General features: G+C 24.9%; 6 protein-coding genes across 8 annotated transcripts; 4 read left to right on the top strand and 2 right to left on the bottom strand.

Annotated features, from left to right (window-relative positions):
* The first annotated feature begins 19,357 nt into the window (after positions 1-19,357).
* On the top strand, positions 19,358-59,400 carry LOC134837841 (homeobox protein ceh-10-like). The gene is made up of 9 exons (XM_063853233.1): positions 19,358-19,407; positions 19,459-19,745; positions 21,249-21,264; positions 27,784-27,845; positions 35,116-35,197; positions 36,188-36,314; positions 57,669-57,843; positions 58,001-58,466; positions 59,142-59,400. Exons 1-9 carry the CDS (start codon positions 19,358-19,360, stop codon positions 59,398-59,400), a joined length of 1,524 nt encoding a protein of 507 aa, XP_063709303.1.
* A 1,394-nt stretch (positions 59,401-60,794) lies between these two features.
* Positions 60,795-64,361, bottom strand: LOC134836992 (ankyrin-3-like). Its single transcript, XM_063852295.1, has 5 exons — positions 64,162-64,361; positions 63,888-63,947; positions 63,779-63,829; positions 63,596-63,709; positions 60,795-62,260 (listed from the first exon to the last, which is right to left on the bottom strand). The coding sequence occupies exons 1-5, from the start codon at positions 64,274-64,276 to the stop codon at positions 61,074-61,076; spliced, it is 1,527 nt and encodes a 508-aa protein (XP_063708365.1). The 5' UTR covers positions 64,277-64,361; the 3' UTR covers positions 60,795-61,073.
* Positions 64,362-64,450: 89 nt separating this feature from the next.
* LOC134838202 (phosphoinositide 3-kinase regulatory subunit 4) lies at positions 64,451-72,782 on the top strand. The gene is made up of 5 exons (XM_063853677.1): positions 64,451-64,638; positions 64,702-64,882; positions 65,816-67,768; positions 70,945-72,407; positions 72,461-72,782. Exons 1-5 carry the CDS (start codon positions 64,544-64,546, stop codon positions 72,669-72,671), a joined length of 3,903 nt encoding a protein of 1,300 aa, XP_063709747.1. The 5' UTR covers positions 64,451-64,543; the 3' UTR covers positions 72,672-72,782.
* A 1,061-nt stretch (positions 72,783-73,843) lies between these two features.
* Positions 73,844-76,452, top strand: LOC134838401 (pachytene checkpoint protein 2 homolog). Of its 3 annotated transcripts, none has more exons than XM_063853925.1 (3): positions 73,844-73,967; positions 74,023-75,333; positions 76,413-76,452. In XM_063853925.1, exons 1-2 carry the CDS (start codon positions 73,921-73,923, stop codon positions 75,317-75,319), a joined length of 1,344 nt encoding a protein of 447 aa, XP_063709995.1. In that variant the 5' UTR covers positions 73,844-73,920; the 3' UTR covers positions 75,320-75,333; positions 76,413-76,452. The 3 variants fall into 3 exon arrangements, with proteins under 3 accessions (XP_063709995.1, XP_063709996.1, XP_063709994.1); XM_063853926.1 differs by having other exon boundaries at positions 76,339-76,426; XM_063853924.1 differs by lacking the exon at positions 76,413-76,452 and having other exon boundaries at positions 74,023-75,437.
* On the bottom strand, positions 76,284-77,431 carry LOC134838403 (tRNA-splicing endonuclease subunit Sen34). The gene is made up of 2 exons (XM_063853927.1): positions 77,303-77,431; positions 76,284-77,247 (listed from the first exon to the last, which is right to left on the bottom strand). The coding sequence occupies exons 1-2, from the start codon at positions 77,358-77,360 to the stop codon at positions 76,454-76,456; spliced, it is 852 nt and encodes a 283-aa protein (XP_063709997.1). The 5' UTR covers positions 77,361-77,431; the 3' UTR covers positions 76,284-76,453.
* Positions 77,432-77,479: 48 nt separating this feature from the next.
* LOC134836186 (conserved oligomeric Golgi complex subunit 6) lies at positions 77,480-79,491 on the top strand. The gene is made up of 2 exons (XM_063851456.1): positions 77,480-77,619; positions 77,677-79,491. The coding sequence occupies exons 1-2, from the start codon at positions 77,548-77,550 to the stop codon at positions 79,447-79,449; spliced, it is 1,845 nt and encodes a 614-aa protein (XP_063707526.1). The 5' UTR covers positions 77,480-77,547; the 3' UTR covers positions 79,450-79,491.
* The last annotated feature ends 21,651 nt before the right edge of the window (positions 79,492-101,142 follow it).

Here is a 101,142-nt window from a genome sequence, read left to right as displayed (position 1 = left end):
GGGAATGGAAAAAAATATCAAACATGGAGTGCGTGCAAATTATTATCCTCATTAGTTTATGTGTTGATTTATGATGATGAAATAAGTAAATTTGCAATTAAAAAGGCGAGGCAGAGGCAACGGTAATCGTGCTGAGAGCTCGCAATGACGTGTGAGTGGAAAAAATTACAGGTACATTATTATTAAGGTTGGTACAAACATTTAAAATAATTTTAGTTACATTTTTATTTTTTTTTTTTTAATTTTTAGAGATATTTTTGGAACATAATTATTTTAAAATTATTAAAAATATTTAAAAAATAAAAAAAAATATTTTTTCTTAATTTTTAACTAAAAAAAATAAAATTAATTATTCAATTGAAAAATTAATTATTTATTTTTTTTTAATTTTTTGGCCTTTTATTTAATTTTTAAATATTTTAATTTTTAATTTTATAAAATAATTTTTTAATTTTAATTAAATTGGTAAATTTATAAAAAAAAAACTAAAAATAAACTATTATAAATTTTTATTTAAAAAATTAAAAAAAAATAATTAATTAAAAAAATAAAATTTTGATTAAAAAAATTTTTTTGACTTAATTTTCAAAGTTTTTTAACACTTTTACTAAGCAAAAAAAATTTTTCTTATTTTTTTAATTATTTTTTTTTTTATTTGGAATTTTATTTTATGAAATTTAAAAATTTAAAGATAGAATAGAAAACATTTTTTATTTTTATACCATCCTAATAAAATAGTAATAATAATTGAAGAGGGTTGTTTTAAGCAAGTTGCCATTAAGTACCTTCATGTTTCATGTTTCATAAAAAAATCAAAAAGTAAATAAGTTATTTAACGTTCGAAAAAAAAAATAGGGAAGGAAAATTGTAACAAAATGGAGGCAGATACGGGACAGAACACATGTTGCGACAAATTAAAGTCAAATTTTTACTTACTTGCTTATTAAGTTTTTATGAGGTTCGCCGCAGGATCAAATCAAATCGAACATCTTGCATCTTCTGTTAAGCATTCAAATCACTCTTGAAACTTTTTTTTTTAACCAGATGGAGGATTTTTCGTTTGTATGATGTACATTTGCTACGAGAAACGTAACGAAAAAGGATTAAAACAAAAAAAGCTTTTAATTAACGTTGGCGATGTTTTTCGATGTTTCTCGTTATTTTCTTGCATAAATTTAAATTTGCAATTAAAATCGCAAAGAACGTTGATAAATTTGTAAGAAATTAAGAAAAAATAATTTTTTGGTCTTTAAGCGGGATTTTCCCTTCTTAATTTAGATTTTAATCAAAAAACGGCATAAATACATAAGATAATCTACTTATTTTTTCATCAATCAATCAAATAACGTGTTATGACATGAAAATTTTTCATCATTGCGTAATCTCGAGTATCGTACATGTGCCGTGATTGAAAAAAGGGGTTGTTTATTATTTATTTATAGAAAAGACGAAAATTATCTGTCAATCAATCGTTTAATATTTATTTTTTTCATGTTTCATTTTTCTTATGATTTTTCAAGATAATTTAAAAAATGTCCTTGAAAAGAAAAAAAAATTAAAATTTATTGAATTTTTGTCTGAAAAAATATTTTTAAACATATTTTAAGCAAAAAAATATTAAAATTAAAATAATATTGAGAAACAAGAAAAAAAATATTTATTTAATTTTTTCTTATTTTTCCATATTATCGAAATAAAAAAATTATTTTTCTATTTTTATTTTTTTTTTCGTCAAAAATATTTTAAAAAAATTTTTTTAGACAAAAATTTAATTTACTCATTTTTTTTCATTTTAAAGACATTTTTTAAAATTATCTTTAAAATTTAATTTTTTAAAAAAATTATTGAAAAAATCTTTAAGCTTAAAAAAATATTTAAATTATTTTAAGATTTTTTTAAAAATATTTTCAAACAAACAAAAAAAAATTTTTTTTTTAATTATTTTATTTTAAATTATTTTTCTTATTTATTTTTAAAATTATCAAATTAATTTTGAAAAAATCTCAATTTTCAGAGAGAAAAAAATATCTTTCAGATAGAAAAGTCACCTTCAAACATTTTTTTTTTCAAATTCATTTCTTTGATTTTCAACTATTGAAAGACATGCCATCGACAGAAAATCAAAGACTCCATTTTACAGTTTACTTGAAATTGAAATAAATGACGTATTTATTACATTGAATCTGCCAGAGCACATGAAACGACTTTGAAAAAAGTAAAAAAAAACATGACAGAAAAAATCCATCTTTGACAAAGTCCATTAAGCAATTGGAAAGTTGGCAAATAAACTGTTAGTGACATTTATTTATCTTTTTTCATCGTAAATGTTATTTCCACTCGTGTAAATACGACGTACGTGCTTTGAATTGCCGATGGATTCTTTTAATGAATAGAAACCAATGAGTAAGTAATTTCTTCGAAAATTGCAAAAAAAAAACTTTTTTTATTTATTTATTTATAGAATCGAGATATACCGAGAATAAATAGACAGGACATCATTAATTTAGTTTCCGATTGCTTATTTTCATCATAAGAAAACTAACAGAAGAAACTGATGAGAAAAGATGAATTCCCAAATTGAAGTTGATGAGGAAAGTTTTTTTTTATTCTTTTATAAAGAGAAGATGAAGTTGATGGAGAAAATTAAGAGAGAAACTTGATTGGACGTTATTCAATTGAATCATTTAGTAAATAAATTTAATTATTTTGTGACTTGAGAAATAAATTTCATTAAACGCCTCCATGTTGGGTATTGAAGAATATTGCAATTAATGTTATGAAGAATATATATCTAAAAAAAATATTTAAAAAAAATAGAACAATGAAATAAAATAAGTAAAATTTAAAAAAATCTTGTAAAACAGGATCAAAGTTTTAAAAATAATTTAATAAATTTATATTTAATTAATAAGTGAAGAAGGTTAAAAAATTAAAAATTTGGGTTTTTGTTTTTTTTCAATTTTAAGGCAAATATGCGCAACAAAAAATGTGAAAAAAAATACAAAATTGATGCGTAAATAATTAAAAAAAAAAAATACTTAAGTAAATTTAAAAACATTAAATTTTATGGAAAAATGACAAAATTGTTTAATTATTTAAAAAAATAATCAAATTAAAAATATTGATTATTCATGAATTAAATAAAAAATTAGAGTATTAAAATTTAAATAATTTTGATAATTATAAAATTATAATTTAATGATTATATAATTTAATTTTTGATTTAAAATTAAAATTTAATTAATTTTTAGATTATTTATTTAATTAATGAATATTAAATTAATTAATAATCAATAAATATTTAAATAATTTAATTTTTTAATATCTTTAATTAGATTTTTAATTTAGAATTTATAATTAATTTTTTAGTTTTAGATTTTTTTTTTTAATTTTTTTATATATATCGAAAAATCTTTAAATAATTCTTTAATTTTTTTAAATTTAAAAAAATTTTTCATACCTAAAAATTAATTATTCATTTTTATCATAATCATTAACGATAATTTTGTAATTTTTTGAACTTATTTTTCATTTTTGTAAAGAAAATTTATACAAAAAAAAATTATCAATTTTAATTTTCAAGTCGCTAAATTTTAAATCTCAAATTAGAAATAACAACAAAAAAAAAATAAAATTTCTTCCAAAACTTTTCATATTTCTGCAAAAAAAAATCTTTTTGATTCAAATTTTTGTCCATCAAACCCGAAAATAGAAACATTTCTCCTGAGAACTGAACAAATCAATAAACATCAGCCCCCAATATCAACAAAATTTTTCCTTCATTATTATTTTTTTTTGTACATTTGCATATTATATTTTTTTTATAGAAAAAGACTAGACTACCCATTTGCGAACGAAGGAACGAACTCCCTTGCGAAATAATAGCGTAATATAAAAATGATCATAATGGCCGTATATTCTTTATTTTGCACTTATACATAATAGAACTTTTGTGAATTCGCAATTTTTTACATTTCTTCTTTTTTATCTCTTCTGTATCTGACAGAATAAATATCACGATGTCTATTATTGTTAAGAATTTTTATATTCACAGAGAAAAAAATCTGTATGAATTCATCATTTTGCTATAAGGATAGTAATTTATGAAGAGTAGTTTATGCCGAAATCAGAGAAGAATGGGAATGTACCACACACGAACACACACACAAAAGTTACGGAGAAGAAGGAAGAAGAAAAAAAATGGAATCAGAAAAATTATTATTACGATTTTTATGTCCCGCCCTTTAGCGGTTATTGTATGCAAGTATACTTTGGCATTTGATATACAACACGAATCATAAATCGGTAAGAAATTGTACTGTAGAGCAGAACTGCGATGATTGTTGCTATTATATACACATTTTTTTCTATTTCGTGCATGCGGCTCATATTCCTCGCACAGAGAGAGGGAAAACTTTTTTCATATTCAAATTATATTTTTTTCCTCTTGCAGCATTTTCTCTCTGCGAAAAATCCCCATAAATGGTCGGAATAAAAACTAGCATTTAGAGCGCAGGTTGGTAAATCTAATAATAAGTATTCACGAGTCAACTCCTACTGCAATTTTTTATTATTCATGCAATCACGTAACACGCACGATTTCTTATGGGCGCAAGAGTGCATCACTTGTTTGTTTGTTGATTGAACTCTTTTCTTTTTTTTTTGCCATGCGATGAAAATGTTACAAAATTTTTATGTGCGGAAATATTTTTTAAAAGCTGATTCAGGAAAATGAAGAGGAAATACTTGAGGTGTAAGCGTTCTTGCGAATTAATTATGCGTAAGGAATAAAATGTTTTATGAAGAGAATTCCCAACGGCGACAAATATGCATTTATTCATGTGATTTCGCGTTTGAGTGAAGGGTTAAATATGGGGAGATTCATTAATAGTATGAGTTCTGAATGAAAATGATTTTTTTCTCTGTCATTAAGACTTGCATTTAGTAATTGGATTTTTATTTTTTTTTTTTGTTAGAATATATCAAGTTGAAAATGGAGGCTTTTAAATTTTTAATGGTCTTTATTCTGGGAAATTTGTATTTTATTTTTATTTTAATTTAACGTAAAAAAGATTTGATGAAAAAAAAATTATCTTAAGATAACTTTCTAAAATTATTTATCAAATATTAATTAAAAAGTCAATTCCAAACGATACAAATTCAATTTTTAAAATATTTTTTTTTTTAAATAAATTTTTCATTCTAAATAAAATTAATTAAATAATAAAATTAAAATAAATTAATATAATAAATTAAAACAAAAAAATTAAAAGAAATATTAAAATTATATTTAAAAAGTTAAATTATATTTATATTAAATTAAATATTATTAGGTATATTATATTTTTTTATATTAAAATTATATTTAAATTTAATTTTTTTATTTAATTTTATAATTTAATTTATTTTATAAAAATCATAATTTTTGTTGAATAAAGAAAAAAAAAAGATCAAAACAATATTTAAAAAAAATAAATAAATAAACTATTTTTTTAAATTTGCTTTTTTGTAAAAAAAAATTGTTTTGTAGAAGATAATTCATTATTTTTTATTCAAAGTTATCCCTTTTCCGGTTTTGTCCACAGAGGAGATTTTGGAAAAAAATGGAAAAACTAATTTTTCAATAACTTTAAGTTCAGCTATTAAAATAATTCAAGTTTTACTTGAAAGCCAAGGGTTCAAGCTTTTCAACAAAAAAATATTTTTGAATTTTGGTCCTTGAAATTTAAGAGAAATTTCAAAACGCACAAAAAATCGAAAAAAATTTGGCCCCGGAAAGGGATACGAATTTTGAATATTTAAAAAATATCACAATTTTAAAGCTTTTTACAGAATAATTTTATTTTTGCTAAATGTGATACTTTTTCAAAACTTATTAATTTTCATTAATGATTTACAAATTTTAAATATTGTGAATTTTTTTGATTTTTTGTCATCATGAACTTGAATTTACTTCATTTATCATCATTCATTTTTTTCTTTTCTAAAAAAAAAGAGAAATAATATTTTTAATTTTCATAAATTATATTAAATTAAAATTTCCATCATGAAATTGTAACATCTAATTATCAATTATAATTTTTTATAACTTATTTTAGAGAAAATTATACCCTTGAGTATTAATTTACTTTAAAAAAAATAATAAGTTATGATATTAAATTTAATGAAGTGAGAAACGTTAATTTTAAAATATAAATTTCACACTTCGATAAAAATGAATCACAATATGCCCTCATTATGCACTAAAATATTTTTTTTATTATTCATGATATACTTTACAATTATTAACTTCAAAAGAGCATTTTTTATCCCATTAAGAAATTCATTATTAAAAATTTTGTACAAGAAAAAAATGAAATTAATCCAATATAAAATTCGATCTTAACAAAATTTTCTGTCATCCAGGATCAATTGCGTATTTTTTTATATCCTTTGACATTTATTGTCATTCTTTTACAAAAAAAATCTTTCTTTTGTGAAAAAAAAGTTGAAATTGAATATTTTGTGGCTACAAATACTTAATGAAGTAAAAAAAGGGAAGTACTTACACAAAAAAAAATATCACCAGTCATCCTTATTTATTGAATACCAAAGTGTTTATCCTATATATTTTGACAGATTAACACAATTTATTAAAATAATAAGTAAATACTGAGGACGTGTTAATAATATTCTTGATCTTTTTTTTCTTCTTTCTTGTTTCTTCGATGCGTACCTACCTTGATTTTTTTTTTTTCGTTTTATTTTTTACTTTCAAGTAATTCTATTGAATTGTTAAATGATCAATAATATCTCCTTTGAAAAAAAAAATTATTTGAATAAAGGAATCATTTGTGCGTTCGAAAAATACTTGAAAAACACAAAAAAAAATTAACGACGATAAATCAGAAGCTTGTCAAAATATTTGTGTATCATCATCATCTATTTTAGTGAGAAAATTTTTCAATTAGAAAATAATAAATTATGTTCTTTGTTTTATTTTAATGAAAAAATTAAAAAAAAAAAATAATTAGAAAAGAATTTTTAATAAATAACCAGGAAATTACTGACATAAAATTTATAATGGCTGGTAAGTAAATAATTTTTTTATTATTTATTTTCGCATTCATCTTTAATAAAATGATTGTTAAATGAATAAATTATTTCGCGTATTTAGTATTAAATTACAATAAATTGTTTGTTTGTTTTTTTCAGACCTTTTTCGCCATTTTACAAATTTACAAGCACTGTGGAACAAAATTCTTTCCCAAAGCGATTCTTGAATAAATTTAGATATAACACTCGATAACAACACAAAATGAAAGGTTGGTAAACAAATATTACTTAGAACAGATGTCATTCTGTCTCGAACAATTGTGACACCAAAAAACCGTCATTTGTATAAAAAATACATTTTTTGATATAAAAAATTGATTGAATAATATAGGCATTGTTATATAAAACTACTGTGTGTGAAAGAATGGTTTTGATGGTGATGACGATATAATTGACGTGAAGAGGGTGTTTTAGGGTATCTTTTCGAAAAAATAACATATTATAAGAGCTACCAAGAAGGACCGAATTTGTAGAGGTTTTCAATAGTACAATATTAATGTATCAATTTTGTATTATTATAAATAATATAATGAATAAATGAGAAAATGATGAAATGTTTTTGAAGGAGGGAAAATATATATTTTTATTATGAATTGTTATAAAATTTCTTTCAAAAGTATTTTTGTGTGTTTAAATAGTTGTTGTTGTTTGTTTGTTGGGGTAGTTTTACATGATGTTTATTTTGTTATGTTTTGTTGAATTATTAAGGATGGAAAAATTGGGATAAAAGTTTCAAAACTTATAAATTTATATTTTTATTTAAAAATATAAATAAATATTTTAATTAATTTTCTTTATTTATTTAAAAATAATTAAGAATTTTTAACTTAAAAAAATTAAATTTTAAAAATGATTTTATTTCAATATTTTTTTAATAATTAATTTTAATTAATTAATAAAAAATTATAAATTTAAAAAAAAATTAAATTTTCAAAATTATTTTATTTTCAATATTTTTTTGTTATACTAATTTAATTAAAAAAATAAAATAAAATAATTACAAACAAATATTTAAAAAAAATTTCAATTTATATTTTTTATATTCTAATTTTTTTAATTAATAAATAATTAAAATGTTAAAAATTATTTATTTTAGAATTTAAAATTTATTTTTATTATTTTTAGGTATATTGATAATACCTTATTTTCAATTTTTAAAAATTTAAATAATTTTTTTTATCAAAATTTTAAATTATTAAAAAAATTATTTATATTTTTTTAAAATTGAAAAATTGTTAAACATATTTTTAATTTTTATTTAATTTAATTTTTAATAAAAAAAAATTTTTTAGATTTAACCATATTTTTTTTGTCTTCAGATTTTTATTTTTTTTAATTTCAATAATTTCTATAAAAAAAATCCTTTTTACTAATTTTTAATCGTCATCAAAATCCATAATTATGATTTTTCGCTTCGTCATAATTATTTTGCAATTAAGAGAACGATAATTATCGCAAAAAAATGTATTTTATGCATAAAAGTACTAAACGACATAACAATCAAGGATGACGTACATATGCTATTGAAGTTAAAAAAATATACGTTTTTAGATTGAAAATACACAAAAAACCCTTTTAGCGATGAATAATTATGATTTTTTTTTCGTTTTTATCATCATTTGAATTCCCAGATCATTATTATTATTTTTTTTTTCGAAAAACATTCATTCGTCTGTTTTAAAAAGCAAGTACTCTCATTTTTTCATCATCATAATAATTATTGTTATCGTGCTCGATCTCGAAAACACACACACACACTTCTTAGTCATTTATGCATTTGGTGCAGAATTAATCTTTTCCCTTTATGATGATATTTTTTTCATTAAAAAATTCTGCGAATCTTTGCGAATTTTAATGTGCGCTCTTTCATTTCCTTTTATTCGTGTTCCGTGAGCAGAAATTTTCTTTCAAAGCATCATCTCACGGAGGAAAAAAATGAAGGAAAATTACTCTTCTGATTTGCACATGGAAAAATTAATGGGTGTTTAAATATTTCCTTCCTTTGATCATGATACGTTATACTCTTCCATGTACGTTGCGCAATTATAATAATGATCGCGCGATGAGAGGAAAAAAAATCGCAAAAAGGAAATGCATGCACAAACAACTATGGGAGGAAGTATCAAAAGAGCGTAAAACGTTTACCTGTAGAGCGCTATTAGTGCAAGGGTGGAGCACATTTCAATTAAAATTAATGTATGCGAAAGAGAATAATAATCGCATTGCACATACATAAAACATTTTAACTTTTTTTTTCAGCATAACAAAACGGGAACGACATCAAAAGTCACTCCATGTTGCTTTGTTGTTTCGGAAAAATGGAGGACATGGGCAAGATGCATTTTTGGTTTGGTTACTTGTTACGCATTTCGAAATGGTTTTGGTAAAGTTTTTGTCTGTCTGACAATTTCTTTAAGTTACTTACTTGAAACTTTGTGACCTTAAAAATATAATTTAATAGTTTTTTTGAATGTTAAATTACACTTTTTAAATTTATTTCAGCAACTTCAACTCTTCATCAAGAAGGTATTATTCTTTAAAAGCAACTTTCTGGACTTCTGTTGAATCATAAAAAAGCATGAACTTATTAAAACACTAAACCTTCCTATTTTTAATGGCATATGAATAAATCTACAGTATAAAAAGGAAATACTTTAAACAAAATTTGTTAAGATAAAGAGCACTATTTTCTAAACATTGATATCAATATCGACATGTTCCTGAATTGGTTCCTCCGTCCTTTCCAACTCGAGCAAAAAACAATCAAAGTACTTCTAAAGAGCATTTTGTATGACAAAATATAAACAAAAAGTTACCCGTTGGTCTCAAATTACACTAAAGCCATTCAGCAGCCCATTAGATTCATGAAAACGCCTTGAAACTACAAATTATAGAACTATTACCCTTCGCTTCTCACGAAAGTATTTTTATTTCTCTTGTAACCTTATATGGCGGTAAATTACTATAGAGACTATGGACCTTCTATGATTCTAAAGAACCAGGTCGATAAAAATTTTTCTTTAAATATATTAACTTTTATGTCGAAGACAATAATTAAAACACATTGTTAAGATCCATTTCGATAAATTTTTTGAAAATTCTTTCGAATATCAAGTAATACGAGTAAAATGCGCTCAAGCATTTCATTTTACAGACGAGTTTCAATTCTCGTTTCGTTTTTCGAAAATTATGATAATGATCATCATTAAATTAATAAATTTTCGTATAATTTTTTGAATAGACAATTTGTGGCTTTGTTACAGATACATATTTTTTTCCTATAAAAATACAAACAAACAAATAATAATGGGGTTTGCTTGTTATGCATTTTTACTCTGTATGACAAAACGACACGATAATCATCGCAACATTTTTATTCGATTATCATTTTCTTTTCATCTTATTGTGTACAACAATTTTCTCCTCTATTTATCTCTCCGGATTTTTTTTTTATTTTATTTTTAACGGATATTAAATTGAAAGTTTATTTAAATTCAATTTTCTATACAACAGACAGTAGTTAGTATTTATATGATGATGATGATGACAACGAACGATGAATAACATAAAATGAGGAAAAATGTTGAGAGAGATTTATTTTATTATATTTTTCCATTCAATTTGTGTTTGTGTCGTTGTTATCATAAGCAGCGAATGCCTCGCCCAGTGGGTTGAAGTCCGCTTGTAACAATTTTTTCTGATGTGCAACCAACTTTGTCCACTCCGCGAAGCGGAATGTCTTTCCTTTTTACATAATTTCCATAAAAAAAAATATTTTTTTATCAATAGAAATATAATTTGTTCAAACAATTTACACAAAAAATAATAAAATGATGAATTTGAATTTTAGATTATCTACTTTGACCATTTGAGGAGGAAGAGATTCCTTTTTACATTTTTTTTTGTAATTCGTTGAATAAAAGTAATCGATGAGCTGGAAAGAATATTCTTCCGTCTTTTTATGAATTTATCTCAGAGTATAAGGAGAAATATTGGTGAAAATGGATTTTGTCTAATAAACACTTTTCTCAGATTTTTTCTTATTCGACAAAAGATGTTTTTCTATCATTATTATTTGTGTAGGCATTTATTTGATAATCTGCATAAAAATATGATGATGACACAATTTAAAAATTTCCACTTTATTTAATAAAATTTCTCTCGTCTTTTGTGATGCAAAATTGTGGAAAATTATGGAAAAATTTTTCAAACATAGTTTTATCATTTTTCGAATTTATTTTGTATGAAAGGAAAATAAATTAGGAAAAAACGAAGTCTAAAGCATATTTTTCGCAGAAACAAGTAATGATAAAATAAGTATTATTTTGTCATATTGTGTTGACAACTTGTTTCACAATTTTGCAATTGTCATGGAAAAAGATCACGCATTAGGAACTACCAACTCGAGATAGGGGCTCAAATTGGCCAAATTTAGACATCAACGTTAGTATATTTAGTTGTTCGATTGTTCGGCAAGCAATTTTTTTCTCTCTCTCTCGAACTCTGTTGGAATATTTATGTTGTTGCTGACAATAAGTGTCAGTTTTGATATCATTATTTTATCATTTCTAACACGTTTTCAATCATCATGATTATTATTTTTTAATTGAATGCTGCTTTGTTATTGTTGTTATTTGATGCGATGATGCAAAACTCACACACTGAGTCGTATTATTATAATAAATTGATTTGATTGACGCGTGTCTTCAGTATAATTTGTACTTTTTTACATGATTGCCTCGAGGCACGATTTTACTGCGATATTAAATCATGCATTAGGAGCATTTTAGATGGAGGAATTGTAACTTTTGATTTTTTGTGTTCGTGATTTAAACAAAATTGATTCTTGAGGATAAGAACAATTTTTAAATGAATCTTAATAAATTTTTTTTAATATAAAAATTTATTTTGTTTTTTAATTTTAGAATTTTTATTTATTGAAAAAAATAATAATAATAATTAATAAAATAAAAAAAGTGAAAATATTATTTTTTTAAGTTTGCGAGTTTTAAAAATTAAAAAATTTTAAGTTTAAACTTATTAATTTTAGAAAATTCATAATATTAAAATAATATTTCATAAAAAAGTTAAACCTGGATTAGATAAGATTTACTATTTTTCAAATCAAAACTTCAATGTTAAAGAATTTTTAAAATAAATAAATAATTTTTTGATTAAAAAAATAATATTTTTTTTGAAAGTTTTTTAAGAAATATTTAATTTTTTTTCTTTTTTCTATTAAAATAATCAATAATTAAAAAGGCATCTATAATTCTAATTTAACAAAAATAATTTTTTATTAACAAAAATTTTATCTTCATTTAGAAATATTTAAAATTTTTTAAAATATTGAATATTTAATTGAAATAAACAATATTGCTTATAAGAGTAATTTGAAACAAAGATAATAAACAAACAATTTTTAGATTAATTTTGAAAATTTTTAAAAAGTATTTAGATTTTTTTTATTTCATTAAAATAAATAATAATATTAATATTATTAATTTTTTTTATTTAATTAACATTTTTTTTATTTAATTAAAATTTTTTATTTTTCTTAAAATTAATTAATTAAAAAAAATTAAAATTTACAATATTCTTAATTTTTTTCAAATATTTAAATTTCAATGAAAAGAAAAATATTTTCTTAAAAATCACAATATTTTCCATATGAACTAAATTTAAGCAAAAAAAAATTCAATCAAAACGTTTTGACTTCTGGATGACGCGATGATTGCTGACATGCTCCTCTTCTTCTTCTTTTTTTCCTCAACAATTTTTCTGCACACTTACCTTCATTATTATTTCATTTTTTCCTCTACATTCTACATTTTTTAAACATTGGCAGTTTCATCGTACGTCAAACATTTTTTCCCACATTTGTCTCATCAATTATTTTTTATTTTCTCGCTTGTTACAATATTTTTCTCCCTGCATTGAAATTTTATTATTACTTGCCTCCCACTCGATGTAACGTGAGATTTATTATATTTTGCTCACCTATTAGTTGAAAAATTTAAATTGACACGAAATTGTCTTATGAATTTCGTTAAATGATACTGCTTTCTTATTAAGTCACGCGTGTTTAAAGAAAAAAATAAAATTTGGGATGAAATTAAATAAGGGAGACGTGCCAAAGTTAATTTTTTTCATGAATCGTGAAAAATGATAAATCAAAGAAAAAATATTTTTGATTGTAGAAATTTTTTTAACAAGGATAAATTTTATTGTTAACCATCCGCGGCGACATCTACCGCCAACTTTATCGTCAAGGATGTCGTAACGTGATGCAATAGAAGCTTTTTCTATATTTTTATTTCGTCGTTTCATGCTTTTCTCACTTTTTAAGCGTTAAGTATGAGGAACAAAATAAAAATAAAATATTTTTGCAGAAACAAACCAAACGTGTGGCAGTGAAGAATAACGTTTATTTCGCAAAGACAAAAAATAAAATAAATCAATGTGAATTGTTTTGAAATATTTTTATTTTTCGACAAGCGAAATTGGTCATTCGCAAAGTGTTGTTTTTTTGTTCAAGTTGTTTCGTGAGTAAAGTGGATAATTTATCGGAGCTATCAAAAAGTTTGAAACAAAAATAACTAAATTAGTGTCGAATCACTCAAATTAGATGAGGTTAAGTTAATTTTGATTTAAAAGTGTGAAAGAGTGATTGGCTTTAATTGAGCTAAAAATATTTTTTAAATTTTTTTTCGTCTTCCTCTTTTTATTTAATTTATTTTCAATTCAAAAAAAAATTAACGCGTCATAATATTTTGTTGTCCAGCAACGCAAAATATTTAATTACAAAAACAAAAAAAAACTGAAATAAAAGACAAAAGACCATAGAAATTAAATTTAAAAAGAAAAGTTGCTTTGAATGAGTTTTTTTTTTGCTTGGTCTGTAATCATGACAAAAGTCTCTTTTACGACACTATGAAATATAATTAATATGCTGAACGAGGTAAGTGAGTGAGTTGCTACTGCCTTTGTGGGTGCTTTTCTATTTTTTAGTCAAGTTACCGTAATAGCTGGTTAATTGCATCCTGTAATTATGAAAATAAGATTAAATAAAAAAATAAAATGAAAGAAGAAATTTAACAAATTATCAAATTACGATGAAATAAAGTCTAAGTGAGACTCAAAAAATTTTTAATTTTATCGTTTGAAGAATTTTTTTATTAAAATTTTTAAAAAAATATCTTAAATGGAAAATTTTGTGATTTAACTTTAAAGAAAGTTAAATTAAAATAATTCTCAAAAAATTAATAATTAAAAATTAATAAAATAAAGTAAAAAAAAATTAATAAATTTAATTAACTTTTTAATTGAGAATTTGTTACTTTTTTCGAATATTTTTATTATTCAAATTAATTTAATAAAATCTATTTGATAAAAAAAAATTAAAAAAATTGGTTGTAAATTAATATTTAAAAATTCCTTAAATGATAATTTTTGGGAACATTTTCAAGCAAATATGTAAATTTAGACATGTTCAAATTAAAATTTTATTAATTTTTCAATTCAAGTTTTAACTTTTATAACTTAAATTTCAACTTTTATAGTAATTATTAATTTGATTTTTGGAGAAATTTTAATGCAAAAATATTTATTTAATGAGTATTTATTGAAAATTTTATATTTTTAATTTTTTTTTTTGCATTTTGTAGTCAAATATATGAAAAGTTTATTGAGAAATTTGAAAACAAAATAAATTAATTTATACACAAAAAAATTATAAAAAAAAAAAAAATTAAAATCAAAAAAAAATTTTTCTTAGATAATTTTTAATGACATAAACACAATTAAAACTGATAATTTTATATCAAAATTATTTAACTTATATTAAAAAAGATATTTTTCACTTTATTTTTTCTCCGATATTTTTGATTGAAAGAAATTAAACGGCAAACAATAAAAATTAATTATTTTATAACCAAATAATAATTTTTTCATCATTTAGAAATAATTTTTAAACAATTTTATATGATTTTTAAATCAATAATTAATTTTTTTAAAAATAATTTAACTTAAAAATTAATCTTAAAAATTTTCACAATTTAAAAATTATTTTTTCTTATCCACAATTGAAATTTTATCCATAAATTCACATTTTTAGTGAATTTTTAATCCCAAAACGTTCGAAAAAACAAAAATCCGTATTTAACTGAACACTTTTAAGCGTCAAAATCGTCTCCCATTACGTCAAATTATTAATAAAAAAAAATCCCGAATAAAAGAAAAAAGTCATGTGAATGGGCGTTTTACTTACACAAACGAGAACAACACACATGATTGTACACGTCTTGACTTTGGAAGAATAGAAAGGATATTATGCACCACTGCTCCTATTCATTAAGCATGCAATTTAGTCATATTACCGCGCACACAAAAAAAATATCGTACGCGAACACAAAAGAAAAAATATTCCGTGAGTGCAAAAAAAAAACACAAACGAGGGAAAAGCGGAGGAAATAAAAAATGGAAACCATCATGGCTGTACTTAAAAATGCTACTAATTAGAAGCTTATGAAAAAAAGGACCTGAGTAATTTTTTTTGCCGTGAATGCACTTTTGTTCTAAATTAAAATTCCTAAAAAAAGGTGAGTAATTAAAAATCCTCAAATAATTGTGGATGGAAGTGCAACAAACATCTGTCAATATACCTGAAAAAAACAAAATTTAGTTGTTTCTCAGAAATGCATTGAAATGTATTGAATTTCGGCTCATTTCCTTGTTTTTGTGAAAATTTCACGTCAATAATGCAATTGAAGAAATTAATTCTTTAACATATTTACATCACTCGAGTCAAGGATCAGTTATAAATAAATGTCTCGTTCGACGCTTGTCATTAATGAATTCGTCATCGTCTCTAAAATTACTAAAGAACTCATTAGAGACGCCATTTATATGAAAAATTTAGTAATTGGATTACTGTAAATCCGCGATTCTTTCATACATTCTCTTTATACTAATTTATTTGCATAAAATATGCAAGCACAGGTCTCTAATTAGTGCAAGATTTTTTTTTATTTGATGTTGATTTGTTACTTCGATGCCACACCCGCAAGCTGAAAGATAAAAGAATAATTTTTAATGAATTTTTTTTTTCGAGAATTATTTAAAAATTAAAAAATAAATGCTCTTTTCATATATGATGGGATGCAGTTTTATTCATAAAATTCTTTTTTATTTTATTTTGTGCCCATTAAAAATTAAAAAAAAAAAATAAAATAGTAAAAGTCCTCCAAGTACAAAAAAAGTGCTAACAAAAGCGTGATAATTTCTGAGTTGAGCATTTAAGACACAAAAAATGAATTTTATAAAAAAAAATTAATGCATTCATGACATAATTTTTCTTAATGCAATTTTAATTATCATCTTTTCATATTATTTATGATATTTATAATTACATTTTAAATTTTATTTTGTTTGAGTCCTCATCAAGCACTTTTCACAGTATTTAAATATTTATAACTACATATATAAGAAGCACTATTTTTTTGTGGCTTTTTACGAGCGGAACTTGGATAAAAATTGTGAGAAGAGTTCATTGTCTTGATGAATCTGAACAAAAAATGCATTAAAAAATTATAGTAAGAAATTTGCTTGATTTGAATGAAAATTTCAACAAATATTTTGAAATATACGAATTAATGTCTAATTTTTTTTTGTTAATGAAAAATTTAATGAAAATTTATTTTTTTTTCTAATTTTTAATTTTTAATATTTATTTTTAATCAATTTATATTTAAACATTTTTATTTTAATTTTTATTTCAAATTTTATTAATTCTTAAAATATTTTTCGATCACAATAGGTCTACAGACCGCGGTGATGCATCCTCATAATAAACCTAAAATATTTTTGAATTTTATATTAATTTTAAATAATAAATTTTTTTAATAAATATTTTTATTTATTTAAAATTAATAATTTTTAAAATTATGATTATAATTTTTTTAATTATTTTTTATAAATTTCTATTAATTTTCGAATAAAATAAATTTTCATTTAATTTTTCATAAAAAAAACATATTTGAGAAAATTTTGTTATGAATTTTCATTAAAATTTTTAAATAATAATAAATAATTTTTTTTTTAACATTAATAAATTTTTACATAAAATAATTTAAGATAAAAATGTAAAATATTAAATTTTAAAATAAGCTAAATTTCATTACAAGTTTCATATATTAATATCGATTTTAATGAGTTTTTAAATTAAAATTAATATTAACATAAAAATAAATTTATATTACGATAATAAATAATTAATGAAAAAATAATAATTATTAATACATATAATATGTATTTACTAAAATTACATTTTAAAACTTTTATAAATTTTTAGCTAAAATTTTTTGTATTCATCATTTTTTCATATTAAATATTTTTAAATTGTTTAGTTCTTTTAAAGGCAAAATTAAACATTTTAATATTATATATTTTTTTAACATTTTAATATTTTCAAATAATAATTTTTAACAAAAATAATTTAATTTAATAATCAATTTAAATTTTAAAATCCAACCAAAAATTTTCTTATTCAACGTGAAATTATTAGTTTTCTTATTATAAGAATCTTATATGTATTTTAAATTTTAAAATTCAATAAACTCTAACAGGTGAAAAAAATAAATTTTCACCGTTATTTTGAGCTAATTAAACAAAAAATACATACCATATACAAAATAAACATAACTTCAACAAACAACTTCCGAATGTTAATCAAAACTTTTCTACTGTAGTTCACTTTTATCATATTAAAAGTTTGAACAACTTCATTTTTTTATTATTAAATAAAAATAATATTTTTAAAAAATTAAAAGTCGCATAAAATGTCAAAAGAAATATTTTTCTCCAACTTTTCCTTATTTTCATCTTTTGATATTCTTCCATAAAACTACAAAACACATCGACAACATAAAATAATCCAAAACCGAGAAATCACCTTCATTTGCTCCATCCAAGTGACATAAACCGCACTTTTATTTAATAGCCTCTGCCAAAGTCATGATACCAAACTCATCTTTCGGTATTAGTCTCTTCATGAGTGACTTTATAAAATTTACATTCGAGCAATCTGCACACACCGCACGATCATTATAACGCTTTTTATGTGTCTGTCTCTCTGTTCGCTGCACACACACACAGATGATTACAGCAACATCGATGCAGCCAATCGATAACGAACTAATTACTGTTTTAATTAACATGTTCTCATTGTTGCTAAATGTACTGAGGACGACGATGACGAAAGTAGCGTATATCGTCATTTATTCGGGTTTTTACGATTTTATAACCCTTAATCAATGCGAATCGCATTATCGGAGCTCCCTTATGTACTTATCCCCGCTACTTTTTGTCGTAATTGGGAAAACCACGCCTCGCAACGGGGTGTGTCAATGCAATTAATTTCCCCGCCATCCGAGCAGCTTTTGACCATTATACGGATACTTATTGGATGAAATTAGCTCGTACGGGTCATGCAGCCTGTAGCGTATAAGGGGTAACTGTACATGCGCATCCCCCCCATTTTTTTGTCGATACGTCTGTATGGAAGGTACGATAACAAGCCGTGTAAACGGCAATGGCGATGAGATAATGAACTTCACTTTACTGCTGCGAGATGCAATCTCTCTGTACGGGGGAACGACGGCGTTTTATAGCAAAACATTGTTAAATAAAATGAATGTGTATCAGTTGGCAAAGAATAAGTGAGAGAATCACACATACGCGAAAATTGGTAGTAAACACACAGAAAGTAAAAAAAAAAATTAAAAAAAAAGTCAAATCGGGTGGGAGAAAAATTGCGTCGAGATTTTTTCCTTTTTCTAATTTTTTTGTATGGTCGTAGAATCATTCGCGGTGTTGCATCAAGAACACTCTCACGTGAAATAATTTAGTGCTTAATCTTTTTATTTAATTTTCTCCGAGGATGCTGCTGCTTCTTCTTGCTTACGACTTGAACAATTTAGTTGTCGCGCGATAACAAAAGTGATTGGACGTGTTTAATTATTGAACTCTGAAAAATAAAATAAAAAAATTATTTAAAAATTAAAATAAAAAATTAAAAGTGTTAAAAATAAAATTTAAAAAAATAACTTAAAAAAATAAAAAAAAAATATTTTATGCGGAAAATATAAGAAAAAAAATTTTGCCGTCGGTAAAATAACAATTATTAAAAAAAGGAAAATTTGTGACATGAAAATGATAAAAAATATTAAAAAATAAAAAATTAAATAAAATTTTAAAAATTAAAATGAATTTGGAACAACAGCAACGCCAAGAGACAATTCACGTGTCGGCGCCGTCAGTAGTTGGCAATAATTCTAATCGATCGTCGAGCACAAGTACAACAAGTTCTTCGCAAGCTCCGCCAAGTAACACAATGCCCCAACGAACTCCCTTTGCCATCCAAGAGCTTCTTGGGCTCTCGGAGTCAACGCGTTCCAGCACAACAGCCGTTACTGCGGTCACTCCTTCGTCGCTTTACACAAACGTGGGTCAACCTCCGTTCAGTAGCAGCGAGCAACATCACCAAATGCAGATGGCAGCTTCGCGAATGGCCTATTTTAATGCACATGCAGCTGTTGCTGCGGCATTTTTGCCCCATAATATGGCTGCGGGAGCAGCTGGAGGCCCGCTGAGTTTCACGCCGCAAGGTAAGAATTTTAAAAATTAATATTTTTTTGTGAAAAATTTTTTTTAGAAGATTTTGAAAGTGAAATGAAATTAAGTTTTATTAAGTTTAAAAAATAATTTTTAAGTTAAAAATTTTTTGATAAAGATTCAGAAAAAAAAAATAAAAATTTAATTTTAAAAAATATTGAACGTAAAAATTTGAAAAAAATTGAAAAAATAAAAAAAAAAGTTTTTAACATAAATTTTGTGAATAAATAATAAAATAAATAAATAATAAAAATTTATAAAAAAAAAATTGAAAATTAAAAAATAATTTAAAGAAATTTTCGATTATAATTCAATAAAAATATTTTTAAAAATTTAATAAAAAATTAAATAATTAAAATAAAGAAATTAAATTTTATTAGTTAACATATTTTTTTTTTGATGTTAAATAAATATTTTAAATTAAAAAAAAATTAAAACTATTTGGATGAAAGTTAAAAAAATATTTTAAAAGATTAAATAAAATATAATTAAAACTATTTTTTATTTAAATAATAAAAATTTATGTGAATCAAAATAAATTTAAAAAAACCAAAAAAATTATTTTTTTAAAATAAGAATTACGCCTAAAATATTTTCAACTTTAATAAAATTAAGATAATTTTTTTTTTTTAATAAATTTAATATTAAAAATAATAGTAATTTTGTTATTAAATTAAATTAAATAAATTTTGTAAAAAATAAATTTAAAATATTTTATAAAATTTTTAGTTTTGTTCAATATTTATAAAAAAAAATTATTTTATTTATTTAATTTATTTTATTTTATTTTAATTTTTTTTAAATAAAATAAAATAATTTTAATAAAAAAAATTTTATTTTTTTAAATATTAATTTTTATATATATTTTTTTTTAAATTTTATTTTTAAATGACAAATCCAAAAGTGACAATTGAAAATATGTAATTTAATTAAAATTTTAATTTCACTCGAAAGACAATTTAAAAAAATAATTGAGAAATAAAAAATAATTGCTACTTTTACCCCAAATAAAATTACAAAAAAAAAATGTCGCACACGAATTTAATTTTTTTGACATTTAAATTATTTCATCACATTGCCGACAGATTTCTGCATGTGAGAAACTGATAATTAAATTTAAATGTATTTTACATGAAAAAAAGCACTCGAAATGAATTTTACGTCAAATTAAACGGAATTAATGTGATAATGAAAAAAAAAATCTTGAATGTAATCTTGGTGAAATTTATTGACGTGCCAAATTAATTAGTAGAAAAAATTCCGTGTGCAAACTCTTAGCGCCGTAAAATTAGGTATTTCTTGCACTTCCTGGCAAATTTATTTTTAAAAACGGTAATTCAACTGTTCGAGTGCTGCTGTAGGTACTCCAACACCGATTTCATTATTATTTTTATATTCTCTCATGAAAAGCAAGACGAGCATTAAAAAAATACACGGAGAGGAGTAATCTGATATCCTTTATTAACGAACAATTAAAACAGAATTCAAACATCAAGCATTAATTAACTCTAGCTGAAAACATGACTGATGTCTCTATTATATCTGACGCGCATTTAAAAAAAAATATTTTTTCAAGATTTTTACACACAAAAAAAAAATAAAATGCGTTGACGACCTACCATACACTCGCTCTTTTGTTCATCTAATTAATAATGAAAAGCGTTGTGAATATTTTTTTTTTCATTTTTTTCAAGCACGACCACATATCAAGCTCATTGTTTGAGAAAAATATTTTTAAAAATAATTTTTGCATTATAAATATCCATTGAGGTACGTGAATTTTTGTACTTGAAAAAAAAAATATGGAAGCAGCGAGTAGCACCTAATATTGAAAAAAATAATAATAATAAAATATAATAAGCCCGTACGTTTGCTAATTGAATGTAATATAAAACTCAGTTAATATATTTTTTTTTGTTTTTTAATGTAAAATGTGTATCAAGAGTTCGTTGAGTGGGAAATAATGTTTGGCCAGTGTTGATACTGCCTATTATTAACTGTGTTTGTTTTCAGATAGCTGATTGTCGGGTAACCTTATTTGTTGTGAGGTTTTAAGTTTTTTCGAGAGTTTTGCCCTCACATGATTTTTTTTTTATATTTTTAAATCGTGATTAATAAATATTTTTATTTGTTCTTATAGAATCTATTTTATAAGAATTTGCGATTTTATTAATTAAAATTTTTCTTCAAAAATACTTAAAATTTTTTTTATAATAATTTTGAATTTTTTTGTTAAAATATGTATATTTTAATAATTTAATTTAAAATAAAATGATCCTTAAAAAATTCATTAATTTAAAGAAAATTTAAAAAAAAATCATTATTTTAATATTAATTATTTAAGTATTAACTTTAATATAAAATTATTTCAATATTTTTTAGATTTTGATAATTTATAAATTTTGCCTAAAATTTGGAAATATTTTTGAATAAAATCTTAAAATTTTTTTAATGAAAATTTTTATTTGTTTAATTTAAATAATTTTTTAATTTTTTTTTTCAAATTTTTTTCAATGAATAAAAAAAAAATTAAATACCTTTAAAAAATTTCATAATCAAATATTTCAAATTTAAATTTATTTCAATCAAAATTAATTTAAATTAAACAAATAAAAATTTTATAAGTTTTCATTAAAAAAATATGAAATATGAAAATTTTTCTAAATCCTATTTAACTTTCAAAGATTGAATTAGATTAATTTAATTTAAATTTTAGGCAAAATTTATCAATTATTAAAAAAAACTAAAAAATATTGAAATATTTTTTTAAAATTAATATTTAAAAAATTAAAATTAAATTATTAAAATTAAAATTAAAATTAAATTTAAATTAAATTAATTAAAATATATATTTTAACAAAAAAAATCAAAATTTTTTTAAAATATTAAAAAATATTTTTTTTTAAGTATTTTTAAAGAACTATTTTAATTGATAAAATTTTATTAAAACTATTTAAACATGGAAACTAATTTTATAAAAAAAATATTCTTTTTAAATTTATAAATTTAAAATTCAGGTGTTTAAATTAATTTTAAAAAATTAAAAATTTTAATTTAAAAAAAATGAAAAAACTTTTAGCATAATTGAAAAAGTAAAAACCTCCAACATCTCCCACTCTAATACTCAAATTCATTTCAAGTACTTCACACCTTCAAACAAAACATTACAAAATATTAAGCACAACACATACGTTCCATGGAGCAAATTTAACATGGAGCTATTGGCTTTGTTAAGAGGTATGAAACCGTAAATGACTGTAATACTAATTAACAATTCATGCGTTTTTACATTGCTTTTTCACACACATTGCCACCCTCAACATGCCTCCGTCGTCGTCGCGTGTATATTCATGTCGCACATTTTATAAAATGAATGAATGAAAGGAAGAGAGCGAAAAAAATGAAAAAATAATGTTTTTCCATGAGTACTTGTTCAACTTGAGATTCGCTCGTGTATGCCGGCAAACATCGTTGTTCTTTGCATCTTATTAGCACACAAAATGAAATCAAATCAGGCGTTAGTAACACAGATAAAATCGATAAAAAGTATTTTTTTTTCATTCTCGATCCTCAGTTAACTCAAAATGTTTACACCTAAATAGACCGCCTATTTAATCTAATAAAAAAACGTCTATTTTGACACTTTAGATTTCACCTCGTCATCTGCTTTGAATGTTAAACGTTAAAAAAAATAGAATTGTATCGCACTATAATCTTCAACACTCACAGAACATAAAAAAATCCTAATTTATAAAGACATCCGTGTGTTACTCGTTCCTTTGTATTCAATTCCTTCTAACGAAACCCGATACTTTTTTATTCAAAAAATAAAAAAAATTAAATGTGCAATGATTTTTTTCAAAACTAAAAATTTGCACTTTAAAAATTTAGAAAAAATAAAAATTGATTGCCTGAGACATTTTTTACTTCCGTTTTAAGTAATTGAGCGATGAATAATGATTATTGGAAGGATAATGGCATTTACATGGATTTACTCCCAATATTTAAAAGTACAACAAGATCATTGTTCAGTCAGGGTTCGGATCTTTTGTTACCTCTAATGGTCCGTGGTCAGTGCTTAAATATGTTGTCGAAACTAATCCAATCAACTACTTATTCAACAAAATAAAAAAAGGATTCTGTTGTTGAAGAAAAGGCATGCTTTTGGGATTTTTTTTGTTATTTATTTACATTTGCATGGAAATAGTTGACAATGTTAACGTTTTTTTTCTTTGTACGTTTAAAAAATTGAATGAGAGATTGTTAGCAGGATTTCTTTTAAAAAAAAAAAAAAAAAAATAAAATTTAAAAATTTAAAAAATAAAAAAAATAAGGTAAAAAATTTAAAATTATTATTATGAATTGATTTTTTTCGAAAAAATAAAACTATTATTATTATTTTTAAAAAATTTAAATAAATAATATTCAAGAATAATAAAATTATTTTTTTTTCTTTTAAAATTTAATCAAAATATTTTTTTTATTTTAAATAAAATTCATTAAAATAAAACTCATTAATTTTAAAATAAATTTATTAAATTATTATTAAAAAATTTATTGTGAAGAAAAATATTAATATTTAATTTTATTTAAATCATAAATTTAATTTTTAAAAATAAAATATAAAATTAAGTTGAAAGGTTTAAAAAAATATTTTTTTTATTAAAATTAATAATTTTAAATTTTTGAAATTTAAGAATCTTCTGATTTATTTATTTTTTTATTATTATTTAATTTTATAAATATACCTATTATTTATTTTTTCTTTTTTTTTAACTTTAAAAATAAAAATTATTATTCTTGAATATTATTTATTTAAATATTTAAAAAAAAAATAATATTTTATTTCAAAATTTTTTTTAAATCAATTCAAATAAATTATTTAACAATTTTAATTTTTTAAATTTTTCTTTAATTTTTAAAATTTTAATAAATAAAATTTAATCTAAAAATTCTAAAAATTCACTTACCTAAAATTTTCACTTCTCTACTGACGAACTGAAACCTCCTTCGTCAATTGTTAATGTCATCTTAAACATGTAAACCAATCAATTGCGTTGTTATTCATACAATTCAATCTTTTTTCCCTGTCAACTCTACCGAAAAACGCAAAAAAAATCAAAATACTCACAAAATGTGATGATATGACGAGAAGAAAAGGCCTACATGCACTTATTTTCGGATAAAAATCTAAATCGGCTTAAAATGGTCAATCACAATAAACATCGAGCTTCATTCTTTACCTTCTTTTCATGCCTTTTTAACCGAATTGAATGTTACCTCGCACGTTCATGGTTGACATCGATCTTATTATTATTTCTGAACTACAACATTTTTCCAAATTTCTGAATAAATATCTCGATTTTTACGTTTTTTGTATAAAATTGAAATGTTTGACAATAGAGAAAAATACACACATGGGGAGAAAAGGAAGAAAGAAAGCGACATTGAGCATATGGCTGCTGCTCTTATTTTTTTCGTCTTTTTAACCTTTTAAGAATGATTACTTTTAGGGATGAAAAATATTCGATTGGAATTTTTTGGAATATTTAACGATATAATTGACCCGCATATCGCTCCTATTCTCAAATGACAAGAACTCATTTTTTTCGCGACAAGCAAAAAAATAAGACAATGGCAACACATCATAAATGCCTTCCTTAAACAATTATTGTTTGAAGGTGTGAAGTAATTTAAACTCTTTTTTCCCTTTTTTTCTCCGGCTCAAAACAATAGGATGCTTTCCAAAGCAATGAAAGCAGAAAAAAATATAAATAAAACAATGAACTTTATCCATTGTGTGATATGACGTCGCGATGCGAAATTTTTTTAAAGCTCAGAACGCAAAAGAGCATTGAGTGGGTGAATTTTTGTGTCTTAAATCGAATTTAGATTCAAGTTTAGGTTTGATTTTGATGAAAAATTGACCTACTCTAACAATGTTCGTTTACTGCAATAAAAAAATGAAAAATTTGAGGTGTTTGTAATTGCCTTGGTTTTTGTTTGCATTTAAAATCCGGCATGAAAATACAAAATAATATTTTGTACAACATGCTTGAGAATAAATTTTGTTAACAGCTTATGAGTTTTTAACTTAACAGGAGTTGCCAATTAAAAATTTAAAAAAAATAAGAAATTCGAGTTTCAAATTTTAATTATTTTATTAAATGATATTTTAAACATTGATTAATAAAAAAATAAAATTTAATGAAAAAATTTAAAAAGTTTGAAAATGACAAAAATTAAATTATAAATCGATTAAAGAGATTTTTGGCAACACTGTAATTTAATTATTTTTTATCTGAAGTTTTTTTTTCTAAAATTTACTTGATATTTTATCTTAAATGAACTTTAAAAAAAATAATAAATTAAAGAAATTAATAAAATAAATTTAAAAAATCATAAAAAATTTGTTATTTGGCAACCCTGAATGACATTTTTTAATATTTTTAAAATTTTTATTCAATTTTATTCTTATTTATGAAGTTAAAAGCTCAATTTTAGCAAAAACATGGAATAATCTACGATCATATTCTGAAAATTTTAATTTTATGTCAATATTTTTGGCAACCCTGTAAACAAATTTTTTATTTTTTGAACATTTTTACTGATTTTTAAATATTAAAATGAATTTTTTAAAATTAATAAAATTAATTTTTTAATTCCTTCTCTTGAAAAAAAAAAAATTATATTTTCGACAAAATTTGATAAAAAAAATAAATGAAAAAAAAAAATATTTCAAGAAAAAAAAATTTGTTTCAAGAAATTTATTTATTTTATTTAATTTTATTTTGAAAATTAAATTTTTATTTTATTTTTTTTTTTTTATTTATTTATTTTTTTTTTTTTTTGATAAATTGCAATAAAATCCGTTAATTGGTCTTCACATTAGACACAAAGGCAACTTTTTTTTTGCAAGAATTCCTTTAAAAACTCACCTAATTATTTATCATGACATCGACTTTTTTTTTCACATTCTCTCTCTTTTTATTTAAACTTTTGCATCATAATTTCATGATCAGATAACATTTATAAGAAAATAATAATAATATTTTCGCTCATTGCACACACAAATATACACGAAGGACGCATCAGATGTGTATTTTCTGTTGGCAAATTGAATCACAATGCGAATGTGAATGGAATATCAAATTACTGAACCAATTATCTATTACAATGCGAAGAGTGTTCACATCATCTCACACACAAAAAAAAGACAAGAAAATTGTGGTTAGGAGAAAAAAAAACTTCTAGTCTTTTGTGCAACTTTTATTTTTTGTGAACAATGTGTGTGAAATTGAGACGATAAAAATATCAACATTCACTTAATTTGATATGAATCTGTTTGATTGAGTAAGTTAATTGAACGAAATTATTGGCAAAATTGGCTCGATTTTAATTTTTTAACGAGGAATTTTTGTTAGAATCCGAAAAATGTCGAGTCACGAACGAAATTTCACGACGTGACGGGTAAATGGCTGATATATCATAATAAATTTCATGAATGAAACTGTCAAATTAGTTATCCAGACATGAAATCAGTTGAAAATTTTTCCATTGTTCCGGAATGGATAGATGGATGGATGGATAGCTGGAAGGCGGGCACGAAGGTGTTTTTGTGTGTAATTATTTTTTCAACCGTTTTATTCATTTTTCAACTTCATTCACAGTGTTATTTATGATTATTATTTTATTGTAATAAAATGTATATTTAACACGTCGCGTAAATAAATGATCTGCGTTGAATTGGCTTCAGCAGCGTTATTAAATTCGAAAATGAGTGCTACAGTAAAAATAATAATGATAATCAAAATAAAATGAAAATTAATTTATATAATGAACGAAATGCATTGTAATATTAATTAATTACGCGATACAAATGTCACGCTCCAAGGATTGTTATTGTTGTTGTTGTTATTTGCGTATTTAATGATATAATTTGTTTTTATTTCATTTGCAATTTTTTTCTCATTTTTTTTAAATTATTTCGCGGAATTAACTGATTTTTTTTTCTACAATTTCAGCTTTTCCTCATTTGAAGTCGTCCTTCGCTTCAGCCAGCAATTCGTGTTTATCAGGTAATTAAATATTTTTTTTTAAATTTTTCATAAATAAAAATTTAGTAAGGACTTGAACCATTTTTTGTATGTGTTTGTGTGAATCCTTATGAATTCATTCTTTTCATAAATTTATTATAAAAGTTGCGAGGGAACGTTTTTAATTGAATGAACAGAGGTTTACATTTATGAAATGTTTGATTCCCTACGTATGTTCATTGCCTTCATTTTTTTTTGTTGCCATTAGTAACTATGAATTTTTGAAGATAAAATTGGATTAATTTTTTGTTGGAATTAAAAGAGCGCATTTTTAGTTTTTTTGTAAAAATTTAAAACAAAAAATTTTTTCACTTAAATAATTTTCTAATAAAAAAATTAAATTAATTAAATTAAAAAATTAATTAAATAAAAAAAATTAAAAATATAAAAAAACTTTTCAGTTAACAAAAAAAAAAATTATTTGTAAATTTAATCAAAAAAATAATAAATTAAAAATTTTATTTATTTTTTACTGAACAAATAAATATTTTAAATTTAAAATAAATAAACAAAATTTTTAAATTTTTTAAATTAACAAATAAATATTTAATTTAATTTTACGATTTTTCAAATATTTTAAAAATATTTTAAAAAGTTTAAAAAGTTTTCAAATTAAATTTAAACACTTGGTATTCAGAAAATTTTTTTTAAATATTTATTAATTTTTTCATAAATTTTATAAATTTAATTAATATAACTTAAATTTTTTAAATAAAGTTTTATTTTATTTTAAATTTTATTAAAATATTAATTTTTTTAACGAATTCTCAAAAAAATATAAATTTTTATTAAAAATTTAAACCTTAAATTCCTTTATTATTTTAATTATAAAATTATTTTTTATATTTTAAAATAAAATTTTAATAGTAAAAATTGAAATTTATTTATTATTTTTTTTGTAAGGTTTGAAAATTATTTTTTATAATTTTTTTTAAGTTTTATAAAAAAATTAAAATTTTTTTACAATTTTTTAATAAGAAAAAAATAGTATTTTAAATATATTGTGTGTAAATTCAAAAAATTAAAAATACTGTATATAAAAAACAGACAGACTCAAGAAATTTTTATTATTTTTTCAAAACTTATTTCTTTAAAACTTAAGAAAAACTCAACAATCGAATTCCAGCTGTTAAAAAGGCGCCTCTTTCATCCCATTCACACGAGAAGAAAACGAAAATTAGTGACAGTTGTATTCCATCAGAGACACTTACAGATCACAAGAGTGACAAATTAAAGTCACTGATCTTTGTGCGTTCTCTTCTCGTCGCCGCGTCAATGAACAACAAAATGTTCAAAGAATATTCGAAGAAAAACTTTGAGTGGTTGTGACGAAAAAAAATCACAGCATGAAATGTGATACAATTTGTTTCCATAGAAACGCCCGAGCAGCAGAAAACGCACAAAATATTTCGTTTTCTTGTCTCAACGCGCTTCTATTTATCGAGAAAGAGAATTTTCTTCTTTTAAATTTATTTTATTTATTCACTTGAGTAACACTTTCTTGTGTGTAGAATTAGGCGTATATCATTAGAAAAGTGGCAATTTTTCAATCAATACCTCTTCTTGGATTTGTTAGAAAGACAAAATTTCCTAAAAAAAGGAGATTAAACTTTAAAAATTTAATTTTCTCTCTTTTTCAAGTTTTTCTTCAAATAACGAGTCAGAGAATGAATTACTGTGGTAATATCGTTGAGCAAAAAAAAAAAACGAGAGAAGAATTTGCGGTGAACTAAATAAACATACATAACGAGTAGTAAATTTTAATTCATGTAATAAACCCACTTATCCTATATCCTCTTTCCATCCAAGTTGCGTTCAAAAAACGCCAGCAGTACATAACGTGCCAATGTGCAAAGACAAACAGAGAAGGTTATATGGTGTTGTTGGTTGGTGAGACAGAGATAAATTAAACTGCCGAGAGAGGGGAAATAATTTATAAACAGACATGGTACACTGGCCTACTACAATGTAATTATTTATATATAATTAAATTCATGATGGTTTATAGGTAATTATTTGAGGTAATTCATCTTTTCAGAATGTTTTTAAATGATGCCAGCCTGCGCGCGACTCTTTACCGCGACACGATGGCAATAACTCGCAAAATGAATGAAATGATGAGACGTGTTGCTTTTGAATTTCTTTTTTGAAAAGGATTTTTTTTATGTAATAAGCTAAAAGCATTTTTCGCGTTTTGGAAATTTTTTTTAATGATGTTGAAATATGAGTTACCTTTTATAAATAACAAATTTAAAACTTTAAAATTTTTATAAAAAAATTTAAAAAATTTTTTTTTGCATAAAATATTGAAATAAGTAAAAATAATTTTTTTTTTAAATTTTTAAGTAATTTAATTTTTATTAAATTTCATTAATTTTAATTTTTTAAAGAAAATAATTTATTTTATTTTTAAAAATCATATTTTTCAATTTTTTTAATACTATTATATTAAAATTTTTATTATTATTAGTATTTTTTAATACATATTATTTTTCATAAATAAATCTAATTAAAAATCTAAAATTAAAAAAAAAATAATATTGTAAAAATTATTTTTTTTATAAATTTTAAGATGTTGGCCATTTTTATTAATTTTAAAGATAAATTATAAATTAAAAATTTTTTTAAATTTTATTTTATTTTTATTTGTTTTTTATTTATTATACATATTATAAATAAAATTTAAATTAATGAAAAAATATTCATAATATTTAATTTTCTTAAAAAATTTAAATTAACTAACAAAAAAAAATCTATAACAAAAAAAATCAAAAAATTACAATTCAGTATTTTTTGAATTTTGATAAAAAATTTTATTAATAAATAATTTTTTTCATATTCAAAAATTTATTTTAATTTTTTTTTTTCAATATTTATCAATAAAATAAAATTAAATAATTTTTTAATAAATTATTATTATTTCAAATAATTTCAAAGTTTTTATAAATAATCTAAAATTTTACGATTTAATTTATTTGTAAATAATTCTAAATAATATTTTTTTATTTTAAATTTATAAATATTTTTTTTTCGAATTCAATATAAATTTTTAAAATTTAATTTCAAGTTTTAAAAATTAATTAATTATTTTTCAAAATCGTCTTTTATTAAATATTAATTTTTAATAACATTTTAATTTTTTTTTTTTTGAAATGTTAATAATTTTTTTCAAACCCCCGAAAAAATTATCTAAAAATTACATTTTCATCATCTCTCCCATCACAAACCCCAAAGAACAACATTTCTTCAGGAAATCGAAAAAAAACTGTCATAAAAAAGTCAACCCTTTTACAAGTCGTTACATTGCATTTTGTGAGCCGCGCCAGATAGAAAAAACACACATACGACGACGTCATATTAAATATGTTGTTTGTAAGAGCGTGTAATTGAAATTCATGAAAAAGGGGTATTTTTGTCACGGTAATAACATAAGAAGGAAATAATTACACATTTTATGTGAATTTCATCGGGAATTCCTCGCACACATGTTTGCCTCAAAATAAATATTTATTCGCTCCGAAATTGCATTGCCCGAGCATATGTGGAACTTGTGACTAATTTTAAAATTTATTACCTGCTAATTTTCCACTGAACATGAAAATTGAAATTGTTACAGAGCGAGAGCTATTTTTTAATTAAATTTTCTCTCGCATTCCGCAAAAGGCACGATGACTTGGTCATGTGTGTCGCAAAAAATCGATAAAGCCCGCACACATGACCGAAATTCCCTTGAAAGGATTAATTTTTGTTAGAATTTTTTTTTTTGTAAAAACAAGACACACCTTTTCCTCTCTCTCGGTGCTGCCTGTGACATGTCTTACTTCGAAGTTCACCTTTTCATCACTTAACAAGTTAATTGTGTACCAATTTCCGTGCAACCCAAAAGGCATTCTTCTGCCGAAAATAACAAAACACCTACCATTTATTCCTCGGGTCTATTAGCATTAAACACAATTTGTGTCACATACAATTTTCTGTTTTTTTTTCTATTACCGGTCGGTACCTTTTTGTCACTTCCAACTAAATTTCTGTGGCTGTACGAGTAAATGCCATCTATTAAAATATAAAATGTTCGAGGTAATAATAATAATAATACACAAAATAATTTGTTTTGATACATGTGTCAACGCCAGAAAACACACACACACTCTACCTCTTTTTTCTGCTGTTGTTACTTATTACTTTGGGTACACAACGCACGATGATGATGATGATGAAGTCGTTTTTGTCAACTAATAATAATGAAAATAAATGAAAAAGCGCCACACTGACTCTCGTCGTCGTCGCTAAATTCACATAAAAGAGATAAGTGACTCCCTGCGTGTGTGTCGCGTTAAAGTTAATTGAATGATTGACGGCAATTTAGATTGATTTTAGTGAAAATGCGTCGCTCGCACAAGTGGCTGTGATTTTATCTAAAAAAAAAAATAAAATTAATGAATGGCGTTTTAACGGGTTATTAAACTTTGATTTTTTTTTTTATTATTTTTATAAATAAAAATAAAAAAAAATATTTTTTAATATTAAAGTTAAAATTATTTTAATTATTAATTTCAATTAAATTAAGTTTTATTACTATTTTATTTATTTTTTTCTATATAGGTGTATTTTTTAATATTACATAAAAAAATATTTTAAATAATTTTATTATTGAAATTCAAATTAAAAAAAATTTGTTAATAATATTTTTATTAATAATATTAATAAGATAAAAATAAAATAAATAAATAATAATAATTAATAAAAAAATATTATTTTTTTCTAAATATTAAAAAAATATTTTATTTTATTTTTTTTTTAAATAATTAATTTTTGATTTATATTAATTTAAATTATTTTAATTATTAAAAAAAATAAATAATTAAAAGTATAAATATTAATTTATCTAATTATTTTAGTTATAATTATTATTTTTTAATTTTCATTTTTTTTAGTAAAAAAATTGTTTAAAATATTTTTCAAAATAGTATTTAAAAAAAGAGTATTTTCATTGAAATTAACAATTAATTTAAATTTTAAAAATTTCTGTTTCGTAAAAAATATTTTAAATATTTTATATAAAAATTAAAAAAAAATTGTTAAGAAGATAAAATAAAAAAAATATTTTAAAATAAATTAAAAATTTATTTTCTTAATTTTTACTCTCCGTAATTTTCAGAGGAATCAAATTCGTTAATTATTTTAAATTTTATTTTTTTAATTAAATTTTTTCTGATTTTTTTTCTGAAAAAAAAACATTTTAATTTTTAACTTTTTTTAAACAAATATCATGTTTAAAAAAAATCAATCAAAAAATATTAAAATTTCTTAAAAATAAGTTAAAAACGTATTTTATCGACCAAATAACAAAATAAAAATTCTAATCAATTACGAATATTACTTTACTAATAATTCCTCAAAATTGCCTATTTTCTAATTTTCCGTCAGTTATTTGCCTCCAGCCATTTATCATTTTATCACTCATTTCACACGTTCTGTTTAGACCAATTTTGCCATGTAATTTTTCCTGCGTCATATATTTTTACCACGTAGAGTAGAGGCACGAAATTGCCTCTGATATTGCTACGATATCAGCTTGAAACGTGCCGGAAACAAAGTTAATAAAACTAGCTCTATATCCCAAAAGAACCGACGAGAAATGTAGACGACATACATATTTAAATGAATGCGATAAGTAGAAATAAGCAGTTTTATTGCCAATTTGAGCAAAAATGGAAATTTCCTTAATACCAATAAAAAGCGTAGAACGCGCAGAGTGAGAGGAGATACGGCATAACACAATTACGAATACAATTTGCAATGGATGGAAACGCGACAGTATAATAATAAATAGGCAATAAACATATACGAGTGTGCAAGGAATTTCGCAGCATTGGCAATAAAATGGATTTTTTTTTTGCTAATTTTTTTTTTCGAGAGTGTCTACAACAGAAAATGAGGAGGAAAAAAATTAAAAAGTCTTCGTTAAAAAATAAAAAAAAGTTATTATCGCATTTTGCTACTTGATATTATGAATAAAATGAAATAGCCCAGTGCACATTTTAAAATGTCTACTTTAAGCTATTTTTAAATTTTTATCCCAATACATATTTTAATTTTCATTCTAATTAAAATTTTAACTTTTGTCCCAATGAATATTTTGAATTTTCCTGATTTTTTCAAATTTTAATTTTTTATCCCATTGCACATTATGAAATAATTTTGAATTTGAACTTAATGATCATTTCGAATTTTAACCCCAATAAGCATTTTAAATTTTTCGAAAAAATTACAAATTTTGGTTTTTTATCCCAATGCACATTTAAATTTCGTACGAAATATTTTTTTATATATTTTATCCCAATGCACATTTTTTTAATTTTAAAGAAAATAATTTTAAAATTCTGTACCTTTGCATATTTAAAATCTCCTCCCAATGTAAAATTGTAATTTTTGCCCCAATTCACAATTTAAATTTCTTTTCTGATAAAATTAAATTTTTTGTCCCAATGCATATTTCAAACTTTTTTCATAATTTTTTTAAAAAGACTCAAGTTTTTTCTGCGAAATGCGTTAAAAACGAGATTTAAAAAGAGGAAGTAATTTTTTTCATTCAAGCAGCTAATTGCTTCAAGTCCTTCAATGACGTTAACAGAGAGAATATTGAAATTACGCTCTCGAGAAAGAAATGCAAAGAAAATTAATCATTATCAATCACAAAAACGGAGTAGAAGATACACTTGCGATACACAACAATGTATTATTATCATGCAAATTGTTTGTTTCTTCTCTGTTTTAAAACAATTAAAATAAGCATACAACCATTATTTGTTCAAGTTTCTTCTCTTCGCTCGACTCGAGAGTTGATGCTCATTAATTATTTATCTGTCTGCTACAGTTTTGTTTCTTTTTTTTTCGTCTCAACTCGTACACTCGTTGCTTCTAATTGACTAACTACCTTGTTATCTGTTTGTGTTTTGTGACGGAAAAAGTATCGAGTTAGCAGACCAGAACAACGAGTGTCGAGTTTAAATATTGATTTTTTGATTTGTATGTCTCTCGCTGTAGCTCGGTGAAATGTAATTAATTAGTGTTTGTGTGAGTTATTGTTGTTGATATAATGTTGCAACAATGATAAAATGTGTATTGATCGATGAATGAGGGACGACTCTCGTGTGCTGTTTGCTCAGTTGCACGTCATTAATTCACGTCTTGATTATTGGTTTAGTATCAACTGAAAGGTCATCTTGCTTATTTGTCTCTCTCTTTTTAGCTGGCATCGATCATTCGAAGGAGTTTACGGTTGATGGCATCAATGGTTTCAACAAGAAAAAGAAGAAGAAACGACGACACAGGTGAGAAAAAGTCACATTAGCTGAAATAAAATAATTTGTTATTTTTTTTAAATTTAAAAATTCAAATAAAAATTTAAAAAAAAAAATATTTTTTTTCCTCAAAAATGTTAAAAAAAATTAAAATTTAATTAGTTTTTTATTTATTTTTTCCCATTTTGTTTTTAATTTAATTTTTTAAAATTTAAATTTTTAAATTTATCATTCAATAGTTGAAGTTAAAAGTTGTTTCAACTCTAAAATAATTTCTTTCAATTAGGTATTGAAAAATTTTAATAAAAATTAAAAATTTTAGCTTTTGAGTCTAATATTTTTTTTTCAGAAACTTGAAATTCGTTAAAAATTTTCAAAATGTTTTAAAGTTCTGAAAATTTTTATATTTTATAACTTGAATTTTTGAAGTTTTGCATAACTTGAAGAAATTTTGAATTTTTATTCGAAAATTCATAAAATTTTGTTTTAAAATTCAATTAAATCAATTTTAAAAAATTAAATAAAATTAAAAAATTATGTGATAAAATTAAATTAATTTTAAAAAAAATTAAATTAATTAAAATTGATTTAAATCAAAAATTTAATTATTTTAATTAAAATTTTTATCTCACAAATTTAGCTTTTAATAAAATTAAAATTTAAAAAAAATAAAATTTTTTAAAAATTTTTCTTTAAAATTTAATTTTTTTATAATTTCAATAAACTTTGAATTTTTACACAAAAAAAAAAATAAAAAAAAAATTTATTTAATTAATTAAAAAAAATAAATATTTGAAAAAAATTATTTTAATTAGTTATTTATTTTAAAAATATTTTTTTAAAAAAATTAATCATTTGAATTTGAATTAAATTAATAATTTAATTATTTTTAAATATTTTAGTTAATTAATAAAAAATAAAAATTTTTTTAAATTTAATTTTTTAATATTTTTCTTTAAAATTTATTTTTTTCTTATATTTTTTTAAAAACTTTTATTAATTATAAAATTTTGATTTTAGTCGCACAATTTTCACAAGTTACCAACTAGACGAATTGGAAAAGGCATTTAAGGAAGCCCATTATCCCGACGTGTATGCCCGAGAAATGTTGTCGCTCAAAACTGATCTACCCGAAGATCGAATTCAAGTAAGTTTTTACCTCTAAAATTTTTTTCTAAAAGAGTTCTAATGCTAAAAAAATTAAATTTCAACTTTTGAGACGAAAAAAAAATTAACGCTTCATAAATATATTAAATTACCTTTTCACATCATCACGAAAATTATTAAATTATGAAATTGTCCTTCTGTCTCGAAAATGGTGTGCTCCTGTCATGTCATCATCATCATCAAAATAATAAAATAAATTTATATAGAAAGAGACAACTCTTTTAAGGCAAAATTGCTGTATTTATGTACTACTAATGAACATCAAGTGCCATGCTGCTGGTAGATCGTTTATTTATATTTTATTGTAAAACGAGAAAAAAGAACTTTTTTTAGCGAATTTTCTAGCTACGCGAGTGTGTAATTCAATTTAATTAATTTAAAAAAAAAATTATAAAGAGAGATAAAGTCGTCGTCGTGATACGAAGACAAAGACATGAATAGCTCGTTTATGGCAAAGTACATTGAAAATTAGTGTGAAAAGGCAGAAAAAAGGTAAAATTCATTAAATAAGGGAACACGATGACGATTGTAAAGTGAAATTTAATCCTATTTTAATATTTTATCCTTTTGTACGGAATATTTAACAGTCTACTAATTTGATTGTACCTTTTTTTCCTTTTACACTCCACAATCGACGACAAGTACAACGACGACACATTCCTAAATATAACCCAGTGGTTGTCATGCCTGTTTTGCGTGTTGATTAGGGATACGATTCATTCCATTTTTTTTTTCGATTTCAATGCACCTCAAGAGTTTTGAATTACGATTTCATGCTGTTCGAACATTGCCATCATGGCCGCTAATTTTGCGGTTCTGCAAAAAAAAATGAACTTGAAAAGTTTTTTGTTTTAATTTAAAATAAAAAAAAAAGTTTTCAATGCAAAAATTTCCTGAATAGAAAATAGTTTATTATTCAATTAAGAAATTATTTAAAGGATAACAAAAGTTTTGTCGTTTTAAATTCATTTTAATCGTTCTTTTGTTGTTGAGACGATCAATTTTCAGAACATTCTATAAAATTTTTCAATAACACAGGAACGGATGTCGAAAGGCAGCAGCATTGTTTTGCATCCAATGTGCTGTAGTGCTTGCTTATTATTCAATTAAAATTACATTAGCTGCCATTTTGCTTTGAGCTTTCTTATAATCTCACTCGTCTACCGAGTAAACAGAGATTTATTTTTTTTTTGCTGCTCAGAGATTTTATGTTTCTGGCATATTTACTGAACGAGAGACGAGAGAGAGAGTGAGTAATATGCCTCGGGCTTGCGAAAAATAAAGCCATATAGCAGAGTAAATTTAATTTGCAGGAAAACAAAGGATAGTAAATTTTAGCTACTCTTCACTGTTGTTTATTACTAAAAAAATTCAGAGATGTTTATTTTTATTTATTTTTTTTTTAATTATTAAAAATTTTAATTTAAAAATTATTTTTTCAGAATTTTAAAAATTTATTTAAAAAAAATATATATTTTTTTTAGAATTTCTAAATATTTTTCGAACTTTTGAATAAAAATAATTTTTTTAAATTTTGTTCAAAAGTAATTTTTTTCAAATTTTTAAATATTTTCAAATTTGTAAGAAAAAAGTATTTTCTTACTGACTTTTATGAAATTTTAACATTTTTATTACATACATCACTTTTGTCCTGTGGTTATCTAAAATGGAACTCCCATACAAATGACACCTCTTATTATAGATCATTTATATTTAGAGGCTTTGTCAGTCACTTCGTAATGACGGCTTTCCCGCTGATGAAAAACCCGATTTTGCCCTTAGGTCCCATTTGTAAAAATCCTCTTTAAATTTCACGAATTTTTTGCATTTTATTTCATTTTTTCATTTTTAATTTTTTTTTATTGAAAAAAAATTAAAATTAAATTATTAATTAAAATAATTTTATTTTAAAATTTTTTATTTTAAATTTTTTTTTAAATAAAAAAATCAGTTTAATTTTTTTTTAAATTGAAATTAATTAAAATTAAATTATTAATTAAAATTTAAAATAATTTTATTTTTAAATTTTTTATTTTAAATTTTTTTTAATTAAAAAAAAATGGTTTTATTTTCATTATTTTTTTTTACAAATTTGAAAATTATTTTTTATTAAAAATGTGAAAAAATTTTTTAAAAAAAAAATTATGATTTTTTATTTAAATTCGTAAAATTTTATAAAATTCTAAAAAAATAATATTTAGTACTCGATAATGTGAAATTATTTTTTTTTATTTTTATATATTTAGTATAAGTTTCAGAAATAAATATTTTGAAAGTTTTTTAAATAGAATTTTTCAATTTTTGAACAAAAACTTCATTTTTAATTTTTATACTTTTATAAGATTTTTCTTTAAATCTAATTATTTTTGAAAGAAATTAAATTTTTTAATTAAATAAAATAAAAACTTACCTCAAAAAACCTCCAATTTCCGCCACTTATTGCCAAGTTACTTCTCTCTCGCTTTTGCTAATTTTCCTCTTGTGTACTCCATACCTTCATTTTTGCCAGCAAATTCTGCCAACATGATGCCTAATAGGTAATGAAGACTATTTGTCTGTCTTGCTGCCTACAATACATTGCCTCGCAACGTTCGAGCTTAGATACAAACATTGCTCCCCTTATTTTGCAGTACATAAGGTTTTTTCGAAAAACAAAAGGGAAAATTATTTTACGCGCATGCCTTGCCATTTTCTTTAAATATTTTATTGCTAGTTTCTATATAAATCCCCCATGGATGCGTGGAGAAACATGGATTATACACATAAAAACGGTGTCATGGCAACCGTTACGAGTCGTCAGTCGATCTCTGTGTGGCAGTAGTAGGGGGACTGCGAGCTTGGATATTGTTAACTTACTTGATTATATTAGCGACTCTTGTTCAGCTGAATTTACTCGCTTTTTTATAGCCATTTAAATGTGTACTGTTGATAAATTCAATTTTGCTTCGCTCGCTGTTGTTGTTGTTGCTTTGAGGAAAAAATTACGACGATGACGAGATGACAAGATAGGATAATTAACACAACAGATTTGCCTTTCATATTTTTTTTTCTTTTTTGCTAGTTTTTTAAAATAATCTGAAAGAGAGAAAAAAATGCTGATTAGGTTGTGAGTTACTCGTGTGGAAATTTTTGTGAATTTTCATGATTAAATAATTTCAAGGATTTTAGGAGTAATTTTGACGTTTGAGTACAAATATCCTTTGAAACATCAAGTTTTTTTTGTTAAAATTTATAATGAATATTAATTTTAAAAATATTATTTTTTGTTAAATTAAAATATAATCAGAAAAATTAAAAAATAATCAAAAAAAATTAAAAAATAATCAAAAAAATTAAAAAATAATCAAAAAAATTAAAAAATAAATAAATATTTAATTAAAATTTAATTTAAAAAAATTAAAAAAAAAATATTTTTTTTTAAATAATTTTAGAACTTTAAAATTTGATATACCTAAATAAAAAATAATTTTTTTTTTAGAAAAAAATTATTGAAAATTTTTATTTAAAATTTTATTTTAAAATTAAAAAGTTTAAGTTCTAGACTCAAAAAAATGAAATTTTATCAAAATATTTCCCGTCACAGTAGAAAAATTCAAATAATAATGACGATCATCATCATCATAAAATCAACATCGCAGGCAAAGATGTAACTTGAGTATCCCCAATACAGTAGTTGGCTTTATTTTTACTGCCATACTCGAGATATTTCTGTATTCCAATGTTCATCGTTGTTGTTGTCATGCTTTGTAATAAACAACTTCGTACGAACATTCAGGTATATATATTAAAAATTTAGCGCTATAAAAAGTTTATTGTATAATAAGCAAGAAAATGTGAAGTGTGTTGTACATAATCTTAGGCATCGTACAATGGGGAAAAATGAACAAGAGAAAATTGGAAAATTACATTTTATCCTCTTACCATCCCGAGTCTGAAAAAAGTGCGTACGTACCTATTTAACAATTGAATGGATTTGTTCTCTTATAATTTGCTGATTAGAGTTTGAAAAGTATTTTTTTTTTCAATTCTTTAATAAATAAAAGAAGCCATTTTCCTAATGAAAATTGGAAAATTGAATCTCGGGCGGGAATGAAGAAAAGAGAAATAAAGTAAAAGAGACGGTTGTTAGATGGATGTATGGTTAATTGACCTCATTCCTCACTCACTCACATTATGTTGCTGCATCATTGCTAGTTTTTTATTATTTGTGATGATGTAAATAAGTGAAAAAAAACTCTCTTGTCACTTTACACAAGACAAGTTAGAGTTTTGTTGGTATTTCGAGTGTTTTACACGAAGAGTAGATGCGCGGCGATGTCGGCATTCTTCTTCTTTTTTGTTCGTTGACTCTTGAAACAGTTTCTTACCTCCGAATAGCAAGCGGTCAAATAAAAGCAAGTGTTTCGAGATGAGTAAATTAATTATTTTGATTGTTCAAGATTTAATTTTAAAGATAAAAATGCGGTTTTTTATTCATTCATTATGCTAACAAGTGAACTGTGAAAATTGAGTGTTTATCAAAAGTGAAAAATTTTTGCGAGACTAAAAGATTTTAAAGTATTAAACAAGTGTTGATAAAAAAATTTCGCATATTTGAAAAGAAAGAGATAAAATTAAAAATTTTGCTAAAGGACTATTAAAAGATCTGAATATTTAGAAAAATTTGACTTTAAAGATGATTTTATAGCCTTTGACAAGTGACAAAACATGAAGAGAAGCCAAATCAAGGATTCATTTTAACAGACTCAACAGAGTGTACTAACTATGGCTCAGAGTTTTTAAAACAGAAACTTACTTCGTCAAGCTTACGAACCACAAATGTACCGTTTCTTGAAGCGGATTTTCGTCCTGCGGTCTAGAAGCAAGACGTTTGATTACAATACTATTCGATACAATTCTCGAGGTAGACCTATTGGAGAATCTGCTTTGATGATAAAGGAATCGAACTTTGTATCGGGAATTCGTGTGGATGAAGTTTTCGATGCAGTCGCCGCCCGTGTAAAAATTTGTAGTAAACAACTTACTGTCGTATTTTTCAAGTATTCATAATAAAATGTTTGAAAAAAATATATTAAAAAACGAAATTCGTCTGCCTTTTAAAGATGATCTTAAACAATATTAGGATTAATGGCAAGGTCTAACGTGGATTTCTTCAGATTTAATATCAAAAATAATGAGCAAATCAAAAACATATGAAAACATTTTTTTGAAAAAAATTTCTTTGAGCTTCTTTCATGTAAAAATTTTTTTAAAACTCGTTTTCAATTTATCTTAAATTTAATGTGTCCATTAGATTTTTTTTCATTGCGAAACATTAACTTTTCACAATTAAAAAAGTAACCTGTAACTTTTTTTCATACAAATTTTTAATATTATTAATTTGCTTATGAAGATTTCTAAAGTAATTACAGAGAAATATTTCAACAACTTCTCAGTAAATGGACCACCAAACTTCATTCTTCTCACATCTGTATACAAAATTTACACGAAAATAGAAGTAAAATAATGGCCAATTAAAATGTTTTGCTCCGTATGAATATTCAAGCACATTGAAAATGAAAACGAATATCCGAACAAAAGAAAATCGAAAATTAAATTATAAATCAAATGACCATATTAATTGCCATTTAACGTCCTGTTGTTGGCTGCCATCATGAAAGTATGTTAAAAATATATTTTTTTTATGAAACTTTATGAAAAAAATGGCGAACGAGAACAGCACGACATCAATCGGGAGTACTTGAATTTCATGAAATAAATTCAAACTAATGAAAAAAAAATTGTACGTCCTTGTTGCTCAATGTTCATCAAAACTAAAACATATCTTTGTGACAATTTTGTATATATGTAGTACATTTATTTTGCCATGCAACGTAGCATGTCACGTCGAAACTGTCCACCTGCTGTGCTAAAAACGACTTTTTTTTTTGCTACGGGTGTTTTTCTGTGCGCCGACATAACAATGAAATGTGCTGCGGTTGACAATTTTTCCATTTGCCGATTAATTTGATGCACGTGACATGCTATTTTTTCCGTTTTGTTCCTTTTTTTGCCTGCATTTGTGCTGAAATTTGAATGCAATACGGGCGTCGACTTTCAATTAAATGCGACTAGCAGAATTTTCATTCTTTTGTTTTCGCGAGCAAAATTAGTTTCACATTATCGCAAAATAAGGCAACAACTACTTATGAACCATTTTCGGGATGAAAATCACAATTTTCGTGCGTCGTACAGCCATAAATCCATTTAATTAATTTATTTTCCATTTAATTTTCAAAAAGTTTCTGTTTTTCGTACAGAGAAAGTTTAAAATTGCGCAGAAACACAACAAAATATAATAATATGATACAGAGAGTATTGATTTGAAAGGCAACGTACCAACATAACGAAACTGTGGAAACAATGCTAACAAAATAAATCATTGTTGAAACTTTAAAATTAGATTAGAATAAACAACAAATGCAAAGCGGCATGAACAATGAGAAATGGGAAAATTTTTGAAAAGTACCAAGACAAACACTTAAAAGGAAAATTATCACAACTTGCCAACTAGGGTAATAATAAGTCATTTGTATTTTACAGTGTGTACAAATTTGCCTGTGCGAATTGAAAAGAGGCACGATACACGAGGGAGCACTTTTGAGACCGAAAGAAATTCAATTTGGTGTGAGATTTTGTTGTAAAAGGTGTTTTGTCGTGTTTCGTGTCAAACAACATAATTAAACAAGTTAATATTTGCTTTGGAACTTGATAATTTGTTACTGCATTTAATTTTGGGATGAGACTTGAGTTGGGTGAAAATGATAAATTCATTAAAATTTAACGAAAAATTTAAAAAAAATTTTAAAAATTAAAAAAAAAAATTAAAATATTTTTAAAAAATCTAAAAAATTATTTAAAATTAAAAAAAAAAAAATTAAATTAAAAAATAATTTAAAACTCTTAAAAAGTAAAAAAATTAAAAATAAATTCTTTCTCAATTCCTTCGGCGAAAAAAATTCAAAATCATTAATTTTCCAAAGTCAAACCAGTTTTCAGTTGTTAACGCAAATCTTCTGGTTAACACGTCACGTACACGGGTTTTGCTTGTTTTTTTTCGAAAAAGACTTCACTCCCCCATAAACGTCGATGATTGTATCGAGATCATTATCTGATGATACGTAAATTGTTACAACTTCACTTAGACAGTAGTACATAAAAAGTAACATAACAACAAGTAAAAGGTATCGTCGAAGGGTAACGAAATAAGGGGATATGTAGTTAACAACAAGCCGTTTTTTCGTCTTTTAGTACTGAATACTTGATTTTATGATGATTAAATGGATCAAGTGGTTCGGGAATATTGAAAACAAATAACGTGTAACAAGTTGGATTAATCGATGAGTTTTTTATAAAAAAGTAAAAAATTATTTTTGAGAAAAATTCTCATAAAAATTTGAATTTTGAAGAAAAAAAAAATTAAAAAAAAATATATGAAAAAAAAATAATTTTTAAAATTTAATTAAAAAAAATAAATTAAAATTAAATAAAATTAATTAAAAAAAATTAAATAATTAAATTTAAAATTAAATTAATTAAAATAAATAAATAAAATTAAATTAAATAAATAAATAAAATTAAATTCTTTAAAAATAATAAAAAATTTTAAAAATATTTAAAAAAAAATTATTTAAATCTCACTTTATTCGAATTATTATTACAAAGACAGAAATTATGAAATAATTTTTTTTATTATGAAAATTTTTTCACACAAATAATTTTTCTCATTTTATGAAATTTTTATTATTAAATGAAATAATTAAACATCACGACCATTTTAACTCATTTTTATGTCATTCAAGTGCGTTCTGATGGCGCTTCAGATCGCTTTTGAAAATTAATTAAAATGTAATTTGCATAATAAACCATTTAATTATTCATGCCATCATGCCAGTCGGGTATTTTTTTTTTTCGTTGTTTTATTTAATATTTTGCATTTTACTCGTCGCATTTACTCAACATCGAGCTAAAATGTAGGCGTTTAGAAAAAAAAATATTAAATGAGAAATGAAAAATGTTGAGGAAATGAAGTAATTTTTAATTGCATATTTTCTAATGAAACTTCCCACAAATATTTTTTATTTTCTAATGATTTCCAAGAATCGAATCCTCGTTTGAAGAAATCGATAATCCTTGAAATAATATTTTATTTAATTATAAAATTAACAATTTAACAAACAAAAAATATCAATTCCGAGTAAAACCACTCGAAATCGTCATAATACACAAATGTTTCCATTCAAATAAGGTGCTGATGATGCATCTCTCGTTCTCGATTTTATTGTTATTTTATAAAGAAACGTTGACTGTTCAATTGAAATTTCTTTTCACACAACAAAAAAAAAGTTAATATAAGAAAAGAGGAAAAGGAGAACCCGTCTGTGATGAATGCATAATAGTATCAAGTGTCTTCGAGACGATGATATGTTACATATTTGAATGGCACTTAACTTTAAGGGAAGGTTAACATGCATGACGACTGCTGTTTTCTTCAAAAGAGAGAAAAAAAGGAGATTAAAAAATTATTTTTTTTGACAGATCCGAAGATAGGCTGTTAGAATGCAAATCAATCAAGAAATATTACCTATTAGTCAATAATAGAGCATCTCTTACAACAACAAAAAAAGGTGATGAAAAGAAAAGAAAAATAAATAAAAGTGTTGACTGGTTCAATGGTTCTGTAGACACTCCTTGGATTTGAGAAAGATAGAGAAAATAGTTTTGAATATTCATAGAAATTTTTTTTTCGTTTTCGCTTTTGTTAGAGATTTTTTTGTTGAAGATAAAAAAGTGCGGTAGCTCAGTATTTATTTATTTATTAAAAGAAAGCATTTAAAATAAATAGAAAAAAATTTTTAAAAGAATTAATTTCGATGTCAGGTGCAGATTTTTAAGCTTGATGTTTGAAAAAAAATTTTTTTTTGCACGAATTTTAATAAGATTTTCTTTTATCTGATTTAAAGAAATAATTTTATAATTTTAAATAAATTATTTTTTTTTAAATATTTTAATTATGTATTTTTTTACAATTAACAAAAATTAAAAAAATATTTAAAATATTTATTTTTTTATTAGTATAAAAAAAAATATTTTAATTTAATAAACATTTATGAATTTTGTTAATTAATTCAAAAAAAAAAAAATAAATAAAATAAATAAATAAAAAAATAAATTAAAATAATTTTAAAAAAAATATTTTAAATGATTTTTTAAAAATATTTTTAAATTAAAATAAAATAATTAAAAAAATATTATTTAATTATTGAAAAAAAATTTTTTTTTTGAAAATGAACCTAAATTTTATACCAATGCCCTTTGAGCAATGCTTGAAAAACCTTGGTAACATACGTTACCGCTTTGCTCACTCCCCGCATAATGAAGATTTAAATTTTTTTTTAAATTTTTTATTATAAAAAATATATATTTTTAATAGAAACCGATCAAATTTCACGGAATTCCCTCTCTATCATCATTAGAGCTTTACAAGTGAAACTTACACTCATATTAACGAAAATATTTAAACACACAAAAAAAAAGTTTGAGAAAGGACTATTTGATTACCATTGAGTGTTTTCTTTAGTTTTTTTTTTTTTCACTAAATACAAAAAATATCATATTAACATGTGTTAACATAACGAACACTTTGCTGTCAATTCCAATAAAACATCCTTCAAAACTCTCGAGCCGTGAAGAAAAGGAAATATTTGAATTTTTTTGTTTTGGCAAGTCATCCACATATTATTTGGAATGAAGAAAGTCATTGCGCATCATCAGGATATCGTTGCATTTTTTCAAGTTCTTGAGTCAAAAATTACGGGTTTTTTGCACCTTGCTTAATTAAACATTTCTTGTGAACTCTTGTGCCAACTTTTGTAAAAAAATAAAAAATAAAATCTTCAGCATATTAAAGATAAACACGGAGAATGAGTAAGCAATATTTTGTGCAAGTTACAAAAAGAAAGAAACGAAGAATAAATTGAATTTGACAGCATAATTTCATGAATCCTTCGTCACAAGGAGGTGTCGATGAGAAGATGCCGCACAAGGTACTTGTCATCTTATCTGATATTTTAAATCTAGATTTTTGAGATTAGATCAGATAATTCGGTTATTGTTGCGTCGTCATCGTTAGTTAATGAGATTATAGCTGTTATTTTGTTTTAAAGCACATTATCGGTAAGAATTTAGAAAAGTGTGCTAGATTTTTATCAAATGTTTATTTTTTAAACGATTTTTGACCACTGATTGAGCCACTGTGCTTTCTTAACATAATAAAAATGTTAAAGTACTTCACAAATCGTTGAGAAAATATTATTCTTTCTAAATAAAGCAAATATTTCTTCACTTTTGAATCTCATCGTGTCATCGTGTTGAATGCAAATTAAGCGTGTCTCAGTGTGGGAGCCAAACTAATCAAAGAAATTTCAAATTAATCACGTACTGATGAATATCTAATACCTTATTAAAAGCTACGTTATGCCAATTTTCAATCATCATCATCACCTGCTGTGGGAGTGTGTTGGTTCAAAAAATTTTTCTGCATCAACAAACCATAATTATCCATCCTAATTTCTATAAAAAACACAAAAAGTAAACTTCCTCAAAAAAATAATCGTCATGCAGTTCAATAGTGCGCGATAAAATGTGGTTGCTAATTCGAGTGTTTTTCTCCTCCGAAATCATTATAAGGGAAAGGCGTGGACGACACGTGTCCTGTTTGTTCGCAATTATATCAAGTTTTTTGTTACATTTCGTGTTTGTTGCTCAACGCAAATTTTTTCAAGTACATTAGACAATTTATTATCGTGAGACGTGTGTCTGTTAAAAAAAATCAGAACACCCTCATGAATATTGTTTGTTTTGTTACATTGTAAATCTATTGGATTGTAAAAAAATAATTGTGTTACATTGGAAAATCCCTCTTTGTTTTGTGAGAAACAAGAGAAAAAACACGTAGAAGAAAAAAATTAGAAAATTATTTAATGATAAAAATGATGAGTTATTGTTTTTTATGAACTGTGAAAAATTAATGTTTCGTTCTTTGTTTTGCGATTTGACACAGTTGCGAGATGTGAGAACCAAATTTTTAACTTAAATTTTATTTTTTTGTTAAATTTTAAAATTTGGGATTGATTTCAAATCATAAAATAGTTCAAACCATCTAATTGTTAAATATCTTTTATATTAACCTTCGTCTTATAGAATATTTGGTTCATTAAAAGCGCAAAACTAAAATCCGTAAGAGAGTTGCTTCTCTTTGAAGAGTTTGATTATAAGTCGATGATCATTCTACTTTTGTTGATGCATTGATGGATGAGTCAAGCGACAGTCTTCTGATATTTTATATTCCGTAAAGGCAACTTATAGTCTATTATGAGAAGGTCTACGTTCTTTGTAGCATTTTTGTGAAACAATTTGTTCTCAGTGTATTGATTATCGGCTGCTTTATATAGTATTAGAAGTCAAATTAGCATTCTATGGATCGTTTTCATTATCTGTTGAAGTGGAGTCAAATTATTCTTCTTCATACATTAAGTAAGATCTTCTTCCTAAAAAAAAAATTTTAATAGTTTACCGCATAAACATCAGAAGTTGACCTGAAAATAAAAGTTATTAGATTTTTGTCTCTCATATTATGTCTCGCAAAAATTTTGAATTTCGAGACACATTAATTTTTTACAAAAAAAAAAAAAAATTTAACGAAAAATTGTACTTACTTACAAACAAATCCTCTGAAGTTTTTCCATTGATTATTTTCGTTCGCAAAGTTTTCAAGTGCGTCACAAAATAGTTTTCGCCTCAATTGATCGAATAATTAGACACAAAAATTTCCATAATAACACTGAGACATGCAATTATGCCACTCTTATATGTACCAATTATCCCAAAACGTGACTTTTCATTGAATGGCGTAATGAGAAAATAAATAATATTTTATTTTATAATTGACCATTTTCGTTCATTTTTCATCATTCAATCCATTTATTTGATACTCCCCTCGTTTTCTTTCATATTTTTTTTACAAGTCTGTCTCGACTTTATTTCACAATTGAGACGAAAGTCTTTTGATATAAAATAAAAATAAAAAAAAAATTGATTGAAAATCCCGTAAATAAGATTAAAGACATTTTACGTTATGGAGCAGACTTGATTATTTTATTGAAAAGATGGCCCAATAAATAAAATATATCTTCAATTCAGAAAAATTGAAGAAAAAATTGTTTTATTACAAGACCGAAGCATATTTCATTCGAAATGTTTGAAGACACACCCCTTTAAAAGGAAACAACAAAAAGTTGTAATCTCATTTCATATTTCAACTGCGAGGTTGGTCGAGCACTATAAATATCAATTTTTTCTTCCTCGTTCTGATAAATATTTTGCCTCATTTGTTTCGTTTATTAGATTTCAATTATTAGATTTATTTACCAACGTTTTGTTACTGTGTCTAAAGCACGATTTCAGTAGCGGATATGATTTTTTTTTTAGAAAATTTGATTTTTTTAATAAAAATAAAATTAAATTCAATAATAAACTAAAAAATATTATTAATTTTTTTTGTGTTTTAAAAAATTAATTGAATATTAAAATTAATTTTAATTAAAATTAAATAAATTAATTTAAATTAAATTAAATTTTAAATTAAAAATATTCAGAATAAAAATAATATTTTAAAATATTAATTTTAAATAAAATTAAAACAAATAATATATTAAAATAAATTAAATTAAAAAAAAAATTTTTTTTTTTTTATTTTTTTTTTAATTTTAAAAAATTATTAAAAATTAACAAAATATTAAAAAATTAATTCTTTTACGAAAAAAAATAATTAATAATTAATTCAAAAATATAAATTAAAAAAAAAATAATTCAAAATTTTAAAATGAATTAAAATTATTTAAATTATATTTTAAAAATTTCTAAAATTATTATAAAAAAAAATTATAGATATTTTTATTTTTATAAAAAAATTATATTTTTAAAAAAAATTTAAAATAAGAAAAAAAAAATTATCCAACCCTAAATTCAAATAAAATATCAAAAACAAGTGCACACTATTAATCATAAAATATTTTTTCCCGAGAGTTGTGCAATATTAGGACATGTGTGAGAGATGCGCGTGTGAATAGACAACAACGATGATGATGATGATGATACAAAACATTCAATTATGTACCCGTTATAAAACCAAAATAAGTCATGTATTATTGTCTAAATTAAATAATCTAGCAATAAAAACGACCCCTCTCTATGTTTGCGCGCTGCTATATTGCACGGCATTATAAACAAATAAAAAGCGAGCCACTCGAGTTAAACTGCTTATAAACTATTTGCACGAAGTCTGTTGCCGTATATATTTGAATAGATAGAGGATTAACTGAAGTAAGGGGATGATAATGCGACTTTTATTAAATTATAAATATTTTACAAATGTGCAAAGACGCACTTTTCAATCGTTTAATTAATTCGATTATGCAATTTTTTCAAATAAAAAAATAAATTCAATTTTATTCGAACATTTATCTTAATAATAAATTTGAATTAGTTCTAACAAAAAAAAATTTAGTGGCTTGTAAAAAATTTCTAATATACCTCCAACAAAGTTTTTTTTTTGAATTATTTGCCGAAAAAAAAAATTACCTTAACAAAGGAAGTTAATTGTTGTTTCTCTTGACTCAATAAAGAAACTTTTCACGACAAAACTCTCAAAAAAATTTCCATAGTCAGCATTTTTTTAATATTTTACGAGAATAGGCACTTGAGGCCTACTTGTTTATATAACACACTAATTATGCGGGCTCTCCCAACAAGTTAAAAGCTTAAAATTTTTTCAAAAAAAAAAAAAAATTAATTGATAATAATTGATTTCAAAGGCAAAGCCGCTTTATTTCCGTGGAAAATTGTGAGAAAAAAATAAAAAAAAAATTTTTAAGGTATAATCTAAATTCCTGTGTGGCACGACAGAAAAGTATAAATTATTCATTTACAACTATTATTATTATTTTTCTTTTTGCCCACAACTTCTAAAAGATACAATAGAGAAAAAGAAGCGTCGTGCATGATTCGACTTTTCTCAAGCATCCAAGCACCTAACAAACTAGGTAATAATATATGCACGTTTTAACATCTTCTTCACTTGAACTCCTTTTAACTCGTAAATTATAATTTTTTATTTTAAATAATAAAGATTACACATGTTTACGTGATTTTTTCTTTACTTTTCAAGTGGAAATCATATTATTAACCATTTTGTCACATCTTTTGCCGCATCATCGTGTGAGGTGAACGTTTCTTTTGACACAAAAAAAAAAATAAAAATAAAAAGCGTGGAATGTGAATGGAAATGAATTGTAACCATTGATTAAATTAAATTTAATAAAAATAACAAAGAAATTACACGACGCCGTTCGAGTGTTAAAAGGCAACAAAATTGTAGAGTATAAAATTTCTTTTGTCATAATTTATGTGAATGACACAAATTAAATGTTTTTTAGTGAATGACAGAAAAAAATGTCAAATAAGTACGTTTGGCGTGATTCTTGACCTTGTTTAGAAAAGTTGAATAATTATTTTTGTTGAAATTTGCACCAAGAATAGAAAATAACAAAACAACGGAGAAAATCAAATCGGAAATTTGTAATTGAATATTTCCGTAAATGTAAAATCTGTTCGACGAGAATGAGTTTCCAATGTAATTGATAATGCGGTAAATGCTTGATTACATTCATTTTGTTATTCGCGTTTCAGTTTCATTGGAAAATTATGTTGAAACTGTTTTAAGGAAACTAATGGATTAAATTTGTTAAGTGAATTTGTTTGATTTTTAATTTTTTAAAATAAAATAGAGACAATTTTTAAATTAATTTAATTAAATTAAATAAATTAATTAAATAAAAATAAAAAATAATTTTAAATAATTTAATAAATATATTTAAATAATTAATTTTCAAAAATAACTAATTTAATTAAAAATATTTTTTTTTATTTAATGTAAAGAATTAATTAAGAACTAATTTTATAATTTTAATAATTTTATTAAATTTAACCAATAAAAAAAATTGTTAAAATAAAAAAAAATAAATTTAATTTAAAAAATAATTATTTGTAATTAATTAATTAATTTTTATAATTACATAATAATAATTAATTTTTTAAATTAAATTTATTTTTCAAAAAAAAAAATTTCTTTATTTTGTAAAAATATTTTTTTTTATTTTAACATTTTTTTATTGGTTGTAATTTAATAAATTATTTAAATTACAAAATAAATTCTTAATTAATTCTTTAAATTAAATTTGAAAAAAATAATTTTTATTAAATTAATTATTTTTTGAAAAATATTTTTTTATTCAAAAATAAAAAAAATCGAAATAAATAGAAAAAAACGAAATATTTAATTTATAAAAATTTAAAAAATAATAATTTATATAATTAAAAAATCTTTTAAAATAAAAATAAAAAAAAATAAAATATTTTAATAAAAAAATTATTTTTTATTTTTAAAATAATTAATTAAAATTCAATTAAAAGATTTTTAATATAAATTTTATATTAAATAATTGATAATTATTATTCATAGAAAAAAAAAAAATTTTTTATATTAAGAAAATATTTTGAACAAATGTTAAATAATTCCAAAAATAATTCAAAATCATCACCAAATAAAAATCTCAAAAAGCATTTCGATGACTTTAAAATTCGTTACGAGATAATATTTTTATTAAATTAGTCAAAAATCATGTTATTTAATGCAATTTGTTCAATTTGGTGACTTTTCAAAACAAACTTTTTTTCCTCGTATTATTGAGTGTCATCCCTATTATTTTATTTTTTTCATGCACGAAAGCTACGTCACACAACTCGACTATACTTGATGCCAAAACAAATTTACATAATCAAATTGTTTTCCATACATTTATCTTTAAATTTATTGTTTAAATTCTAAATCCTTTATTTTTTACTGTTCATTTTTTATTTTTTTTATTTTTCATACGTCTGTTAGTTTGTTTGTTCGCAAAAACTGAAAAAACGAGGAATTTTTACAGACATTTATTTATGAATAGTAGCAAGAAGGAAAAGAAGTTGAACAGCAGGACGATGATATGGTAGAAAAATAAGTGTTGTATTTGCGAGAGAGAGAGAAGTTATTATGGAGACTGTTAAAAATTGGCGCATGATCTCTGACTATTTATACCATGCGAATGTAAGGAATTAACTCAAGTGAGTACAATTTGCCAACATCAACAGCCATGATATTTGCATTTATTACGTATCGTCGAATGAATGAACAGAAAAATAGCATAATGGGATAAAATTTTACCAACTAACATTTATTATCGTTTAAATTTAGCAAATCATTTCAATTTTTCGTCGTAATTGAGTTAAGAATGAGACAAAAAAAAGTTGTCAGAGCAATATTTGCTCATCCATTAGATTGCTATTATCGGCAAATTTTACACTTTTGAGAAAAATCAAGAAAAACGTTGAGATATCGAATAGGATCTAATCTATAAGAACACTTAAACTCGAGAGACAACACGTACTTGTTAAATTTTTCTCATTTTTCTAAAGGTGTTTTACTTTTTTTTTATCTCTTAAGGATAAAGTGTTGTCCATGTTGAGTTGAAATCCTTATCGTCGCGCATTTTTTGCGAAGAAAAAATTTTCAATTTTAGACGTTTTTCTGATTCTAAATTAAAAATTTTAAACCACGTGACCAATCTTGAACAATAACTTTACAAAATTTATAAAAACCACGTGGTTAACTTTGAAAAAGTTTCGGAAGTTATTTGAATAAACCACGTGATCAATAAAAAAACTTTTAATAAGATAAGTTTTAATATGGATCACGTGGTTTAAAAAAATAACCACGTGGTTTTACATTAAAATATTTAAAAGATTTCCGAATTTGGTCACGTGGTTTTTTCAAAAATGATTTTATATAACCTAAAAATTGCATTAAAATTGTTTAAATTAATTTTTTCATAATAAAAAATCTCTTTAAAAAAATTTTTCTTGAAGATAAGTCACGTGGTTTCAAAAAGCGCTTACATTTTTGCTTACCTGATGACTTTCATTCAATTTTCTTCACTAAAAGTACACGATAACCAAGTACCTGTAAAAAATGTACAATAAAACAACAATGATAAACAGGACAATTTGTTGGTTACCTCGTTTTTTTTGTGTGTTGTTCCTTATAAGAACCTCATCATCATCACCAACATCATTTTATATTCCATTCAAACACTGAAGTGAAAAAAAAGTACCTTTCTCAAGAGAGATCACGTATATTTCTTATTTCTTGTTTATCGCCTTTTTGCCGTTTTCTTTGCCATTTTTCGAGCAACAAGAGCATCGCAGCAACAAAAAAAAAATAGAAAGTTGTTTGCATTATAGTTTTGAAGAAGGATTCCCAGCTTTTTTGCACGTGCGTGAAATAAGTGAAAAGTCGAGAGAAGAAGCACTTTTAACAACAAGAAAAACGAACGACAATGATAACAACAAAACAACATCATTTTTTATTCATGTTCGGGGGATCGGATTAAAATTATACGATATAAAACGTGTTTATTTTCTATTATTATGTTATTTCAATTCAATTCCAATTTTGTTATTCATGGGGAAAATTGTATACGGGTTTTTTTATGTCCACGTGAAAAACGAAAAAAAGATTACTGATATTTTTATCAGATTCTGAAAAAAAAAAATTTTTATGAAATTTAGAAAAATTTTAAAAAACAAAATTTTCAAAAATTTTAATTATAATTTTTGTATTTTTAAACAATTTCAAAAATTGTTAATTAATATTAAATTATTAATAAATAAAAAATAAAATTTAAAAAATAAAAAAATTAAATTAAATTAAATAAAAAAAATAATTCTTTAATTTAAATAATTAATAAATAAATAAATTAATTAATTTCTATAAAATTAAGAAAACAAATTGAGAAAATTTATAAAATTACGTAATAATTTTTTTTAAAACCACGTAATCGAAATTTCAAAAACTATTTCAAATTTTAATTGAACTTTTGGGTTTTTATTTAAAATTTTGTCAAATGTTTTTTTTCAAATTTAGTCACTTGATTATTTAAAGGTTTTGATAGTTTTTGTGAAATTTGTTATAAAATTTCTATAATTTAGTCACGTGGTTTTGATTTTTTTTATTTAATTCTCAAAATAAAAATTTTTTAAGAAAAAATTTTTATAAAAAAAAAAAATAAAATAAAAAAATTAAATTTATAAAAAAATAAAATTAAAAAAAATTAATTTAAAATAATTTAAAAAAAAAATTAATTAATAATTAATTAATTATATTCGGAATTTAAATAAAAAATAATAAAATTTTTATAAATTTATTTTAATTTTTTTAAATTCATTTATTATATAAAATTAATAATTTAATTTAATTCGTCAAAAAAATCCTTAAACTTTAATCCCTTTAAAATTACGAAAAATTTTAATTTAAATTTCCCTTTTATTGCCTAATAATAAATATTTTTGCCCGAAAATAATCAATTAACATAATCCGCACGCACACTTGACAACCAAAAAGTCGACTATTCAACGCCAATTGACATTGAGGAATTCCAAAACCATTAAGTGAATAATATGTATTGATTATATGATTAGCATGAAAGGAAATTCCAATCGGCATACGTTTCTCTATTTTTGTTGATAAATTACCAACACAAAAAGACAAAAATTTCCCTAAAATATCATTCGGTTTTGAAAATTTTCTTTAACAAGTTCGAAATTTCAGCAATTTTTCATCTCATCGTTTTCAGCAAATAATCTCCGCACACCCGGAGTTAATGAAATTCTGTGAAAAACTCTCTCTTCTAATATCATAATAAATGCTAATCTTATTGTTTGGAGATTATTAGGGAGCACGAGACAGAGGATTTTCGTGCACACGCGAGACGAAAAAAGGAAAATATTATTAAATTTGAGTGGAATTCCAAAAATTCTTTTTCTCGTTCAGAAGTCATTAGAGAGGAATTTTCCGTACAAAATGTAATTAGTAAAAGTTTTCATTTTCTCGTCGTCGACATCGACATAAATGGCAATAATCCAATCAATTTACCACATATATAAACAACACACTAAACCTTCGAGGCAAAAACGCACACGTCGTCCTGCACCGAAACACTGCAACAGACAACGGGCGTTGTGAAATTTAATTATCACTTGAAAAGGTTGGCAAACAATGCGTAGAAAAGCAAAACTTTTGTCAATAAAGGTTCAAATTACAATCAAAATATTGTTTTCACGTCCTTATTATTTTAAATTTATATTTATGTTGGATGGTGTCTATTATTACTTTTTTTTTTCTAAAAATTGTAGCAATCTGCAGTATTGAATTACGCGTCTCTATGAGAATTAACAGAGAGTCTGAACAACAAAGAGATACAAGTTCCCCTCTTGAAAAATTAATTTGGTGAATCTTTTTGGTTTTTTTTTGTGTTTATTGGCGAAGGGGACGAAGGTCTACTGTGGAAAAAATATTTTTTTTTTCGAAAGAGGGTTTATTTTGTTGAAAAAGAGACAAGTGTTTATTACGAAATTTCACACACAAATTATCATCAAATATTTATCATAATTTGTTAATGAGGTTTTGTTTCGTTCGTGAGATACTTGACATTTTGCTAAAGTTCAGTTATTTGATTTATTTTGTGAATTTTTATTTGTTTAATTTAATTTAATTTTAAAAAATAATTAAATTAAAAAAAAATAAATTGAATTAAAAATTTAAAAGAAAAATATTTAAAAAATATTCTTAAATAAATTTATTTTAAAAAAATTTTCATTTTTATTTAAATTTTTATTAAAATTTTAATTTGTACAAAATTACAAATTAAATTCTTTAAGCTCAAAAAATATTTAAAAATTTATTAAAAAAAAATTTTTTTTTATTTTTTTTTTAATAAAAAAATATTTTTTTAAATTAATAAATGTTTAAATTAATAAATATTTTTTAATTAAATTTTTATTTGAACAAAATTACAATTTTAATTTTTTTAAACTCAAAAATTATTAAATAAAATTTAATAATTAAAAATAATTTTTTAAAATATTTTTATTAAAAATGTAATTTTTTAAAATTATTTATTAATTTTTTGATTTGATATTATAAATAATAATTAATTAAAAACAATCTTATAATTTTTATATGAATATTTTTAAATAGATTTTAATTTTTTTTAACCATAAATTGTAATCATGTTGTTTAGAAAAATCTTAATATTTTTAGGAAAAAAAAATTTGGACAAAAATTTATTTTAAAATTAACTTTTTTTTATACAAATTTAGTAAAAAAATTTTTTTTTTCAATAAATTTTTAATAAAAAAAAATTAAAAAAAGAAAAAAAAATTAATTAATTTTTAAAATTAAATATTTAAAAATTAAAAAATAAAAATTAAAAATAAAAATTAAATTAAATAAAAAAATAACTAACTTAAATAAAATAAATTAAAAATTAAATAAAAATAATTTATAAAAATATTAAATGATTGAAAATTTTTTCAAAATAAACTTATAATATTTATTTTATTATAAAAAATATTTTAATTTATTAAATTAAAATAACTTTTAAAAATAAATTTCAAAAAATTTTGACCAAACTTTCCGTGAAAAAAAAATAATTTTCCCTCGCGATTCATTCAATTCAATAAAATTGATTATTTTTCATTAGATTTGAGTGCAAGTGCAAAACGTTTCTTTTACACACAACATTAACCAACCAACTTTGGTCCACATTATTATTTATCTATTTTGATGATATGATTACCCCTCAGCACGTATGGTATTTAATGTAACAACTTGTACTGTTCATCCCTTTTTTTCATAAAATTTGTAACGGTTCAAGGGAAATTTTTCTTGTTTGTTAGCATATGATCAAGTAGATCGTCGCGAACTGTCTTTTGGGAATAGATTTTTTTTTTGTTTCGAAGCTAAAATAATTTGTACGAGAGTGAAAATAAATGTAAATAAAAGTGTGTGAAAATTCTGAACTGCAGTGTTAAGTACATTAGGGATGCAGGGAGTATATTGGCAAAATATTAAAACAAATTATTTATAGTGTGTTATTTTGATTATTTTATTTTAATACATGATGTTGATGACGTCTCCGGGGACAGGTACTTTATGGATGTAACTTTTTTTCAATTTAATTTAATCAATTTAGTGATAATAGCGTGCAGTTAGAGAGAAAATTGGCATTTAGAACTCTTTTGTCGACAAATAAATTTTTTTTTGTGTCGGATTTTAAAAGATTTTTTTGATTTTTTTCAGGTTTGGTTTCAAAATCGACGTGCAAAGTGGCGCAAAACGGAAAAATGTTGGGGACGAAGTACAATAATGGCGGAATATGGCTTGTATGGCGCTATGGTGAGACACTCTTTGCCGCTTCCGGATACTATTTTGAAGTCGGCGAAGGAAAATGAGTCTGTTGCTCCATGGTTGCTAGGTATGGAGGCGAAAAGTAAATAATTTTTTAATTGAATTATTTTTTAGACACGTAGTTTAGTCGAAAATTTATGATTTTTTAGAACATTTTTATTGTTGTTGTAATTTTTTCTCATTTTCCGAAATTAAAATAATTTTTTTTTAAATTTTTCTTTTAGGCATGCACCGAAAATCCATCGAAGCAGCAGAAACGTTGAAAAATTCCGACGATTGTAGCGATCGAGAGGATAACAAGACGGATGACAGTGATGCAAGTGTCGGATCTGTTGCGTCAAAAGCTCCTCCAATGTCGCCTGTGAATAATAATAACAACAACAACAATTCGAGCAATAATATGTCGCAGCAACAGCAACATCCGCCGCAAGCAGACTCACCGCATTCCATTGTCTCGGTAACGGGACATCATTCGCCGTCGCCGCACACGATGATGCATCCGGCGACGCATCATCAACTAAGTCCCATGGATATCAGCGGCAAAAAGGACTTTAGCAACCCCAATTCTAGTCCATCGTCACATCACAGTAATCCAAATAGCAGTAGCAATAGTTATAGTAATTTGCATGATGCAGACCCCGAGATGTTTAGGTGGGTTGACTACAACAGAGACCCCATTTCCTATATACGGTGATTAGATTTTCTTATTTTTCTATTTAAATTCTAATAAAATTAAGAAAAAAAATTATTTGATTAAAAAAAATTTTTTTTTAAATAAAATTTTAAAAAAGGTAAAAAAAAAATAAATTTAATAATTAAATAATTTAATAAACTTAAAAATTTAATTCAGTTTTTAAAAAAATCAATAAATTTAAATTGATTAAAAATAAATATAAAATTAATAAATTTAAATTTTAAAAAATTTAATTCAGTTTTTAAAAATTAATTAAATTTAAATTGAAAAAATTAAATAAATAAAAAATTTTAAATAAAAAAAAAATTTAAAAAAATTAAAAAATTAAATTTAAAAAAAAATAAATTTTATTTTAATTAATTTTAAAACATTTTTAAATAATTTTTAATTAAATTAATAAATTTTTTTAATTAAAAAATAAATTATTTTAAAATTAAAAATTAATTAATTGACAAATAAAAAAAAATATTGAAAATAAATGTTTAAAAAAATAATTGAAAATGTGCAATTTGTTTAAATAAATTGTTAAATTGTTTATTTTTATATTTTTTTTTAGATTTTTAAAGTTTAAAAAAAATTATTTAAATTAAATAACCTTAATTTATTAAGAATTTTTTTTTTTAATTTTTAGAAAAAATAATTAAATTTTTTTCTTCAATTTTTTTTTACAGAAACAATTCCATCGCATGCCTGCGAGCAAAAGCACAAGAACACCAACGTCTCCTACTACAAGTACGTTCCTTAGCTGGACTTCAGAATCCAATGTTGACTGGATCTCCGCAACCGTTAGACAGTAACGCCAATACATTAGCACACTCTCCCACGCATATTCCGCATCCGCATCCCCTGAATGCGCATCATCACAACGAGGCCCAAGCAATCGATCACAGCACAGCAGCACGAGCGGGATCTCCAACAGCTACCTATTGACATTAATATAATTCATACGAAAATGTGTAATAAATTACCTAAAAACTAAAATTAACTCTTAAAAAATTAATTATGATATTAAAAAATAATTAAAATCAAGCCTGACTTAAATTTTATTTTTTTTTTTTTGTTGAAATTAATTGTGAGCAATCAAAAATTATTATTTTAAAAAATTAAAATTAAATCTCGCGCTTCAGATTCAATTAAAAGTGCAATATAAATTTACTTTATTTTGGCTTGGCAATTCGCTGTGTACAAAGAAAAAATATATATAATCGAAAATTGCATAAAAACGAAAAAAAACTATTTAAAAATAAAAATTAATTACAGAAATAAGGAATTAATTAAAAATAATTATTAAAAAAAAATGCATTTAGATATTTAATTATTGCAAGGAAAAATAAATTTTTAATGTATTTAAGAAGATCTTTTCATTTATTAAAATTGTATTAATTATGTAATAAATAACTATGCTAAAATATATGATAGTTAGACATGTAAAATTAAGAAAAAAATAAATTTAAGGAGATTATAATCAAGAAAATAAATTACATTCAATTCAAAATTTAAATTTTTTATGTGTTTTTTTATTGATTTTTTTCAGTTTTCAATGATTTTAATGCGCAAATAAGATACGAACCTTAAGTTTTTTTCTGTATAATTTTTTTTCTCAGAAAATCGATGGTTTCTTTTTATGGAAATTAAAAAAAAATATTTGGCTTCAATAATTTAAATTCAAAATAATAAAATATTTTGTTCAGAAATTTTTTAAAAAATTAATATTTTAAATTAATTAAATTTAAATTTTTAACATTGAAAATAAATTGTAAGTATACTTTTTTTGTTTTAATTTTTTAAGTATTTTGTAATTTTTTTTTCGACAATTTTTAAAATTCAATCGATTAATATTTATAAATGTTAAAATTAAAATAAATTAAAATTAAATTAAATAAAAAAAAATTATTTAATTTTTTATTTTATTTTTTTAAATTTAATTCAATAAATTAATGAAAACTTTAATTTAAACAAATTAATTTAATTAAATTTAAAAATTTTTTAATTTAATTAAAAAATTTAAATTTTAAAAGCCTTTAAAAAAAAATTAGATAAAAACATTTTTTTTTTTTTTTTTTTTGAAAAAAATATCAAAAATTTTTAATGATATTTTAAATTTTTTATTTAACGATTTTTTTTATTTATTTATTCTTGAATTTCATCATAAAATTATTTAAATTTATTTAGGTTAAAATTTTTATTAAAATCTGAAGCTCAATTTTTTTTTATTTTTAAAATTTATTTTTCTCTATTTTTTATGAGTTTTAAAATAAAAAAAAACTAAAATTTTCTGTTTTGAAAATAATAAATTTTATTTCTTTTATTTTTTTCATCTCAAAGATCGCTGCTTTGTTTTTAATATTTTTAGCTTGTTACAAGTTGTTAACAAATTAATTTTAGAATTAATTCTAATTCACATTTATGTTGATGTTTTTTTTCAATCACTTCTAAGTTAGGTAATTACGACTTTCTTTCACTCATAATTTTTTTTGAACAATTTCATCAGATTTTTGGCTTGATTGTTCATGAAAAACGAAAAAGGAATGCTTACATTTCTATGAAATTTTGTCCTCGACAATAAATTAGTGCAAAAAAAAAAAATAAATTCGTGAATTTTTTTAGCATTTTGAGTTTTTCACATTTTGGAAATTCGTTCGACCGAAGTTTCTTTGGATTGCGGAGATGCGCGACGGTCGATTGAGGATGAGTGACATGAGACGAATGTATTCGACATTCGAGAATGGCTGAAAATGGTGTTTGACACAGTCGAAGATGAGTTTGTTGATGTAAACGTAGTTCTCGAAGGAACGGGTCAAGTCACTTTGGCGCCATTTGAAGTTCTCCTGCACATGCGGATCGATCATTTCGGCGAGAATCATGTCGATGGTGTCGCTTTCGTTCATGCCGAGATACTGTTTGAACTTGAGTTCCAAGCTGCGTTTCATTTTGGGGACTTTTAGGATGTTCTCGAAGATGTCCAAGCTGTGTTTCTTCTTGATCGGGAACTTGAGAGACAACAACATGTCGTCGTCGATGAGATCATCAGCGTCACTTGACTCCGAATCGTGCGTTTGTTGCGAATTTTGCGCTTCCTCGATTTTTGTTAAACGTTTTTCGATGTTGCCGAGACGTCGTTCGATGCGTTTGAGGTAATTTAGGATGTCGGCATTTGTCGATTGCGATGCTTCGGTGTGCGTCGTGTGAATCGACGGGCTTGTAGCTGCTGTCGTTACGGGTTGTTGTGACTCGTTTCGCTCGTCGGATGCCACAGAAGCCGTTTTGTGCGTCGAATCGGGCACTTTACTCGCAATTGGCACGAAAGACGTGGGATTTATGAGAAAATCTTGATGGTTATGCGGATGATTATCGTTACTATTACTATTGTTAGTCACAACACTGTTTTCATTGTTACTTGTAGGTTGCTGCTGATGCTGCGCATTGGTCAGAAAATTTGTACTTTGTCCGTTAATTGGCTCGTTTTTGTCACAATCCTTCGGCGGCGGCGGCGGACTCGTAACGGCACTTGTCGCATTGAGAAGCTCGTGAAAGATTTTTTCGTGCTGCTCGTCGTTCATGTTGTGCTGAAACAAGTCCTGGAAGTCGTCCATTATTTCGTCATCCATGACGGAGGCTTCCTCGATAAAGTCGAAATTGCGCTGCGGATCGAGATCCTTTTCGGTGGCTTCGCTATCCGTGTCGTCGGACAGTGCTATCACATCGGGGGTTTTCGCAGGTTCATGCTTCACGAGCGAACGCGGCATTTCCTTATCGAATAATGACTGAAGTTCATCATGCTTTGGTTCTCCTGATAAGAAAAAAAAAACAAAAATTACGTCAGTTTTTTTTTATTGTAGGAAGTAAACACGAGTGAATCATTAGATCTCTTATCTCGGTAAGGCGGGTTAAATTTAATTAGGCGAATAAAATTTTTGAAAATGTTTTTTTTTAATTTTTTTTCTAAATTATTTTTTTTATTTATTTTTGATTTTTTGTTAAATTTTTAAAAATGAATATTTTAGTGTTAAAAATTAAAAACTCGAAATGAAAAATTTTTTAGAAAAAAAATTTTCGATCTCGAACTGAAATTTTTAGATCTCGAAATTAATAATTTTTCTTAAAATGAATATTCGACAAGATTTTTCTTAGAATTTTTTAGATTTTTAGAAGAAATAAAAAATTTTTGAAAAAAAATTATTTTCAAAATTAAAGTTTTTATTCTCGAAAATGAAAATAAAGCTCTTATAAAACTGAGTTTTCTTACAAAATGAACACTTTTGTTTTCGAAACGAATAGATTTAGTCTCGAAATGAATTTTTGTATCATCGCAAAGAACAATTAAACCCAATAAATAAACAAATATATTCTCGAAATGAAAATTTTTGCTTTTTAAAAAAAAAATTAAATATTCCAAATGAACTCTTTTTCTCAAAATAATTATTTCGATCTCGAAATAAAATTTTTAGTTCTCGAAATGAATTTTTTCGTTCTTTAATTTGACTTATTTCAATATTTAAGAAATATTTAATCTCTCGAAAAAAAAAATTTTATTTTGAAAATGAAATTTTTAGATCCTTTTATTTGAAATTTAACCATAAAAATTCAAAAATTTCGTATGAAACTTTTTATTTAATTTTTAAAATAAATTATTACGAACTCGAAATGAACATTTTCTATCTCGAATTGAAAATTGACTCTCCAAATAATGAATTTTTTTTTTCGATATAAAAATTTCGTTCTGAAAATTTACAAATTTTTTTTGAAAAAATATATTTTAGTTTTCGTATTCAAAATTTTGGATCTCGAAATTATCATTGAAGCTCTCGAAATGAATTTTTTATCTCTCGAAATGAACAATTAATTTACGAAATAAAATTTTTAGTTTTCGAAAAAAGCTTTCCTATCTCGAAATGAGAATTTAGATCATGAAAACCTCGAAATATTTACAAAATAAACTTTTGAATTTTCTAAACAAATAATTTCGATCTCGAAATGAATTTTTTTTTCAACAAAATGAACTTTCAACTCTTAAAATGAACGTTCGGGTAAACAACCAAAAGTAAAATAAAAAATTCACCTCGCCTAACTAAATTTTTTTTCACACGAGATAAGCCACACAAAATCTAAAATAAACAAACGTTACCTTTAATAAATGTAGTAAATGCCGCACTCGTTTGTTTATTTTGTGTAAGTTGTTGTTGTTGCTGGTGCGTTTGATGAATACTGACATTCCGCAAAGTCAGCGTCGGTGTGATGACTGCAAAACAAAAAAATTACATGATAAACGTTATCAGCCCATAAAATGGGAGTCAAATTGTAAACTTACGCCCTCCGCTGCTCGACGTTCCTCGTGAACTGTCATCAAGGTCATGCAAATCTGCAACGAAAAATGCACTTTTGACGTTGAAAAATTATTTAAAAATATAAAAACTCACCTGAAAGCCGGGACGGATTGAGAATTTGGCAGACCTTGGCTTCAGTCTTGATTTCTTTGCCTGAAAAGATGAAGAAAAAAATATTTTTTCAATCGAAACCCGCATGTACTTGAACTCCCTTTCCCTTCACGGAGTGAAAGGTGTGAAATGAAGTCACGATTTTTGATTTTTTTCAACAAATTTCGTTCAAAAAGTAAAAAAATCGTAAAATTCGAGCTTATCACGAGTGAATTTTGCGTGAAAACAAAGAAACATCACGAGAGAAAGTGCAAACCTTTGGAATTGTGAGTCCCGAAAGGCATCAACTTCACAAACTTCTTGTTGTTTTGCGTGCCATCGGATTTCAGTATCTCGAGTTTGATGCGTTTCGGCTGGAATTCCGTCGACATCCTGCGATTCGTTTGGCAGTTGTACACATCAATTTGCAGTTAAAAAAGAATTTTACTTCAATGGTGAAACAAAAGAAAACAAAAGGCTCGTTTGTGACAAACTGCAGTGACGTTTTCGCCAAAAATGCTCGTCGGGCATGTCAATCAGCTGGTTTTCGAGCTGGGCACGACGAACAAAAACAAAACAAAAGAAATTCACAAATTGCGAGTAAAAATTATTAAATTTCCTGTTTTAAAACCCGAATCGAGTGCAAAAAAGAGGAAAAAATGGGAAATCAATTGGTAGCGGTTGCTCCATCACAAATTTTACCCGTTGAACATTACTTGGTGCCCTTTGAACTCGATCTGCAATATGAAGCAAAGTAAGAGATTCACAAAAATTTTGAACGCAAAATAATTTTTTTCATTTTTTTTTTAATTTTTAGTATGGGAAGTACGAGATTTCTTAAAGTAGTGCGGGCAAAAAGTGACGAAGGACCCGTCGTGATAAAAGTTTTTGTGCGTCATGATCCTTCTGTGCTTTTGGATGTGCATGAGAGAAGATTAGCAGAAATTCGTAAAGGGCTGAATGGAGCAATTAATTGTTTGCCATTTCAGCGATGGTTTGTAAGTATAAAAATTATCAATTTTTTAAAGAGAAAAATTTCAAAAATTTTCCAAAAAATAATTTTTTTTTCATTCGAAAATTTCAAAAATATTTAATTTTAAATTCAAAAATTTTTTAAATTATTTTTTTTTTTCAAAAGTAAACGAAAATTTTATTTTTTGCGAGAAAAAAATTAAGAAATATTATATAATAAAAAAAAAAATTAAATAAAAAATAAATAAAAATTTTTGATGAAATTTGTTTAAAAAATTTGGTTTAATTTATTTCTGATTTGTGAAAATTAGAATTATTTTTTTTAATTAAAAATGAAAAATTTATAAAAATCAAATTTGTTCAGACATTAAAAAAATCAAATTAAATTTAAAAATTTTAAAAATAATTAAAATAATTAAAAAAAAAATTTAATTTATTAAGACAAATTTTCATTATTTTTTGTATTAATTTTTCTTCAAAAAATTATAAAATAAAATAAAAAAATTAATTAAAAAAATAAAAATAAAAAAATTTTAAAAAAATTAAAAAAAAAAAATTAAAAAAAAAAAAATAAAAAAAAATAAAAAATAAATTAAAAAAAAATTATAATTTTTTTTTTAAATTATTTTACAAAAAAAATTAAAAAAAAATTATTAATGAAAAAATTAAAATTAAAAATAAAAATTTTTTATAAAAACAAATCTCTTTAAAAAATTATAATTTTGGGAAAAATTCTGACGAGAAAACATTTGAAATTTATATATTTTCTTATTAATATTTCAATAATTTTTTTCAGTAATTAAATTTTATAAAGAAATTTGTTAAAATATAATTTTAAAAATGAACAAAAATTACAAAAAAAATTTTCCACGGGTTAAAAATTTTTTGGAAATTTTTCAAATTTATTCTTATATTCAAATTCAGCAAATTTTAATAATTTTTTTCATTTTTTCTCACAGTTAACGGAAAAAGCAGGCTTAATAGTGCGTCAATACGTGAAACACAGTTTGTACGAACGCATCCCAACTCGTCCATTCCTCACAGTCATCGAAAAAAAGTGGATTACGTTCCAAATCTTATACGCCTTGTACCAATGTCACAAGCAAAAAATCTACCACGGCGACATCAAACTCGAAAACATCATGCTAACCTCCTGGAATTGGATTTTACTCACAGATTTCGCGTCATTCAAGCCCGTTTACCTTCCCGAGGACAAACCAGCCGACTATAATTACTTCTTTGACACGAGTCGACGACGCACGTGCTACATCGCGCCCGAAAGATTCTTGAAATCGCCTTCTGTGGAGAAAGAAAACGAAGGATTGACACCAGAAATGGACATTTTCTCAACAGGATGTGCTTTGCTCGAACTTTGGACTGATGGAACTGCTCCGTTTGAATATTCGCAACTTTTGGCCTACAAAAACGGCGACGTTGACATGGCAACGAAACACTTGCAAAATATCGAGAACAAAAATTTACGCGGATTACTTGCTTCGATGATTCATCTGGATCCGAAACAGAGAAAAGCAGCGGAAATTTATCTCGACGAAGAACGAGGAAGACTTTTTCCCGAATATTTTTACTCTTTTTTGCAATCTTACGTGCAAATGTTCTCATCAACGCCAATAATGCCCATTGATGACAAATTAACGAGACTTTATTCGGATATCGAGCAAATAATTGAGATTTTATGTGATAAGGACACGAGTGTAACAGGAGATTCTGTCGCAAAACCCGAAGAAAACACAAACGGATTGATTTTAATGACAACTGTGGTAACTTCATGCATTCGCGGCATCAAAAGATGCAACTCGAAAATTTTCGCGTTGGAAATTTTGCATAAATTAGCACAAAATACGAGTTCCGACATCATTTTAGATCGAATTTTGCCCTATATTTTGTATCTAACGAGCGATCCGCTGCCTCGAGTTCGCGTTTGTGCTTTGGATAAACTCACGGAATGCGTTTCTTTGGTCCAAAGACTCCCGAAAAGTGATTGGAATATTTTCCCGGAGTACATTTTACCATCAATTTCACCTTTAGCCGACGATAAATCCGACATTGTTCGCATCGCGTATGCTCGAAACATCGCAACTCTCGCAGAAACTGCCGTGAAATTTTTGCAGCATCAACAACAAGATTTTCCCGACGAAATGACGTCACAACGGTATGAAATGGAGCTCAATGCCTTGCATGAAGTGTTGGAACAGGCAATTATGTATCTTTTAACGGATTCCCAATCGATTGTGAAGCAAACTTTAATTGAATCGGGAATTACCAAATTATGCGTCTTTTTCGGGCGTCAAAAAGCGAACGACATAATTTTATCGCACATGATCACCTTTTTGAACGACAAAACAGACAAAAACCTCCGTGGTTCGTTTTTCGATTGCATCGTTGGCGTCGCTGGCTTCGTTGGAACTCACTGTTCGCCAATTCTCGCGCCGTTATTGGAACAAGGACTTACCGATCCCGAAGAATTTGTCATTGCAAAGGCAGTTCGAGCAACAACAGCTTTGACTGAATTGGATTTGATCCAAAAATCAGGCCTCGTGGATTTTATCAAGGCTTGCGGATGTTATTTGAATCACCCGAATTTGTGGATTCGACACGAAGTTGGGGGTTTGATATCGACAGCGGCGAAAAAATTGTCTCCGTTGGATGTGCAATGCAAAATAATGCCGTCGATCGTGAATCATCTGAAAATTCAATTGATTCAAGTTGAGAAGCCGGAGTTACTGTTGGATTGTTTGCAGAAACCATTGCCACGAACGATTTATGATGCAGTGTTGAGATTTCCGGAAATTGAGCAGTTTATTGATGTGATTAAACAGAGGAAGACAATAAGGGATCGCGTGAATCAGGGACAGATGCCGCAGCAGATTGAGATGTCGACTTCTGTTAAAAATGTGAGTAGTTTTTGAATTTATTAAAATTTATTTTTTTTCTAAAATATTTTTTTTTATTTTATCCTATTTTGTCAGATTTATCTATTTTTTATTATTTAATTTTTAAAATTTTGAATTGGATGAAAATTTGTCAGAGGGCTCTAATTTATCATTTTTAATCATTTTATAACTCAAAACTGCCAAAAAATTGAAACTGAAAAAAAATTTTTTCTTTGACATAATTTTGTTTTAAAAACTAAATCAAGAGCAAAAAAACTGTGTCAAAAACTGTGTCAAAGCAATTTTTGTCAAATCAGAGGGCTCTAATTTATCATTTTTAATCCAAATGGATAAAAATTTGTCAGAAGGCTCTACTTTATCATTTTTAATCATTTTTACTTGCCAAAAAATTGAAACTGTGCATAGTTTTGTTTTAAAAACTAAATCAAGAGCAAAAAAACTGTGTCAAAAACTGTGTCAAAGCTATTTTTGTCAAATATTGCTCCAAATGGATTGAAATTTGTCAGAGGGCTCTAATTTATCATTTTTAATCATTTTATAACTCAAAACTGCCAAAAAATTGAAACTGAAAAAAAATTTTTTCTTTGACATAGTTTTGTTTTAAAAACTAAATCAAGAGCAAAAAAACTGTGTCAAAAACTGTGTCAAAGCAATTTTTGTCAAATCTTGCTCCAAATGGATTGAAATTTGTCAGAGGGCTCTAATTTATCATTTTTAATCATTTTATAACTCAAAACTGCCAAAAAATTAAAACTGAAAAAAAAAATTTTTTCTTTGACATAGTTTTGTTTTAAAAACTAAATCAAGAGCAAAAAAACTGTGTCAAAAACTGTGTCAAAGCAATTTTTGTCAAATCTTGCTCCAAATGGATTGAAATTTGTCAGAGGGCTCTAATTTATCATTTTTAATCATTTTATAACTCAAAACTGCCAAAAAATTGAAACTGAAAAAAAATTTTTTCTTTGACATAGTTTTGTTTTAAAAACTAAATCAAGAGCAAAAAAACTGTGTCAAAAACTGTGTCAAAGCAATTTTTGTCAAATCTTGCTCCAAATGGATTGAAATTTGTCAGAGGGCTCTAATTTATCATTTTTAATCATTTTATAACTCAAAACTGCCAAAAAATTGAAACTGAAAAAAAATTTTTTCTTTGACATAGTTTTGTTTTAAAAACTAAATCAAGAGCAAAAAAACTGTGTCAAAAACTGTGTCAAAGCAATTTTTGTCAAATCTTGCTCCAAATGGATTGAAATTTGTCAGAGGGCTCTAATTTATCATTTTTAATCATTTTATAACTCAAAACTGCCAAAAAATTGAAACTGAAAAAAAATTTTTTCTTTGACATAGTTTTGTTTTAAAAACTAAATCAAGAGCAAAAAAACTGTGTCAAAAACTGTGTCAAACCTTTTTTTGTCAAATCTTGCTCCAAATGGATTGAAATTTGTCAGAGGGCTCTAATTTATCATTTTTAATAATTTTGTAACTCAAAACTGCCAAAAAATTGAAACTGAAAAAAACTTTTTTCTTTGACATAGTTTTTTTTTTAAAAACTAAATCAAGAGCAAAAAAACTGTGTCAAAAACTGTGTCAAAGCAATTTTTGTCAAATCTTGCTCCAAATGGATTGAAATTTGTCAGAGGGCTCTAATTTATCATTTTTAATCATTTTATAACTCAAAACTGCCAAAAAATTGAAACTGAAAAAAAATTTTTTCTTTGACATAGTTTTGTTTTAAAAACTAAATCAAGAGCAAAAAAACTGTGTCAAAAACTGTGTCAAAGCAATTTTTGTCAAATCTTGCTCCAAATGGATTGAAATTTGTCAGAGGGCTCTAATTTATCATTTTTAATCATTTTATAACTCAAAACTGCCAAAAAATTGAAACTGAAAAAATTTTTTTTCTTTGACATAGTTTTGTTTTAAAAACTAAATCAAGAGCAAAAAAACTGTGTCAAAAACTGTGTCAAAGCAATTTTTGTCAAATCTTGCTCCAAATGGATTGAAATTTGTCAGAGGGCTCTAATTTATCATTTTTAATCATTTTATAACTCAAAACTGCCAAAAAATTGAAACTGAAAAAAATTTTTTTCTTTGACATAGTTTTGTTTTAAAAACTAAATCAAGAGCAAAAAAACTGTGTCAAAAACTGTGTCAAAGCAATTTTTGTCAAATCTTGCTCCAAATGGATTGAAATTTGTCAGAGGGCTCTAATTTATCATTTTTAATCATTTTATAACTCAAAACTGCCAAAAAATTGAAACTGAAAAAAAATTTTTTCTTTGACATAGTTTTGTTTTAAAAACTAAATCAAGAGCAAAAAAACTGTGTCAAAAACTGTGTCAAAGCAATTTTTGTCAAATCTTGCTCCAAATGGATTGAAATTTGTCAGAGGGCTCTAATTTATCATTTTTAATCATTTTATAACTCAAAACTGCCAAAAAATTGAAACTGAAAAAAAATTTTTTCTTTGACATAGTTTTGTTTTAAAAACTAAATCAAGAGCAAAAAAACTGTGTCAAAAACTGTGTCAAAGCAATTTTTGTCAAATCTTGCTCCAAATGGATTGAAATTTGTCAGAGGGCTCTAATTTATCATTTTTAATCATTTTATAACTCAAAACTGCCAAAAAATTGAAACTGAAAAAAAATTTTTCTTTGACATAGTTTTGTTTTAAAAACTAAATCAAGAGCAAAAAAACTGTGTCAAAAACTGTGTCAAAGCAATTTTTGTCAAATCTTGCTCCAAATGGATTGAAATTTGTCAGAGGGCTCTAATTTATCATTTTTAATCATTTTATAACTCAAAACTGCCAAAAAATTGAAACTGAAAAAAAATTTTTTCTTTGACATAGTTTTGTTTTAAAAACTAAATCAAGAGCAAAAAAACTGTGTCAAAAACTGTGTCAAAGCAATTTTTGTCAAATCTTGCTCCAAATGGATAAAAATTTATCAGAGGGGCTCTAATTTATTATTTTTGATCATTTTTTTTATTTTTATAAAATTAATTAATTAATTTTAATTCTTGTTATTAATTTTGTTTTTGTATTTTTAAAAAAGTATTGCTTATTTATGAAAAAATTTATAATTTTTTTTAAAATATTTTTCCTTAAATTTTTTCTATTTTTATTTTTGAAAATTTTAAAAATAACTAATTAAAAAATTTCAATTTAATTTCAGCTCTTCCGCCGCTTACAAAACGACGGTCTTGACGAAATCGCCGAAATCCAACTTCTCTCAATGTCAAAACATCTTCTGAAAATTCACCGTTATCGCAGTATCGAGGAACGCAAATCAGATGGCGCCAAAGTTCGTCAACTCGATGGTCGCTTAAAAGTTGCTCCCGGCATCTGTTTAGAAGTCAATTTAAATGATCGTCAAACGAAGAACGACTTGATGAAACGTCATCGAAAAACGGGTTCAGATGCTTCGAATTTGGATACTTTCACAAACATCGACTCGCCATCTCCAACACCTTCGTTACCATCAAACGACTCAATTTTGGCTTCGAACAACCAACCGGCAATGTCTCTCGTGGATTACAGCATGCCCGACAGAATTTCCGTGAAAGAACAAATTGCCGAATGTCGCGGGCAACTAGATGGGTTGATTGATGAATTAAAAGGACAATATTCGGTCAATTCTCACGATTTCACAGAACTTTCGACTTCGTATCAGATCCCGTCAAAATGGAAACTCAAAGGAACGCTGATCGCACATTTGCACGAACATAAAAGTGCGGTAACGAGAATGACGTCGTTGAAGCCGTTTTCTCATTTGTTCACGAGTATCTCGACAGATGGCACTGTTAGACTTTGGGATTGTAATAAATTGGATGGGCAACACAGCATTAATCGATCTCGTCAAATTTATTCCGCAGATACGCCTTTATATGCCGTTGCTGCCTGCGAATCGGGTCAATCTATCGCTGTAGCAGGCAAAGATGGGACATTATTGCTTCTGAAACTCGATCCAACATCGGGAAAGATGGCGCTTCAACAAGCAAAACATCTCGATACGAACAGCAATGGCGAAGGATGCGTCGTCGATATGATGCCGTTGGACCAAGGATCGCAAAATACGATCGTTTATTGCACCGTTTACGGCTCGATCGTCGGTTGGGACATTCGCATGCCCGAAATGGCGTGGCAATTCGAAAATGACTTGCACAAAGGCGTCATCACGACAATGTGCATCGATCCAACAAGCAGCTGGCTCGCCGTTGGAACAAGTAGCGGATGGCACATTTGTTGGGATTTACGTTTCCGTCTCCCGATTCACGGCAAAAACGGCATAAAACATCCGCATGACTCACGAATCCGTCGAATCACGTGTCACCCGACCGAATCTTCGTGGCTGATCTCATCTTCGCAGAAAAATAACGAAGTTTTCTCGTGGAACATCGAAACGCAACAACGTCAAACAGCATTTTGGGCGAGTCCGGCGCCAGCTCTCTCGAATACGACAACTTCGTCGCATTCGGTTTGCGCGATGTTGACAGGCGCTGTCGATAAAACGCCATTTTTGCTCACGGGAGGCAGCGATCAGCGGATTCGTTATTGGGATTTTGCAAATTCAGACAATTGTGCTGTCGTTGTTCCATCGCCCATGGATGCAATTAATAAATCCAGTATCACTTATGAGTAAGTAAAATTATTTTTGAAGAAATTTAATTAAAATTTTATTTTTTTCAAAGTTCTCGTTTGATCGATGGAACAAGAGTAATTCAGGAACTCGAAACAAAATTAAGTTCAACGAGAAAAACGGAAGATTCGGCGAGATCAGCGCCAGAATTGCCTCATCCAGGACATCATGATGGCATAACGGAACTTTTGATGTGCAAAACTGAGAAGCAGGTTTTCGTTGCGTCAAGTAGTCGAGATGGAGTCGTCAAACTCTGGAAGTAGATGACTTTCTTCAGATGAAGGATTTATGAATTTTTTAATGACAATGTGATCAAAATATTTATTCCAATTTTATGAAATATTAAAAAAATAAAATAAAAATAAAAAATTATATTCAATTAAAAATATTTGAAGCTTTAATTTAATTTTAAAAAATTTTTCTAATTGGAGTAAAAAATTGTGAGTATGTAATAAAATTTCTTTTGCAAAAAAATTCACAAAAAAAAAATATAGGAAAATTTTTATTAAGTCATTTTCGTTACGATTTCGATTTCTTTGAAAAAAAATAATTCATCAAATAAATACCTTCATATTAATTCTATTAAAATTTTTAAAATTATTTTAAACCATTTTTTGTAACTTTAATTAACCTTTAGCACGTGAAAGTTACAACAAATTTTTAAAAAAATATAAAAATTAATTTTTGATTTTTTAATTTAATTTTAAATTAAATTTTTTTTTTCGTTTTTATTTAATTTTTTAAATGAATTTTTAAATCAAATTAAATTAAAGTAAAAAATAAAATAAAATTTTCTAAAAAAAAATTAATTTTATTCATTTGATTTAATTAACTTAAAATTATTATTAAATAATTTATTAAATTAAAAAATATATTTATTTATTTTAAATATTAATTAATTTAATTTTATTAAATAATTCATTTTATTTATTTATTTTAATTTATTTTTGAGTCTTCTCTAAAAATTAAAAATTCTAAAAAAAATATAATTTTTTTTTATATTTATTTATTTTAGTTTTTGATTTATTTTCATAGATTCACAAAAAAAAATTTAATTTTAAGTAATATTTATTTTAATTATTGAAAATTTTAATTTTATTTGAATTTTCTTGTATAAAAATAATTTTCATAAAATTACTGAATTTATTTCTCCAATTTTTTTGATAAATTTTTTTTTTGTGTTTGTAAATTTATTACTTTAAATGGCCTAAAATTAATTTTTAATTTGTAACTCTAAAAGTAGATAATAAATAAACAATTAAAATATTTAAAAACGATTAAATTGGTTAAAAAATTAAATATTCAAAAAAAAATGTAAGTTTTTTAAATTTTTAAAATAATTTTTTTTTTAAACTCTTTAACGACTTTTTCTACAATTTTTCACTCAAAAACCATTACTCTTTTATGCAAAACCCTCGCCATACTCCTCATAAATAGAAATTCAAGACAAAGATAAACAGAACCGCGGCAAAACATAATTTCACAATTTCTTTATTTTTTTGTTAATTTGGGATGAAAATGTCGCATCTAGTCAGAGTTGAAGTTGCGAGACGTCGAAGGTAACAAAAATCTTTAAAAATTTTCACAACTTTTAAAAAAAATTTTTTTTTTCAGCGACGTCACAAACGAGGATCTCGAAAAATTGTTACTCGAACTGATTTCCGACAACTTGGAAGAGGCCATAATTTTACCAACACAGAAATTGCTCAAAATCGGGCACTTGAAATGTCCCGTGAAGCCCGAATTGAAGGAAAATGTCGAAAGTTTGGTGATCGTCGATCAACTCGAAGAGTCAAACACATTCAAATTTTTCTTTTACGTCGTAAATACCGAAGATCCTGACACGGAATATTTAAGCACGGATAAAGATGCGGCTGAAGTTGAGGCTGGAACGCATTGGTTGTTGCCATTTCACGAGTTTGAAGGCTTGTACGAGAGTTTGATCTACGAAAAAGGGTTGAAAGAGAAATTTTTGAGTATGGTCGAGACAACATTACTTTTCTCGAAAAAGGGTGTGGATCAACACATTGTCGCCTGTAATCGTCTCGCACTGCTTTACGGGCCTCCAGGCACAGGAAAAACCTCTCTTTGCAAAGCCATCGCCCAAAAATTGGGAATTCGCATGCAAAAAGAATACCATTTCACGCATTTGATCGAAATAAATTGCCACAGTCTCTTCTCGAAATGGTTCTCGGAAAGCGGCAAACTCGTAATGCAACTTTTTGGCACAATTCTCGAGCTAATTGAGAACCCGACGTCCCTTGTGATTGTCCTGATTGACGAAATCGAGTCAATTGCGTATTCGCGAACGTCCGTAAGTAGCGCCGAGTCGACAGATTCGTTGCGTGTCGTGAACGCCGTACTCACGCAACTCGATAAAATCCGAAAATATCCAAATGTTTTGGTAATGACGACCAGCAACGTCACGCAATGCATCGATCAAGCGTTTTTGGATCGCGCTGATGTCATTCAGTACATTGGCCCGCCCATCGTTGAAGCAATTTACGACATTTATTCGCAAGCCTTGCACGAATTGCGTCGTGTTGGGATTCTCGAAGCATTTTCTGACCTCATTCCGATCGATTTGCTGATCGAAGCAGAGAATAATGAGCCGTTAGTGCACGAAGTTTTGAATGCTGCGCGAATGAGTTTTGGTTTGAGTGGCAGAACTATTCGAAAAATGGCGTTTTTGACTCATGCTCAGTTTCAGCAGAAGGAAAAAATTGACATTATGGAGTTTGTGGTAGCGATGAAAGATACGATTTTGAAGCAAATTGCTGAGAAAAGGAATGTTAATAACATGATCGAAGTGACTGAGGATCAATATTTGAACGAAAGTCAGTTGATAGCGATGGATCCAAATAGTTACAATATCGTACAATTGAATGGAATGACGTTAAATGGACATTAATTTGAAGCTTTCAGGTTTGAAAATATTTTAAGTCAAAAGAAAATTTTATTTTTTTGCTTCAGGCTTCAGATTTTTGGCTTAAAAATTAAAAATTAAAGCTTTTTAAGATAATTTACTTTTTCTTAAGTTGAAGTTTTTAAGTCAGTTAAGTCAATAAAAATATATTAAATTAATTAAATAATTTATAAATTAATTAAAAATTATAATTAAAAAATTTAATTCCATTTTTTTTTAATTCGGATTTTTTAAAAATTAATTTTAAATAAAAATTAAATTAAAATACAAATAATTTTTAATTTTTTTTTTAATTAAAAAATTGAAAAATTAATTTTTAAAATTTAAATTTTTTAAATTATTTTTTTGAAATGTTAATTTGTTTTGAAATTGACCAAAAAAAAATTTTTTTAAATCCAATTTTTCACTTTTTTAAATTTAATTTTAAAATTTTTAAAAGAACGTTTAATTTTTACCAAAAAATTCAAAAATATTTATTTTTCGTTGATAGTTTCTTATTTAAAATTGAAGAAATCATGGGACAAAAAATTTAAATTTTTTTAAAAAATTAATATTTTAATTCTTTTTTTATTTTTTAAATTTTTTTATTTAAAAAATTCTTTATTTTTACAAATTATTTCTTGAAAAAAAAAATTATTTTTTTTTAAAAAAAATTTTTTAAGATCGAAAATATAAATTTTTCATAGAAAATCTATTTTTTGCCAAAAATTAATGTTTTAACTCTATTAAAACAAAAAAAAAATATATTTTTGGAAACATTAAGTTTAAAAAAAATATTTAATTAAAAAACTTAAAAAAATATTAAAAATAAAAGTAATATTATTTTTAAAAAATTATTAAATTATTTATTAAATTAATTTTTTAATTAATTATTTTATTAATAATTTGCAATTAATTTATTAATTATTTAAAATAATTTAAAAAATTTTTTTGACTTAATTGACTTAAAATTTTGACTTAAGAAAAAGTAAATAAATTTATTCATCTCTAATTTTTGCTCTAAGCCAAAAATCATCTAAAATTCGAATTATTTTAAAGAATTTAATTTTCTTTTGACTTAAAACATTTTCAACCAAAGCACTCTTTACGTAAAATTAATTAATAAAAAACATTTTTTTCTTAATTTTCATCGATTTCCATGTCATTCGCAACTGGATTGACCCATTTTAGTGTTCGATATTTGATTTTTCCATCATTTTCGGGATAGGCAAGTAGACAACCTTTCTTCACAGACACTGAAGTTCTTCCGTGAACAACCATTTCAGGTTCAGATAACTCCCTATCGACAATTGTAACGATATGAGAAGCATGAAAATGCAAAGGATCCCCTGGATAACACAAAAAATCTCCGGAAAATGTCTCGCCGCAAGTAATTGTATGCCCGCGTTCCCATAAATCGTGATAAACTTTCAATTTAAATTCATTTTTCACTTGAATTCGCTCTTTTAACGTCTCTGAAACGGGAAAAGGATGCGATGTTGGCACATGAACAAGTCGATTTCTCAACGGAGCATTTGCTAATTTCGTTTCGTGATCAGAAATGAGCTCTTCAATCGACTTCTTTTTAAATTCCTCATTTTTTTGTCTTTTACGAAGACTTGATTTGGCTTGTCCTTCATAGATTTTCTGCACATTCTCTTTAAAAATTGTCATGGCTTTGTCATTTTCGAAGGATTTCATTTCAGAAGCTTGTCTCTGAAAATCTTCGTGAAATTTTTTCTTCGTTTCTTCATCCGGAGGCGATTTCAAGTCTTTTTCAACAATAACAACGAATTTTTTATCAACTAAAAATTGAGCTTCAACATCTGTAAATGTCGCTGGAAGACTTTTGTAATCACGATTGCCAAGATTTCCGATTCCGGGACCAATTAAACTGCCAATTACACGATGCTCGTAGCGAATTTTGAAGTAATCTAAAAGAAAAAATGAAAATTTTTAATGGTTGAATTAAAAAAATAAAATTTTTACCTTCTCCGTTGAAGCAAAAGACTCTTCCTCTGATGAAAGTAAGTTTAATTGGCTCCATTTTTCCATTAAAAATTAAATTTTAATAATTTTTTCATGATTTCAGGTTCGAAAACTGGTTTCAAAACAAATGCCGGGTGAATTTGACACTTTAAACGTCAAAAAATCAGCTGTTCAAATGTAAACAATACGTGTCGAATTCTGTTTTAATCAAAAATTTAAACAAAAAATCTTTGTAAATCCCAAAAATGGCTGAAACTGAGGACCCCATTCAACGCAGGGTTCAAAAAGTGCTCGAAACGCGTTACGAAAACAACAAAGTAAGTCCCTAAAAAATAAAATTTCTTCAAAAAACATAAAAAAAAATTTTTTTTTAGGAAACTTTGGAAGTTCTTCAAGACCTTTCAACCTACTTTGGCGAAAACACGCTCGCCAATCGTCGTAATTTCCGTAATTGCGTCGAAAAACGAAGTTTAGCCATAAACGATGAATTTCTCGGAGCTTTTACCGACATAAAAAACGTCGTCGATGAAGTTTGTGGTAACATCGCAGAAATGTCGACTGCCGTCAAAGAAATGAAAACTCGCCTTAAAAACACGGAAGAACAAACACAGGAATTGATCAGCAAAACAAATCAACTTCAAGGAAAAAATGAAATCCTTCAAAAACAACACACAATTGCGAGTGCCTTCATCGAACATTTCCAACTTTCGCCGGAAGAAGTGAAAAAATTGGATAAAAACAGCCCGATCGACGAGGAATTCTTCGGAATCATCAAAAAAATCCAAGAAATCCACAAAGAATGCAATTTTTTGGTGAAAAGTGGCACCGAAACGACCGCTTTTCTCGATATAATGGAAGAAATGAACGGATTTCAGGAGTTGGCATTGGAAAAACTTTATAGATGGACTCAAAATCATTGTCGGAACTTGGATAGCAATAATGAGACCATCGATCCGTTAATTATGAAGGCAATGCAACAACTTCAAGATCGTCCCGGGCTATTTAAATGCACAATTGACGAATATGCGGCGAATCGCAGAACGATTTTAGTGAGAAATTTCATCGACGTGCTCAATAAAGGCCCGAAACCGATAGAAATGCAAGCAAATGACCCGAAAAAGTACATAAATGACATGATGGCGTTCCTGCATTCGTCGTTACTGGTCGAAAAAGAGAATTTACTGCTGCTCGTGAAGAATTGCGATCAACTGGATACCTCGAATTTACTTCAGTCAGCATTGGTGAGCATTTCTGATGGCATTCCGCATCCCCTAAAAATGCGCGTGCAGAATATTTTGAATTGCAAAGACACGATTGTGCTTTATTCCATTTGTAATTTGATCAAATTCTACCAAAATATCATCCATGGCTTGATAAAAGGCGGAAATGGGAAGCTTGAGACTTGTTTGGAGGAATTAAGACAACTTTCGGAGACAGCGTACATCTCGTCGATCACGTTAAAGGTCAAAAGTCATCTCCAACAATTCAATGAACATCAAATAAATGACCTCAATCCGCCTCCGAGCTTGTATTCGTTACTTTCGTTGCTCAAAGAGATCCTTTCTGTCGTCGCAAATATGGTAGATGAGCGACAATCGGACATTACAAAGGTCGTTCAATGCATCGTTGATCCCCTTTTGCAGCAAATTAACGTCACAGCATCACAATTGACGACAACAACTGACATGGCGGTTTTTATTCTCAACTGCATCTACGAAATTCAAACAACTCTGGCGATTTTTGAGTACATGGATCAACGATTGGAGCTTTTGGAAGCCTCAAGTGAAGCACAACTCGATACACTGACGTCGGAACAGGCAAATTCGCTCGTTGCTAATTTAAATCTCACGCAATTGTACACGGTTTTGAAGAGCGGATCGAAATTTGATGCGCATTTGTTAAAGTTGTTCCTTAAAAAGTTTGATGAGTTTTTGGAGATGCCCGATATTTTGTTTTTGCCGCAGACGAATTTGCTGATAGCCTCATCGCATCGAGAAGCGGTGCAGAAAAGGTCGTTTAATGTCATTCATGCGATCTATAAGCAGTTGTATGAGCGTGTGATGGATCCGGAAAGCGGGTTTGATGCGAATTTGTTCCAAAAGACGCCGGATATGGTGTTGGAAATGTTGGGGTTGAATGAGAAATGAAGATTTTCTGTGAAAATAAAATAAAGAAAAATTAATAAAGAATTAATTAATTAAGAAAAAAATTGTTTTTTGTCTTAAAATAGCTGAAAATAATAAATAATTTTAAAAAAAATATTAAAAATAATTTTAAATATTAAATAAAAATAATTTAAATATTTTCATTTAAATAATTAATTAAAAATTATTTTTAAAAATTAATAAAATATTTTTAATTTAATTTAATTATATTTTTTAAATAAAAAAATTTAAAATTAAAAAAAAATAAAAAACGAGTCTTTAAAAAAATTAAAAAATAATTAAAATTTATTTCTCAAATATAAAAAAAAATATTTAAAATTCTAAAAAAAAAATTTTTTTTTTAAATAAAAAAATTATAATAAAAAAATTATTTAATAAATAAAATTTAAATATTTTAATTATAAAATAAAAATATTTTTAAATTTAATAAAATATTTTTAATTTAATTTAATTATATTTTTTTAAATAAAAAAATCTAAAATTAAAAAAAAAATAAAAAACGAGTCTTGAAAAAAATTAAAAAATTATTTCTCAACTAAAAAAAAATATTTAAAATGCTAAAAAAAAAATTTTAATAAAAAATAATAATTTATTTAAAATAAAAAAGTCATAGTAAAAAATTTATCTTAAAATATTCTTAAACAAATAGTTTTTAATTATTTTTAAAATAAAAAAAAAATAATTAAAAAAAATGAAAAATTAAATTCTCCATAATTCATCTAATTTGCTCCAAAAAAATTTTATTAACAAAAAATTCCTGCAAATAATTTAATTATCAAGTCAAACAATTTTAAATTAATTTTTTACATGTCCATGAAACATACCTGGCAATGAAAACAAGGAAAAACCTCACCAACAACCAATGCAATTCCTAAAATTTAGCACTAAAATAACAAAATTACGGTTAAAACTCATGGAAATAAAATAAAATATTAAAAACCACAAAACAATTCGCAACACATGTACAATATGCAGGAAAAGTGTGAATTTTTGCTGCACATTTTAACACATTTACTAAATTTTCACGGAAAATTGATTCGAAACTTTCCATTCAACAATTTATCAATCCAGACAGCTTTCGTTGATAATGACGATAATTTCCAGATAATTCCATCCTGATGAAAGCTCAGAACGTAATCTACTTACATTTTAATGGCTACTATATTTTCTGAGCCTTTTTCATTGTTAAAAGCATTTTCTGCTGTTATGGAAGAAAATATTCATCATAATGAAATATCCCAAAACCATAAATTATCGTTTTGCACATAAATTAATGTGTACTGACACGACACGTTCATACGGTGACTTTTCCACATACCAAAATGGACACCGGCTTGTTGTTAAATATTTATGGTGTTTTAAAGTTTGCAGCTACCTATTTTTGTTGTTATTATTAGTTCTACGGTGCAGACATGAAGTTTTTTTGATGGACAGTTTGTGAGTTAAATTATTTTTGAAATTTTTGCATATTTACGAATTTTGTGAAGTTTTCTTTCGACGGTTTGTTCTACTTTTCATCATAGATTGTGGTTTGTGTGAAATGTAAATTTTTCTCCTGAGTTATAATTAAATAATATGGGTCAAGGATTTTAGTTTTTCTGAATTTTTTTCAAATATTAACGATTTTGTGAAATTATATTCAATGCAAATTTCTTTTGGTATTGAACTTTTTCTTAAAATCATATTAAATAAAATATCAATATATTGAATAGTTAAAATTTCATGTTTCGAAATTATAAAGTCTTATAAAGTTCAAATAAAATTTTTTTCTAAAAAAAAATTAGTTTAATCTTAAAAAAAAAAAATGTAAATAAATCAAAAATCTATTTTAAAATGAAAAAATAATTGAAAATTTTTTTGATATAAATCTTTTTTTAAAAAAAATCTATTCTTTTAAAAAAAATAATTAATAAAAAAATAATACGTTCTATTAACGAAAATAGGTTTTAAAATTCGTTCTCTTAACATTTTTACGTAATTAATTTTTTTAAAATTTTAACGAAACTTTAAAAATTTTTCAATATTTTTATTTAACAAAATTTTTGAGAATGAATTATTTTAATGAATTTTTATTATTATTTTTTTTTTTTTTTTGATTTTATGAAAAATAATTTAAAATTTGCCTAAATAATTGCTAAAAAAATTTCAAACATTAATGAAAAAAAAAAAATATTTTTCTTCGAAATTGATGTTCCATTAATTTTTAGCATTTTTTGAATTTGTAACGGATTCTTTTTCCATAAGAATTATCTACATTACGGTATTTTATTTTAATTTTTTTTTTATTTAAATTTTTTTTTCATTATTTTTTAGATTTTTTAATAAACCTTTTAAATTTTCGCTCAAATAAATTATTTTTTTAATTTCAAAACTTCCTCTCATGTTTCGCAATTTTTAAATTATTACGTGAAACATCAATTTTTCACAAATCCAATATTTCACATTCATTTTTCCCAATAAATCGCAGAGGAAGCTAACATTAAAAATCTATAAATTAATAAAAAGTTCTGAAAAATATTAACCGCAAATCGTTGCGAAACACAATAAAATATACCAAACTTTTGTCGTTGCTCGTTTAGTTTCCATTCAGAATTATTCCAATCAACTTCGATTCAATTAAAAAAAAAAAATGCAAAAATCAAACGAATTTGCTGAAGTTTGGCAATTGCTAAAGCAAATCGATTACGTTGCGGGAACATTTTTATTTGGCAAGCCCGAACCCTCAACATGGAAGGAAAAATATCTCGGCGCTACTTTCACCTTTGAAATTTTCAACACAATAATTTTGTGCCTTTCAACTCTAATTATTTCGAATTTCAGTTCAATTTCCATCACCATTGTTGCATCCATCACAATGACTTGCAGCGTCGTGTTTTACGTAATTTGGACCATGAAACGAAAAAAAATTCAAATATTTTCGTTGTTCGAATGGTGTCGCCATTTGTACGATTTTCCAAAAAAATTTAATCCCGCAGTGCTAAAAATTGCTGAAATCCGTTTAAAAAAATCACGTCGCCAAACACTGAGAATTGTGAAAATTTTCAGAATTTTGTTGTTCGCTGATGGTTTGATGGTAACTGTTGGAACGGCATTTCTTGGAATGTTTTTACCGGAAAACGTTTATCCGAAATATAAACTACCGTTGCCTGTACTTTATCCGTTTAACAATCGAGAAACATGGTTGAGGTATTTTGTTGGAATTTTGTTGCAAGTTAAAACGGCGATGGATTATATTGCTTTTATCACGTTGATGTGGGCAGTATTTTTTTGCATTATTTCTCATATTTTGGCATTTTTGGAGATTATTGAGTCGTCAATCCAGCTGCTGAAAGAAAAAATGGATAAAAAGTTGAAACGTAAAAATTTCGTTGAAGACTTAACTTTTGAAAAATGGATAAAAATTATCGCAATAATGATCATCGATGCTAACAAGTTCATTTTAAAGTTCAATTCTACCTTTTCGAATCCGTTTCTCTTGGTAGAATTAGGAAGCTTTGGAACATTATTATTTTTCGGCATGATTTTACTCTTGGTAAGTGAACAACTTGTCGTAGCGATGGGAGCTTTGTGGTTTCCAACACTTTTCTTCTTGATCTGCGTTGCCAACGAAAAAATTCTGGACAAATTTTCGGATATCAAGGAGAAACTTTATGACCTTCCATGGTACAGGTTAACCTCAAAAGAGCTAAAAATACTTTTGATTGCCATGCAATGCGATAATATCCAACCAGGACTTCAGGCATCCAATTTTCATTCCTTAACTATTGAAAGATTTGCCAAGTTACTTAACGTAGCGTACTCTAACTGCATCATTTTACGAGATTTGATAAAAAAATAAAGTCCATGGTAGTTTCTGATTGCTAAAGAGATCAAATCATATCACTGTATTATCTCCTTTGACGAGTACCACAAAATATCATGCGGATTTACCATCAAATCGCTCCCATTCGTAAAATGTAATCAATCAGCATTATTATCATGCTGCCGATCTGATTCGACATGCGGAGATTTAAATGTAATGATAATAATATTTCAATTTTTCCGAACCATCTGTGGATGAAAAGCAGGCAAACGAGAGGCTTTGAAGGCAACCGGAGCAACAAAAACGCACTGAAGCATGATGTTAGATCGATAAATTTGTTAATGCTGGAACAATATGTCATTTTTGTTTTAAAATTAAAGATATATGATGATATTTAATATCGCGGCAATGTATCACATTTGTCGCTTCATCATTTTTCGCTCCCAACACAAAATTTATTAATATTAGGCTGAATGAATTTTGAAAAATGTTTCAAGTTTCTTTTTAAAAAATTAAAAAAAAAAATAATTTTAAAATTATAAAAAAAAAAATAATAAATTTAATATTAAATTTAAAAATATAAAAAATTAAGAAAAAAATAATTTTAAAATTATAAAAAAAATAATAAATTTAATATTTAATTTAAAAATATAAAAAATAAAGAAAAAAAATAATTTTAAAATTATAAAAAAAAACAATAAAAAAATTAATTTAAAAAATAAAATATTTAAAAAAATAATTTTAAAATTATAAAAAAAACAATAAATTTAATATTTAATTTAAAAATATAAAAAATTAAAGAAAATTCGATTTAGTATAAATTTGAAAAAAAATTTGATTCTAATTTAAAAAAAATATGTATTTTATAAATTATTTTTTTTTCAATAAATTATAAATTCAATAATTATAAATAATTAAAAATGTTATTTAAAAAAATTAAGTAATAATTAAAACTTTAAAATAATTAAAATTTTAATTTTTTTAAAAATAATTTGTAAAAAATAAATAAATTAATAAATATTTCAGTATTTCTTTTTGATTTCTTTAGACTTTAATTTTAAAATAATTCTTTTTTTACAATTTTTGATTAAATTTTTTTATTTGAATTAAATTTCGTTTAAAATATTCTTCAAAAATTTGAAAATCGCTTTTTGCTAATTCAAACTTGAAATAAAATTCAACTTTGTGTCAGCCTTATAGTACTTATATTAGAATGGAGTGCCATATATAGTGCGTGGTTATTATTCATATTTAGATCAAATATATTCGAAAACACTCCGCTCGTCTCCCAAAAATAATGAACCATAAATATGCTGCTTCACTGGCTACATTCATGGGTTATTTTTCATTTTAGCGAATGTATCACATAAAATCACACACAAAACCGCAAAATAAGAGACTTATGATCGCAAATTCCTTTTATTTCATTTTACAGATTAATATAATATTACGCTAGTTAGTGCATGAGCGTCATCATCATCAGCAGCAAAACATCGAGAGGATGGCGGCGCGGGAGCAATATATGAAAATTTGTTTAAAATAATATATAAATAAATTTATGTTTTTAGTGTATTATTATTTTATTTACCCATTAATGGCGTGCATGCAGCAGCAGCAACAACAATGATGCGTCGCCACGAGTGTGTTGTTGTTTCAGTTTTATTATGAGGTTTCAGCTTTCTCCATAAATTTAATATTGTTCGTGAGTGTGTGCTTGTCCCTCAATATATCGGTTATTAAATGAGGGAAATTTATTTATTGCATCTCCGTTAGATGCTTCTGTGTAATAATATTGTTACGGCGAGGCGCCTACAGGAATATACAGGATGTTTAGTAAGGATGCTTTAATGATCTGACAATTTGTTTTATGAATTATCGCTGCGTTTTACGAAAATTAATATGCGGTAAGTTTTGATTTTAATTAAAATGAATAACTATTTTAAAATTAATTAAATAAAAATTCGAAAAATTTATTAATAAAAAAAAATTATTTTAATAAAAAATAAAATAAAATAAAAAATGAAATAAAAATAAATAAAAAATGAATTAAAATTTAAAACAAAATATATCTTAAAAAAAAATATTTTAAATTTTTTAATTTCAAAAAAATTATTATTTAATTTTAAAAATTAATTTTAAAAAATAATAAATTATTATAAATTTTGATTAAAATTAAAAAAATTAAAATATTTTAAATATAATTTTATTTTATTAATTAATTATTTAATTAATTATAACTTTATTTAAATACAATTAAATTAATTTAAATTAATTTAATTAAAATTAAATTAAATAATAAAAAATATGTATATTAAAATAAAATTATTACTTTAAATTTATTTTTTAAATAATTTAAATTTAAAAAAAAAATAATTAGTAAATAATAATTTTTTTTCATGAAAATAGTTAATGGAGTTATCTGGTTATTTTTTAATTTTTTTTAATTCAATTGTGATTTTTTTTTTAAAAAAATACTCAATATGTTTTTTATTTGTCAATATTAAAAAAAAATTATAAAAATCCCTTGACTATCCCATTTAATTACGTGCAACTATAAATCATCAAAAATCAACCACTAAGCCCAATTCTCTAAAATTACATCTCTCAACAACACATAAACAGAGTATTGTGTGACACAAAATGTAACTTTACTTTATCTTATTTATATTATTTTACAAATCCATATCTTTTTCTCCCATTTTTATGTCTATCAATAACATCTTGCTATACCATAAACTACTTACGAGAGATAGTCGAGATATACAACATAAAAACATGTCTGGCACAAGGGTTATTTCAATAAACTTAATCGAAACAATTTATTACAAAGGATCAGAAAACTGGAGAAAACAAAATGTTTTTCCAATTCAATTATACAGAAGACTTTTACTGAGAAAAAAAAGGGAAAACCGATTCTCGTATGATGTTTTTTTTTGTTTGTTGCACTTAATAGCTAATAATATGTTTATTTGCACAGAAGAAATGAAAAACTATGAGAAAATTTCGTAACAATTGGCTTTTTTCATAAATGACACAAACATGCGTCGAAGGAGTTAAGAAATGGTTTGCACGTTTTTGTCGTCCTGCATGATCGTGACCATCTTGGGAGAAAAATAAAATAAATTGCAATGCAACCCTTTTTACAACGAGAATATCTTAAGCATTTTTCATCGAGCGAACAAATAAATTCTTCGTATTTACTCGTTATTTATGTTTGCAATGTGTCTCGATAAATGGCTGCTACAAGGATTTCTCTCACAAGAAGGCAATAATTACGTCAATATTGCATTAAAAAGTTATAAATTAAAGAACTTGTTTCAACATTGTACATGTTTATCATTTTTGCATTCGCAAGTAATCCTGTCGTGATAGAGACAACAAAATAAACAAATTAAAACTGTCATTAAGGCTTTTCCTTTCACATAATTCTGTTTTATTTCCTTTTTTAATTGATCTCTTTATTTGCGTGCGTTTTTGTATTACAGAATGTAGGTAAATCTCTTTTTTTTTTCTTTTAAAGAAATGGAAAAGAGGAAACCTCAAAGAATTTCATTAAAAAAGGAAATTGCTTCCCATACAAGATTTTTATCTATATACTTTGCCATGTTGAACGAAACACGTTGTAGTGTTATTTGTTCATGACTTGTTTATTGTTTGTGTTAAATTTTGCATTTCACCACGACGAACACGAACCGATTGTAAAAAGGACTTCCTTACGGATTCGCATATAACGAAAAAGTTAGTTTATAAAACATGCATTTAAACTATTCGCTTACCGAAATTCACCGAAACCAAACCACATACAATTTAATGTTTTTCAAAAGGAATTATGGATTAGTTTTAATTACGAATCCTATTCGGGAGAAAAAAATATTGTGCGAAACTGTATTTGCATTGAAGCTTGGTCAAAAAAGTAGACAAACAAACAAACATGTCGGGAATGAATGCAGGGAGAGAGAAAATGAGAATCGATCAGAAGAACCACAAATACATTCGTTTATCTCTTGTAGGTATTGTGGTGCAATACACCTGCTCTGTGCTGTGAAGAATTTGTGTTTCGTAATATTTTCAGAGGGCTCTTTGTGAGATTCATTTATTATTTCTCTTATATGAAGATTTGATATTCCGTCGGTTTTCTTAATTTATCAAAGTCAATATTTGTTGAATCAGCTTTGAAATTTCTAATAATGATGGTTTCTGAAAGATTTTTAAATTTTAATAATTTAATTTCAAACTTTTTCTTCTTATACGACTTTTTTCGAATAATATGTGGTAGAAAATTCTTAAATCAAAGTTCTAAGGTACAATTTGCATATTCTTTAAAATTTTTATACGTTTTAATACCTTTTAATTGATCGAAGATTTTTTTCTCGTATTTTCAAAACGAACTTTAGCAACATTTGTTATTTGAATGTAAAAAGATGTTTGTTTAAAGGATTGTCTGTTTTAATTAATTTTTGGATTCTACCACTGCCAAGACGATGTTATGATAGTTAAGATAGTTAATAAGGTTTAAGTCTCAGTGCTTTTGCACTCGATGTTTTTTTTTCCATTTAGTATATGTTTTTAACTACCCGAGATGATTCTTTCATTCAACCCAAAGTCTTATAGTTGATTTGTCTTGGATGCAAGGTTCTGCCTTCTATGATTCTTCTTTTTCCTTGCCTTTTATTTTTTTCATTTCATCGTCAAGATGCCGATTTGGGAAGCTCTATGATTTAAGAAATCTGCCTTATATGTTTTAAGAATTAATATATGAATTTTTGTGTTTTTCATTCAGATCCTGAAATTTTTCTAAGTTATTACTTTATATTTTTTTATTATTTAAGTTTTTGCTTGATTTATATACTTACTTGTTTTAAAACATTTAAATTTTTTCTACAGTTTTACAAAATAGCTTTCGACAAAATATTTTTGTTTGTTTTTTTTTCTTACTTTTTTATAATTTTGCTATTTCAGTTCTAATCTCGCAACTTAAAAAAAGTTGCGAAACATAAACTTTTCACATAATATCCGAGCTTGATTCATTTCTCTTTGAATTTGCTGTCTCTTCAATTTCATGAACTCCAAAGGGTTCTACTTCCCCATGTATCATCTCTGCAAAACAAAATACATATATTAAAATGAGTTTGAATGGTTTTTGTGGTTCTACCTTCTTTCATGCCTTTACCTGCTGCCGCTTCAACGAAAATGATTTAAGAGGATAAATAATGTGGCACGCTTCCCTTATCATCATGCACCTTGCTAAATATACCGCACGACAAACATTTCATCACTCTCCTTTCCCTCCATGTTGCAGGAAACTATAAATAAATTTAAAAATCAATTTATGACTTGTTTTGACTCTACTTACGCTGCTGATTGACAAGCAAACATTTTTTTTTTTAATAACCTCGGTAATAAAATTAGCTAAAGTTTGCTTGTAACGACTGTTTGTTTGTTGTTGCTAAACTTTATGCTGCTTTTACTCGAACATCCAGTAAATATTACCCAATTATCCACAAATAACGTTGTAAAAGTAAAATTTATTATTATGGTGAAGCTTAAAAAAAATTATGTGAAAAATATTCTGCAATTTCCGGTTTTCCCATCAAAACCACCGATAAACACATTTACGTAATATTATTTTATTTTTATGTATTAACAAGTAGAGTTCTCTACGCTGACGAGACTGGAATTTTTGTTCAACGATAAACTTTGAGCGAACTAGCTGCTTGTGTGGATGTCGATGTCGAGCATGCAAGGATTCATTATAAAAGTTTTTCACTTTTTTTTTGTGCTGTTGTTATTTCTGGTAATTAGTCTGGGTAGTTTGTGTGTATATGTGCGAAAGATGTGTAATGAGTGTGCAAATGTTTCGGAAATGTTTTATATTTTATATAGAACAAGACATTGTTTTTGAATTGGTTTTTAAGGTTTTTTTCCTCCGGCAAGTAGTTGCAAACAAGTTATTTTGTGTTTTTGTTTATTTTATTGCCAAAGTGGTGCCTCAACTCTATTAAAAGTTATTAAATTGTTGCTCAGTTGTGCAGTTTAATTATAAATTAAATCGAGTGGTTTTTACAAAAAAATTTTTGGGGGTCAATACACTTTTAAAAAAGTAACTTTACAAAATTTTTTATATTTGTAAAAAAATTATTTATTTAAAAAAAAAAATTTGTGACATTAATTTTGCAAAAAAAAAAATTAATAAATAATAACAAATAATTATAATTAATTAATTAAAAATAATAAAAATAAAAAAATAGTAAATTCAAAAATTGAATGGAAAACATCAATAAATTGTGATTTAAATTAAATACCATCCGATAAGGACAAAGCTAAAAATATCAAATTAAAATATACGTAAAAAAATACGTAAAAATTACGTAAAAAATACGTAAATTTGTTTTAGGGCTCCTGTAAATTTATATTTGCGCAAAAGGCATTGAGACCTATTGTAATTTGTAGCTCTGAATCATATCTTTCAAACGAATGTAAATTTGACTGTCTACGATAAGTACAAAGCTAAAAATATCAAATTAAAATATACGTAAAAAATACGTAAAAATTACGTAAAAAATACGTAAATTTGTTTTCGGGCTCCTGTAAATTTATTTTTGCGCAAAAGGCATTGAGACCTATTGTAAGTTGTAGCTCTGAATCATATCTTTCAAACGAATGTAAATTTGACTGTCTACACCAAATAATAACCAATTTAAAATAATAAAAATTTTATTTTATTTACATGTTTCAAAAAAATTAATAAATTATATTATCATAATTTTGATTAAAAAATTTAATAAATCATCTTAAATAAATTAAAAGAAATTTGGAAAAAATAATTTTAATTTTTTTATGTTAAAAAATTAAATATTTTATAAAAAATAAAAAATATTAAATAGAATAGAATATTAAAAATTTTAATTTACACATATAAATTTATAATTAATTATATTTATTTTATTTAAAAAAAATCAAATAATAATTAAAATTAAAAATAATTATTTTTTTTTTAAAATAATTTTTAAATATTTTCAATAATTTAAAATTTTATTTTTTAAACAAATTAAATTATTGAATAAAAATAATTTTAAAATTAATATTATTTTTCTTATATTTAATGAAATTATTTTAATTCTTTTGATTTAAATATCTTAGAATAATTTTATTAATTATTCATAAAATTATTCAATACAAAAATTAAAAATTGATATTTTTCTGTACTTACCTAAGGTACTTTAATTTTTAACGTAAAATATTCTCCATTTCCCTTTAAAACACATAAAACTGAAGTTAATGGCAACATTAACTTTGAAAAACAGTAGACATCTAATTATCTCTCAGTTCAGTATGTTTAAATTTGTCTCATGAACTTTCCAACTTAATTTCCTCTCGTGTTTTTGCACTCGTTTTTTTTTCATTTCATTTTGTACAAAATCCTTACCTTTCGAAATTTTTTATCTTTTTACTACATTTTAAACAAAAATAATACTCACAGACGTTGCAATTACAGGATTTTCTACCTACATTTTGCTCTTGAAGTTTGTTGTGTTTTTATTTTGCAGCTCAAGTTGTTTTACTTTTGAATAAAAAACAGACTAAATTGAATTATCCAAATCAAGGTACAACTTTGAAGAACACACCTTTCGTGATTTTTCCTCTTTTTATTTTGTGGAACTGAAAGAAAGAGAAAAATCATATTTAATAAAACACACATTTAAATATAATTTTGTATGTTTGCTGCAAAAGAAAGGCAAAAGAGGTTCACGTATCACGTAAAGCCTGTAATAATATAGAAAAATTCAACTTTTTAACAAGTAGCACGAATATCATTATAATATTTCTGGAATGTAAATACATGCAATTTGCACGTAAATGCATAACACTTTACTTTATTCTTGTCTAATTCGAGTAGATGAGCTCAGAAGGAATTGGCAAGAGGAGTGTTTCATAAAAAGAGAGAGAACATGTCACCTGCAAAAATTTTTTTGTGTCGTAAGAAAAGTGCTGGATAAATGATAACATTGCCATATTCATATGTGAAATGAGTCTCACACGTAACATATATGGCATTATGATGGTATGTTGCTGAATATTTTATCCGACAGAGACTAACTAGAACAAAACCTGTGTAGTCGAAATGAAACGAAATGAACCCCATTTCCATTTCATTTTATCCTCGCATAGTACTTCTCTCTATTTTTCGTATTACATTTTTATTTTAATATTTACAAACACGACTCCCAATGTTGACTTTTACACAATGCACAGCCTGTGCAGTAACGAAGGCAAATATAGTGCAGATGCTTATCAAAAAAATATTTGTGTAGTAAAAAAAAAGAATTGCAACGATTTTGTAAATATTGTGAAAAAATTGAGGCCAAAAATTTACAAAAATGAGAGAAAATAAAATTGGAAATTATAGCCGTTAGCTCCGTATCTGATGGTGATTTGAATAAAATTTTTAAAGTGGGTCGCGTGATAAAAGAAGTACAGAATTTAAATAAATGCGATTGATATTCCTTTCGAGAATGCATTTAATATTTTTTGGTTTGTTCTTGTAGTGTTTTTAATCAAGAATATTGCGAATGCCGATGGTACTAACCTAAATTAAAATAATAAGTTGGATGAAAGATGGAAAAAATTAACATTCTACTGAGAAATTTTTTTTTTTACAATTTTTGGTTGAAAAATTATTTTTTTAAGTTTAAAAGATGTAAGTAGAAATTTTTAATGAAATTCTGAATTTTAATTAATTTATTTAATACAATCATAATTAGTCTAATTGCTTAACTATTCAAGGAAATCTTGAAAAAATTTTTAAAATTACTAATTTTCTAAACAATTTTAAGCTTTTTTAACTGTCGATATTTTTTTTAGCATTTTTTTAGAAGAGAAAATTACTTTTAAAAAAAAATAATTATTTTTTATTATTTAATTTTTTTTAAATTTTAATTTAATTTTATTTAATTTTAATTTAAAAATTTTAATTATTTTATTTTAATTTATTTTTTTTATTTTATTTTATTTTATTTTATTTTATTTTTTTAATTTTAATTTTATTTTATTTTATTTTATTTTTTTTAATTTTATTTTATTTTATTTTTTTTTATTTTTTTTTATATTTTTATTTTTTTTTATTTTATTTTATTATTATTTTATTTTATTTTATTTTATTTTATTTTATTTTATTTTATTTTATTTTATTTTATTTTATTTTATTTTATTTTTTTTATTTTATTTTATTTTATTTTATTTTATTTTTTTTTATTTTATTTAATTTTATTTTTTTATTTTATTTTTTTTATTTTATTTTTTTTTTTATTTTATTTTATTTTATTTATTTTATTTTATTTTAATTTATTTAATTTATTTTATTTTATTATAATTTTATTAAATTATAATTAAATTTTATTTTATTTTTATTTTATTATTTTATTTTATTTTATTTAATTTTATTTTATTTTAAAAATTTTATTTTATTTTATTTTATTTTATTTTATTTTATTTTAATTTTATTTTATTTTAAAATTAATAAATTTTATAACAAAAATAATTTAAAAAAAATAAAAAGTTCATTGAAATTCTACATTAAATTGCAACATTTTCAAAAAATTTAGTTAAACAATTTTCATTAATCTCAATGATTTTTTTCTACTACATCAAGAAAAGATTAGGTTTTAAAAATGGCTTCAAATCCTCCATTTGTTAAAACAAAAAATAAATTCTTCAATTTAATCATCTTTTTTTCCAACAATTTTCCATTTATCTCTCTTTTTCCCTTGCATTTCATTGCAGAAGCCTTTATTTTTCGCTGTAGACACATAATTTAGTGTATGACTCCAGCATTTCCTGCAGAAAATAGCGTTAGTCTGGCATTAGTTAAAATACTATATGGGTGGCTAAAATTCATTTGAAAAGCATTTTTTGTGTGTAAATTGGTTTGTTGAAGGAATAAAATTTCCAAAGTCTTCGGTAAGTTTAAGAAAAGCATCAGCGCTCTTTGTCTTTAATTCAATTTAACAGAAAATTTTGCTTTCTTTCACAGCGGAATGCACGAGCGAAATTCAATAGATCCCAGTTTTATTATCCTCATCATCGTCATGTTTTCTTCAGACAAAAGCATCCACACATGAACGAATTGACTGCGTTCCTTTTTTATTGGTAGCTATTATTTTATTTCAATCTATAAAGAATAGAAATAAAATAAAATGCATTTCAGAGATTTTATCGTGCAAATAGAGGGAATCCTTCTTAATCGACTGAGATATAGTGTTTCGCATCATATCACGGATGCCATGTATAAACATAAATTAAATTCTCGCATTCTTTTGAAAGGGAAGAAAAAATCGTGTCATCACTCAATGAGGAATTTTTAGTGATTAGAGTTACCCTATTTGTGCATTGAACGCAGAGATGTAGCTTATTTTTGATGTGTTTGAGGCAAAAGTTCATTAGGTAAAAATTTTAAAATTTTTTGAACCAAAATGTGACATTTTTGATAATTTTTTTAAGGATAATTTTTAAGTTTTATGCTTGGTTTGGATTAATTATTTTTTTTTTATTATGGTTGAATGCCTTATGTTTAAGTCTTCAGTGACAAAATAAATTTCTCTAAAATTTATATTTTTTTCCTAAAGTTTTAAAATTTGTCATAAATTATGAAACCTATTAGCTTAAAAATAATTAAAAATCCTTTGAAGTCAAATAAATTATTTTTTTAAAATTATAATAAATTTTTCTTTTTAATATTTATTATTTTATTTTTATTTAATTTTTTTAAAAATAAAATTAAATTTTAAAAATTTAAATTTAAAAAAATAAATCCTTTTAATTTTTTTGAAGTCAAAAAAAAATTTTTTTAAGGTTAATTTAATATTTTCCTATTTTTATTTATTTTCGTATAATTTTAATTTATTTTTTTTTTTTTTTTTTTATTTTATTTTTTAATTTTTTTTTTTTAATTTTATATAATTTTTAACATATTTTTAAAATTTTATTTTTTTTTCAAAATTTTATTCAAAACTTAGAAAAATATATAAATTTTTAATTTAAAAAAAAACAAAACCTTTTACTTAATTTTTTTTTCAAAAAAAAAAAGAGGCATTAACTTCAAAATTACTCCATCCCTGAATATTCGTAAAGAAAATTATTTCACATTCGTCGAGGAAAAACTATTATGTTATAGATTTGAACTAAAGATATTTTATCTATTGAGCCATAAATGCATTCAAAAATTTTAAAGCCGTTTTTTCCTCACCATTTTCTTCGTTTTCACAAAGAAATCATTCTCTGTGAGTATAAAAAGCATTCTATAAAATATGTGTTTGGCGAAAAGAAAACTTCCTGCATATATGATTTCATTATGCAGCAATTCGCCTTTTGTTTTTTCTTTCATTTTACTCAAAAACAAATAACTCAATGGGCTTTTCACTCAACACTTTGCAATATTTTCAAGTCGACATGCGGGTCTGTCTGCATTAATGTGTCGAAAACATAATCCTTGACACCCATTATCATCTAATCGAAAAGATTTATTTGACTATTACGTGAAAAGTTTCCTCGTTATTGTAAGCCACAACCAAAACTAACTTCGTACGAGCCATGCATGTCCATTATTTGGCTCCCATTCAGCGTCATATGGCTAATAAATTTTCCATTATGTTGTTTTGTTAAAAGGTATTACGCAACTTTTGGCTGAACAAAGACTCGGTAATAATAATATCACTTGAAGTTTTTTGTTTGAATGATAAAGGAGATGCGATAGACAATTTAAAAATATTCTCATCGAAGCTCGGGTTGCCAATGTTATGCATCGCCTACCTTCTCAAACTACCTGCTTGCAAGTAAACCAAGTGTTTGTGTGAAACTTAAATTACGTTTGTTTGTGTGTCCTGTGCTGTTGACTCGAGTCAAATTGTTGGGAGAAAAGTGCTTTGTTGTTCCAACACACTGCTTTTTGGAGAAACACTCCATTCCAATTTATCAAATGTCTCTTAAACCAATTTATTATGTTCTTTATGTACTTCTAATGCATTTGTGTCATGTGTTTAATCTAGATTTCCACTTTTGTACTTTAAAAAGGGAGCTTCGCATAGAGTGTCTCGACAGAAGAGGAAAAAAAATTGTGGAAAGGCGGTTTTGACATCGCCATAGTTTATGACTTCCTGAACCTAATTTATTACTTGCGTCATTCGTCGTTGTGTTTACTCGCGAAACGGGAAGTGTTAATATGTTTATTTAACTTTTTGACGGCATTTCATATGAATTACTGTTGCGGGTATGTTCGAAGAAGGTCAAGCCGAGTTACATGGCGATAACATCAAAAGTAAATTGCCTTTGGTTGAGGGGGGAAAAAGCAACAAATCACTCTCTTCTTCTTCTGCTTCGTGGAAGTTAAGGAGATGAAGCTGATAGAGTTGCAATGCTTTAATTTGAATCTTATGGATTTAAAACTCTTTCACGTTCATGTTCTAATGAAGGTTCAAGAGCAGCCATGAGTTGAATTTGAAGTTTCTGAAGAGAAAACATCTTTTCACAGTTTTAAGCAAGAGCTTCTAATTCTATTAAGTTGCATTTTTCATTCTAATATGCTTCTTAATATACGATTATCAAAGTATTGCTTCAAGGTCATTTCAAGGGCAAACTTTAAACTGCCATTAAATTAAAAAATCAAAATGAGTTATTATAATTTGGGATAAAAAAAGACATCTTGAATGCTTTCTATGTACATTAATGAACTACTTATGTTAATTTTCTTAAGTAACTTTTTTGAAGAATGCATATTGTAAAGACTGAAGCATAAATAAAATTAACTTAAATGAAATTATTTAACAGAATACTATGATATAAGAAAATATCACTTAAAAGCGTCATTTTCAATACGAATTCTTTTCTCGAATATTCCTGATGATTTCAAACTCAAAACTAACAAAAAAATTTAAGTTTTCAAATCAAAACCATGTCAAAGTACTTTTTTTTCAGTTTCAATTTTTTGGCAGTTTTGAGTTATAAAATGATTAAAAATGATAAATTAGAGCCCTCTGACAAATTTCTATCCATTTGGAGCAAGATTTGACAAAATAGCTTTGACACAGTTTTTGACACAGTTTTTTTGCTCTTGATTTAGTTTTTAAAACAAAACTATGTCAAAGAAAAAATTTTTTTTCAGTTTCAATTTTTTGGCAGTTTTGAGTTATAAAATGATTAAAAATGATAAATTAGAGCCCTCTGACAAATTTCTATCCATTTGGAGCAAGATTTGACAAAAATAGCTTTGACACAGTTTTTTTGCTCTTGATTTAGTTTTTAAAACAAAACTATGTCAAAGAAATTTTTTTTTTCAGTTTCAGTTTCAATTTTTTGGCAGTTTTGAGTTATAAAATGATTAAAAATGATAAATTAGAGCCCTCTGACAAATTTCTATCCATTTGGAGCAAGATTTGACAAAAATAGCTTTGACACAGTTTTTTTGCTCTTGATTTAGTTTTTAAAACAAAACTATGTCAAAGAAAAATTTTTTTTTCAGTTTCAATTTTTTGGCAGTTTTGAGTTATAAAATGATTAAAAATGATAAATTAGAGCCCTCTGACAAATTTCAATCCATTTGGAGCAAGATTTGACAAAAATAGCTTTGACACAGTTTTTGACACAGTTTTTTTGCTCTTGATTTAGTTTTTAAAACAAAACTATGTCAAAGAAAAAATTTTTTTTCAGTTTCAATTTTTTGGCAGTTTTGAGTTATAAAATGATTAAAAATGATAAATTAGAGCCCTCTGACAAATTTCTATCCATTTGGAGCAAGATTTGACAAAAATAGCTTTGACACAGTTTTTGACACAGTTTTTTTGCTCTTGATTTAGTTTTTAAAACAAAACTATGTCAAAGAAAAAATTTTTTTTCAGTTTCAATTTTTTGGCAGTTTTGAGTTATAAAATGATTAAAAATGATAAATTAGAGCCCTCTGACAAATTTCTATCCATTTGGAGCAAGATTTGACAAAAATAGCTTTGACACAGTTTTTGACACAGTTTTTTTGCTCTTGATTTAGTTTTTAAAACAAAACTATGTCAAAGAAAAAATTTTTTTTCAGTTTCAATTTTTTGGCAGTTTTGAGTTATAAAATGATTAAAAATGATAAATTAGAGCCCTCTGACAAATTTCTATCCATTTGGAGCAAGATTTGACAAAAATAGCTTTGACACAGTTTTTGACACAGTTTTTTTGCTCTTGATTTAGTTTTTAAAACAAAACTATGTCAAAGAAAAAAATTTTTTTCAGTTTCAATTTTTTGGCAGTTTTGAGTTATAAAATGATTAAAAATGATAAATTAGAGCCCTCTGACAAATTTCTATCCATTTGGAGCAAGATTTGACAAAAATAGCTTTGACACAGTTTTTGACACAGTTTTTTTGCTCTTGATTTAGTTTTTAAAACAAAACTATGTCAAAAAAAAATTTTTTTTTCAGTTTCAATTTTTTGGCAGTTTTGAGTTATAAAATGATTAAAAATGATAAATTAGAGCCCTCTGACAAATTTCTATCCATTTGGAGCAAGATTTGACAAAAATAGCTTTGACACAGTTTTTTTGCTCTTGATTTAGTTTTTAAAACAAAACTATGTCAAAGAAAAAATTTTTTTTCAGTTTCAATTTTTTGGCAGTTTTGAGTTATAAAATGATTAAAAATGATAAATTAGAGCCCTCTGACAAATTTTTATCCATTTGGAGCAAGATTTGACAAAAATAGCTTTGACACATTTGCTCTTGATTTAGTTTTTAAAACAAAACTATGTCAAAGAAAAAATTTTTTTTCAGTTTCAATTTTTTGGCAGTTTTGAGTTATAAAATGATTAAAAATGATAAATTAGAGCCCTCTGACAAATCAATCCATTTGGAGCAAATTTTGACAAAAATGGCTTTGACACAGTTTTTGACACAGTTTTTTTGCTCTTGAAGTTTTTAAAACAAAACTATGTCAAAGAAAAATTTTTTTTTCAGTTTCAATTTTTTGGCAGTTTTGAGTTATAAAATGATTAAAAATGATAAATTAAAGCCCTCTGACAAATTTTTATCCTTTTTATTTGTCAATCTAATAAATTTATAAAAAAAAATTAAAATAGAGTTAAAAGTGAAATAAAAAATTAAATACCTAGATTAATAAAAAATTAAAAAAAAATATTAATAAAAAATAGAAAAAAATTAAAGCTTACCACAAAAATGAAAATAGAATTGAAAAATTAAATACAAAATAAAATTTAAAAAAAAAAATATTAAATATACAAAAAAAAATTCTTTCAAAAACTTTTATACAATGTAAAAAAGTTTTTAAAAATAAAAATTATTAAAAATTACTTACCAACTGAATTTTCTTCAAAAAATATTTTTAAAAAATTTGATGAAAAAATCAATTTTTAACTTTTAAAAGAGTCACCCTATCATGAAAAGAAAAAACATTCCTTGGCACACGTTTTGCCAATATTTGATGCAGTACACATATTACCTGATGAATGAAGTTTTCACCTTGTTTTGAATGCAAATTAAATTTATAATTGAAGCTAGGAGACACTCAAAGCTCAAGTGTCATGCACTAAATACGAATGAATCTGCAGAAATATCGTAACACAAACACTGCGATATGTGTAGTAATCAACTAACACATCATGCGATATTCAAATTCGAACGTAGAATCCTCATCTCTGAAGGATAAAGAAGTAAACAAATTAGACACAGACACGTGTCAGGGAAAATTTTGCAATAAAATAGTGACCAACTGTTACGTTCAAATAAATCTCTCTCTCTCTCTCTCTCGGAGCAGGACCTCAGACAGGATAAAGTTTATTTTTTAAATTCATTCTATTCATGCTATAATTGGATTTTGTCAGTAGTGAACATCAAACAAACGAACATATACGATAATTAAAAGTATGTTTAGTTTTTAATTAGTTCCATATATATAATAAAATGTCATCGCTTCCAGACCTTTTCTGATTGAAATCCTCCGTTTTTGTATGTTTTGCCATTACCTGATGACATGCCATTAAATAAAATGAGCCCCATAGAAATATTTGTATGCAAAAATGTGTAAACTTCTCTACGTGATTTTAATCTATAAACGTTCTTTTTTCGGTCAACCCAACCCAAGTCAATGTACATTTTCGAATTTCGAGTTCTCCAACATGTCATTCATGTGGGTCATTATAATAAAAACTGCGTGGTATGTTTTGTGAATATTAAAAAAAAAATCAACAAAAATAAATGTGAAGAGCTCAATAGCAGTTATAAATATTAATATTCATATTCCGAATTTGTATGCATTGGAATGATGATTGTTTCTGATGAAAGCTCGAAAATTCAGAACTTTTATTTTATGAACTGAAACACGGGAATTGCGGTACACACAAAATAAACCGAAAAATATTGAAAACATAAAATTATGTAGACAATGTGCTAATAATAATATAACTTTATGGTTTTATATAAATTTCATTTTGTTGCGTCGTCGACTACTTTTGGTGTCCCAATCAATGAACAAGTAAGTATATATATTTTTTTTCGGCAAAAGCTACTCACCAAATAAACTCGTATGAAATATAATGAAAAAAAAATGAAAATTGATGAGATTGTACGGAAAAAAAGTCAAAATTTTCGCACAATATTATTATTTTCGGTAAATATACAGGTGACTTGTGTTCAATATTCACGACAATAATTTATTAATTATCAAAATTTATTTAACGGGTTTGCGGAAAAATAAATCGGAACTACGAAATTTGTATTCATTGGTCATTATTGTCATTATTTGTGTGTGCGATTATTTTTTCATTCAGTTGATTGGAAAAATATTTTATTCATAAATTTCTATTTTATTCATTCGCATAAAATTGTTTATTGCGTTAATCAATTAAAACAACATGCGCTTAACATTTGACAAAGATGATCCTTGTATTGTCTTTCGAAGGTATGTTGCCTTTGATGTGAGTCAAAGCATTCCGAATTGGATGGCAATTTATTTGATGAATTCCTTAACACATTCTTTAACTAAATGCGTTCGATTCGGCTTTTGAAATTGAAGATTTCATTGAAATTTGTGAAAAGGTCATTTGAAGGTCATGAGTTAGAATAAGAGATAGAGAATCGGGAAAAGTATAAATGATCTTGTCATTCATAACGTAATGCTACTGACGAACAAAAAACAGCGAAAGCAAACAAAACAACCCAAATTAGAGAGATACATATGTCCGAATTGTCCATTATAACTAACTATTATAAATGTCCACACAAAATGTGAATATCTGTTCAATTAACCATTAAATAGACCACACAATACTTTGGGGTTTTGCCTAAACGTGTATAAACTAATCGCTTTTCTACAACCATGCTGCTTCTCACAGTCTGCCACATTTTGCCGTTGTTTTTCTCAAATGAAATGAAATGAATATCATTTACCTAAAAACGATTTCTATGCGTAGGTTCGAGCATGGACAATATGTGCGAATAGAATGAAATTGGAATTTAATCGGAGTAAATAGATTTTGTGCTGCTATGGCTTTTGATACACATGTGTCATTTATTTTCCATTATTGTACATATATATTATAATAAGTTTAGCGTTTTGATAAAAGCAGCAGCAATACATGTTACATTATTGTTGAATATAATGAGGCACATAATGGGAAAACATAATTGGTTGAACATCAATTGAATTAAAATATTTTTGCTAAATAGACCGGTGTTGTATGTTTGGTTTACCTTTTTATCAATTTTCGACATAATTCTGTGTTAATTGTTGTTGTTGTTGTAAAAGGGCAATTTCATTTCACCAATTATGATGAACAAAAAAAATGATGAAATTATATTTGAGTAATTTATTTAATCAAATGCATATTTTCCG

The sequence above is a fragment of the Culicoides brevitarsis genome, chromosome 1, assembly GCF_036172545.1.
Source record: "Culicoides brevitarsis isolate CSIRO-B50_1 chromosome 1, AGI_CSIRO_Cbre_v1, whole genome shotgun sequence".
Lineage (NCBI taxonomy): Eukaryota > Metazoa > Arthropoda > Insecta > Diptera > Ceratopogonidae > Culicoides > Culicoides brevitarsis.
This window is presented reverse-complemented; position numbering and strand designations above follow the sequence as displayed.

Excerpts from the sequence above, each read along its gene's own strand:
- LOC134838202 (XM_063853677.1), top strand. The coding sequence starts at position 64,544 with ATGGGAAATCAATTGGTAGCGGTTGCTCCATCACAAATTTTACCCGTT. Across the intron at positions 64,639-64,701 it reads GATCTGCAATATGAAGCAAA|TATGGGAAGTACGAGATTTC; the intron begins GTAAGAGATTCA and ends TTTAATTTTTAG. Across the intron at positions 67,769-70,944 it reads TGTCGACTTCTGTTAAAAAT|CTCTTCCGCCGCTTACAAAA; the intron begins GTGAGTAGTTTT and ends ATTTAATTTCAG.
- LOC134838401 (XM_063853925.1), top strand. The coding sequence starts at position 73,921 with ATGAAAATGTCGCATCTAGTCAGAGTTGAAGTTGCGAGACGTCGAAG. Across the intron at positions 73,968-74,022 it reads GAAGTTGCGAGACGTCGAAG|CGACGTCACAAACGAGGATC; the intron begins GTAACAAAAATC and ends TTTTTTTTTCAG.
- LOC134838403 (XM_063853927.1), bottom strand. The coding sequence starts at position 77,360 with ATGGAGCCAATTAAACTTACTTTCATCAGAGGAAGAGTCTTTTGCTTC. Across the intron at positions 77,248-77,302 it reads CTTTTGCTTCAACGGAGAAG|ATTACTTCAAAATTCGCTAC; the intron begins GTAAAAATTTTA and ends TTTTTCTTTTAG.
- LOC134837841 (XM_063853233.1), top strand. The coding sequence starts at position 19,358 with ATGAATTTGGAACAACAGCAACGCCAAGAGACAATTCACGTGTCGGCG. Across the intron at positions 35,198-36,187 it reads AAGAAGAAACGACGACACAG|TCGCACAATTTTCACAAGTT; the intron begins GTGAGAAAAAGT and ends TTTTGATTTTAG. Across the intron at positions 57,844-58,000 it reads TGTTGCTCCATGGTTGCTAG|GCATGCACCGAAAATCCATC; the intron begins GTATGGAGGCGA and ends TTTTTCTTTTAG.
- LOC134836992 (XM_063852295.1), bottom strand. The coding sequence starts at position 64,276 with ATGTCGACGGAATTCCAGCCGAAACGCATCAAACTCGAGATACTGAAA. Across the intron at positions 63,830-63,887 it reads CAATCCGTCCCGGCTTTCAG|ATTTGCATGACCTTGATGAC; the intron begins GTGAGTTTTTAT and ends TTTTCGTTGCAG. Across the intron at positions 62,261-63,595 it reads ATTTACTACATTTATTAAAG|GAGAACCAAAGCATGATGAA; the intron begins GTAACGTTTGTT and ends TTTTCTTATCAG.
- LOC134836186 (XM_063851456.1), top strand. The coding sequence starts at position 77,548 with ATGGCTGAAACTGAGGACCCCATTCAACGCAGGGTTCAAAAAGTGCTC. Across the intron at positions 77,620-77,676 it reads CGCGTTACGAAAACAACAAA|GAAACTTTGGAAGTTCTTCA; the intron begins GTAAGTCCCTAA and ends ATTTTTTTTTAG.